We start from the raw sequence: 144179 nt of genomic DNA on the forward strand, positions 1-144179 counted from the left end.
TAGTGGTGGATAGATTCTAAAAAATGGCCCACTTTATCCCGTGTAGGAAGACTAATGACGCCACCTCCATTAGGGATGGCAACGGGTAGGGTACCCGCGGGTAATGCCATTCCCAAACTCTTACCCTTTTATTTTTTAATTACCCGTACCCGTCCCATTACCCTAACGGGTATACTTTTTGCATCCCATACCCTTCCCATTTAATTCGCGGGTACCTGCGGGTACCCTTACCCATTAAGAATCAATAAATAAATAAAAAAATATTACAAATTTAACAATCTATAAATTTAATAAATCATCAATCTAAAAACTGAAAAAATTGAACCTTAATTAATAAGAATAAAGTAGCTTAGTAATATCACTCAATTGTTGAAAAATAAATGGTTGGGGTTTAAATTTCATGTCTTACATCTAAAAAACAATGATATTTATTAATATAATTTTTTTTATGACGGGTAACGGGTACCGGGTACCCTAGGGGGTATTCCCATACCCGTCCCATTACCCTAACGAGTAATGATTTTGATCACATACCCGTCCCATACCCTTTTATATAGGGTACGGGTAGTCCCATTAGGGTCGGGTAGTGCGGGGTACCCGCGGGTACACTACCCGTTGCCATCCCTAACCTCCATTGCCAAGTTGTTCTTCCGTGAGTTAGTGAGGTTACATGGGGTCCCAAAGAGCATAGTGTCAGATAGGGACACGAAGTTTGTGAGCCACTTTTGGCGGACTCTTTGGGCCATCCTTGGAACCACGTTGAAGTTTAGCACCACGGCTCACCCCCAAACGGATGGACAGACCGAAGCGGTAAATCGGACCTTGGAAAATTTATTAAGAAGCAAATGTCGGGACAAACCCAAGATGTGGGATTATGTGCTCGCCCAAGCCGAGTTTGCCTACAACTCCGCCATGAGTTCCACTATCGGAAAGTCCCCTTTCGAGATAGTATACACCAAGGCACCCAACCATTCACTTGATTTGGGCAAGGTTCCCAAGGGGGAGAAGAAGAGTGTAGCCGCGCACAACTTGGCCAACGACTATCATAAAATGCACTAAGAAGTCTGACATAGCATTGAGGAGGAAAATAGTCGGGTCAAAACCAAGGTGGATGAGCACCGAAAGGATGTACAGTTTGAGGTTGGGGATGAGGTGATGGTGTACTTGGGGAAAGAACGAATTATACATGCTCCAAGTAGCAAGTTGAGGCCGAGGAAGTATGGTCCCTACCGGATCACAAAGAAAATTAGTACCAACGCGTACCAACTAACCCTTCCCAATTGGCTTAGGAAGATGTCTTCTTCTTTTAATGTGCAGGATTTGAGCTTGTGGAAGCCGGATGGGTCGTTGCCAACCAAGGGATCCGAGACGGAGTCCGACTCTTTCAAAGAAAGGGAGAATGATGAGGGCATCTTGTCCGCAAACATGAACCCGGATACTATTAACGAGGCACGAGAGGAACCACCGGAGGAAAGCAAGGGCAACGACGTTCAACCAAGCGCGCGGGGCATGTCTAAAAGCCCACGGAGCGTGGAGACCTCTATATCCAAAGGAAGGCTCAGCGACTCAGCCACGCGGGGCGTCCCAACTAGTACGCGGGGCACGGGTAGCAGTTTCGAGCGAAAATCATCTCAAGAGGTCAAGTACGCGGGGCGTACGCCTAGGAGGCCACGCGTAGATCCCAACCAATAGGGCCACCAAGTTCAGGAGCTCAACTACGTGGGGCGTAGTCCCAAAGACGCCGCGCGTAAGGACCATCAATGAGCGTCCCCAAGTTCAGAGACTCAAACACGCGGGGCGTAATTCCAGGCACGCGGGGCGTACTCTGCTGGAAGGATACTTCTCCTCCAAGTTCTTACCAATAGGGGACCATTACTGTTGGTGCTTATTTACTGTTTTGCCACCAACCCTTTATTACTAAACTGCCATGGACTCTTTCCTTTCCTATTCTACCCTTATACACATGTTTTGCCCAAAACCCTATTCATAGGCTTTTAGTCTTTTCTCTTCTTATTTAGGAGAGTATTTAAACTCTCTTCTTGGTAATGTTTAACAACTTTTTTTGAATCATACATATAATCTAAATTTTCAGTGTGAGATGTTGACGAACTTGGATTAAGATTTGGAAGAGGAATATTTTGTGTTCAAATTTTTGATGCTGCTATGAGATTAGATTAGTCCTTTTTTGTGTAAATCGGTCTAAAAAATATCCATACTAAAGAGCCTCTATTGGAGCTTGGATTTTCGATCCTTGGGTTTACTCAACCTGCTAGTTTGAGCTAGAGAAGATTGCACTCTTTGTTGGTTTACGATTAAAACCTCCAGTCGATTCCAATCTACATTAATTGTAAACAATTGTTTTTAGCAAAAAAAAAAAATCAATTAATATCTATTGATATCATATAAATATAAACTCGTCATGTGGCACATACAAAACTGGAACCAACATTTAGGAAAAAAATAACATGTTGCGCATCCACAACAAAACTAGTCAATACGATTCCGTACTGGAGATCTTGACTAAGGAAGTGTCAAAAGACCCAGTCAAGGATCCACCCGTTACAGTAAACATACCTGATCCCGTGAATCACAGTCCTAGTGGAGAGATATTAAATCCCTATATTGGACGCATGTTCACCTATCAATGGGTGACACGTAATAATCATCTTCTACGACTCGATCACAATACAAATAGAGTAAATTCAGCTCAAGATACACTATTACATTTATTTATTAAACTTACATCTTAGATTTGATTTATTGATATATTCATATTCAAGTTTTACCTCAAACTGATTTAATATTAAAACGTTAGCCACACAAAATTGCACGTTTTTAAGTTAACTTTCAAAATTACCTACTATTTATTAGCAACAACAAATAATAACAAATATAGGAATATTAAATTGCAAATGAAAACTGATAAACCAATTTGCTACTTAATATGCCAAATTTTTTTATCAATTAAAAAAATCATATGCCAATTTTGGAGGTATGCTAATTAAGGGTAAAATATAATTTACCTCTTGTTTTAAATAAAATATAGAGGGGCTAAAATCAAAGGCAAACTACAAATAATTGATAGTCAAATGCCAACTATTGACCCAATTTTATTACATTAATAGAGGAATTATTCTTTGACCAACATTATATATGCTATAATTTATAAAGTTCTTGTGAGTTTCATTTAGGAAAATATTGTTTTTATTTACTAATTAATTAAAAAATACCGCACCTGGTACATGCATTGCATAAGTCATGAAAACAGTATTATATTTATAGTGAAATGTTGACCACAACCTAATTTTTACAACTAATTCCCAATTTATTAATACTTGTACCAATTAGGTTCCATTTATTTACTAATAAGAAAAATAGTTTTCTGATTTTTAATATTTGTTTGCGTACAAAAATAAATCAATAGAAAATTATATGAAAAATAAAAAATATTTTACCATTTTCTAAAAAATAAAACATTTTTTTAAACATTTAGAACATTGTTTCATTCCTTCCATCACCCAATATTTCTTCCAAATTTTCGGTATTATAGCCAAACAACGAAAAATATTTTATTTTCCAACATAAAAAATTTTCCTACCCAATATTTTACAAAACACAATATTTACTAATAAAAAAATTAGGGTTTTAATGCTCATTTTTAAGTAGTACAATGTTTAGTCATCTAAAAGATATCTAAACAATTTCAAACTGATTAATCCACTATGGTTTTTTTGTTACAAAAAGAAAACCGAAGTCCTCGTCCGTTTGCAAAACCGATGACCTTTAAGTTTACACTGATCATTGATGATTTTAAAATAAAAAAATTCATAAATTGATGATATTTTATCAACTGTAGTTCTTCAACTTTTTTTTTGTTTTGAAATCATTTGGGTATTGTTTAGTTTGGAGAGAGAGTTAATGTTTAAAGAACTCTAAAAACGATGATTTTGGAGAATAAAAAACGCGATTCTATGGTAAATATGGTACTAAACAAGTTCAAGGGAAAAGTACAAAAATAAATTTTGTGGTTTGACTGCTTTGCAAAAACAGTTTTCGTGCTTTAAAAGTTTACAAACAGGAGGTCTGTGCATTGTTGAAATTTGACGTTAAATGATATATGAGTCAATTTTTCAATCAAACAATACTCGTGGTTTAGTTAATTTGCAAAGTTAGATTTTGGATTTTGAGTAATTTACAAAATTAGTTTTTTTAATTGCTCCGAATCACTTCCTTTTAGGATAAATAGTCACGACAATAATTTTTGACAGAATGTCTAACTTTGTAAACTGCACAAAACACAAAACTACTATTTGCAAACTTTTAAACTATGAGAACTGCCTTTGCAAATCGACCAAACCACAAGGTTTATTTTTATTGAAAAATTTTGAATAAAATTATATATTAATTTATATACCAACAAATACCTCCTTTCATGAACATTCGTGTCCGTTGTGTACAGTCGTGTTCGTACGTGAACAGTCGTATTTGTTCGTGAAAAGACATATCATGTCAAGTTCTATTTATATAGAATGGATAGTCAAATTCACATACTGTTAGAAAACATATTCTTTGGAATTTTTCCTACTACCAGTCTGCTCATAATGTTCTTGTTTTTCTACTCCGGTGATAACTAGGCTACACACGGTTTGAGTTCGCTTGCGTAATCTGTTGTATCCTGGGAGACGATCGTCAATAGCGACGACATCTGTCTTAAGGAAACTGCTAATACAGGCCTCCGATTTGTCTATCTCTTCTCTTTTAATTTTCAGTTTTACTGTTAGTATATTTTTCTGTGTTCGTTTTGTTTTTTGGTTAATCACATCCTACATTTTTAAGACAGACGTAATTGTTTGTCTAACAATTTTTCTACTTTGCCTCAAATTTTATTCTTGAAATTTTCTTTTCGAAGTCATCAACGGTCGAATTGACAATGTGAATCTAAAAGTGTTTGGTTTTGCATAATTTGCAACCAAAAAACTACAGTGACTTATCTGCGGATCAATGAAAGTATATGGTTAGTTTTGGAATTATCCCTATATAATATAATGTTTTCTTCACAATAATTGAATAGTATTCTGAGTTCATTCATTCCCTAACATTTTGGAAAGCTGGTGAAATTAATTCCAAAAAATGAATAGTTGAGCAAGTAAACATCAGAAGTCATATTCATGTCCTCATACCAAATCTAAATTTGTCCTTACTTGTAGATGAATAAATAAAGAAACAAACAAAAAAGTAATTAATTAATTATTTTTGTCTAATTAAGAAAATGATAGCAGCCACACCATGACACTAAAAATTAAATATAATATAAATGTGGGTTTGGTTTGAAGAAAAGAGCATCTTCCATCTTATCCTTAATTATTCTTTTCTTTTTATTTTAATTTTTTGTAATATAAATGTTTAGGGTAAACCTAATCACTTCCAATATTATGCCAAACAACATATTATCATTAATATAGGACTAAATTTTAATGAAGCGGGAAATCAAACCTCAAGTCTGAACATGATATAAAATATATGATAGATTTGTATCATCTGAATGTTTTTCATGACGTTATTTTAAATTTCTGTCATATGAAAGTTTAAGTGCAAACAACCTCAAATTACATATGGTGTTACGATGACACACGTCTATCATCCAAAAACGTGATTTTAATCGAAAAAGTACTTAATCATCAGATAACACTACGTATATATAACCGTTGTTATTGACTGAAAACAAAAAAAAAACGGCAAATGAAATAAGTTTCGCGGGGGAACAAAACTTATTCCAAAGTTATAACACGCTCAAATGTTTTAACATTTTAGAAGTCATTGTCCCATCTAGACAAAAAAAAAAAAACCCTTATGAAAAGTTGGGTCCTTTCAAGAGTTTTCAATGTAACGAACCCAACCATCATTCAAACAAATATCAAGAGGACTGATTGCCAACTTAGTAGAAAAATGTGATCATGATGAAGTAGAAGATGGGATATAATGTGAACCAATAATTGAGGATGAGGAAGGAGAAGAACAAGACGTGTTAGTCATAAGTTGAACCCTAGTGTCAAACAAGGTGGAAGAAGGCCAAAGGCACCAACTATTATAGACTCGTTGATTGGTTTGTAGTGGAAAATACAGAATCATTATTAACATCGGGAGTTAGGAGAATATCATTAGTTAGACAAGTGAAAAGATTCGTATTAACACTAGAAGCCTATTTGTGTCCTTACAACATATGATGGATTACAAGCATGAGAGGACTCCAAGCCACACAAAGGGGCCAGGTACCCCTCACTATCGGGAAGTATTCAATGAGGTGTGTTGTCACATGGTGGATATGGATGCGTGCCATGTAATCTTAGTGAGCCCGTAATAGTTTGATCATGATGCTTTACATTCGGGACGAGAGAATATCTACAAGTTCACCAAAGATGGTGTGAAGTACATCCTTACCACGGTAAGAAACGATGGGGACAAGAACACTAAAGTGACGATGGTGAAGTCTCTCGACCAAAATTCTTTCTTAGGAGAGTGTTATAGTAATCAACCATTGTATTGGTGATCAAACCCAAGACTTATGAGCTATGAGATAGTGGAACCCACCCAAAAACTATGAGGAAACTCATAGAGGAATTTAAAGATGTATTTCATGCAAGACATCCAACATCATATTAACCTGATTCCTGGTGCGAGTTTTCCGAATCTCCCACATTACCCCATGAATCCATTTAAAGCCAAAGCTATGAAGAAACAAATGGACGAGATGTTGCAAAAAGGGAAGATCAAAGACAATATGAGTGCTTAATGGTTTGACCATTGCTAACACCAATGAAAGATGGAACATGGAGGACGTGCATAAACGGTTGATCTATAAACAAGATCATGACATGTTAGATAAACTAGGGAATTGAATGTCTTTTCAAGATGAACTTATGGAGTGGGCATCACTATATCTAGATCTAGGGGTGTCAATGAAAAAACTATTCAAGTTCGGCTTGGTCAAATCTCGGCTCAATAGGGCTCGACTCGAGCATTAATGAGCCTCAGCCTGAGATTCCTTAGGTTCGGCTCCAAAACTCGTGAACAGTCTCGATTATTTTTTAATTACTATATGTATTCTATTAAATATATACTATGTATTTCACTGTTTTAAATTTTTCTTTCATTGATTATTTTTAGTTTTTCATCACAATTCAAACCTCACATAAGCTTTAACTCTCCGAAAAAACAACACAAAAAAACTTTAGCTTTTGGACCTTTAGCTAGAAGCTTATGTTTTGATAAAGAATAAAATAGATTACAAACTTTAATATGTATATCAGTGTTTTAAATTTTATGCAAATTTGCGTTCTGTGACCACGAGTAGAATCTATGGTTAAAGATTTTTTTTGTCTCATCCGCTACTTATTCTATTCATGTATGATGAATTTAATTAAAGATCGTTAAAAGCTCAGTTAGATTCGGTCAAAGCGCAATTCGAGATATTAACAAGCCAATACTGAGCATGCATAGGTTTGACTTGGGGCGGCTCGTTTACACCCCTATCTGGATCAAGATTAGGGATGAGCAGAAGACAACATTCAAGACAATGGATAGATTGTATGAGTGGCTGGTTATGCAATTTGGCCTGATCAATGCGCCAATTACATTCATGCACCTAATGATCCAGGTTTTGTGGCCTGTTATTAAAACAATTGTGGCGGTGTATTTTGATGACACACTGGTGCATAAGTAGACCTTAGAGGAACATCGAGGTCATCTAAGGATTGTGTTTGGTCTATTGTGAGAAAACCCAATTTTTACCAACACCAAGATGTGCCAATTCATGCTACCACGACTCATATTCTTAGGATATATGATCAATGATGAATGGATCTGAGTAGATGAGGAGAAATCCAGAATGACTAGAGAATGGCCTACACCCATGAATGTTGGAGAAATCATAAGCTTACATAGATTAGTTATGTTAGGTTATCTAGAACTTCAGTATTATTGTAGCCCCTTTCACCGAATGCTTAAAGAAAGGATAAGGTTTCTGATGAATTTCTGGACGGACTCTTGGTTACACCGACGGTTGCAAATCAGCTTGGCATTCCGGCAAATATTCAGCGCAAGCTTCATGATCCGCTTCACTCTTTTCGCGCAAATGACTCCTGGACTAATTTGCATCGACTACCTAATTTTGTCCAATTGAACATTCAGCGGGTTTTTTTGTAGTCGAGACGGATCCGACACTTGTTTGTGGAAGCCGTCTATGTCAGGTCTGTATGCTGCCAAAGGTTTTTACAGTTCTTTTAGCAACCGCCCTCCGGTTGAGTGGAATAAATTCCTTTGGAATGCATTTGTGCCGCCTAGGCGATTAGTTACCTATTGGTTAGTGATTCATAGGAAAATTGCGGTCCAAACCAATTTACAGGTATGTGGTTTTTCACTTGCTTCGAGATGTAAATTGTGTAAATGCCATATTGAATCAATTGATCATCTTTTCGTCAAGTGTCTGGTGTCGAATAGTCTCTGGAATGTTGCCTTCTTTGTTTTCGGTATACACCGTAGTAGTGTATTGACCTTTGGGAATCTTTTCCGGAATATTAGAGTTGTCCGTTTACATACTTCTATGAGATAATGGTGGAATTTGGCTACTATAACTGCTCTTTGGTACATTTGGTATATCAGGAATATGACTATTTTTGAAAATGATCTCCCTTCAATCCAATTCCTTCAGAATTAGCTTTACTTTTACATTCAGGAACCAAAATGGAAATTAGCCGTGCTAGGCCTCCACCGGACCCGATCATTTTTCGCTGGTGTCCGCCGCCATCGGGTTGGATAAAGGTTAATACTGACGGCGCGGAGGAGGGTGCGCCTGGAATCGCCGGTGCTGGTGGGCTTTTCAGAAATTCTCGAGGTTTTGTAATTGGCTGCTATGCTATTAACCTCTCTAGTTCCTATGCGCACGTTGCCGAGCTGACTGCCATTATTTTCGCAGTAGAATCTGTTGGAAAATTTTGAATAAAATTATATATTAATTTAAATACCAACAAACACCTCCTTTCATGAACAGTCGTGAATAGTCGTATTCGTACGTGAACAGTCATGTCTATCCGTGTACAGCCGTGTTTGTTCGTGAAAAGACATATCCTTTTAGTTCTATTTATATAGAATGGATTGTCAAATTCACATACTGTTAGAGAAAATATTCTCTGGAATTTTTTCTGCTCTCTGTCTGTTCATAATGTTCTTGTTTTCCTACTCCGGTGATAACTAGGCTACACACGGTTTGAGTTCGCTTGCGTAATCTGTTGTATCCTGAGAGACGATCGTCAATAGCGACGACATCTGTCTTAAGGAAACTGCTAATACAGGCCTCAGATTTGTCTAACTCATTCCTTTAAATTTCTTATTTACTGTTCATGTTTTCTTTTTGTGTTCGTTTTGTTTTTTGGTTAATCACATCTAACATTTTTAAGACAGACGTAATCGTTTGTCTAATAGAATCTGCCTGGGAACGGGGGTGGCACAATCTTTGGATTGAATCAGATTCTGCATATTCGGTTGATATGCTAAACAGAAAGTCTTCCATGGCTCCCTGGAAAATTAAACAAGACTGGCTTCAGTGTTATCTAGATTTACGAATTTGAATTGCAGAATCACTCATATCTACCGAGAGGGCAATCAGGCGGCGGATCAACTTGCCCGTTTTGGCAAAACAACTTCTGCTCATACATGGTGGCATTCGGCTCCTTATTTTTTGTCAATCGTCTGTTTTTGACGACTTATGTAATGTTGCACATGTTCGTTTTCCATAATTTTCTGTTTTGAACCTTTTTATTTTCTTTCTCCTCCCTTTGTAATTTTCTTTTTTTTTTTATTAATAATATTTCAGGTTGATTTGGTGTGTTAGGGGTGCCAACCTAGTTGAGATGTCTAGCCACTTAATCGCGTGCCAATCTTTCATGTAAAAAAAAGCGTAGATAAAATATTCATGTCTAGATAACCAGTTTGATGAATTATTTCTCAAATTGACCAAACTTGTTAATGTTAGAGGTAAATTTATTATTTACTGCCAACATTAGAATAAAATTATACGATTTTAGATATTAAAAATAAAATTGATTCTGGCTCTGAATGTTTGGGTATTTTTAAACTTTATCCCTAATTCATCACATCAAATAAAAGGAATATTGAGATGAAATATTTTTTCTTTTGGATGTATTAATATTTGTTCGTTTTCGTATTTATTATTATCATCATCTACCGCTGCATGCCGCTCCACCATACTAGATATTTTGGTTAATTATTAATTTTTTTTTTTTTGATAATAGTTAATTATTTTATTAATCTCATCATTAGTAACTAAATTAATTATATAATGTTCTAAAATTGACCACAGATTTCATTTTTAATTATATAAAAAATATATTTATTATTTTTATAATCACTGTCTCATCGTTATCGTGCCGTCGCAAATAAGAAAAATTAATTGATGATCTCATGGGACGGTTACTGGCCCCACCCACATTTCATTATCATAATTAATAATAGTAATTAATACTTATTAACCTATCACTAAAACATGATTACCATAACATAAATAAGTAATTTAGGCTTTTTAATTCATTTACCACATTTTATGTGTTTAAATTTATGTTTACCCAATATTATGACTATTGTAATGATCCGGTTATGTGAGGGTAAAGAGGAAGAGTTTAATTATGCGATTGGAAGTGGATGACATTGCGACAGAGAGAATGAAGAAGGAGCGATCCTAAGATATGATGAACGATACGGTTCGGAATGGATGATGTCGGGACAGAGAGTATGAATAAGGAGTGATCCTAAGAGATGATGAAGAAGTAAGAATGAACTGAATTTTATATTGGAAATTAGGAGATAGTGACTTGAACTTATTAGTAAAATGAATTTCTAATATATGTAGACACATTTTAAAACCATAAGCCTTAATGTGTTGAATTTTGGTGATATCAGATAATATATACATGGTACTGGACAAAACTGTTACAATTGATGTCAAAATCGACTCTTCACGTATAATGTATCAGGGATGAACTAGGCAGAAGTTGGTGGGCTCATAATGACCTGGTCTGGAATGGTGGCGTCAGGGTAGAGGTTTGAGCAAGGAGCGATCTTAAGGGATGATGATGAGGGCAGGAATGAACTCAATCCCAAATCGAAAATGAAGAGTGATTGAGACTTATTAATAAGGAGAAAATAATCTTATGTCCGTGTTTCCCTATTCCATCAATGTCCCTCTCACAAAAAAAAAAAGTCTCAATTTATTTGTGTGAGTCCTTTTGGCTCACACAATATATTATTTTAAATAAATTGAGACTTTTTTTTAGAGTGACATGGACGTGGATAGAGAAATGGAGATAGAAGATTATCTTTCTTAGCAAGGTGGATTTATAAACGAAAAAATTATAAAATTGGGTCAAATGGAAGACTCATTTACATATTTAACTTATTTACTCAACCTACTAAATATCTAGACTGTTTTTATGTGACTTTTCCATAATACCCTCAATATGTTTGTAATTTTATGGCGCGGTTGTCTCCCTCTCGTCTAACTTCGCAGATTCTAGCATATGCGAAGCCTGCGAAGCTAATGTTTGGTTTAGTTGATGATTTTAGTTAGCATATGTGAAGCCTGCGAAGCTAATGCTTGGTTTAGTTGATGATTTTAGTTAGCATATATATGCGAAGCCTGCGAAGCTAATGTTTGGTTTAGTTGATGATTTTAATTACCATATGTGAAGTCTGGATGTGTTTTTAACAAAATTCGCTAATTCGCATACTTCACATACTTCGCAAATCCGAGAAGAGCAGCGATGGCTCCGGGAAGAACATCGATGGTTCCAGGATGAGCAGCGGTGGCTTCGCAAGTGGAACTTCGTAGTCTTTGTTCAGATCACACCGCATCTTTCTCTTCAACGAGAGAGCGGGGGTAGCATTCCGGCCTTAAGCAAAGTCATCATGTCAGGGACCTATAAATCAAAAAGAATGCATTCACAGTAAATAAGATCATCGTAAGAACTAGTGGAAGCTGGACCATCTCTAATTTCAACAATTCATGGAGAAGCCCAGAAAAGAAGATTTAGATGCAGTTTACAGGATTTTGTGATGACTTACACATTTTCAATCCAATCATGAGAAATTTCGCATTGATCGGGGCAGACGAAGGCCAATCGAATTTCTGGGCTGCATGATCGATCGATTTATCTTGATCGATCTCAAGAGAAGACTGGGAAGGGGAAGAGAAATCGTGCATTTGGAAGAGGAAGGGGAAGGGGAAGATGAAAGATTATGGTATTTTGGGAAAGTCATAAAAATAAAGTCTAGATATGTAATAGGTTGAGTAAATGGAATAAATATGTAAATGGACCTCCCATTTGACCCAATTTTGTAATTTTCCCTTTATAAACACGTAGACACATTTTAAACCCGTAAGACGCAACGTTGGATTTGATCAAAACACACAATATCTATATGAAATAACATTAAAAGATGACGATAAATCATAAAATTAATAAATTTGAATGAGGAAAAACTTAATGATTCTATTAATTCAAAATGGAAACTTACATATGTATTTATACGAAAGGGGAATAAAACGCTTTATTGAAAAAGAGAAAATTTATGTTATTCATGTTTTGTGCATCGTATCTGAAAATCTAGGATCACCAATGAGTAGCTAATCAGTTGTGATGATTACTGTGCTATCATTATTGTTCTGCAACTTTAGATTGGATCGATGATCTGGAATTACTTTGCTTCAAAAAAAATTTCTTGCCCCTGAGCTTGGTCTGATTTTCCTGCTTTAAATTTGATACCTTTTGCTATGTTCTGTGTTGGGAGTTGCATTTGGTGAATGATATTTGTTACCCCCTCAAACTTGTCGTTTATGGACTAAATAAGCCACATTTAGAAAACAGATTGATGAACTAAGAAAAATGTTGAGCTTTTGTAAAGAGGTAAGCTAATTGCAAAGTTGAACTGATAAGCATCAAGTAGATGAGACCATATTGAATTCGTTCCCTTATCATATGATAGTCAATGTGCTTAATAAGCTCATAAAACACTGGATTTTGATAAATATGTTGTGTTGAAATATTGTCACAGAAGAGTAAGGTAGAGTTATTATGATTGATTATCAATTTGTGAGTAAATGCAAGAGCTAATGCAATTCACATTAAGTAGATGACATGTCTCTGTATTATATCTCAAAGGATGATTTAGAGGCTATGCTTTTATGTTTGGATTGTCAAGAGATTATAGTTGTGCCTAAGAAGATTGCATAACTTGTAATAGATCTGCGAGTCTCAGGGCATGTGGCCCAACTAGAGTCTAAGAAGGCTTGAAGGGTGAAATGTTTTTGCTTTGGAAAGAATAATCCTATGATAGGTGCACCTGTTAGGCATCTCAACACTTTTTGTAAGCTCGTGACAAATCATATGTTGTTCGAGCAACCAAGTGTTGAGAAAAGGTGTTAAAAAATGTAAGCAATTTTTAATCTTGTGTGTTACATAAAGAATCCTGCGAATTAATCTCCTGTAAGCTGTGATATCAGTAAGAGGAACAACTGAAGAAGAATGTCTAAAGTTTAGGATGGTAGGTGTTGCAGCTGGTTTGTAGCTTAAGAAATGAGTTTTTTTTTTTTAGAAATTCAAGCACATTTTTTTGTTGACATATGTGGATCCTGAGCTTCACCTTGAAAATTCAAAACCAAGAAAGTATTATAGTGACCCAAGGTTTTTCATGTTAAATAGATGATTCAAATGTTTCTTAATGGATTTGATTTCTACCAATTGTTGCCTGTTACAATAACATCATCAACGTATATCAATAGTGCCACAAAAGAGTCATCTATGTGCTTTGTATATAGAGAAGGATCTGATGTTGCCCGACTGAATCCAACACTCTAAATTTCATGACCATGTTTTAAATTAGACTTTCTACGAGTTTGGTGTAGTCTAGTGGAATTTTCATATAGATTTCTTCAAGTAGATTACCATGCAAGTAGGCATTGTTCATATCCAACTGTTCAATGTCCAAAGATTAAATAATAGTTATGGCAAAAAGTGTCTTTAATATTATGAATTTGGCAACAAGAGAAAAGTTGCTTTGAAGTCAATGCCCTCAGTTTATGTAAATCCCTTTTGCAACCAATCTAAATTTAAAGTGATCTATTGCGCCATCAGATTTTTATTGTATTTTGTATACCCATTTACAACCAAGGGGCATTTTTACTGAAGGCAAACTTGTGATAGTCCAAGTATTATGGCTTTCAAGAGCTAAGAGTTCTACATTTATGTCTTGCTTCCATTTTCAGTCTTGGATAGCTTGGTGATAGGATGAAGGTTCTATAGCACAAGTGGTATTTCTTGAAAATGCCCTTTTAGAAGGGATAAGGTTGTTACTAAACTTAAATAAGTTGAAAGGCAATGATGGGTTATGGAATGTACAAATTGGATGGATGGTTTAACAAGATGAATTTGGTAATCATTAAGCTATGAAGGTGGATGTCTTTGTTTGTGCGAGTGCCTAAGAGGTTGTGTTGGTGGATGATTATAATAGTTTCTTCTTCATCTTCAATATCAAGAGTTGGCTACATATGAGGTGAAGGAACATTAATTGGAGAATTTGGCATGGAATCTTCTTATGGTAAACCATCTTATGGTAGAGTGTAATGTGTTACATCTAAATCACTGTCACTGCAAAAAGGAAGGTTGAAGTCTGTTGTGTAAGATGTTGTTGAAAAAGGAAACATATGTTCATAAAACCTAACATCCCTACTAAAGAAGAATGTGTTGGTAAGAGGATTGACCTTTTTTTTCTTTTACCCTATTTTGATATCCCATGAATATGCATCCGATTGCTCTATCTGTGAGCTTTGTTTTATTTCTGTCAAGTGTGTATGCATTGTTAAGGTTTCCAAATACTCTCAAATTACTTCGATCAATTTGGTTTTATGGAGTTTTTGATATGGTGTTTTTTTATGGCTATAGTTGGAAGACGATTTAACAAAAAAAGAGGTTGAATGAGCAATGACATAGGCCAAAAAATCATAGACATGCAACTTTGGATTAATAAAGCTCTAGTTGTGTTCATGATTTCTTGATGTTTTCTCTTTACTCTGTCGTTTTTATGGAGTTTTTGGACATGAAGTTTGGTGTATAATACCAAATGAATCATCAAAGTCAGGATACAAAATTTACTACCATTTTCAAATCTGATAGCTTTGATCAGTGTATCAAATTGAGTTGTAACATATCTGTAGAACCTTTACAACAATGGTCTAGCCCCAACTTTGGGCTTTATAGAAGAAATCCAAAAAAGCTACTTCAACCATCCAAAATAGTAATGAATAATGATAATAAGAAAAGGAATCTTTAATTGGCCTCCAGATATCTGCATGAATTAAATCAAAACAATGTCTGATTGAACTACAACTTAAAGCAAATGGTAGTTTCTTTTTTTTTAACTCTATGACATGTATCATAATGGTCCTCAACAATGGTAAAAGGAAGTGAAAATTGATGTTGTAGAGTTTTCATTATTTTGTAAGAGGGGTGCCTAAAACGAGAAGGTCATAAACTACATTTTTGACTAGCAACAAGCAACACATGAGTTTTTGAAAAAGAATAAAAAGGGTAGCTAAAGATGATAAAGACCATCTTTCTCCCTATCAAAGCCAATCATCTCCCATTTTGATAGATATTATATGGCATAAGATTTTTTTGTTACTATCAAACACATACTGTTTGACTTCATGAGCTTACTTGTGGAAATCAAGTTGTATTGGAATGATGGTATGTATAACACATCCATGGGCATTAAATCTGAAGTCATTGTACCTATGACAATATATGAAACAATCATTGATTCTCCATTTGGTAAATTCACAAAACAACTTAAGGCAATGGTGTATGAGCTATAACATTAAAATTTTATCATAAATAATATGATATGTATCCGTTGTACCAATAATCCATGAATTCTTATTAAATTCAGTGACATAATTGTTAAGAATTGTACGAGAATGCTCAGTCTCAGAGTTGGCATTGATGGTGTTGTTGGTCCCTTATAACGTAACAAGTTAGTTCCAAGGGGGGGGGGATAGGAACTATTTAAAATTTTATACGTTGAGGCTGACTTCTTTTTCTTTGAAAAAGGTTTACACAGCGTGCTGAGTGAACTTAAGACACTAGCTTAGTCAACTGGTGACTAAGTCAGCTTCTTTCCTTGAGTCAGGAGATAGCACTTGAGTCTATTCCTGAACTCAGATACTCAATGCACACAACTCAGCGTGACCTCTTTACTTAGTCAGTTTTTAAGCAAGCAATATATATATCAAAGGAGTTTAAGGTTAGAAAGATGTTACTCAGAAGATTTATCCAGGTTCGGCCTCTATACCTACGTCCTGTCCCCGAAACTACTGAGCTCTTTAAAGGTAGAGCACCAAACCTTTTACAACTAGAAGCTGAGTATAACAAGAGTACCTTCCTCTATACCTCTACTCACTCCTATATCTACCGATGAGTACTATAACCGAGTACTCAGCCTCTCCTTTCTATTTCTAGAATTGATAATAAGATTGTCCTAAACAACAATTGCTAAGACACTTTAGATGATTGGAGATCAATCTAGACTTTTACACAATAATCTGGAAATTGGTGTAAGTATTTGCTTTGCTTTTTCTCACAGAACTTCTAGTGTGAATTTGGTCAGCGTAATGGCTAGTTGAAGATCTGCATCGAATGAAGCAACTGAAAGGCTTATTTATAGTGACACTTGAGGCATTCGGTGATTTCGAATTTCGAAATAACCGTTGGAGGGAAATCGTTGTCACTCAGTCTGCTTCAGTGTCGTTGGCCAATCAGATTCTTGCATCTTCTGTCTTCGGTCAGTGCAGGGCAGCTTTTGGTCAGTTCAGCAGACTGTCTCTCCTTTTATGGCAAAGTCAACCAGACAGCTTTCTGTGTCTTCTGAACTTTACCCGAAGTGGAAATACTTTGTCTGGAAGTTGCTCTTGCTCAGCTGCTGTCTCGTACTCTTTGTCGTTCAACTCAGCAGCTTCGTTCCGAAGTAGTCAATGAAGGTCTTCTCGATCCTTCTTATGCTGAGCTGCGTTTTATCAACAACGACAGCGTTTTGCTTATACGGGCCGAGTGGTCTTGATCTGTTTTGACTTGGGCCTTTGACTTTCTTTTGGGCCTTTAGCCTTTTAATATTTGTGTCTTATAAACAAGTAACTTAACATTGAACAAACACATTAGTATAATAAATCAAAGCATTTAAACTTAGTGTGTTCAGAATATTTTTAATCATATACTTAAATAATTTTGTCAAATCAAAATCACGTGGAAAGGTATTTCAACAAACTCCCCCATTTTGATGTTGGCAAAACTATTTAGTGAAGAACTCAGTGTTGAGCTCCCCCATGATAGTTGACCTTTTATAACTTAATAAACTCCCCCGTAAGGGTTGAGCTACTGACTCAGTTTTACTCTAAACATTTTAAGGTTTAATTGAGTAAGTCCTAGGTCAGTTTTTCAGATAAAGGTTAGCTCATGGAACATATTCTATTAACTTAGTTTTAAGCGGAAGATTTAGCTATCAGAGAATGCTGAGTATATTGTTGTTCAATGAGTCTTATAAGACAATGTTTTATAGCATCCAAGACAGTGTTAACAGCATACAATCAACAAACATTATAAATGATAAACATGGTTGATGTATTTGAAGATGCACAACATAAAACATAATAACTCAGCATCACATAAGATTTTAATCAAATTGAGAAATTAATGCAGGCATTGTATTTAGTTTAAAGTAGTCAGCATACATAAGCAAAATAAACATAGAAGATAAAACTAAGAAAGTTGAGCTAGCTAGTTCTATTTCTTTTGTTCTATTTCTTTGTGCTCTTGGGCTTTTGCTGACTGCTTCCAATAGCATCCTCTTGCTGAGTTCTTCTAGCTTGTTCTTTCTCCCCCGTTTTGGCAGCATCGGGAGGAGGAGGAGGAGGCCTGAAGGAGCTTGTTTGGACAGCTTCAGTAATTTTAGCTGACATGTTTTTAAGCTTGAGGGTGCTTGCATTTATGCCATCAAAAATAATGATGCCCTCTTCCAGTACATCTTTGTCAACCTCGATGTTGGATGAGCTGAGCATGCTCGGCACATATTCTTATGATTTGCCTACCCAGGTTATAGTGTCCGTCAGTGCAGCAAATGCCTAATGAAACATTCTCAGTAATGATGTGTCATAGTACTGACACTGGACGTTGGAATGATGTATATGGGTGAAGGTACGTTGTGAGTACTGGAGAATTTCATTCTGCTTCAGTTGGTCAGTTTCCATCTCTTCCTTGTTTAGATTCAGCAAGCGAACAGCTTCGCCGATCTGCTCTACTGAGCATTGAGAGTAGGAAGCCAGCTGATCGTTAGTCATTGCTTGCTCAGTTTGTAGCTGATTGAATAGATGGTGGACTTCAGCTGAAGTGGCATACCCAGAATTCGCAGCTGACAAGGTTTGGAATTGTCCCTGAAGGGAGTCAAAGTGTTGAACCATAGTCAGCTGGAGTTCAGCCAGCTTTGTGATGGACTCCTGCTTTGGTTGTTGAGCTTGCATACTGGTCATAACACTCAGCAGGTCTTTTAGACCTCGAACCTTGTTGAGAAGTTGAGTGACTTAGGAAAGCTGAGTGGACTCATTATCGGCAGACCCAGCAGCAGTTTCTGAGGTCTGATGAAGGTCTTGGATCAAGGCCTGCGCCGAATTAATGATCCTTCTACCAGACTCAGTGGCAGTGAGATAGTTGTATGTGCTTTCATCAGTTTGACCAGTTGGTGGAGGCGTTAAGTTTAACTCGGCATTTGAAGTGCCAGCGGGGTCAGTGACTAGTCTTGGTGTATCAATCTGCACTTGTTCTGTTGGTTTGGGAAGTGATTGAATAGCAGCATTGATGATAGGTTCAGAGTCAGGCTGAAGCTGACTTGTTGGTGAAGGTGGGATAGGTTCAGTGCTGCCTGGAGCAGGAATTTTCGTAGTCAGCTGAGGACTAGGTTCAGCATCAGCATCGAGAACTTGCTCGGTGTTGGTCGGATTTTTAGAAGCATTTAAGTCGGCTTGTTCCTGTGGAAGAGAAACATAGGCTTACTTTTCGGTTTGCTCTGGTAGAGAAGAAGAAGGTTTTCTGAAGAACTTTAGCTTGATACGTGAAGGATCAGGGGTCAGCTCAGGTTGGGTTTCAGTAAAGTCCAAAACTGCAGTCTGATGTGCCTTTACAAGTCTTCTTCTTTTTCCCCGAGTCCTTGGAGGAGTGGGATCAGCGGGAATTGATTGAGATGGAGAAGGTTCTCCCTGATCAGTATTGTGCTGTTCTGTGTGCTCAGCTTCTTCGTCTGCAGCCAACTCAGTGTTAGTTGGCTCAGCATCTTCCTCTTCACTTTCTGACTCAGTGTCATCCTGACCACTTTCTTCGTCAGATTGTTCTTGCTCATCATCCAGTTCAACTTCATCGTTCTGTTGCTCAGGGTCAACGCCTTGACTCTGGGCATAATGAGAGTTGATGGGTACGAAGAAGGTAGTAGGTAGATCATCAATTGGACTTAACTCTAAAGAGTTCTTCTGTTTCTTGCTCAGTGATTCCTCATCAGTGTCTGCTCTTTCTGCTGCCTCAGGCACATCTTGCCTAGGTCTTTTCTCAGCAGACTTGGGCTCAGCTTGACCTTGCTGGGGCTGAGCATCTTTTCCTTTGGATACAACCCTCAGTTTCTTTGGAGGAGGAACAGCTCCCTTAGAGGTGCTTTGCACAGCTTTCCTCTTCCTGTCAGTGGGAGCTTTGGTTCTTCTGCTCTGTTTAACCACTGTTCCCTCAGCGGTCTGATCAGCAGCACCTTTTTCTTTCTTAATTGGCTGATCAAATTTTAAAGCGAACAGAGCAGCAGCAGTTATCTCTAATCCTTTGGCTTTGGTTTCCTGCGATAGGTCCACTCGGTGGTCCAGGAGGATTTTGGTGATGAGTGAACCCAGCCTTAGAGTTCCAGTGCTCCTTTGAAAGCCGGCGATCAGGAATACTGGCATGTTGATGGGCTTGTAAGTCAGCATATTCCATATGAAGCATTGCTCAAAGTTTGTTGCTGAGCTGGTGCAATTTATCTTCGGGAAGATATAATTGGTCAGCAGGTAGTGTGCCATCTTTTGGTGTTGGCCCATTGAAGTACTGGAGATTTCTCCAGTATGGCCAGTAGGTTTGCAGAACGTAGTTGAGTACCTAGTGTCATCCTGATCTCCAGAATTCCTAAGAATGGCTCCTTCATTCTTAAGTTTTAGAAGGCTGGCTAAGTAGGTGGGATTGATGAAGATGGTTTTGTCCTTCACCTTGGTGACTAAGTGGTCCTGGTTGTCATCAGCGACACGCAGGTTGTGGTAGAATTCCCTTACCAAGTCAGGGTAGGTATTGTAGCTTATTGAGAACAGCTCGGTCCAGCCATTCTTTGAGATCCACTCACAGAATGGTTGCTCTCTTTCCACAAATTCTTTCGAGAACCACCTTGAGTAGTCAATCTTGTATTCCCTGACGTTCTTATAGACCCTGGTATATGTTCGTTGCTTAGGTTTCTTTCCCTTGGAGGAGGTACCTTGCTCAGTCTGGGTTTTCTTGCTCGGTGTGGTAGCTTTGGTTTGATCATGTTGGGTAGGAGGCTTAGGGTTTCCAGCAGATCGGTGACCGGCATCGGAGATGTTTACAGAAACATTCGTCATTTTCGTAGAGAAGATTTGAAGGATTTGAAGTTTTTGAGAGAGAAAGTATTAATGGCAGAGAATTCTGTAAGCGTAAAGAAATAAAGGTGGGGATTTGCCCACAATTTATAGAGGTGAGAGATGGATCTTATCGAATCCATGTGTCAGTTTTTCCCTTGGGATATTCAACCGACAAGAATCCTGACATTTATGACACATTCGGCGCATACGTCATCCTAAGTGGCTATACGCGTGCTTTTGCATTTAATGCAACAGATCAATTTACTCGGTGTGAGAATCCTAATCGTTCTATATTCTGAGTAGTTAGTTTTATACAAATGGATGGTTTAAGTAATTGGTTGCTCAGTTTGAGATAACTACTCAGTGCACATATTTGCTTAGCATGTGATATTCATTCATTTAGCATTAAACACTCAGCATACATCTATTCACTCAGCAAGTAATAGCATAAATCATTCAGCATGGTAATTCACTCAGCATAAATATATATTTAGAACTGGAATTTACTGAAGAGGATTAAACATACCAATGGCTTCTCTCAGTATGCTGAACTGCTCACGAGCCAGTGGCTTCGTGAAGATATCCGCAAGCTGCTCATCCGTTGGGACATAGGTCAGCTTGATCTCACCCTTGAGTACATGGTCTCTAATGAAGTGATGTCTGATGCTGACATGCTTCATCCTGCTGTGCTGAATTGGGTTCTTTGATAGATCAATTGCACTTTTGTTGTCACATTTGACCTCAATTGTCTTTGTTTGAACACCATAGTCTTCAAGCTGTTGCTTAATCCATAAGACTTGAGCAACACAGTTTCCAGCAACAATGTACTCAGCTTCAGTGGTAGACAAGGCTACTGATGCCTGCTTCTTGCTGAACCAGGATACAAGGCAGCTCCCTAGGAAGTGGCATCCTCCTGAGGTGCTTTTTCGTTCAAGCTTGTCTCGTCCATAGTCACCATCAGTGTATCCAACGAGTGTGAAATCATGAGTGTTGGGATACCATAAACCTGCATTCACTGAGCTTTGCAAATATCTAAGGATTCTTTTTACAGCTATGTAATGAGATTCTTTAGGGTTAGATTGATATCTAGCACAGTAACATACTGAGAACTGAATGTCCGGTCTACTTGCTGTCAAGTAAAGTAGAGAGCCTATCATACCTCGATACAATTTGCTATCTACTGACTTACCATTCTCGTCAGCACATAGGACAGTGTCAGTGCCCATAGGAGTAGATATTGGCTTGTAGTTTTCAAGATCATATTTCTTCAATATCTCCTTGGCATATTTAGCTTGACTTATGAAGATGCCATTCTTTCCTTGTTTGATTTGAAGTCCAAGGAAGAAGTTGAGTTCTCCCATCATTGACATTTCAAACTCAGTCTGCATTTGCTTACTAAATTCCTTGCACATTGACTCGTTAGTGGCACCAAAAATGATATCATCCACATAAATCTGAGCCAACAGGGTATCTTTACCCTTCCTCTTAATGAATAAGGTTGTATCAGCTTTGCCTCTGACGTAATTTCTAGTCAGTAGGAAACTGGTCAGCCTCTCATACCAAGCACGCGGTGCTTGCTTGAGGCCGTACAGAGCCTTTTTGAGTTTATAAACGTGGTTTGAGAACTTGGGTCCTCAAACCCTGGAGGTTGATTAACATAAACTTCCTCGTTTATAACTCCATTAAGAAATGCACTCTTAACATCCATTTGAAATAATTTAAAATTCATATAAGATGCATATGCACATAAAATTCTAATAGCCTCTAGCCTTGCCACTGGGGCAAAGGTCTCACCGTAGTCAATACCTTCTTGCTGACTGTATCCCTGAGCTACAAGTCTTACTTTGTTTCTGACCACGTTCCCTTGTTCATCTAGCTTGTTGCGGAAGACCCATCTTGTTCATATGGCCTTCTGGCTTCTTGGTTTTGGCACTAGATCCCATACTTCATTTCGTCTAAACTGATCAAGTTCTTCTTGCATTGCATTCATCCAGAATTCGTCATACTCAGCTTCAGCGAAATTCTTTGGTTCCTGGATTGAGACGAATGCTACGTTGCTGAGGTATCTCCTGAGTTGATTTCTAGTCATAAGGGTATTCTCAGCGGCATCAAGAATGGCACTTTCAGAGTGCCCTCTTGGTATCCTAATCTCCTTTGGTAGATTGATGTCTTGCGCTGTCTGTGTTTCAACAATCTCTGCAGGTGTAGACTGGTCAGTGAAAATAATTTGAGGTTCACTTTTACCTTTGGTCAGCCCTTGAGGAAATGACTCAACGGCTGTATCTTGATCAGCGGGTACTGAGTGGGGATCATCCTCAGTCAACGGCTGATATCTTCCTGCAGGGTTAATTTCGTCGAACTCAACATGTACTGACTCTTCTAAAACTTGAGTTCGTTTATTGAAAACTCTGTAAGCTTTGCTGTTTGTTGAGTAGCCTAAAAAGACAGCTTCATCAGCTTTTGAGTCAAACTTAGCGAGGCGATCTTTGGTATTTAATATAAAACATTTACAGCCAAAGGCACGAAAGTATCCAATGTTAGGCTTTCGTCCTTTCCAAAGTTCGTAGGGGGTTTTCTTTAATATAGGTCTAACAAGAGCCCTATTAAGAATATAGCATGCTGTGTTGACAGCTTCTCTCCAAAAGTACTTTGGAAGCCTATACTCACTCAGCATTGTCCTGGCTATTTCAACCAAGGTTCTGTTTTTCCTTTCAACAACCCCATTTTGTTGAGGCGTTCTAGGAGCAGAGAAATTATGGTCAATGCCGTTGGTTTCACAGAATTCAACAAACTGTTGGTTCTTGAATTCTCCACCATTATCACTTTGGATGTGAGCTAACTTAAGGTCTTTATTATTTTCAAGTTTTCTTACCAAATTTGAAAATGTCTCAAAGGTTTCATCCTTGCTACTCAGCAAGATGATCCAAGTGTACCGAGAAAAGTCATCTATAATGACCAAGGAAAATCTTCTTGCACCCAAGCTCAGCGGTTGACTGGACCGAAGAGATCCAAGTGTAGTAACTCTAATGGACGCTTAGTTGAGACAATGTTTTTACTATGAAAAGATTGTTTGGTTTGTTTTCCAGCTTGGCAAGCGTGGCATAATTGATCTTTTTCAAATTTAAGTTCTGGCAGTCCCTTAACCAATTGCTTTCTTGCTAATTTGGTCAGGAGGTCCATGCTTACATGACCAAGTCTCCTGTGCCATAGCCAGGAATTTTCTTCCTTTAATACTAAGCATACAGTTTTTGAAAATTTTTTCTCTAAGTTCAGCATGAAGACATTATCAATACGAGGGGCAGTTAAAATTAACTCATTTGTTTTACCCTCGAATATTTTACATCCAGTGTCATCAAATATAACTTTTCTCCCATTTTCACATAGCTGAGCTACGCTGAGTAAGTTATATTTGAGTCCGCTGACTAGGGAGACAGACTCAATAGTAGGATTACCTCCAACGGTTCCTGACCCTACTATCTTACCCTTTTTGTTGTCTCCAAAACTTACACTTCCTCCTCGTTTACGCTCAAATGTGATGAACTGAGTTTCATCACTAGTCATATGCCTCGAGCATGCGCTGTCAATATATCACATTTTTGACTTCTCAGCACACCTCAGGCTTACCTGTAATGTAACTAGTTACTTTTAGGTACCCAATTCTTTTTGGATCCTGGCTTGTTAGGTTCAACAGGTAAAGCATCATATTTTATTTTATGGTGACATACTTGGATAGTATGGCCATTCTTTCCACAGAAGTCACAGCTGACCTTCCGTTTAGGATGTCTCACTGACTGGTCAGCACCCCAGTGCTGAGCGTGCCAGCATACCTTTGTGGTGTGTCCTTTCTTCCCACAGAAGTCACACTGGACATTCCGCTGAGGATTCCATCTCTGCTGACCAGTACTTCGGTACTAAGTATTCAGAGGAATATTTCTTTTGTTTGGAACCTTTAGTTGGTTCTGAATAGATGTGACGTCCTTTCTCAGTTTCTTAGAATCTGATTGGACCTCAGAGACAAACTTTTGCATAATTCCAATGTTACTATGCAAATCTGAGTTGTCCTGAAGAAGATATCGAAGGTCACTCAGTTTGACCTCCTCAACCTCGTCACATCGCCTGCTAAGTGCTCTAACCTTTTTATTACACTTTTTGACAAGTGTGTAGAGGTCACTCAGGGCATTAACCATTTCATTTCTGAGCAAGGGTAGTGATATTACCTCAGTTGAATGTTCCTCATCGTCAGATGCAATGGAGGGGTCAGCATGCTCAGAAACACATGGCTCAGCAAGTTCGTCAGCCATGAAACAAATCTTTGCTGACTCAGTGGCATCAGCTTCAGATGATGATGAATCATCACTATCACTCTAGGTTGCCACCATTGCCTTCTTTCCGTTCTTTCTTTCTTTCTTTCCTCAGCGAGGGACATCTTGACTTGATATGGCCAGTTTGATGACATTCAAAGCATGTAACGGGCTTTGAGCTGTCCTTCTTGTACTTGATGTCGCTGGAGTCAGCTTTGTACTTATCAAACTTCTTATAAGGCTTCTTAGAATATTTGTCATTCTTTTTGAACAGCCTTTTCATCTTTCTGGTAAACATAGCCATCTCTTCATCGTCTGTTGAGCTCCCATCAGTGGAGTCATCTTTCATTACAAGAGACTTTTGCTTCTTGTCTTCAGACTTTTCCTTCACCTCGAAATTCTTCATCGAGATCTCATGGGTCAGTAGTGAGCCTGTGAGTTCATCATACTTATAGGTGGTTAAGTCTTGAGCTTCCTCAACATCGGTCTTCTTTGCTTGCCAGCTTTTAGGAAGGCTCCTAAGAATCTTCTTGACTTGCTCTTCCTCAGTGAAGATCTTTCCAAGTCTCTTGAGCTCGTTGATGATGTTTGTGAATCTTGCATTCATGTCTGAGATTCCTTCATCATCGTTCATTTCGAATAGCTCGTACAATCTCATATGCTGGTTCACCTTGGATTCTTTCACCTTGTTGGTTCCTTCGTAGGTGACCTCCAGCTTCTTCCAGATCTCCTGCGCTGACTCACAACCTGAAATCTTGTTGTATTCTGCAGCATCAAGCGCACAGTGAAGCATGTTTATAGCCGAAGCATGGTTTTGTAGCTTCTTAAGATCATCCTCTATCCATTTAGTCTCAGCTTTGACAATCGTTTGGCCATCAACAGTTTCAACAGGAACAAATGGGCCTTGGACTATAGATAGCCATGCACTTATATTTGTAGCCTGAATGAAGTTTTTCATCCTATTCTTCCAGAAGGTATAGTTAGACCCGAAGAATAGGGGAGGCCGAGTAATTGACAGACCCTCAGGTAGAATCTGAGTTGTCAGATTTCCTGGGAGAAACCGAGTGCTGTTTTCAGCCATAGTGGGGATCAGCTCAAGGTAGTTAAACCTTGCACAGTGAGCTTTTAGGCTCTGATACCACTTGTTGGTCCCTTATAACGTAACAAGTTAGTTCCAAGGGGGGGATATGAACTATTTAAAATTTTATACGTTGAGGCTGACTTCTTTTTCTTTGAAAAAGGTTTACACAGCGTGCTGAGTGAACTTAAGACACTAGCTTAGTCAACTGGTGACTAAGTCAGCTTCTTTCCTTGAGTCAGGAGATAGCACTTGAGTCTATTCCTGAACTCAGATACTCAATGCACACAACTCAGCATGACCTCTTTACTTAGTCAGTTTTTAAGCAAGCAATATATATATCAAAGGAGTTTAAGGTTAGAAAGATGTTACTCAGCAGATTTATCCAGGTTCGGCCTCTATGCCTACGTCCTGTCCCCGGAACACATTCCGAGCTTTCGAATTCTCTACTGAGCTCTTTAAAGGTAGAGCACCAAACATTTTACAACTAGAAGCTGAGTATAACAAGAGTACCTTCCTCTATACCTCTACTCACTCCTATATCTAACGCTGAGTACTATAACCGAGTACTCAGCCTCTCCTTTCTATTTCTAGAATTGATAATAAGATTGTCCTAAACAATAATTGCTAAGACACTTTAGATGATTGGAGATCACTCTAGACTTTTACACAATAATCTGGAAATTGGTGTAAGTATTTGCTTTGCTTTTTCTCATAGAACTTCAAGTGTGAATTTGGTCAGCGTAATGGCTAGTTGAAGATCTGCATCGAATGAAGCAACTGAAAGGCCTATTTATAGTGATACTTGAGGCATTCGGTGATTTCGAATTTCGAAATAACCGTTGGAGGGAAATCATTATCACTCAGTCTGCTTCAGTGCCGTTGGCCAATCAGATTCTTGCATCTTCTGTCTTAGGTCAGTGCAGAGCAGCTTTTGGTCAGTTCAGCAGACTGTCTCTCCTTTTACGGCAAAGTCAACCATACAGCTTTCTGTGTCTTCTGAACTTTACCCGAAGTGGAAATACTTTGTCTGGAAGTTGCTCTTGCTCAGCTGTTGTCTTGTACTCTTTGTCGTTCAACTCAGCAGCTTCGTTCCGAAGTAGTCAAGGAAGGTCTTCTCGGTCCTTCTTATGCTGAGCTGCGTTTTATCAACAACGACAGCGTTTTGCTTATACGGGCCGAGTGGTCTTGATCTGTTTTGACTTGGGCCTTTGACTTTCTTTTGGGCCTTTAGCCTTTTAATATTTGTGTCTTATAAACAAGTAACTTAACATTGAACAAACATATTAGTATAATAAATCAAAGCATTTAAACTTAGTGTGTTCAGAATATTTTTAATCATATACTTAAATAATTTTGTCAAATCAAAATCATGTGGAAAGGTGTTTCAACAGGTGTGACATGACTCTTTGGTTGATGAACTAGATGGTAGAAGAGGGATTAGCTACCAATATTAATGTTTGGTTAGTATGTGATGATCTCGGTATATCTAATGTGAATTTTAATTCCCAATGTAGCCTTCAGTATTCGTATCTGTTTCAACATTATCTGTTCTATATTGATGTGCTGTATAATTGATTTTAGCTTGAGCAGATTTTTTGTTTTTAGATATATTGCCATAATTTGGTGGATATCCATGTTTTAAAAACACATATCCTCAATATGACCAATGTTTCCACAAGGTGTGCATATAGTTAAGGTTTTGCTAACAAAATTCTTTCGCTGAGGTGCTAAATTATTTTAATAGTTTTTGGTATGGTTGGTATTTTAGTTGGTAGTCTGACTGGTATTTTATGAAAACAACAAAGGCATCATTCGGTGTATTTTTAATTACTAGTTTAGATCATTTATTCAACATGTTGAATGGATAATGCAAACACTCTATTCAATATTGGTTATGGTTCCACGAGAAGTATTTGAGAACCAATAGTTGAAAATTTCTCATTCAATCCATGTAAAAAGGTAATTACATGATCAACGTCTTGTTGATTGCGAAGTGTGAGGAATGCTCTATATCTATATGATGTTGTGAAAATACATTTTGGAAATGGCTTAAGATTTATAAACTCATCATATAATCAGTCACTGTTGGTTCTCCCTATTTTAGAGTTGATATTTCTTACTTCAACTTTAAAATTCTCAATGACTCTCATTGAGAAAATCTATCATGTAGTGGATCATCAAGATGTGGAGTTTCAATTGTGTTGCATTATTGCTAGGAAGCATGGAGTATATCATCAAGTTGCGGATTTTCAATGGTTCCATTGACAAACAAGTATTTATTCTTAGATATAAGAGCAAACTTGACTGACCTATACCACTGGTGATAGTTTGGTTAAGTCAAGATGTGTGTGACAAGAGCCAATAAAGGAGTTTTATTAGCTGGGAGAAAATAGGGAGATCCTTGAGTATCCACTTCTCTAAAAATTCTCCAGCCATGATTTAAACAGAAAGAAAAGACGAAAAGTGCTTAACTAGGAAACAATTGGTATAATACCATCATAAACTTAATAAATTTGAATGAGGAAACACTTAATGATATATAACTATTTATTCAAAATGAAAACTTACAGTTGCATTTATACAAGGGGAAACAAAATGCTTTACTGAAAGGGAGGACACATATGATGTTCATGCTTTATGCGTTGGATCTAGACATTCTTGGATCACCAATGATCAACTAATAAGTAGTGATGATTACTGAGATATTGTGATTGGTTTTAAAACTTTGAATTGGATCGATGACCTATCATTGCTTTGCTTCAGCTTGTTCTTTCTCCATTTCTTACCTATGAGTTTGGTCTATTTTCACTGCTTTAAGTTGGACATTTGCGGTTGCATTTTGTGCTGCATCATCATGTGTGTTGGAGATTGCGTTTGGTGACTGATATTTGTCCATAAAAGCATAAATAAACCATATCTCATCCAAAATAGAGAGAGTAATATGTTATATTAGTAAGATATATTTCCAATACATTTACATGTGTTTTGAAGCTGTGAGACTTAAGAGAAGACTTGAGTCAAAACAGACAATATTTACATGATATTGATTTAGACTGTTACAATTGGTATCAGAGTGGCTCTCCATGTATGATGTGTTGGTTCACGTACGAACCAAATAAAAATTGGTGGACCTATAACGATCAGGTCATGAGGTGGTGATATCAAAGTGGTCTACCTAAGCAATGAGTAGACTTAAAAGAGTTAGACACATTCTCATTTACTTTAATAAACATGATTTCACATCAAAACGTGAGTTGGAATCGGTTATAACTGTTGAAAAATTATTTTTCCCATTAAACACATTTTTCATTAAACTATGCACATACAACTTAGATATCAGTCGATACAAATTTAACTAAATAAACTAGTCATGTTTCGTAGTTTTCCACGAAAGTAGGATTTTACCTTATTTTATTAAGATTCCAACGATTTATTTTCTAAAAGTACAGATTCTAAGATCCACGCGATGCTAAAAAGTAGGAGTAATTTTTTTTATTTTCTCTCTTATTTTCTTTAACGAATTCAAAGTATTTTAATCATCCCACATATAAAATTACTTAAAATGTGAATTTATTTTATACTCCAACAATTATGTTATATTTTTTTCCTAAAATAAATAGAACATAACTTATCTTTAAGTAAATTATACCGACGGTCATGGAAGAATATATTTCATAAAGATTATTGGACACCATTTTCTTTCTATAAAATCAGTGAACTTTACATTTGATTTCAATAAAGTCATTTATGTCAATTTTTGCATAAATCTTATTAAAATATTGACGTGACATATAAAACAGTTAACTATATATATGTCAACTACGTGTCACATCAAATAAGAATATACAGGATTTTCCTTGTGGCATACAACAATTGTCTATCACAATAGCGGTAAAAGTTAGATATATACGATATGGCGTTTAATTAGTTTACATATAGTTAACTGTCTTCTTTACCATACTTATAGTCTGATGAAATTTTATATACAAATTTATCGAAATGACCTTAATGAAATGTGAAATTCTATTATTTTATTAGAAAAAAGAAATTTAGTAACTTTGTTTTAAAAACAGATTCCAAGTTTCAATTCTTGTATATTTAACATACCAATTTGGAAATTACATTATACTTGTGAGACCAAAAAGATCAATGGCATAAATACTAGGAAAATTTATTTGATAAAAAAAATGAGATTTGAAAAAAATAATTCCTGAATCTGTTGGATGGGATATAAAATATGAGATTCCAAGTGAGGAATATTTCTCCAATAAAGACTTACAAAAATCTCCAAATTCTTTTTCTTTTTTTATAACTACTTTTTTTTTTCCAAAGCAAGATTCCTTAGTGTGAATTAAAAATTATGCAACTCCATATATGATATAGTTGTTTATTATTTATTATTTTTTAATAGTCAATAGATATTAGTTTTTTTCTAAAAAAAAAAATAAAATAATTCATATCTACTGTTTAGAAAGAATCAAACAAATATTTTACAAATATATATAGATTAATTAAGGTTGACTATTGAGTGGTTAAGGGTTTCAATTCGTTTTTAAGTTGGATTTTGAGTTCGAGTTCTAGAGTACGGAGAAAAATTTAATTGAGAGATGATCCATCTTCAGGGTATCTATCGACCCTCAAACCGAGAAATCCGACAACCTATCAAAAACAAATATTTACACGGTATTTGTTTTAGTTTTTCGAATTTGTTTTTAAATTTTAGTTCAATAACAGATAAATAGTGTTTGATTAGATTTTATAAAATATCAGCCTGCGCCAATCACTGAGTCGACCTTGCAGCTTCTAGTCCGGCCGCCACTTCCACTTCTGCGGCTTCAGTCTCAGTTCGCCGCCAGTTACTGCATATGTATTGTAGATCGGAGTTTTTAGTTCTCCTAGATTGGAAGGATTTGTTTCCTTTTGAGTTGTTGATGCTTCGCCGTTGCTCGGCTCTTCTGCTGGATCTCTTTCTATCAGAGTCCGATCATCTCCTACGGTTAGGGCTCTTGTTGTTTTTACCGGTTTTTTCTCTATTTCTCTCGGCGCTCATACGCCGTTTCGATGAAAAAGAAAGGGAAGAAGATTCCTATAAAATCAAAGAATCAAATGTCTGCTCAAAAGGTGGCTATGGAGGGGAATCTGGTCAAGGAGGATGAGGATGTGTTGGTTGAGGATGTTTGGGAGGATGATGTGAGTCTGGTTCGGGTTTGTGATGAGGGATTTCCTCTGTTGTCTGGCGAAGGTTCTAGTTCAAAGTCTGGGGGCTTTGAGGCTGCTTCTCTTGTTCTTGAAATTCCGGTGCTAGAGCCGGTGGTAGTGGAAGAGGCCAAATGTATGGAAGAACGGTGGGCTGATGTAGTGGCTCAAAATAGAGTCAGATCGATTCGGAATGTTTTACGATTCGTCCTCCTGCTGTTTCTAATAGTGAAAAAGTGGTGAAGTTTAATTCCTCAGAATTGAATGTGGAAGCTGCGAAATGGAAGCATGCGCTGGTAGGAAGTGCGTGGGATCATCTCCTCGCTTTTTCCAGATTGAAAGCTTTGCAAATCGCCGGTGGAAGGAGTTTGGACTGTCTTCAGTTCATCAGGTTCGTGATAACATTTTCTTGTTTAATTTTGCATCTGATGAGGGTAAAAGGCATGTGTTAGGATTGGGACCTTTAACTTTTAATCATCGTCCTTTTATTCTTCGCCCTTGGGCTCCTAGAATGAAGTTGAGTCTTGATTGTTTTTATAAGATTCCTGTGTGGGTGCAATTTCCACAATTACCTTGGGAATTCTGGTCTCTGGACTTGCTTAGTAGGATATCTAGTCTGCTTGGGATGCCTTTGTTTTGTGATGAATGCACTGTGTCAAAGGCTCGGCTAGGTTTTGCTCAAGTTCTTGTGGAGATGGACGTGAGAGGAGACTTTCCTAGATCGTTAATTTTAGAAGATGAATTGGGGGAAAGGTTTTCTCAGGTTGTGCAGTATGAATGGAAACCCGAGTTTTGTGTAGAGTGTAAGAAGATTGGCCATAACTCTAATAATTGCAGTCATAAAAAGTCTGAGACTAAAGTTTGGAAAGAAGTGATCAAAGGCACTGTGCCTGAGGGTGGTAAGGTGGTGGAGAACAGGAAGCCTTTAGATCAAGGTGTGCCGAAGGCTCTGGATTCTGTTCAGGGTTTTTCAACAGGGGAGGAAATTAAAGGGTTTCATGAGGGAGAGGAATGGGCTAAAGTGGGCAAAGGGAAAAAAGTTAAGAAAGTTGATGTGGTGCCTTATAGGGGTGTTGAGCTTTCTACCTCTGTCTCTGTGGAGAATGGAAGTAGGGTTGGGATTATTGGGGAGGGAATTGGAGGCAAAAGGATTAGAAAGCCCCCTGATAAGGGACTATGATAGGAACCTGGAATGTTAGGGGCCTAAATGACCCCATGAAGCAGAAGGAACTAGTGAGGTTCCTGTCTTGTAAAAAATTGTGTGCTATTGGGGTGTTGGAGACAAGAGTGCGGGAGTCTAATAGTGATTCTGTGAAAAATGGATTGAAGTTACCTAGATGGTGTTTAATCCATAAATATTCTTCTTATGGGCTTGGTCGAATTTGGATTTTGTTCAATCCTAGTGTGATTCATATAAGGGTGATTATGGAATCTGAGCAACTGATACATTGTTTAGTTGAGATTAGGGAAGTGGTTTTTGAATGGTCGGTGGTCTATGCTTTTAATACTAAGGAGGCTAGATTAGCGTTATGGACTACTATTGCTGATTTAAGTAGGTCTGTTCAAAGACCATGGTTAATGTAGGGGGACTTTAATGCTCTTCTGCATTCTAATGAGAAAGTTAGAGGGATTGTGGGCGATCATGTGGATGAGGGTTTTCGAGATTCTATTCAGTGTGCTAACCTTGTTGAACTTAGATGGAAAGACTGCTTTTTTACTTGGTCTAATAATCAAATGGATGCTCAACGTATTTGGTGTAAACTTGATCGTGTGTTATGTAATGATAAATGGTATGAGGTGTTTCCGGAGTCTGAGTCGGAGGTGTGCACTGCTGGAATGTCTGATCATTCTTCAATTATGGTTCAATGGCATGACCCTAGCTCTGTGTGTTCTGTACCTAGATTATTTCGGTTTTTTAACATGTGGTATGGCCATCCCTCTTTTCTTCCCATGGTCCAAGGAATTTGGAATCATAGAATTAGTGGTACTAGGATGTTTGTTATCTGGTCTAAGCTGAAATTAATAAAACAAGAATGTTTGAAGTTAAATAGAGTTGAATTCAGTGACATTTCAGAAAGGGTGGAAATGCAAAGAGTGTTGGTTGAGGACTTGCAGCAACGGGTTCAACTTGATCCTCTCAACTCTCATGTTTTAGAGGAAGAAAGGGTGGAGGTCCAGCAGTTAAGAACTCTTTTGCATTATGAAGAATCATTTTTTCGACAAAAATCGAGGATTTTGTGGGTTCAATTAGGGGATATGAATACAACCTTTTTCCATAGTCATGTTAAGAATAGAAGTGTGGCGAATAGAATTGTTAGTCTCAAGATGGAGGATGGGTTGTGTATTACTGATCAGGGGGCTATTTGTGAGGCTATGGTCAATTTTTTTAGAGATATATTGGGAGGGGCGGGTCGAGCTAGAACCCATTGTGATCCAAGTGTTTTTTTTGCTGGCAAGTTAGTCTCCTCTGCTGAGGGAGACAGTCTTATTGCTAGGGTAACTGAGGAAGAAGTAAAAAAGGCAGTGTGGTCTACTGATGAGGGTAAGGCCCCAGGGATTGATGGTTTTAACAGTAAGTTTTTTAAGTTTTGCTGGCATATAATTGGTGCTGATTTTACTAAGGCTGTTCAGGAGTTTTTTCTTAATGGTAAATTACTTAAGCAATTGAATGTTACAGTTCTGGTTGTTATACCTAAGAAACAGGCCCCCGATGGATTAAATGACTATAGACCTATCTCTTGCTGTACTGTAATGTATAAAGTAATTACAAAGATCATCTCAGCCAGGCTTAGTCGGGTTTTACCGGGTTTGATTGCTCTGAATCAATCTGCTTTTATTGCTGGACGACAGATTATTGAAAATGTTCTCCTTGCTCATGAGTTGGTGAGAAACTATCATCGTGGTCAGGCAAAATCTAGTTGTGCTATTAAAATTGATTTGAGGAAGGCGTATGATAGTGTCCAATGGGATTTTCTTGAGGAAGTTTTACTGGGGCTAAGATTTCCTTTAACATTTGTTAATTGGATCATGGTTTGTGTGCGGTCTTCTCGGTTTGTGTTGTCTATTAATGGAGGTATTCATGGTTATTTTGAAGGGAAGAATGGATTACAATAAGGAGACCCAATGTCTCCCTTATTATTTGTGTTAATTATGGACTACCTATCACAGATGTTTCATTCTCGACTGTCGGATCACTTTCAGTTTCATTGGGGATGTAAGGCTTTAAAGCTTACTCATCTGTGTTTTGCTGATGATTTGTTCCTATTTTGTAAGGGGCACCTTGCTTCGATTATGGAGTTATGTGCTATTTTGACAAAATTTGGGGATTATTCAGGATTGAGAGTCAATTTTAAAAAAAGCGCTATCTTTTTTAGCGGCATGATTAATGAAGTTAAAAGTGAGATTTTAAGCAGAATTCCTTTTTCTGAGGGGCAACTTCCAGTTAAGTATTTGGGGTTACCACTAATCTCTTCCAAACTTTCTAAGCAGCACTGTCTTTCCTTGATAAATAGAATCACAGCTCGCATTGATAGCTGGAATTCTCGTTTTTTATCTTATGCCGGCCGTCTTCAACTTATTTTATCTGTCCTTCGTAGCATACAAGTTTATTGGTGTTCTGTGTTTTTGCTCCCAAAGTCAGTAATTCGTAGCATTGATAATAAATGTAGGAATTTTTTTTGGAAAGGAAAAAGTGATAATCATGTTGGGGCTTTAGTGGCGTGGGCCGATGTATGTTCTCCGAAAAGTTGTGGGGGCCTGGGAATTAGAGATTTGAATATTTGGAATTATTCTGCAGTTGGGAAGCTCATTTGGGAGTTGTTGTCTCAAAAAAGCACTCTTTGGACAGTGTGGATTCATGCTAATAAATTGAAGAAACTTAGTTTCTGGGGAATTGTTAGGCCATTTGATGCAAGTTGGAGTTGGACAGGTATGCACAAAATAAAGCATATGTTTAAGCCTTTCTTTTCTTATAAATTGGGGAATGGGAAGAGTTTTAATTTTTGAGATGATCTTTAGATTAATGATAAGAGCTTAAGGGAGCTTTTTCCTAAATTGGATATTTATGATACTGATGTTGCTAGAGATATGAAGGTTGCTGATCTTGTTGGGAGGCAAGGGTGCCGTCTACCAGACCCAAGTGATGAACTCACTGAGCAAGCTTGGCATGTGGTGAAACAAATACAAATTTATCCTAACGAGAGGGATAAGATTGTCTGGAAGGGTAATAATAAGGGACAGTTTACTGTGGCTAATGCGTATAAGGCTTTAATGCCTACTCAAGGTATTGTGGGTTGGTGGAAGGTTGTTTGGGGACATCAATATATCCTAAGACACAGTTTCATCTTATGGCTTGCGCTAAAAAATCGGTTGAATATTAAAACTCGGATTGCTGTCTGGGCAAACTTGACAAATCAATTGTGTTGTTTATGTGGTCAGGAGGAGGAGACAGTGCCCCATCTATTTTTTGATTGTTCCGTTAGTGGGGGTGTCTGGATTGAGATTAGTGGTAAGTGTGATGTACCAAATAATCTACCATGGAGAAGGCTTATAAGTTGGTTGTCAAGGAATGCTGCAGGAAAATCTCTTAAATCGTCTATTAGAAGAGTTGCTTTTGCAGGGTGTGGTTGACTAGGAATAGAATTGCTTTTGATAATGGTCTTTTTTGTAAGGATCAAATTGTTAGGCAAGTGTCTTTAAATGTAAAAATGAGATTATGTAAATCTCAATCTTCCAGCTTGTTGTGGAACAAGTGGACCTAGATGTATAAGTTGTCATTTGGTCATTGTAAAAGTTTTTTTGGCACTTAATAAGATTTTTTGATATTTCCATCAGAAAAAGAAAATAATACATACTTTTTTTTATATAAAGTTGTTATTTATAAATACTTTTTAAATTATTTAGATTCATTTTACCAATACACAGGTATTATTTTAGGGAAAGCTATAAAAATAAAATGAAGATGCAAGATAGAAGAAGAATGAGATGAAAGATCCTGGATGAAGGAAGAAGACTCGGATAAAGGTCCGGAAGGTAACACATAATATCAGGGTCTTTCATCTCATTCTAAAAATTTACAAACTGATATTATGTGTTACCTTCCGTGAGCAAACACAGTTCAAATTGACTAACTGTGTTAAAAAATCAAAAGTCAAAGGACAAATGATTATTCATTTGGTTGTTCATTCTAAGAAGCCATTAATTAGTAATTTCAACGTTAATTACTAGTTGTTGGCCGGTTTCCTCTCTTATTCCGGCAGTTGCAGATGTGTAATTTGGCAATCAAGAGGAAGAGAAAGTGTTGTTCCGATTTTGTAATTTGAAGAATGGGAGAAAGAGAAAGTGTTGTTCCATTTGAGATTTCGTGATTTTGTAATTTGAAGAATGAGAGAAAGAGAAAGTGTTGTTCCATTTGAGATTTCGTGATTTGAAGAAATGGATTGAAGAAGAAGAAGAATGAAAAAGGAGAGATAGAAGAGATGGTGAGTTTGATTTTTTGTTTTTGTTTTGGGGTTTATTTCTGATAATAAGGGGGTTAATTTATAAAATAAATAAATATAAAGACAAAAATAATTTTTTGCCATTTGACTATTTTTTAACACCGTTAATCAGTTTGAGCTGTATTTGCTAACGGAATATAACACATGATACCTATTTGTAAATTTTTAACCACAACAATTTATTTTTGTATTTTCCCTTTATTTTTATTTGTAATTATTATATATTCATTTAAAAGCTTTATTTATTTATTTATTTATTGATATTTTAACATTTTATCGTAATTTTTTTTATTACATAAGAGAGATTTTTTATTGATATCTTAACATTTTATTGCAATTTACTAAACAATAATTATAAATCAATTAAAATCTAACAACTAACAACCATGGGTTTGGTTTAAAAAAACAACAACCATGGATTAATTACATATGTGGTTTTTAAGTATTAGGAATAGAACACTAATATTATCAAACTTAATTTTATAACATCAAAATCATTAAACTTTATATTTAAATTTTCATGCAGACTTTTTACATTGATCCTGTTGGAAAAGACACATAAACATAACACAAGATATATTTTTTATACATGGATTAAAAACGTAATAATAAAAAACTGATAGATGTTACTGAATCTAACCTAGTCAATTTAAATCATTCGACCCCTTTCGATCTCCCACGCTAACAAAACCTACCAATATCAAACTACGTACTTTTTTTATTCACGTGTAAAAATTTGACTTATGTGTCGTCCACTTATCATTTTTAGTAACTGTTATTGTCGGGATTTGTATAAAAAATCTAAATAAAATGCAAAATTTAGTGATTTATGTTAAAACAGTTAATTTTTGTGACCATAGAGTTCTATTCCTATAATTAAGGCTTAAAGCATTATTTAGCATCTGACCTGTCCAAAACTGTGTTATTTGGCCCCTGACCTTTTATTTGGTGACATTTGGCCCTTGACTTATTCCATTTGCTGAAATTCCATCCAATTTGTATGAATACTTAACAGAATCGTTATCTCATTGATAAGTAACGATATTTTGACACTTAAACTTGAAACGTGATATTTCTTAAAGTTTTTTTCCACATTATGTGGAAATAATTAATTAGATTAAAAAAAGAAAAAGGAAAAAACAAATCATAAACTAAAATCTATTAAGTTCAAGTGTCAAAAATTCGTTACTTATCAATAAGATAATGATTCGGTTAAATTGGGTGAAAGTTCACCAATTTAGAATAGATGAGAGGCCAAATAGTGCTTTAAGCCTGTAATGAACCCATTATATATCAAAAACAGTTAACAACAACCGCTATAATCTACCATCAAACCAAACAGAAACTTAATGTATTAATTAATTATAAGTCCAACTACTTTGTTTTATGTAATCATCAAGTAATTATAACCTCCCTTGCAGGCCAAATAAGATGGCTCTAATATTTAAATTATTAATATGTAATCCTGTTCAGACAAAGCATGGTTCCATCACTATCATTCTTACAATAGTTTAAAAAAAATAAATAAAACATAATCTAAAATTTTTCAGTTAATATATAATTTATTTTTAAATTTCTTTTATATTTTAAGATTCTAAATTTTTAATTTTATTATTTTATTTTACTAACTTAGGTGTCGTTTGATAAAACTGAAAATTAAGTACTGAAAAAATAAGTACTGAATTTTAAGTGTTGAATATTATAAGTGCTGAAATTATTAAATGATATACGTGTTTGATAAATATTAAAAATAAGTGCTGAATATTAAAATATTAGTTGATAATGTTTAACTTAAAATTTCAAGTTAAATATTTTGACTTAACAAAATAAGTGATATGTAGCTTAATTGAATAATTTAAGTGGTTAATAAAAAAACATTATCAAACATACTTAAACTAAATAAGTGCTTAATCTATTAATTTAAGTGATTTTTATTGTTATCAAACAGGGCTTACTCTCAATTATGTATTTGACTTTAGAATATTCTATGATATATTCTGAAATGAATTAAAATAAGTAAAACTAAATGTTAAAGTCTTTTAATATTAGTTCTTGACTTATAAAAAAATATAAATTTAATATAAATTAAATTTTGAAAAAAAAAACATTAGACAAATTATATAGTATAAATTATTCTACCAAAAAAAATATAGTATAAATTATCAATTCAATTAATTATATATTCAAATTTAATTAATTAATTAAAGCACCGAGATGTAAATTTCTAAATGGAATGTATAAATAAGCAAACAAATCGCATTATAGGTATGATTATAATTTATAACTATTGTTGAACGTAATATTACAAAAGTTGAATGATCATAACAAATTCCAAACATTCAAATTTACACAAATAAAAATAAAAATACAAATATTTAATTCCATTCACTAAGCTGAAAAACTACGCTCGTGATGGTTGGAAAGAGAAAGACCAATTGAGAAGGAGATCACAAAACCGTCTCCAACTTTATTGGTCTTGTTCTAACAATATCTACTATTGCTAGAAGGGTCGGATGTCCAGAATCCGTTACACCTCTTGTTATCAAAATTTAAGATTTCGATAGGGGTAGGTGTACCGGATCCATTGCACTTTTGGTGGGTTTCAAGCACTACTCTACTTGGAAAGAGGGTTTGGAATGCAGTAATTGCATTCCGGATTTGGAATCCTGACTCCGCTACTATCCACGAACAACCAAGAAAATGGAAACCCAAAAGAGAACTAGAAGTGCATAAAGGCTTGATAAATATGCAGCCTTTATGGTGTGAAAAAAAGGAAAAAGTTTGAAGCTTTTGAGTGAAAAAGTAAAAAAAGAAAGTAAAGTTTGAAGCTTTGAGAATGGGGGGAATCACAGGTTGTTTATGAAAAAGCTGCAACCAGTGAAAATAAAATCTGAAACTAAGTGAAAGTGGCTGAAATCAAGTGAAAAAGTGGTTGAAATTAAGTGAAAGTGGTTGAAACTAAGTGAAAATGGGAGAAATTAATCATCATCTTTCCAGAAGAAAGGTTTGAAATTCTGAAAAGAAGATGAAGATGAAGAAGAAGCTGAAGCTGAAGCATCCATGGTGATGTTATGCTGTTCCAAGTTTCTTGGAAAATCAGTAGAAGAAGAAGAATCATTAGGATTTCCGAAATCAAGATGTGATTGTAACAAAAAACTGTTAGTTGTATCTAAATCATCCCAAACCGGACTCCCCGGTCCCCATCCCGCCGGAATTGAATTGAACCAAGCTTCTGCCATTTCTCCCCAAATCAATTCTTGACCCCCGGAGCTCGTCCCTTCTCCGACCGTCTGAATTTCCTCGCTTCCTGTCGCCCCACTCGACCCCATTCCCGAATCATTATTAGGATTGTCCAATTGAGCCAGTGGTGGAGGCGGCGGAGGCATGGTTTCCGCGGGGGAAGCCTGCAATTCTGGCGCGGAGGTCTCGGGTGATTTGTTCTTAGTAAGGAAAAGTTCCGGGAAGTTAAGCCGAGCATTTTCTCCCCGTAGTTTAAAAGCTTCCCGGTCATAGGCCATAGCAGCATCTTCAGCAGTGTCAAATGTGCCGAGCCAAAGGCGAGTTCGGTTTCGTGGGAGACGAATTTCCGCTACCCATTTCCCCCAATGTCGTTGTCTCACTCCCCGGTAAAGTTTCGTAGTGTTTATCGGCTGAATTCCTGGTGGACGTAGTAATGGGCGTCCGTCCGAACCCACCCGGTTCATCATCATCATCATTTTCCCTCTTGGACTTAAGTTCAATGCACCACTCCAGTACTGAAACAGCTCCTGCTGTTTCAGTACCTGTACCTGCTGTTGTTGTTGCTGTTGCAGTGTAGTTGTTTCGGGTAAAAACACAGGGTAAGTAGTAGTACTTCCCTGTGGCTGATTTTGCCCGAAAGATATCATTTGCTGCGGATTCTGAAGTGGTCGGAAATAAGGCGAAGACGGGTTTGTTCTGTACTGATGATGGAATTGAATCGGTTGTTGATTATAGTTAAACCCTTCGAAAGCGAATGGAAAAAGAAGCCTCGAACCCGAACCCGAACCTGAACCTGAACCGGATGAAGACGGATGAGGCAGGGGCGGATTTCCGACGATAGAAACAGAGGAAACAGGGGAAGGAAAAACAGGGGAATTTTGAATTTGATAAGGATGATCTTGGCGTTTCTTAAGAGGTCTTTCTGCCATGGAAACATCATTAAAAACTGGTTTCCATGGATGATGACTCTCAAAGAAGCTAAAATCCGCGGCATTTTCCGCCTTTTCGGGCTCCGAGAAGTCTTGATTCATCTTCAACCTCTGGTTTTCTACAACTCCTCCAAGTTTCTTAGATTTTCCTGTGTTCTTCTTTGTTCCAGACATTTAATTTTGAAAAATCTGCTCGCTCTCTCTTTGGTGGAAATAGATTCGAATCAAATTGGGGGAAAATCTAAAAAACTCAGATCTAATCTAAATTGGGTCAAAAGATTCTGAAATAAAAAAAAAAGGGAAAATCTGTGGAATCTAAAATTGGTAATCCGATTTGGGGTAAAAATAGAATCGGATACCAGAAGAATCAAATGATGAAGTGAGAGAGCGAGCAGACAAAGGAAGTTTCTGAAATTCAAAATGTTTTTGAAGATTCTGAGATGAATTGCAGAAGATTTATGAACAGGTGAGAGAACAAGAAGAACAAGAAAGGGGAAGAGTTGTTATGCTTAGGGGATAAAGAAAGGAGATGATGGTGGTTTTATAAGTACCAAGAAAAAGATCTTTCAAGAAAAAGAAAAAACGAAAATAATAACAAGAAAAAGAGAGAGGCATAATACATAAAAAGCCCCTAGAATTGGTTAGAAAAAGCAATTGGCTCGTAAATTTTAAGGGTGTCTCGTTAATTTTCAAAATTTAATTAAAACGTCTCACTCGCTTTCTGAACGCACGTGGAAGTTTGTAACTATTTAAGGGGATAAGGTACCAAAATAGGTTTTTTGGAAAGTATGAATTTAGGTTCCACATATAAAATAGTACTAATATAAGCTTAACGTTTAAAAAATGTATCAATTTAGGCATTGATAACGGAACATGACACATTTTTCATATTAATCCGTCAAGTTTTAATTTCTCTCTTCACGTATAATTGACAGAACTTAACAGAGTAATATGAATGACGTGTCACGTTCCGTTATCGAGACCTAAATTGGTATCTTTTTTAAACGTTAAGCCTATATTAGTACTATTTTATACGTGAAGCCTAAATTGATACTTCCTCGAAAACTATAAACCTATTTTGGTACATTATTCCCAATTTAAGGGAGCCAATAAGTCATTTTAAGCAAGTTTACGGTTCAATAAATTATTGTAAATAAGTTCAGAGGATCACGAGATATTTTTAAAGTTCAATGAGTCAATTAATTTTTATGACCAATAGATTATTGTAACTATTTTAGAAGGTTAATATATTATTGTAACTATTTTAGGGGTTAATATGTCAGTTTTTTTAGTTTATGGGCTAATTGGTTTTTATAAACACGTTTAGAGGATCATAAGACACCCTTAAGGTCGAAGGGGCAATTAATTTTTTTGGCCAATAGATTATTATAACTACTTTAGGGTTAATATATCATTTTAAGTAAGTTTATAATCAATACATTATAAAGAAAATTACGATACAAAGTTCAAAGGACAAATCAAATTTTTCAGTTTTGTAGCTATTTTAAAACGTTAATAGATTATTATAACTACTTTAGGGGTTAATGTGTTATTTTAAGTAAATTTTTCGGATAATGAATTATTGTAAATAAGTTCAGGAAATCACGAGCAGGGATGACAACGGGTAGTGTCAATCCCAAACCCTTACCTGTTTACTTTTTAAATATCCGTACCCGTCCCATTACCCTAACGGGTATATTTTTGCCTCCCATACCCTTCCCATTTAATTCGGTGGTACCCACGGGTACGCTTACCCGTTAAGAATCAATAAATAAAATAAAAAATATTACAAATTTAACAAAGTTTAAAATTTAATAAATCATTTATCTAAAAATTGAACAAATTAAACCTTAGTAGTATCACTTAATGATTGAAAAACAAAAAGTTGGGGTTTAAAATTTCAAATATTACATCTAAAAAATAATAATTTCCTTAATATATAAAAGAATTATGACGGGTAACGGGTACCCTAGGGGTATTCCCATACCCGTCCCATTACCCTAACGGGTAATTATTTTGATCCCATACCCTTTTATACAGGGTACAGGTAGTTCCATTAGGGTCAGATAGTGCCGGGTACCTGCGGGTACACTACCGGTTGCCATCCCTAATCACGAGACATCCTTGAAGTTAAGGGATCGATCGATTATTCTAAACAATAGATCGTTGTAATTATTTTAGAGAGCTAATAAGTTATTGTAATTACACTAGGTATCAATTTTATTTTACTATAATCCAATCCACCACGTTGGTCATTTATTTGAATAGATAAGTAATATAATTTAAAAACGATAAATAATTTATTAGTTTTTATATTTTTTATTTAATATACTGATTAGCCATTGTGTTTTTACTATTTAGTTATTTACTTGTCATCACGAATGTGATAGGCTGTCTGCAGGCCTCCGAGACATCATCCTAGAAGATCAGATTGAGATGCGCGTGAGAAGGACCGAGCTTCAAACTAGTTAAAATGATTGTAATCCTCTCTTTTTTTTGTTCTTCCTTTCTCTTTGTTTTTCGGGGTGATCCACCCTTCCTCTACCACCAAAAAAAAAAGTTATTTACTTTTGTTTTAGTCAATAATTTAGAGAGTGTTTTTTTTAATCTAATTTTCTCTTTATTTTTACATTTTCATTTTAAAAGTGAGAATTTTAGATGTATGATTAGACACATTTTATAGCTAAAAAGTAGCTCCTTAGAAAAACAAGAATATCTACTTTTTGAAAAAACAGCTTTTTTCTACAGTAGACAGCAACAACAAACAACAAGTAAACTAAACGGAGCCTCTTTTTTTTAGCAAAGGCAGGTTAACCGAGCCAAGACAAACCAAAGGCAAGCCAAGAACAAGGAACCAAATATTAAAAAAAAACAAAAGAATGGAAAATTTCAGAGTTTGCATGAGAAGAATAAAAAACACAGAAAACCAACTACCGAATCAACCGAGAACAAACAGTATAATTAAAATCTTTATAAACCAATAAAGAGCAAAAAGGAGGAAAGGACGACCACCAAGTGTTTTCGATGACGGTGACCGCAAAAATAAAAGTCTATCCACAATGGTGTTTTCTTTTCTATAAATATGAAAGATCCGAAATTCGCGTCTATTGAAAATGTGTAAAGAAATGAACCAGTCTTAATTTACTTTAAAATTTTAGTTTGAGAAGCGAAATAAGTGTTACCGTATTTAATATTTTATTAGTTAGAAGGCTTTTTTTTCTATAAAAAAAAGGAAAAGAAAAGGAAAACGAGTAGAGAATTTGTAGAAGTATGATGGTTGGTTGGTTGGTTTTGAGTGGGTACCACACGGCTTTGTCTTTGTGTTTGTTTGTAATTTCGTTGCTTCCACTCCAAATAAATTTCCCTTTTCTTCCCCACTTTATATTATGCATACTATAGATATTTTTAGGTTACTATTTTTTAATTTGTCCTTTGGAACCTAAATTTAGTTTAAAAATACAAATAAATTTATTGGATTAAAAATAAAAATAATAATATTATTGTCAATTTCATTATTATTGAGGTTTTAAAAACCGTATCGTAACGAAGTAACAAATCGAATCGATAAAGTTGGTGTTTCAATCTTTGCTCTTCGGTTTTGGTATTGAATCTCTATTTGGTTTTTTCCAGTATTTTTTGTTGTTGTACTCTAAACGGTAGGCATATGATTATTCAGTTAAAATTGAAAAACTACTATTAATATGTTGAAAAAAACTAATATATACTAATATTTTATTGGTGTAGTGGTGGAGCTAGAATATAAACTTTCGAGGTGCAAAATTTGAAACAATCAGCGACAATAGTTCCTTTTTAAATTCTTAAATTTAGCCATTCTATCTTTTGAACAGTTCGAATGACGATTTCTCAACTAATACGTTATTTTACTGAGAAAACTAAAATGCTCGTGTTTTTTTACCCATTACAACATTATCCACGAAACTTATTCCTAAAGATCATTACTAAGAAATATATTGGTAATTAGGAACTAATTTTTCAACAAAATTTCTCGCGTGATATAATATATATACAGTAAAACCTCTATAAATGCATATCGTTGGGATCGGAAAAAAAATATTCATTAAGCGAGATTATTTATTTATCGATAAATGAATAAATTATTCATTTATCGATAAATTAATAAATTATTCATTTATCGATAAATATACATTAGATATGTGATTATCTTGTTTAAGAAATATATTATTTGATTGATTTGTAATTATCACATTAGCATAATTACAAATCAATCAAATAATTATAGGCATAATTAAAGGCACAATTATAGGTCTTGCTTTTTTGTAAACTCTTGGGTATTTATATTGATCAATATATATATTTTGTTTGTAATTTAATAATTATTACTTTATATTTTCATTGGGCCCTTAAGGATTTAAATATTTTTTATTACTTAATGCATTTAGCGAGGTTATTACTTTAGTCCATTGGCCCAAATCGGGATCGGAAGAATTTATTATATAATCGAGGTTATTACTTTATCGAATATTCATTTATCAAGATTTAACTATATATATATATATATTATTTTATACGATATCAATTATATAATAATCTTCTAAAATGACTCCAATAATAAAATTGATTTTTTATATTTTTTATTTTAAACTATCAAATTTAATATGAATTTCTAAGTCATGTAGTGAACTTATACCAATATATTTATCATGTTGTTAAATCCCATAAATTAATTAAAATTTGAAAAATGGAGAATGAGAAAACTTGCAATTTTAGGGAAAAAAAACAGAGTATTCTGGAACGAATTAATTAATTCAAATGTATATTTTCCGTATATCGATAATCTTTCATGCAATGGTATGTAAAACAATTTTTATTAATCGATGTGTTATTTCAGAACGAGTCTCTCCGACCGCCGGAACCACCTTGATTCTGGGTAGTTTCGGTCCTTTTGTCTCAAATTTGTTTTTATCGGGGTGTTGAATTAGCTCCCAAAATGGCTCATTACGTGTTAGGCTTATCCAAAAGCCAAAATTTTAATATTTTGGACCTAGTAGGTACTCTCTAAATCCAAATTTTTAATTTTTTTTAGCGTGTTAGGTCTCCATAAATCCAAATTTGTAATTTTTTTTTGGCCTTTTAGGCCTTTTTAAATCCAAATTATTAATTTTTTCCTCTGAAATCAATTTTTTTTTATTTTTTTACCTGTTCAGTCCTCCTAAATCTATTTTTTTTACATGTTAGAACTATTAAACGAAATGTAGCTTAATTTTGAGAAATTATACATTAATACTTGGAAATTGATTCTTGGCTATTCAAATTATAACACGCATATATTAAAAAAAAAATTGAGCTAAGTTCGTTAGCAAAAGAATTTTTTTTGCAAAATAATTTTATACCTGGGCATTTAGTTAAATTTATAATTTATAATTTTCTAAATATTAATAAAAAGGAGGAAATTATAGGTGGAATATTTTTTTTTTTTATTAAAAATGAATGAGGGTAGGAATTAACTTTCGGTGGAAGTGAAGTATATGATTAGAATCCAAATTATAACAAATTAAAATGTTTTCTTTCAAAAGTCAATCCCACACATTTTCATTTTTCTCTTCAAAAGTCGGTGTAAATCGGCACGTGTCGGTGGCCCACCTTCTCTCAATAATTTTTTTTATTCTTTTGTTATGTTCATGATTGGAGAAATTTAGATTTTTTTTTATTCAAACGAGAGATCTATATATAATATAAAACAGTAACGCTGGAACTGAGGTGTCACTTCCTCCTTTTTTAGTGATAAAAAATTTAATATATTAATTTTAATTTTATTATATATATTTATCTATAAAAAGATTATTTTATCCGTACTATATCTAAGAGTTCTACAGAATTTAAATTAATCTCTAAAATCTCTCTAATTCTCTACACATCTATATATAATATAAAACAGTAACGATGGAACTGAGGTGTCACTTCCTCCTTTTTTAGTGATAAAAAATTTAATATATTAATTTTAATTTTATTATGTATATTTATCTATAAAAAGATTATTTTATCCCATATATCTAAGAGTACTACAGAATTTAAATTAATCCCTAAAATCTCTCTAATTCTCTACATATCTATATATAATATAAAACAGTAATGATGGAACTGGGGTGTCACTTCCTCCTTTTTTACTGATAAAAAATATAATATAATATATAATATATTAGTTTTTATTTTATTATTATATTTATCTATAAAAATATTATTTAAAGTAAATGTGAAAATCAAATAATAATATTTAATTTATATAACACATTTATGTCATTAATTGTAATTATTAGATTGTATTTTTATTAATATTTATATATTAAGATGAATCCGTGCATCGCACGGGCCAAAAACTAGTTTAGATTTAAAACACTATAATTCTAAGATAAAAAGCTGACCCCAATTAAGGTTGGTTTGAATGGTTAAGAGTATTAAGGGTTCGTTTGGCTACTTGCTGTTTGCTGGTTTCTGTTACAGTTTGTTGTTTGCCTTTGGAAAATGCTGCTTTTCCAAAAAGCATGGATTCTCTGCTTTTGTAAAAAGCTACTTTTCAACTGTAAAAGGTAAACAGGAGATGTCTAACCCAAATACCTAAAATTCTGTCTTTTAAAGTGAAAAGAAAAATAGGAGGTGAAAAGTAGGTAACCAAACGACCCTTAAGTCGCTTAAACTAGATTTCGATTTCAAGTTCTTGAGTACGTAAAAAACTTTAATTGGAAAAAGATCCATTTAACGGATCCTTGATGAACCTCGAACCGAGAAATCATACGAACTATAAAAAAATCTGGATTTTTACTATATGGTTATCAAATTAGGCATTGAAATTTGCATATGAATAATATTCTATGTAACTTTAATTTCTTGAAAATTTTCGCTTTGAGATAATTTAAATGATGTTTGGTTAGGAGAGAAAGTTGATTTTTAGAGAGTGAAAACTGTAAAAATTGTGATTTTGGAAAATAAAAAAAGTGGTTTCATGATAAATATTGTTATGAACAACTTTAATTTATGAATATTTTCACTTTGATGTCGTTAAGGTTCATTTTGAGGAGTTAGTTAAAGTTTAGTAGCCACGAATGTAACAAAGTGTAAAATTCAGTGGCTTTTATGTTACATTTTAAAGTTCAGTGGCCTTACCATGAAAATTGGTAAAGTTCAGTAGTCATGAATGTAATTTAACCTTAAAACGTAACATAAAAGTTACTCAATTTTATATTTTCTAATATTATTGTCACGAAATTTCAATTAACGCCTCAAAAAGACGGTTGATGACATCAAAATAATAAAAAAAATCTAAGAATTAATGATATTTTAAGCAATTTTAATTCTTTAAAATTTCCGTTTTGAGGTCATCTAGGTGATGTTTAGTTACGAGAGAGAAAATGAATTTTTAGAAAGAGAAAGCTCCATAAATAGCGAGTTTGAAAATAAAAAATTAGAATTAATAGACAAAAAGTAATTCTGAAAAATGAAAATAAACAGACACTAAATCTAATTTCTCCTAGTTGTATTATTGTCTCCTTTAGTTCATCTATTCTTATTTGTTGTTTACTTCTGCTGTTAGCTGTTTGCTAATATGCAGCAGATGTTATTTGACTTAAACACTATTTACTTTTTTAGAAGGCTTAAAGCATTATTTGCCTCCTGAACTATCCAAAATTGTGTTATTTGACCTCTGGCCTATTATTTAGTCATATTTGGCCATTGACCTATCCCATTTAGTGAATTTTTACCCAATTTGTGTGAATACTTAACGGAATCGTTATCTCATTGATAAATAACGATATTTTGACACTTAAAATTGAAACGCGATGTTTCTTAAAAGTTTTTTTTCCACATCATATGAAAATAATTAATTAAATTAAAAAAACAAATCCTAAACCAAAATCTATTAAGTTCAAATGTCAAAATATCGTTACGTATCAATGAGATAATGATTCGTTAAGTTTGAATGTAAATTGGGTGAAAGTTCACCAATTTGGAATAGACCAAGAATCAAATGTGACTAAATAATAGATCAGGAACCAAATGATAAAATTTTGGATAGACCAGAAATCAAATAATATGCTTGAAGCCTTTTTAGAACTAAAAGGCAAAAAAAAAAAAAATTCTTTTACATAAAAAAAGAAAATCAATTACTTGAAGTTGGATTTCTGAAAAAAAAAACTATTTAAAAATATCTAGTCTTATGTTTTCTAAATAAAACACTTAATTCATATTATTAATTTGATTAGCAATTGACTAGAAACTTCTTTGTTGTTCTATTATTAATTTGATTTAGATAGCTATAAATACAAAAAGGTCTCACAACATTTTCTCTTTCAAAATATAGCTTTTTAGGAGTGAAAAGGAAAAAGGAAAAAAAAAATATCAAAGCAAACATCACATATAATGACAAAGAATTTAATTATGCTTAATACATCAATACATCCATCAACTTATTAAAAAAAAAAAACTTGATTCTCCTCCGAACTTATATTGTCTCATAAGTCTCATGAATTCTTAAAATGTCATAATCCAATGTCTGTTTGGTTTATATGTTTATATTTGTTATTTATCATTACTATTAGTTGTTTGATGTTGCAGATAAATAATAGATATTAGTTGATTTTTCTGTTAAAAGCAACTGTTCCAAAATTTTACCAAATATATCTTTATCTCTTATTTAGAATTAAAAGGCAAAAAGTAGTTTCAAAAAAAGGAATCAAATGAACATTTAAGGGGGGTGTTTGGTTACTCTCATTTCTCCTCCTATTTATCTTTTCACTCCAAAATGAGATTATTAGATGTTTGGTTAGACATATCTTGTTCACATTTTATAGCCGAAAAGTAGCTTCTTACAAAATAGGAAATCTCGTCTTTTTGGAAAATCAACTTTTTCCAACAACAAACTGCAAACTATAACAGTAAACAACAAACAGCAGGTAACCCAAACGAGTCATAACTCCCTAAATCCATAAAAATGCCTCTACAAAATATAAAGTTAATTTGTTTTAAAGATTTAGAATCACGTATTAGGTCTTTACTTTTTAAGTTTGATTTTTTTTTTTTTTTAGATTTAGACAATTGAAATGTATATTACTTTAAACAAATTCAATAAAACCAATACATTACTATAAATAAGTAAGTTTAGAAGGTCAACAAATCATTTTAAACAGATTTCAAATGATTAATAGATTAGTTTGAACAAATTGAGACGGCTAACGAAATACAGATCTCTGAAATTTTTGGGACAAGTTAAGGACTCTTGATGTATTAAGTCATTTAATTATATAATTTTTATTGGGTAAATTACACCCATGGCCACTGAGCTTTATCCATTTTCACATTATGGCCACTGAACTTCATTTCTTTCCAGTATGGTCACTGAACTTTACAATTTTTAACACCGATGGCCACTTAACGTCTCAAAACGACCGTTGACGGCTAAAAATAAAAAATCCAAAGCGTTAATGATATTCTAAGGAACTTTAATTCTTGAAAATTTTCGTTTTGAGGTCATTTGGATGTTGTTTGGTTAGGAGAGAGAAAGTGAATTTTTAGAGAGAGAAAGCTCTAAAAAATGTGATTTTTGAAAATAAAAAATGTGGTTTCATGGTAAATGTCGTTCTAAACAACTTTAATTCTTGAATATTTTCATTTTGAGGTCGTTAACGATCGTTAACGGTCATTTTGAGAAGTTAGTTAAATTTGAGTGGTCACCGATGTTAAAAAGTATAAAGTTCAGTGGCCATACCGAGAAGAAATGAAGTTCAGTGGCTATAATGTGAAAATGAGTAAAGTTCAGTGGCCATAGGTGTAATTTACCCAATTTTTATTACTATTGCCTACCTAAGAATATAACTTATTTGTCTATGAATTTGGTAAGAGTGACCCAAGTAAAGGGACACGTGTCAGGAACCCATTCAATCATTGTGGCTGGTTGAAATATCTAAATGGAGACATGAAGAAATATCTTAAACCAAGAAAGAAGGAGCACTTGTTTTAGAACCATTCAAGAAGTTGACGGAGTCTTTTTCTTTGACCTTCTACACCATATGCAAATCACCTACCTTTTTTTTTCTTTTTTGAATTGCTCCAAAACACATGGATGAACACTAAATATATGTCATTTCATATTGACTTAATAAATTAAAGCCTATAAACTTGCCACACAAAAAATTGATTCCCACCTGAATTTACAAAATATCTCGATAATCTCTTAAACTTATTTAAACTAATATGATTTAAATTAATAGCAATTCTCTTTTCTTTGCGAGTTGTTCAAGATTATGGATATCGTGCTATTTGGGTTGCATCAAGCTCAGTCTCGGCAATACAACTGTTAAAGGAGATCAAAATTTGACAAATTGGTTAGGAGTAATTGTTGATGATATTTTTGATGTTGCTCGTGACTTTGAAACGATTGAATTTGTGCATGAAAGGCGCCAAGCGAACATATTTGCACATAATTTAACTGTTTGGGCAAAGTCTCTTAATCATCTGAAAATTCTTATTGAAGATTTGTCTGTTTGTATTTTAAGTTGTATTTAAAATGATATTTTTTTTCTTGTTTCGTAATACAAGTTTATTGTTGATTAAAAAAAACTAATATGATTTACTTTCGAAATCTGCATAGCAAAATAAGATTTGATTTAGATAAATTGAAATGCATATCATTTTAAGTATGTTCAGATGGTTAATAGATAATTATAAGCAAGTTGAAACAGTCAATATACGACTTTAAATAAATTAATAAGGTGACCAATAGAAATACTTTAAGCAAGTTCATATAGGAATGTAACGACTAGGGTACTCGCGAGTAGTGTAAATCTCAAACTCTTACTCGTTTATTTTTTAATTACCCGTACTCGTCCATTACCTTAACATGTATATTTTTGAATTCCGTACCCGGCCCATTTAATTTGCGGGTACCCACGGGTGCTTTTACCCGTTAAGAATCAAGTACATAAAACAAAAAAACTATTACAACTTTAACAAAGTATAAATTTAAAAAATCATTCATCTAAAAATTGAATCTTAATCAATAAGAATAAAGTAGCTTAGTGATATCACTTAATGGTTGAAGAGTTCGAATTTCACATCTTACATCTAAAAAACAATAATATTTTTTAATATATGAAAGAATTATAACGGGTACCCTGAGGGATATTCTCATACCCGTCATGAGTAATAGTTTGATCTCATACCCGTCTCATACCCTTTTATACAGGGTACGAGTAGTCTCATTAGGGTCGGGTAGTGTCGGATATCCGCGGGTATAGTACCTGTTGTCATCCCTAAGTTCATAAGTTAATGAGACACTTTATATATTCATGAGGGCAATCAACTTTTTAGATCAAGGGTTAGCGATAATTATCACTGAATATCGCTTAATTAATATTTGATAATTATTGTTGTATTAGGATTGAGATAAACTAACGCGGCAAATAGAAACCGAACCGTCACTAATAATTGATTCGACACACGAATATCCTACTCAGTGACTTTCAAAATTCCATGAACTTTTAAAAAACCACAAATTCACCAATCAAAATAAACTGCTCTCTTACATGGATAACATGTCTTTCAATAGGTGAAATAAAACTCTAAAAGACATCAATCCTAATTATAAACGGAAAAAGAAATCCTAACAACAAAAGGAAAAATAGTAAACTACGAAAGAAAACCAAAAATCGCCAAAAACACAAAACATGAAAATTGAAGGTTTTGAAGGTTGAATTTGGCTAAAAATATCCAAACCGCAACTTCCATGGAAAATTCAAGACCTTAAAGGCCGGATTTTGCTCGTGTGCCCGTTTCTATGCAAAATATGGTAAAATCGGAAAAATCCTAAACCTAACTTGTCAAAATTTACCGAATTGCTGTCGAATCATACTTTTCCATAAACTTTATGACTAGCTCATCATCCGCATTATAAACACATTCTTATCTCAATCTCATTTTAGTTCTAATAAAATTCTACTTTGTAGCTTATTTACACTCTTATACGCTTAAATCCTAATCGAAGGGATTAATACAATTAATTATTATTCTCAACTTATAATATGATATCAGAGCAAGTTCTGATGCCCACCATCTCTGCACCTTCCGTCGCCACCAATACCTTTGTCTCGCCGGTGGCTACCCTGATGGTTTTCCAACTTGAGACTGAAACCTCTAGTAACAAGCACACTGATTTTACGATGATTGCTGGAAATGTTTTCTCGTATATCTCACAACCCTATCAATTTATTTCGCCCTTCTCACAACCTTAACCCTCTGTTACAGATTCATACATATTATCTTCATGGACTAATGATTCTTATTGATGTAGATTAAGTCGATGTGAACGGTTTTAATCGTAAACCGATAAAGAATGCAATCTTCTCAAGCAAAACTTGAAGGTTGAGTAAACCTAAAGGATAAACAATCCAAGCTCCAATGGAGGCTAAATGTTTGATTCAAAAAAAGATATATTTTCATCCAAAAAGGCAGGCTTTTATACCTACCTCTAATTTGGAACAAAAGACCTAAAGGATAGGCTATGGTTACAAATAATAATAGTAGTCCAAGGGGTAATTAGGGAACAAAAACAAGCAATAGCAGTAGTGTAATTAATGGGTAGTGGCAAAACAGTAATTAGGTGAAGATCAGTCTTTATCTCCTTCATCAGATACTTGGGAAAGAAGTTGGCTCGCAGTATCCACGCTCCGCGTGACCTGAGGCGCACTCCGTGTGGAATACCTCCTGAGTTTGGTCCCCCTTGAACATGTCTCCTCCTCTCCCTCGAACTAGGCAGCCACGCTTCACGTGTTCTAACTCACGCTCTGTGTGGATGATGTTCTGGACTTGGTTCTCCTTGACTTGGTTTCTTCCTCCTTCACGAACACTGAGCCCACGCTCCGCGTGTCCAGATCCATGCTCCGCGTGACTTGACTCCTGGCCGCTCGAGCTAAAGATGCCATCATCACTTATGTAAATCTTCATATACAAGAACATCGACCACCTCTACCATTGTTTCAACCAACTTTTCTTCCACCTTCAAATCAACATGATATGTTGAATTTAATTTTAACTTTTAGGAGGGCTGATCCTGGACATTGGAGTGCGCCCATGTCTAGGGTCAAATTTAATTTGTAAATTATATATATATATACATATATATATATATACAGTCTTGATCACATGCACCTTAATGAGCATGAAGAATTTGCTCATTCACCGTTAGATCTAGGTTTATTAGAATCCTAAGGTGGAGATTCAAAGCATCCTGAGGCTTAGATTTAATAAGTCTATATCTAACGGTGAATGAGCAAATTCACTTGCTCATTAAAGTGCATGTGAAAATTCCTGTATATATATATATATTAAAAATTGTAGCAGTTAATATTATGGACATCTTTTATTTCTGCCCTAATGTTATGTTGAATTTTTTTTTAGTCTAGTGGTTATTTGTTCCAAATAAGCAAGTTAATGTGTTATTTATTTCAAATAAGTAAGTTAATAAGGTTAGTTGTAATGTTTTTCCATCTAAATTTATTCAAAACAACTCAAATTTAATTTTGTAATCAAAATCTAGTATAACTTTGAGAAATTTTACATTGGTACGTACAAATTGGTCCTGACCACTCATATTATAATACGTATACATACAAATTTTTGATTTATTAAATTATATTTAGAATTTCTTTTTTTACGCATGCAGATGTAAAACTGGCCCTCAACGGACCAATCTGTATTCGCCTCTCAACCTCATCCATTATTTGCTTTACCTACATCATCACCCAGTCCCATTATTTCTTCAAGCCCACCTACTAGCCCTAATGTGACCACTATAGACCTGCCCTCTCTATCCCCTCCACGCCCAAGCATTAGATTCTTCTCTGCCAACCATTCAACACCTCACTGACCTATTGCCTAGTGGCGGATCCAGGATTTGAGAGAGGGGGGCGAAACTCTATGTAAACTTTTTTTAGTCTAATGTTTGTAGCCAAGAGCAAAAATACCCCTAACGTTTTGGATCAGGAGCAATTTTACTCCTAACGTCTAAAATGGTGCAATTTTACCCCTAATGTTTGTAGTCAAAAGCAATTTTACCCCTAACGTTGATAAATTGGATCAATTTCAGACACTATTATAACATACAGTCATTTTTTTTTCTTTATTTTGCACCAATTGCATATCAATTTATTTTAAACAAAAAGGATATAATGTTTTTTTGTAATTTAATAATAAAATTGGAGATTAAAATTTATAAATTTTTTGAATTTTTTTTGTCTAATTTGTACAAAAGACAGTATATTTTTAATTTTTTTTTCTTATTTTTTTCACATCCCAACATATGTTTGTGATTTGTTACTGATAAAATAACGCATGTGTGAAGTGTAGATGACAAGATTCATGACCGAGAACAGTTTGCTGAATTATTTCTTAAATTGACCCAATTTATCAACGTTAAGGGTAAAACTGCTTTTGGCTTCCAACATTAGGGATAAAATTGCACCATTTTAGATGGTAGGGGTAAAATTACTCCTGATCCAAAATGTTAGAGTTTTTGGATCTTCCAATAGTATAAAATCCAATGCAATTACAATAGTTTATGTTGCATTCTCAAGGGCAGTTTGCAATGCAATTACAATATCTGGTTTTGTGTTAAAGAAATTTTAAATCAATATAATTAACGAATATAATTAATTATTCGCGAGCGAAGTTCATGAACTGAAGTAACGAGATGCTTGCAAGCAATGCTGGTGAACAAACTCACGAACAGAATCTAGAACTCAGATTCGAACTCGAGCTCTTCAATTTTCTAACGAGCCTGAGCAGGCCAAAGCTCGGCTGGATTATAAGTATATTTATACTCCTTTGGTTATTGAAATAACTTTTTATTAGTCATGTGTTAAGTTTTATAAATGAGAAGATGCATGTGTAAAATAGTAACAATTATTGCTCTTTATCTTTTATTTCCATGCCACCATTATGCTAAGGTTGAACAAAAAGCCATGCATATGCTTTGGTATAAATCATTTCAAAGATAATATTGTTTTTGAATTTGTTAACTAATTAATGGGAATTTCCTTTGAAGATTAGTGTTAATTAGAATAAAAAAATAATTATCAATATCTATTTGGTTATAAATTATTGCAAAAGCTATTTTTTGAATTTAAACTAATTGCCAATTTTGTTTGGCGCATAAGACCCGTTTAGTTCATCTGTTATTATTTACTATTTGTTATTGAAGTTAGCTGTTTCTGTTTGCTGTTACTTATAGATATTAAATGTTAACTTATTTTTCTGCTAAAAATAATTATTTTGAAATTTTATCAAACATTTTCTATCTCTTGTTTAGAATTAAAAGGCAAAAAGTTGTTCCGAAAAGTGGAAACAAATGCACATAATGCTAATTTGATTATTTCTTTTATGTTTTCTAATTTCACACTGTAAATATAAAATATTCAGTTAAAATTAAAAAATTATTAATTTCTATTTTGAAAATAAAATAAGCTAATATTAACAAAATTTTAGTAACAAATAATAATAACTATTAATAATAAATAACAATAGTGTTTTTTTGATTAAATAAATAACAATAGTTGAATGTTATTTAAAAAAAAAACAATAGTTGAATGTTACAATAAAAAAAATTCAGGAAAATGACAAGAATCCAATGGGACATGACACATTTTAGATATTTTGTTAAATTCAGGAAAATGATTAATTAGAGAATGAAAATAAAAAATACAATAATTAATCAAATCGAGGATTATATATTTATATAAATTTTCTTTTTGTGGTGAAGCTTTTAGCCTGCTGGTTGAGAGCTTACCTATGACCGTTGAGGTTATGAGTCACATCAGGGTAAGGTGGGTTAAATGTAATTTTTATTTATTTAATTTAAGTGCATTGCGCACAACTTTTATAAGATATATTTATATAATATATAAAATTTACTCCATTTTTTGTGGAGAAAACCTAAAAAGTTCTCAATATAGAATAAACGAGAGCTCATTATTTTTTAAACCCCTTAATTTTACCATAATTCTACAATATATTAGAAATACTTAACTTTTTCTGCATAATTTTTTTATGCTTAATATAATTCTACAATATATTAGAAATGCTTAATTTGTTTTTTTTAAATTAGAAACTCTTAATTAATTATTTAAATTTTAATGATAAACACTTTTTCATATTCGAATTCTTATGCCTTAGTTTGATAGACTACAAAGTTGAATATATATTGATAAAAAAAGTTAGAAGATATTTTTCAGTCAAAAACACTATATACATTAATCATTAATAATATTATAATTATCAATATTTGTCATGTGTAAGTCCAAGCGAGTTGTTATATTAAACATTCGGTTTTCCATGTCATTTGAAAGATATCTAATTCATATTTACACATGTATATTGTGACCTCCCGTTTAATAATTAAAATAGTGAGACTTCTTATAATATGTGTGAATCCATGTTATACATGACAAAATATATGGAGAACCAGGTGCTTCTAATAATTTTCTAAGGCCTTGATCAAGAATCTAATCTATATTTACAATATATGTATTAAAAAGTAAATAATTTATCAGTCCTAACCTTTTGGTCATTTTGTCTATTTTTTTTAAGATTTTTAACCAAATATATATTAGTTTTTAGAACATTTGTTAGGAATATTCGGGTTATGGGTCGAATATTTATCCAATCGTAAGTGAAACAGGTCAAGTCCATCTAAAAAGATTGAGGATTAGAGTTACAGTTTTATAAGCTAAACCTATGGTATAAATCACATAACCCTAATCAAAGTTAATCAAGAGAAGAATACACAAATCTCCTGAGCCTCTCCCTCCTCCTGCGCCACCCTCTCTCTCCATCTCCAACATCCGCTTTAATTCGGGGATCCACCGTTTTTACCTCGGGATTAATATCTACGTGGGTGATTCGTGAGCAGTGATACGAGATCATGGTAGATCCGACTCTTCCGCTGCTAATCAACTCAACGAGTTATGCTCTACATGACATAAGCCTTAAACCTGTATTTATATTCAAATTATTTAATGGATAATCTCATCAACAACTATATCGTGCGATACGAAATGACCCTGTTATTTTATTATTTTCTAGATGTATGTTTATACTGAATATAACGGTTAAAAAATCTAAAAAGAATAAACAGAATGACCAAAAGGTTAATAATAACAAAGGATATAAATTTTATATCGTGTTTTTTTTTTAAATAGTGAGACTAAATAGTACATTAGGACTAATAAATTATCACCCTTATTAAAATAAACAAAACCATCTTTGAAATAGATTAATTAAGACTAAACAAGTAATTAATTCCTTTATCATGATAAACTTTTATAATACGATCATGGCAGCATGAAATTAAGGAATCTCTTAGTACTATTATTAATATATTGTCATATTATCAAATTTCAATTAATTAATATAGCTTGAAATAATAAGTGGACAATACACGGAATTAAATTGCACCATACCATAAATTAAGCCATACTCTTTTGATTGGTTATAAGTAGGGCCGTAAATCAGCCGAATGGTTCGGTACTCGGTTCAATAAAAACTCGTTTATATTCGGTTCGATTTATAAACAAGCCGAACTTGAATACGGTGAAGTATGGTTCGAAAGCTCGTGAGTATGCTCGATTGTAGGTTCACGAACAAGCTAATGAGCAAATTCGATTATAATGCTCGTGAATAAACTTCGTTCATTTATTTTTTTAATAATATTTCTATAATAAAGAGGAAATGTAAAACAACGTAGTTTCGTGTAAAATTTAGTTTTATAGGTTTCAAAACTATGTAGTTTTGTGTTAAATAAATTCCAAATTAATATAATTAACGAACATAAGTAATAAGTTGTTTGCGAGCGAGTACAAGAACTGAATTAAAAAACCACTCGCAAGAAAAGCTCGTGAACAACTCATGAGCAACTCACGAACACAATGTTGAATTCAAACTCGTTAATTTCCTAACGAGCCGAGTTTGAACAAGTCAAAGCTCAGTTTGACTCGATTACAGCCCTAGTTATAAGAGAAAGGCTAAAAAAATTAGGAAAGAAAAATATAAAAAGATGAACACCTAACCGTCCGTGAAAAATGTATGTCATTCAAGTCCCCTAAAAGAAGATTCTGGATGCATAGAGGCGGCACACTACACTTGTAATGATTAAGGAAATAGTTCATGCAAAGTTCGTCATACAACTCAGGATTTACCACCAGCCTAATAAGAACTTAAGAGTCTAGCTCAATAACCACCCTACATACAAGCGACCGGTCGAAGAGTAACTATGATTTCCTTTGCTAGCCTCGTATTAGTTGACCTAAGCCCAACCCGCCTTTGGCAGCTTCCAACCCATCATCACCTCTAAAAATGACCGAGCCGTACCCAAGCCATGCAAATTGTGGTGTGATAATCTTAGTGCAGCTAATCTCACGGCTTATCATGTCTTTCAGAATGCATCTAAACACTTGGAAATTGATTTCTATTTTGTCTGTGACAAAGTGCGACAGAAGGCTCTCACAGTTCGGTATATATTAACGATTGACTAGACGGACGATGTTTTTACTAAACCACTACCTCATGGGCGGTTTCAACTTCTCTGAGACAAGCTTACAGTCCAATCTGGTCATGTACAGCTTGAGGGGGTGATAAGTATATGACTTGTATTTAGGAGTCTTATTGTGTAAGTCATGGACTTTGAATATGAAACAACTATCTAGAGATAATATAATAGTCTTTACGGTTTAGGAGACATTATCTAAGATTTTCGGTTAGCTTTGCATATATATGTGTTGATATTACTTTGTGAAATATACTGAAAGGTTACTAAGCTTCACTGGTATAATACTAATCTAATAATTGATACGATAGAAAGATGGTAACTACTATTGTACATTTTGATTAAGCAATATTGGCAGTGAAAAAATGGTGAAAGAGTGAGCTTTCGAGTTGCCATTAATTACTTGAACATAGGTTTTCTCGAATTACATATAGTTATATATAGACCTGTTCATAGGTCCCGCTATCCGTATAGGCCCATGTCCCATAAGCCGGGTTTTGATAAGAAATTTTATCCTAGGTTCAGGCTTGCTAAAGTCCGTCTATATTTTGGACGGACTTGAGATTTATAAAAATAGCACGGGCCATCCCGGTCCATCTATTAATCTTAATTTATAAATTTAAATATTTATTTTGAAGTACAAATTTTATTTTTTTATTTGTAAAAGTTATATTTAGGTGGGTTTATATAGGCTGACTTGAGATTTGATTTTTGAGTCTGAATCTAGTCAGTCCAAACCCGTCTAAATTAACAGCAGGCTTGGTGAATCTTAGCTGAGCATTTTTAGATAAAAGCCCGATAAACCCGGCGGAACCTGACCATCAACATAGTTATATATCATTTAATATATAGTCAAAACCCACTAATTCGGTTTGGTAGTTTGACTTATTGATAAGTGCATGTAGTGGCAAATACCGTTATTATATATAGGCCTTGTTCAATTTAGTAAAAAAAAAAATGATATTTTTCTTATGGTTAAAGTTAGGGATAATATAATGTCTTATATTTATTTATATACATGATTTTGTTACTGAATTTTTCCAAAAAAGTTGATGGCTTCTGAATTTTTAAAGTATCCTGATAGTCCTCTCAATTTATATAAAATGTTCAGTTATTTTCTGAACTTGCCTAAAATGTAATCACTTAATCACCCGATTGCAAAAAAAAAAAAAAATGTAAAAAAAAGTAAGTTAAATGCATAAGATATATTATACGTGTAGGGGCCAAACAAACTTTTTAAACAAGTTCAGGGGTAAATAATATATTAAGCCATATATATATAATATTATAAATTGTAGAATTATGGTTTAATTTTTTTAAAGCAAAATGAATTTTATTAAACAACATCAATATATAAAGCCTGATAAAGAATGACCAGCTCTAACTAAAACATATGTTATCGTATTCGCAGAACGATTAATAGAAGTTACTTTTACATCAATAAATAAACGTAACAAGAACTTACAATCATTAATCAAAATATCATAAGACGACCGAAAATTTGGCTCAGTTAAATGAGCAATAACTATCACAGTATCCGATTCAACCTCAATCTCATCCAAACTCTTACCCTTAACTAGCCTTGTTAGGAATAATTGAAATTACGATAAACGAAAATAAGCAAACACACAAGAATTGTTTACCCAGTTCGTCATTCAATATGAATGACTACGTCTGAGGGCACTACCAAGCCAGGATATTTACTATAATGAATGAGATACAGATTACAAAGAAAGATGTTACATTTATACACCTGAAACCCTAACCGTCTGAAACCCTAATAACTATCAAAGTTGGATCGCTGCAGTTGGGCCCATCGCTTCAGTTGGGCCTATATATATTAGTCTCCATAAACCCAATAAGTCTAAGGCCTTTCGAATACCCATAGGGTTCCCATCAAGCTAATATCCATTTAACATTGCAGGTCAAAACGTTCTTCAATCCAATCAGCGGTACCCTTCTCTGCTCCCACATAAGCAACCGTGAAACTCCAAATTGCAAAGACTTATAAAAAAATAGCTTCTTAAAACCCTTGCAATAATAATAAAAATTGTACTTTTTAGGCCTTAAACTTTTTAAGGTTGTTCTATTGAATCTCTATGTTTCTATTTTTTTTACTAAGCCACTGAAAAAATAAATCAATTGAATACTCGTGAATATATTTCAACAAAAACATCATAAATTGTAACATCTGATCCAATATCATATAAATATTATTTATTTTAGTCTAAATCCAATATTTTGGACCTTACGGTTTTAAAACACGTCTACATATATTAGATTCTCATCTTACTAATAAGTTTCAACCGCTCTCTCAATTTTTCGATATGGGATTCAGTTCATTGATGTCTCTATCGCCAATGGCGAATAAAGGATTGGTCTATTGGGGAGAGGGGGCGATTTTACACTTGCGTGCGTAAAAAAAACATTAGAAAATCTAACTTACTAAAAATATATATGTGTTATCATTTGAGTGTTACATAACCAATTTTTACGTACCAATATAATATTAAGCTAGATTAGGACTATAAAAGTAAGATCGAGTCGTTTTTAACAAACTTTGAGAAATTTATCGTCTATCATAGGTTAATCTAGTTGATTTTATAATTAATACAAACTCAATGAGTTAATTAACTACTATAAACCTTAATTAAATACAATCTCAATTAGTTAATTTGGTATTAATAATATAAAAATCCTCCATTTATGATACCCCAATTTATCAAATACTAATCAAAATTTAATCAAATTACTAATTTAGCACCCCATAATATCTAACTTTGTGAAGACAGGGGCCGAAACCACCCATGGTCAGGGTGATTTCGATGGCCGGAGGTGCTCGACCCCCTGTCTCAGCACATATCCATCATCATCTTTTAGGTCCGCTCCTTGCTCAGACATTCTCATACTCTAGATCGGGTTGTTATAAATCCACCAACTTCTGTTTGGTTCGTCCTCGAACCACATATCGTGTATGTGAAAAGTTTGCTCTAATACCAATTGTAATATCTTGATCCAATACCATGTAGATATTATATGTGGTTTATTAATAAGGTGAGAATCCAACATATATAAATACATTTTAAAGTCGTGAGGTCCAAGTTATTTTATTTAAATTAAACGAAAAATATCTACATAACACGAAAGATCAACTAAAATTCATAAGTGGAATAGACCAAACTAGATAAAGAAAAAAAAAAGTAAAACAAAAAAGAGAAAAGTAAATAATAAAAATGAAAGAGTAAAAATAAAAGAAATGAACGTTTTTTATAAATACAGTAAAACCTCTATATAATAATACACTTGGGACCGGGCTATTTGTGTAACAATTGGGAGGTTATTACTAAATAGAGTTTGGTCATAGAGATTATTACTAAGTTGAGACCGAGTTTTTTATAACAAAATGAGGGTTATTTTTATAGAGAGTATTCCTATGTAGAGGCTTTACTGTATTTTTTTTTAATAAATAAATATTTATTAATATATAAGTTTTGTAATTCTCTCTAAACTTATAACTAATTGGATTAATTATATCATTAAAAGAAATTCAAATTATAAAATGGAAAGAATTTATAAAATTAAATTATCTGATAGAGGAGGTAGTGAAAGATAAGCTTATCATTTTACTTTATATCTATATCTATTAATATATTTATTTATATATAATGCTCAATGAAAGTCAACGTAGAAGATAAAGTTCCTCTAAAGAGCCACTTAAAAATAATATTAAAATTTACCGATCAATGAAGACACTGATATCTTCAAAAGAAGCAGGGTATAGTTATTCGGTTTTCTACAAGAATGAATGTATCACAATGAATCATGGAGCACTAGGCAGATTATTTAATTCCAGCCTATATAAAGCTCTTGTAATTCAGGAAGTCCTTTACTGGTTGAAGAATTCCTTTCGAGAATCTATGGAGATTCAATCTGACTGCTTGCAAGTTGTTAACTTATTAAATCACCATGTGTCGAACAATTCATATTTTTTTGAGGTAACTTTGTCGGGTGTTAGTATCTTAAAAAGAGCTAAGTAATTGCTCAGTCTTTTATGTAAAACGTTCAGCGAATTCGACCACTCATCTCTTAGCTAAGGCGGTCAATTCTCAGTTTGTTCGTGGTGTATGGGTATGTCCACCATCATATCTCAATGTTGTTCTTTCTTCCGATTCTAATAATTAAGAAGTGTTTTATTTCAAAAAAAAAAGGTTAAATATTTTAAGTCGTTTAAAGGATTTCGAGCTCAAACTCTAGCTTTCACTGAAAGCTTTAATTGGAAAAAGATCCACCTAAAAGATATCTGACGAGTATCGAACTGAAAAATCAGACAAACTATAAAAAATAGAAAAACTATCAAAACGGACAATATCTTAATGTGAATACCATTTGTTAGCTAACTATTTTTATTTTGTAACAATCTGGCAGAATAACATGTAGATATTGTCTGTTTTAGTTCAAGTCTAATTATTTGAGCCTTATAGGTTTAAAACACGTACATTATTAAAAATATACTTTACTATTAAGTCAATCTTTTTCCATTTATGATGTGGAAGTCAATTTATTCTTACCGCATCATCATCATGTAAAGTAACTTATTGCTCTTATATTCTTTCCCAACACTATTCACGACAAGGTCGTTACATATATTCATTGATCTGTTAAAGTATATGTGCTATTTATTGTGTTTGGCTTGAAGACAATAACAAACTTCTTTCTCCTCCAATCTCAAATTGATGTCGTTTAAGGATTTTTAATTTTTTTTATATCATTTTTAATAAACCATCTATCCGGACTATTCTGATGGATACCAAAAATATTTTCTTTTCAAAATACTCATTTAAAGTAGGATTATATATACATAATTTCCTTCCTCATAGACTAATCTCATAAAGTTTCAAACATCAATTCTGTGTTTCTTCAAAATACCTAAAAATTTCAAAACTAAAAATCAATTAACACAATAATTCAACAAAAGCTCATCAAAACCAAAAACTTCCATTAGAAGTTCAAAATACTCATAAATATACTTATTTTCTTTAATTTAATCTTAAACTTGCGAACAAAAGTCAGGTTATGAGAATATGAATTTATCTAATTTTGTAAAGAATTTAAGATGTTCAAAATATTGTACCAATAACGTTTAAAACAATTTTAAACCCAAACATTCTTAACAAGCTATTTTATTTTTATTTTCACTGAAATACAAACTGTTAACCAGAATAGTCAAATGGAACCGAAGATCCCGTTGAATTCGGAACACCAAAATTCTAACAAACCCAGATTCTTTCCATTTTCTTTAACTCTCAATTACCATTTTTTTCTAAGTTGAATTTTATATAAACTCTTACAAACCCTTTTTACAAACAACAATTAAATTAGCCCCTAATAATACATTTATCGAAAAATAACAAAATATCAGTTTAAATCCTCCTAATCTTATCTTCATAAAAATTTCCAAAACTTATAATTATATTTTAAAAACATGAAATTAACCCATGAACCTTTTATTAATTTATCAAACACCGAAAACCCTTTAATGTTTAGATTCAAAGGTCAAAATATTTCGTATATTCACGTATAAATTATTTATATTAAATTTAAATTGTTCTCTATAACCTTTATTTTGTGAATGAATGTCTAATATAATCCTCGAAAAGTTTCCCTCAAATTATTTCTAAACTATCGTTAATGATCCATATTCCTTCATCGCTATAAACCTCAAGTTAGGTCTGAAGAATTTAACCTATACTCTGATACCAAAATGTCACACTCGACCCTTAACGACATCGGGTACAACGGTGAGATAAAATAACGAATGCCTATTGTTTAAAAGTACATTTCTCATATCTAAGAAAATGACCCCTAACTTATTACATAAGAACTTATCAACTTTATCACCATTAATTTAACAAAAATTAACTCATAACTCATTACTGTAAGACCTGCACCCTAGACATTATGATCGATAATAAATTTTCTTGCCTTTGATCGATAGTCACCAAACTATTCTCGAAACCAAATTCATTTAGTAATAATATCAAATCTATATTTTTGTCACTTAATTCCTATACTACACGAACAATTGATTTAGAAATTTCTATATTGACTAATCTAATAGTCTAATAACTTTTGACAAATATTTAATCTAACCTAGTTAATTAGCTTGGACTTGATAATATTATCAAGCTTTCTACTTATCCCAGTATTTTTAAACAAGGAATTAAAGCCACGTAGTTCTACACACTTTGCAACATCCCGGTCCAATACCATGTAGATACTGTCTGTTTTGGCCCAAATCCAACATATCGAACCTCGCAGCTTTAAAACGCGTTTGCATGTATTGGATTCACACTTTACTAATAAGCCTCAATCACTCTCTCTCCATTTTCGATGTGGGATTCAGTTCGTTCCTACCCCCATCGCCATCCCTTAGGGCCGCTCCTTACTGAGACCTTCTTACCTCGGTGCCACCCACTCCGGACCGGGTCGTTACAGGCCCACCAGCTTCCGTCAGGTTCGTCCCCGAACCACACATCGTATGTGGAGAGTCGGCTCTGATACCAATTGTAACATCCTGACCCAATACCATGTAGATATTGTCCGCTTTGGCCCAAATCTAACACCTTGGACCTCATGGCTTTAAAACGCGCGTCTGTATGTATTGGATTCATCCCTTACTAATAAGCCCTAATCACTCCATCTCCATTTTCGATGTGGGATTCAGTTCATTTCTACCCCCATCACCACCCCTTTAGAGCTGCTCCTTGCTCAAACCTTCTACCACGGCGGCACCCACTCTGAACTGGATCGTTACACACTTCCTTTCCTACTCTCCCATCCTGATTAAAATCAACATCTTTCATCATCTTAACCAAGACATAATTGAATAAGAATTGTCATTAATACCGACTCAATCAATTCATCTTTTAACCTTGATATCCACTCAGACAAACTTACACTAATTTCAAAATATATTGTGCTAATGCTTATCAATTAAATATATAAATTTAACCCAAAAAGATATATCAAAATATACCACCAACCTCTCTGTAACAAGTTCTTAATCAAAATGCAGTCAAAGACCTCAAACCCAAATCTGCATAATTTAATGATGATTCGAACCAAAATTAATACTAATTCAACACCTTTCAATAAATAAACTTGGTCTTTCTATTTAAGCTATTAGTTTGAACATCTATGAATAGTTATTTAGGACCGAGACATCTGTCAAAAGCTAAGTTAAACATCAGTTCGACAATTTATATATATCACAGCTTCGATAATTATTCTTAACATTCCTTTGAGCCTATTTTGTCAAACCCGATTTGGCAGTCGAATAGTTATCAAATCAGTACGTTCAAATTTTCTATTAGATAGAGATAAAATTGATCTTACTCAACAAAGTTAAGATAAAATTAACACTTTCCCACAAAAACTACAGGATCACTATTTCCTTTCAACATGTTAAAGGATAACATCAAACCTTTATTTTATTATTTTTTTATAGTTCTAAATCACAATTTAACAAAGCCAAAAATAAAATAACAAGCTTAAGGGTGTTTGGTTGCTCCTTTTCATGTTCATGTTTGCCTTTTCATTTCAAAAAGACGAGTTTTAGGTGTTTGATTAGTGACATTCTGTTTGCCTTTTACATCTGAAAAGCAGCATTAAGTGTTTGGTGAGTGACATCATGTTTGTCTTTTACACACGAAAAGCAGCCTTTTACAAAAGCAGTGAATCTATGCTCTTTGGAAAAGCAGCTTTTTCCAACAGCAACAGCAAACCGTTACAGTTATAGCAAATAGCAACAACAAACAGCAAATAGCAAATAGCAATAGCAAACCGTAACAGCAACAACAAAGAGTAACAATAAACAGCAACAGCAAATAGCAAACCGTAACAGCAACAGCAAACAACAGGTAAAACAAACGGGCTTTTAGAAGTTTAATTGTGTAATATCTCGCAAATATTAAAAGGTAAATAATTTATTAGTCCTTTCCTTTTTAATATATATAATGTTTCCTCTCATATTTTAAAAAGGGTAAATAATTTATTAGTCCCCACATTTTTACATAACATACTGATTAGTCCTCCTATTTTATAAGGTCCCTATTCAATATTAATCATTTGGTCCTTTTGTCTCTTTTTTTTAGATTCTTAACCAAACATATCTTAGTTTTCAGGATAGTCATAGTACTATACAAAATAATCATGTTACTCTGTTATTTTATGTCTGTCTGTTTGTGTCAAATATAACGGTTAAAAATCTAAAAACAAATAGACAGAAGGACCTCATAATGTGTTTTTTAAAATAGGGGACTAAATTATATCGGCATAAACAGACAAAAAATAATAGAGTAAACAGACAAAAAATAACAGAGTAACATGGTCATATTACATCACACTATGACGGTCCTAAAAGATATGTTTGGTTAAAAATCTAAAAATATAGACATAATGACCAAAAGATTAACGATGAGAGACTTTATAATGTGTTTTTCAAAATAGGACTAAACAATGTGTTACATAAAAAGCATAAGAATATTAATGGTGTAATATCTCATAAATATACAAACTATGTATGATCTCTAAGACTATACCTTATAAATTTCTTGGTACCAAAAGAGCAGAAGAAGCCTTTCCTAAACTTGCCTCAGAAACATGAGAAGTTGAAATTCCTGCAATTTGGAATGAACAAATTGAAGTTGGATTAGGTGATGATAATGTCTCTGAAATATTGCTCACATTGCTGCTGAAAAATGTACTCTTTTTCCTCTTCGAAACGTCGCTCGCTGCCATAAGGGCAGGCGGCTGATCAATCCCCACAACGCCTTCAAGCATCTGCACAACTTTCCCCATCTTCGGCCGGTGTAATGGCTGCTCTTGTATGCACCAAAAACTGACTTGAATTGCCCTAGTAACTTGCTCAATTTCGACTTCATGATCGGCTAGCCGTCTATCAATGATCCCCAAAATGTTACCTTTGTTGAATTCTTCATAAGCCCACAATGAAAACTTTTTCCTGTTTGTTGCTTTAGATACTTGGAAATTCCTCGTTCCGCTCACTAACTCGAGCAGAACCATTCCATAACTGTATATATCAGACATCCATGTAATAGGAAGATTCGCAATACATTCAGGTGCTAAGTATCTTTTAGTGCCTTTAATTCTTGCCAATGTCTTGTATCTGTTTTCTTTGGAGTTTATCAGCTTAGCAAGGCCGAAATCGGAGACTTTCGCGTTGTAGTTCTCGTCGAGAAGGATGTTTTCGGGCTTTATATCGCAATGGACAATGCAGTCGTGGCATTCCTCATGGAGATACGTGATGGCCTTAGCAGTACCAACGGCAATCCTGAACCTTTGCTCCCAATTCAACGATTTCCTCGAGTTGAAAAGGAACTGATCTAGGGACCCGTTTTTCATGAACTTGTACACCAGCAACCTCTGGCTTCCTTCGGAGCAATAACCAATTAGTCTCGCGAGATTCAAATGGTGAGTGCTGCTAATAGTTGCAACCTCCATTCTGAACTGTCTCTCGTCTTGCTCGATCCTTTCGAGTTGTTTAACTGCTACAACCATTCCATTAGCAAGACATCCTTTGTACACACTTCCGAATCCTCCGGTTCCAAGCTTCTCCTTGAACCCTTTAGTCGCAGCCCGAAGTTCATTATACCACAACTGCACAGGAGCACCTGAAGCATACTCGAGAAGAGTGTATTCCGCGGATAGTCCACCGAATCTAGACCTTTTTCTACAACAACACATCCACAATGCATACTCCAAAATGATCAACACTACAAGAACCCCAATTCCACCAACAATCCAAACCCACCTGTCCACCTTCCTTCGTCTCCCGTCCTTGGAAATGTTAGAAGAAAGCAACAGATTCGGAAGCACCGGTGGACAAACCTTGATATGAGAAGTGGATGGCAGAGAAGCATCCTGATAAGCAGTAATAAAACCAGGCGTTTTTAAGTAACAATGTCCCGAACCGTCCAACAATAGAGTAGAAGCTTCACAACCAGTATTCATCAAGCAATTCAACCGACACGATGATGTAGCAATGTAGAAAACCTCGGAATCCGCACTCGGAGGGTATGTCAACATTGTATTCTTCAAATCTAACATTGTCACATTCCCTGGACAATCATCAAGCTCCATTATCCTCCTGCAACCTTTCCTACTATCATTCGGATCAATGAACTCGAAATTTCGAGACAGACAACCGCAAACCGGATTCGAATTGCTATAACTACACATTCCTAATTCCCCACAGTAACCATAAACTCTACATTGATCTTGAACAGCAGCCCATCTTTCTTTTTTAATCCCACTACCTCTTTGAGAGCTATAAATCCTCAAATTCCCGTCATTATCTAGCTTCAAAAACCGCAAAATCTCGCCCGGTTCGGCGTAATCGTCACTGTAAACTACAATTGCTCCATTAGGAGGCAATGTTGGACCAAACACAGACAAAATCCCACTACTTTCCAATCTTAAACTATATGAAATTAGACTAGTGTTATCACTATTAAAATATGAATTCAAACCTTTGCTCCAATAAGTAATACTATTATTCCATCTCAAACGGATATTCCCAAAGCTAAGGAGGGTAAAAGAGTAAGATCCAGATTCCAGAATCATACCAGTTGTGAAATTCTGAAAAGGAACAATGGTGTCAACTGGGTTTTCAAAACTGGACCAAACTGTGGAAGTGTCATTTGTAAGTACAAAGTTCCCATTTTCTTGGACAGAAGCTGAGTTAACTCCGAGGTTGTCTGTGTTGGTGGACCAAATAGTGTCCCCGGAGCCATTGATAAGGCGGAGCGAACCGGAGGAGAGGAATTGGAGAGAAGAAGCAGAATCAACAGGAGTAGACGACCCTGCAGTTAGGACTGTTAATTTCTAACGCGATAACATAATTTATAAAAAAAATTATCTTTTGACAAAACCAATTTAATATATAGAGATTATATAACATCATAATGACACGACAATTCGTTTCGACAAATTTATCTACTGTCTAAATGGGTATTCACTATGTATAAAAAGGCAATCTTTGACACAACCCATTTAATATATAGACATCATATAACAAGATAATAACACGATGGAGAGAGAAAGGGTTATGTAATGGGGAGAGAAAGGGGGGACTATCCTTGTAATCATGTTATGTAATGGGGGGAGTGACTCTAGTGTAGCATTCAAAATTGTAAGGGTCATTGACCGTAGACCTCGACTTGGTATAAGAAACTCTATTATAGGTGTTAGATATTAATATGAAGTGGACCTTTAACTATTAGCTTGAGCTTTTAATTCAATTGGTTTCATGACATGGTATCAGAGCCAGTGTGACCAAGTGGTCCAGGGTTCGATTCCTGGCAGCTCCATTTGTTGAGATATTTGCAGGACATGGTAATTTGGGCCTGTGTTTGTGCACGCTTCAAGCCCAGTGGGCATTCGCGTGTGGGGGTGTATCAGATATTAATATGAAGTGGATCTTTAACTATTAGCTTGAGCTTTTAGTTCAATTGGTTCCATGACAATAGGGAATCATATAAAACTCAAAGAAGAGGAAATGAAAGATGAAGGTTATATTCCTTTCATTCAATAATTTTGACTGCAAATGCAGTGCCATATATATACAGGTATTACAGCTGTATATCAAACGGTTATTTTTACACTAACGGACAAAAAACAAAATATTTGGCAATTGTATACATGAGCCACCTATACCCCTGGTCAATTAACCATATCACAACCTGTATGCTGGCTCATTTTATTTGTTGTTGATGTTCAAACTAGCATGTAGATGTTCAACAGGCCTAGTTTGTCCTTGAGTGTTGTAAAATCTGGTAAGTGCTGGGCTTTGGTAAATAAATCTACAAGTTGTCCTTTTGACCTGATAGGAAGTAAGTGAACAATATTTTGGTTGCAGTTTTTCAAGCACAATGTGACAATCAATGTCAATGTGCTTGGTTCTTTCGTGAAAAAGAGGATTGTGCGCTATATGTAGTGCAGCCTGATTATCACAGAAAAGTATTGATGGCCCTGCATGTGGGATGATGAAGTCACGCAGCAGATAAATGAGCCACTGAAGCTGGCATACTGATCATCGCCTTATATTCAGCTTTCGATGAACTCCTTGATAACGTATGTTATAATATTAAGTAGATACAGTTAGTAGCTAGCATTTAAGTAGGTAGTTGGGAAGTAAGTAGTTGGGTATTAATGGTTGTTTGTATACATATATATATACTTGTAATACCTTTAGCCTTAATAAGTAAATACACTCTCAAATAACCCTTATGTGGTTACATGGTATCAGAGCCAAACTTTTTTGGTCTAGTAAATTAGTTCTCGGAGTTTGAACTGTTAACGGCGGTCCCGGGTTGGAAGTCGATTTTTTCAACTCCTCCGTTCATCTCACCGCCCCCTCCATCGGTCTCCTCTGCCGCCGATCTATCAGGTCGTGTGTTTCCGGTCGCCTGAATCGCCGCGAGTTGGCCCCACGCGCCACCGCCTTCTCCGACGCGCCACCCACTCGCCGGCGCGTGAGAGCGCGTGGCAGCTCCGTTCGGTGTCGTTCTTCTTCTGCCGGTCTCGCCTCTTCTTTTCCGGCCCATCTGTGTGGTCGGTTTCCCTTGGTGATAATTCCGGTCAGCCTTCTTCTTTGTGGTTACTCCGGCTTGTGTTCGGTTAGACCTATTTTTCTGATCTGGTTTGTCTTTTCAATTGAAGTTGACAATATTCTGATTCTTTTTGGGCTATTTTATCTTTACCTTGGTGTTTGGTTAAAATATCAGTAGTGCATTTACTGTTAATTGAATTTTTTTGTGGTAATTGTCATTTGCTTGGATTGACAATGACTGAGGAAAATAATAAGAAAGTCATGACTGAAATTACTGTTGGTACCACTCGAATTACGGATAGAAAATTGACTGGAGTTAAGGATTACACTCAGTGGAAACGTACTATTACTCGGTACATTAATAGTGTCGATTTGGGGGATCATTTGAGTAATAATCCTCCACCTAGAGATGAGCAGGGAAGTAGGAAGAAATGGATGATGGTAGACTATAAACTTTTTAATCTGATTCAGAATACTTTGGACTCTACTATAGATGACATTGTGACTCATTGTGATACTGTCAAAGAAATGTGGGAATACTTAGAGTCTATGTATGCTAGCAAACTAGACTTGACTCATATTCATAACTTGCTATCTTCATATTATCGTCCTCAGAGAAAGGGTCGCACCTTCTTTCAGTATTATAATGAATGTAAGCAGATTTGTGAGGAGAATCGAACTCGTTTTCCTATGACAGCTGATGTTAAGCAGATGCAAGAGAATGATGATCGTATATTTGTTCTTGGATTTCTGGAGGGTCTTGGTCCTGAATTTGAGATAGCACGCAGCCAGATATTGACCAGTGGGACACTTCCCTCCTTTGCTGACCTCTATGGTCGACTTCTTCCCGTGTGTAGGGATATTGAAAAGACGTCTGATGTGGTGTCTCAAGAGACAATGGCTCTGGTGAGCAATGCGACTCATGGAGTTCAAAGTGGTCAGAATTCCACTACTCACCGTATCTCTCAAAGTGGTTCTCAAGTATGCCATCATTGCGGCAAAGAAGGACACATTAAGAAGAATTGTTGGAAGCTTCATGGTCGACCTCAGAAAAGTAACAATCGGAAGTTTGCTCACATTGCTGCTGGTGATGGTATCCTACCATCCCCTCAATCTACGTCTTCTACTCCTACTGTCACTATCTCTGTTGATGAATATGCTCGACTTCAACAGCTGTCTCTTGATCATGGTGCCTCCCAGTCCACTACTACTGCTTTGGCTGATACAGGTAATCGGGCTGCTTGTCTCTCCACCTCATCCCGTAGTTGGGTTATTGATTCTGGTGCTACCGATCACATGACTGGTAACACAGGTATTCTTTCTTCTTTTGATTCTAATGCCAATCTGCCATATGTTACTTTAGCTAATGGAGCCACCGCTCCTGTAAATGGTCATGGAACTGCTCAGCCTACCTCAAAAATCTCTTTATCCTCTGTTTTATGTCTTCCTCAATTTCCTTTTAATCTGTTATCTGTTAGTCAACTCACCAAAACCTTTAATTGTTGTGTTGTTTTCTTTCCAAATTATTGCCTTTTTCAGGATCTTGGGACGAAACAGAATATTGGTAGAGGGAAACTGGTGAATGGGTTGTATGTTCTTGACTCCACTGAAGCGGTGCCAAGACCAATTGCTTGTACAAGCTCCTCTTTGTTGCAGCTTCATTGTCAGTTTGGTCATCCATCTCTTCCTGTCTTGCAGAAAATGTATCCGAGTCTTCCAAGGAACTCTATTTTAGAGTGTGAAGCATGTCAGTTTGCTAAGCACCATCGAGTCCCGTATTCTCCTCGAATAAATAAACATGTTGAGTCTGTTTTTGATTTAGTTCACACTGATGTGTGGGGTCCTTGTCCTATTGTTTCTAAACTTGGTTATCGTTATTTTGTGACTTTTGTGGATGATTTTTCTCGAGTTACATGGCTTTATCATTTGAAGCACCGTTCCGATTTATTTACTGTTTTTTGTGCTTTTCATGCTGAGATTAAAACTCAATTTAATAAAAATATCTGTATTTTGCGAATTGACAATGCCAAAGAATATGTATCCAGTACTTTTCAGTCATACCTTCTACAACATGGTATTATTCATCAAACGTCATGTGTTGTTACACCACAACAGAATGGTGTAGCTGAAAGGAAGAATCGCCATTTACTTGAAGTCACTCGGGCGATCATGTTCCAAATGCAAGTCCCGAAAGTGTTTTGGGCAGATGCTGTTTCCACTGCCTGTTACCTCATCAATCGTATGTCGTCCGCTGTTCTTCAGGGTCAGATTCCCTACTCTATCCTGTTTCCTTCTCAATCTTTATTTTCTCTTGCCCCTCGTATTTTTGGGTGTACTTGTTTTGTACACGATATTCGTCCTCAAGTCTCCAAACTTGACCCCAAATCTCTCAAGTGTGTCTTTTTGGGATATTCTCGAAGTCAAAAAGGGTACCGTTGTTACTCTCCATCCTTGGGGCGCTATCTTGTGTCGGCCGATGTCACGTTCTTTGAGAATACGTCTTTCTTTCGTCCATCTTCCCCTTCACCCTCTTTTCCTGCTGATACATCTGATGATGATTTTTTGATCTATACTGTAAGTGAACAGGTTGTCCCTCGTCCTCCTATTCGTCACGTTTATTCTAGGCGTGTGCAACCTGCGGTTACGGCACCTGCTCTAGGACCAGTCACCAATGATACCTCATCTGTTTCGGCTCCAGATCCTACACCTTCATCTGAACCCAGTCTTGATCTCCCTATTGCTCTTCGGAAAGGTACAAGGTCTTTCACTTACCCTATCTCCTCCTTTGTTTCTTATAATGCCTTATCACCCCCTTCCAAGTGTTTTGTAGCTACCTTAGATTCCATTGCAGTTCCAAAATCCATTTCAGAGGCTATGGATCATCCTGATTGGCTAGAGGCAATGAAAGAAGAACTGAAGGCACTCGAACAAAATCACACTTGGGACCTTGTGGACTTACCAAAAGATCAGAAGAAAATTGGTGCTCGGTGGATTTGGACTGTTAAAATGAATCCTGATGGTACTGTTGCTCGAGTGAAGGCTCGCCTGGTTGCTAAAGGCTATGCTCAGACTTATGGTCTTGATTATTTCGATACTTTCTCTCCTGTTGCCAAACTCACTTCTGTCCGTCTGTTCATTTCTTTAGCTGCCACTTACAATTGGGAGCTTCATCAACTGGACGTTAAAAATGCTTTCTTGCACGGTGACCTGAATGAAGAGGTTTATATGGAGCAACCTCCTGGCTTTGTTGCTCAGGGGGAGTCTGGAAAGGTGTGCAGATTAAGAAAGTCTCTATATGGTTTGAAGCAATCTCCTCGTGCATGGTTTGGTAAATTCAGTGCCGCAGTAATAGAATTCGGCTTACACAGAAGTGCATATGATCCCTCTATTTTCTACTTCAGTTCTAGCTCTAGATGCATTCTACTGGTTGTTTATGTTGATGATATCATAATTACAGGAAGTGCTGTTGATCGGATGAAGGAGTTGAAGAAGTTCCTTGGTACTTGCTTCCAGACAAAGGATCTTGGTCCTTTGAAATACTTCTTGGGAATAGAGGTATCTCGCAGTAGGAAAGGAATTTGTTTAAATCAGAGAAAATACTGTTTAGATATGTTGAAAGATGCAGGTCTAATTGAGGGAAAGACTTGTGATGCTCCGATGGTGCCCAATGTGAAGTTGAAGTCTGATGATGGTGACTTACTCAAAGAACCTGAGAAATACAGGAGAATTGTAGGCAAACTGAATTATCTCACAATTACTCGTCCTGACATTTCATTTCCTGTGAGTGTGGTAAGTCAATTCATGTCCTCACCTAGGACAACGCATTGGGATGCTGTTACTCACATCCTGAGGTATCTAAAGGGAGCTCCTGGACGAGGCTTGTTATATCAAAATCATGGACATCACATCGCAGAAGGCTTCACCGATGCAGACTATGCTGGAGATTTGTCAGACAGACGCTCTACTACTGGGTACTGTGTATTTGTTGGGGGAAATCTAGTTTCATGGAAGAGTAAGAAGCAAAGTGTAGTTTCTAGATCCAGTGTAGAATCTGAATACCGAGCTATGGCACAGACTACGTGTGAACTTTGGTTACGTCGTCTACTTGGCGAAATTGGGTTTGACCAGATAAAACCCATGAAGTTATATTGTGATAATAAAGCAGCTATCTATATTGCAAAGAACTATGTGTTTAATGAAAGAACAAAGCATATAGAAGTTGACTGTCATTTTACTCGAGAGAAGTTGGAGGATGGTACAATCACAACTCCACATGTCAGAACCGGAAGTCAATTAGCAGATGTGTTCACCAAGGCTTTACCAGGAACTCGAGTCAATTATATTTGTAACAAGCTGGGCATGATAAATATCTATGCTCCAGCTTGAGGGGGAGTGTTACAATATTAAGTAGATATAGTTAGTAGCTGGCATTTAAGTAAGTAGTTGGGAAGTAAGTAGTTGGGTATTAATGGTTGTTTGTATATATATATATACTTGTAATACCTTTAGCCTTAATAAGTAAATACACTTTAAAATAACCCTTGTGTGGTTACAACGTAGACTGCTCTTTTGACCTCCAAGAGATTAAAGAGTCCCCAAGAAACACACAAAAGCCAGTTATTGATTTTCTGGTTTCGAGGCACGATGCCCAGTCAGCATCAGTGAATGCTCTAAATTTAGTTTGCCCAACTGCTGGAAAAAAAAGGCCTTGTCCATGTGAGTTTTTGAGGTACCTTAATACGCTATATGCCCTGTGTAGATCATCTTGAGTTGGGATGTTTAGATGTTGACTCAATTGGTGCACTATATAACAAATTTCTGGCCTTGAATGTGTGAGATACAATAGCTTCCCAATGAGTTGTCTATAGGCAGGTATATCATGTAGTAGTACTGGTATAGGTGTTGGTTTGAAGTTAGGGGTGGCTGGTGTTTGGACGGGTTTCGATCCCATAAATCCCTGACCTTGCAACAGCTCGAGACAGTATTTCCTTTGACTAAAGTCGATCCCTTCGAAGTTCTCGCAATTTCGAATCCCAAGAAATATTGCAAAGGACCAAGGTCCTTAATTTTAAATAAGGCATGTAAATGAGATTTAATGGATTGTACCTCATCGTTGCAGTTGCTTGCCACCAGTAGTCTACATATGGCAGGACTGCTAGGAACTTTCCATTACTAGCCTTAATGAACAAGGATGGATCTGCAGTAGCTTGAGTGAAACCATACTCCTTTAGTGCAGTGGTGAGCTTGTAATTCCACTGCCTCCCTGCCTGTCTTAACCTGTATAACGATTTGTGGAGCCTGCATACTAGATTGGAGTGAGAATTAGGAACTAAACAGCCCTGTGGAACCTTCATGTATACCTCTTCACTGATTTCACCATGCAAGTACGCATTGTTGATATCCAACTGTTCAAGGAACCAATTGCTCATGCTAGCAAGAGCTATAAACATTCTGATAGTGGTAATTTTCGCCACAAGGGCGAAAGTTTCTGTGAAATCTATCTCGGCCTTGTGAGTAAAGCCCTTTGCCACTAAACGGGCTTTGTATCTCTCCACGGTACCATCTGTGCTGTATTTGATTTTGAATATCCATCTACATCTTATGGGCCACTTTCCTGCAGGTAATTGAGTGATAGACCAGGTATTATTTGCAGTTAAGGCACTTAATTCTGCCTCAATAGCTTGTCGCCAATGAGGGGACTTGATAGCTTCTTCATAGGTTGATGGTTCTTTCTGACACGATATTTAAAGTGAGAAAATCCTTTTGCTGGTACTGAGGTTGTCATAAGAAATGTGCTTAGTTAGGTCATGAGGCATTTTAGGAAGTGGTGCAGTTGTGATGGAATTTAGGAGATTATGGTGGTAGTCTTGTACGTGGAGGATATCTGTGTCTGGTGGACCTCCTAGGCTTTATTTGTATTGGGATTGTGGTGTATTTCTTGAGTGGGATTGGTGTTTATAGGATCTGCAATGTCAGGTTGAATTGGATCTGCCTCATTAGGAGGCAATGTCTCCGGCAACCCAAGTATTGGAATTTCTAGAGAATCATTGTCAATCAGTTCACCGGATACATTTGGTAAGGGGAAGGATGGATTCGGTGGATTTTCGTCTTGGTTATAGGGAAAATTTGTTTCGTGGAACTGGACGTTTCGTGATACGAAAATTTTCCTAGTCTGCAAGTTCACCCTTAGTGCCATTTTAGTACCCAATGAAGACACATTTGATTGCTCTTGGTGTTAATTTTGTCTTATCCTTGTTCAAAGTTGCCGCAAAGCAGAGGCATCCAAAGACTCTTAACTTTTGCAAATTTGGGGGCTGTTTGTGAAGTAAAGTGCATGGGATGCAATTTTTGGTTGCATTAGTTGGTAGCCTATTGATCAAATGCACAACATGTGAAGCTGCTAAGGGCCAAAAACTGTTTGACATTTTGCTTTGAAACAGTAGTGCTCGAGTGATGTTTAGGATATCCTAGTGCTTGCGCTCCACAACTCCATTTTGCTGTGCAGTTCCAGGGCAGCTAGTTTGGTGCAGTATGCCAAATTTGTTATAGAACTAAGGCATGTTAAACTCTGGCTTATTATCAGCTCTGATAACCTTTATCTGTGTAAATTGCATCTCTTGTCTCGGACTTATACTTCATAAAATACTTCATAAAATAAAGCCATACAAATCTGCTATGGTCATCAATAACAGTAAGGAAATAATGATTTCATTAAAAGAATGCTTTAGGGGTCCCCATATGTCCAAATGGATCAAATCAAAACAACTATCAGCTCTATTACAACTAAGATTGAAACTATTTCTTTTCTGCTTAGCTAGGTGACAGACATCACAAGATGTGTGTTGAGGAAAATTAGCTAAGGAAGAAATTGTGACAATATGCCACCTCTTTGAATTGAAGGGTGCCCCAACATCATGTACCAAAGGGCTGAAGTAGAAAATACTTGTTTGGTGGAAGCAGTGAAATGCTTGGGAATTAGTTTGTCTAGGTGATAAAGCCCTCCTCTCAAGCTAGCAGAGGCAATCCTCTGGGAGTTCCCCAGATCCTGTATGACATAGTTTTGTGAGGTCAAGAATATGCATAAATTTAATGTTGAGCCAATTTACTACTGGATATGAGATTGTAGCTAAACTGTGGAACATATAGGGCATTTATTAATGTGAAATTTGGATGTAATTGTACGTGGCTAATGTGCGAGATTGAGACACTTTGGTTATTTGGAAGTTGTATTGAACAATTTGACACAACTCTATATGTGGTAAAAAAAAATTGAGATCACATACCACATGATCAGTGGCCCCTATATCAATAATCCAACTATTTCTATGTATATGTAATTGAGTGGATGAGGAAACTTTACCAGAATAGGTGCAGCTGTCTTGTAATTCCTCTTTGCAGTGGCTATTTGGATGGGGTTTCCACTCAATCCTGCTCTAGAATCATTCTACATTTTTGGTAGTAAGTTGATCAGCTGGTCATATGAAGCTTCAGTGAAGCTGTATCCGCCTTGTTCTCGAATGGACTCATGTTCATCTTCAAATTCAGTGAATTGATGGTGTTCATTATGATTCTGGTAATTAGACTACACCTGATTCGCCCTGTATTGCTTCAAGTTTGGTTTTGAATTTGTTCCCCTGTTCCTGTTGCCATAATTGCTATTCAGGCCACTCAAATAGGTAATGACTTGGTCAGAGTCAAGGTAGGATCTGAACTTACTAATGGCAGCGCAAGAACAAGCAAGGGTGCAAGAGCACTTTGGTAAAGGTCTATAGTTCAATAACTCATCCCATAACGTTTTCAGTTGTGTATGATATTCAGAAACCAAGAGGTTACCTTGTTTGAATGATTGAATCTCCTTCTGGAGCTCAGAAATTATGATGTCACCTTGGGCGAATCGATCCCTAAGATCGTTCCAAACCGAGTTTGCAGACTCAACCCATATAAGGCTTTTACTGATTTGAGGAGAGACTGAATGCGCTATCCAGGAAAGGACCATGGTTTTGCATCTTTCCCATATCTAGTAATTTGTTCAACCAACTTCTAACATCTGGATGGTCCCATCCACGAAGCCATATTTGTTCTTCGAGATCAAAGCTATTCTCAATGACCTTGACCATTGATGATAGTTGTCTCCAGTTAAAGGAGATGTGACAAGAACCAGTGCCAGATTCTCATTTGTCGGTAGGAAGTAAGGACTGACCGGTGTAATAGCAGCCATTAACGCAGAGAAGAAAAAAAAAAGATTCAGAGTTGAAACACAGGTATGTAAGATGTGATTACAAATGCAGTGCCATATATATACAGATCATTTACAGCTCATGCATGATTATGCAATAGGAGGCCATTATGGGGCTCAAGCTACATACAAAAGACTACAATCGCTTTTTTATTGGAAGGGTATGGAGAAGGATGTGAGGAACTATGTGAGAAGTTGTACTCTTTGCCAAGTTTGTAAGTATGAAATTGTGGGAACCTCAGGGCTACTGCATGAATCTGGACAACTATTAGCATGGATTCATTGAGGGGCTTCCTAAATCTAATGGCAAGGAGGTCACCTTTGTAGTTATCGACAGATTAAGTATCCACACTTCTTGAGTCTTAGCCACCCTTATACTATTGCAACTGTGGCTCAACTCTTTTTGAGCAATGTGTACAAACTACATGGACTGCCATCCACAATTGTCAAGCAGTCAAAATCCTATTTTCATTAGTTCTTTTTGGATTGAATTGTTCAAGGGTTGTCTTTACTCAAATCTTCAGCTTACCACCCACAAACTGATGGGCAGACTAAAGTAGTTAACAGATGCTTTAAGACCTATATTTTTTTTAATAAAAGAATCATTATATTAAGAGGCCAAATCAGCCAAAAGAATATCGTTAAGGAATGGAGGTGGACATGCCCTCTCCACGAACAGATTCGGACACAACCGCTCGAGCTAGGAGATGAGTTGATGTGTTAGCTGAACGTTTAACAAAAGAGACTGAAACTAATTCTAACTCTTGCAATAAATCAAAACAAATTAAAAGAATATCAGAAAGATAGGAATTATGAGAAGTTGTACTTCTAATGCTTGGACTATGGATAAACAATTTGTTCGAATGATTACTCTGTCAAAGCCCCTTGCTTTGATCCATGATAAAACTTCCTTGAGAGCTATGGCTTCACCGATGATCGGCTCATATAACCATTCTAACGCCCCGTAATAAGCATAGGAGCACAAATCGTCCGAGTTTCGAAGTAAAAACCCCATCTAGTTGTAACCTACTTTCTGGAAGGTCCCGACATCCACATTGCAGGCTTGAAAACCGGCAATAGGGTGTAGCCATCGAGTTGCAGCAGGCGAAGTACTAGTATTTTGTCGTGACTGAGCTTCCTTTGCGAGATCCGATTCTCGAATTTCTTGGTGAATGCGTTCCGCGACAGAGCAAGGACTGCTTTTCCTCCTATTCCAGAAAACCTCATTTCTGTGTTTCCATAGCATCCACACTCCCATGGTAATGCCTTTTACTTCCTTTGTACCTCTGTTAATTCGCCAAAACCGAAACCAAGGCAGAAAATCTTCGATTGTCGAAGCTCTTGAGTCCCCGAAGAAGTGAGCCTAGGTCTGGCGGGAGAATTCACATTCAGCAAACAGATGGTGCTCGGTTTCATCAGTAGCAGTACAAACCAGACAGACATTGGGGTGATTACTGTGATGAGATGCCAGATTATGCATAGTTGGCAGACACTGTGATAGTACACGCCAAATGCAATTTCGTATCTTTGGAGCAACTGGCAGGCGCCATATATAATTCCAGTGACACTACACATTCAAGCATGTATCGCTGATTACTCTGGTGCTGATCCGATACCTACTTTTCACAGAATAAATACCTTTAGCTTCATGTCCCCAAGTCCAACCATCATCCTGAACCCTCAGCCTTCTTGGAATGGACAGGATCAGATGTTGATCCCGCTGATTAAAGTTGGCTTGTATCAGTTCTTTATCCCAACTTCCATCCTCTAGTAACAGGTCTCGCACAGTGTCAGTCCAGAAATTGGAGAGAACGGGGCTGGTCGGTTTCGGATTCTGTGCATCAAGCAACCACAGACTATCCCATATGTGGATTGATTCGCCATTACCAACTTTATACCGAAGTCCCTGAACAAGTAAGTCGCGTCCGACCACTAAGCTCCGCCAAACATAGGACGAGTTATGTCCCAACACAGCTTCTTGAAAGGGGAGATAAAGGAAGTATCTAGCCTTCAGCACTCGTGCCATTAGTGAGTTCGGTTCCTGTATGATCTTCCATCCCTGTTTAGCGATTAAAGCGGTGTTGAAATGCTTAATATTCCGAAAACCCATTCCACCCTGGCTTTTAGGCAGACATAGTCGTGACCACTGCTGCCAATGAATTCCCGAATTTGACTCACCAGAAGCTCTCCACCAGAACCGATTAAGCATCTTATTAATGTCATCACAGAATTGATCCTTCATTAAGAAGATGCTCATAATAAAAGTAGGAATGGACTGCAGGACCGCTTTCATTAAAATCTCATTTCTTGCTCGAGAAAGGAATTTCTCTTTCCAATTGTGGTTCCTATTCCAGATCCGTTCCTTGATGTGACCAAAGGTCCGTGACTTGCTTCTTCCGATGATTATTGGCGCTCCCAGGTACATACCCAAATATGTTACTTCATTCACTCCCAACAAAACCGATACTGTTTCTCTCACCGACTGATCCGCCCCTTTACTGAACAAGAGATGATTTTTGTAATTTATCTTCTATCCGGAAGTCGCTTCATATTGCCGCAGGCATTGGAGGATAGTGGTTGCTTCCGTCGTATTAGCCTTGAAGAAGAGGAAGCTATCATCTATGAAAAATAGGTGAGAAACCCTGGGTGCCGATCTTGCTACAGAGCAGCCATGCAGTAGCACTGCGCTTTCCTTAAGTTTGACAAGAGCTGACAAACCTTCGGCACAGATGAGAAACATGCCATGGGTAGGGGTAATAATGCTGCTTGTATGACCGTTGTGTAAAATTTTGTAGGAAACAGAACTAACACACATCATCATCCACTGAACCCACTGATCATGAAAAACCATTCTCAATAGCATACTTCTCAGGAAGTCTCACTCAACTCTATCATATGCTTTGCTCATGTCTAATTTAAGGGCCTCCATACTCGATCCTCTTGATAGTTTCAGCTTGTGCAAGACTTCAAAGGCCACAATAATATTATTGGAGATTGCTCGCCCAGGTAAAAAAGCGCTTTAAGACCTATCTTATGTGCATGAAAAATGGTAATCCTAAGCGGTGGGAAAATTGGCTCTCTCTAGCTGAGTGGTGGTATTATACAAATTTCCAGACCTCTACACAATCAACCCCATTTGAGATAGTGTATGAGACCCCGCCTCCCTTGCATATTTCTTACTTTCCTCGGGATTCCAAGATTGCTTATGTCGACCAATTGCTTAAGGATAGACAAATAGCTTTTCATGTAATGAAATACCCGGATGAAATAGCAAACTGATGGACTGACACGGTTTTCAACTTATGGGACCTGGTTTTGATCAAATTGCAGCCATACAGGCAACAAAGTGCAATGCAGCGTTGAAATCACAAGTTAACTCCTTTATACTACGGCCCCTATATGGGTCGAAGATAAAATTGGCTCAGTTGCTTATAAACTTAGACTTCCAGCAGGGTAATCCATGTGTCCCAGCTCAAGAAGAAGAAGAAGGTCCATGGCAAACAAGCCATTTCTGCCCCGCTAATGGACGATCAGGCACCATCCATTTCTAGTAGCAATTTTGAATCGCAAGATGGTCAAACATGGTAATCAAGCAGCTACCAAGGTCCTAGTTCAATGGTTAGGATGGAGCCCAGAAGAGACAACATGGGAGTTCGCTTTTGATATTAAAAAACATTTCCCTCCAGTAAACTTGGAACCTTGAAAGATAAAAAAAATTCACGTCTAATCATATGTTTGTGATCTGTTATTAACGAGTGACAAAATGACGCATATGTGAAGCGTAGATGATAAGATTCATGATCGAGAACACAGTTTGATGGATAATTTCTCAAATTGACCCAATTGGTCAATATTAGGGCTAAAATGGCTCTTAGGTGGCAACATTAGAATAAAATTGCACCATTTTAAAGGTTAAAAATTTCCTCAATATAAAAGTTAGAGATATTTTTACACTTTATCCCTTTGCAATTTATAAAAGGACTATCTTTTTGAAACAATCCATTTGATATATATAAAAATCAATATACACAACTATAACACGACCCATTTGATATAAAGATCAATATACACGAAAACTTGTTTTGATAAAATTGCTAAATGGGTATTCGCCATTTATAAAAAAGACCATATAAAGATCAATGTACACAATTATTATGTCACCGCAACTCGTTTTGACACAATTACCTACAGTTCAAATGGGTATTCACAGTTCTTTATGTCACACAACTCGTTTTGACACGGTTACCTACAGTTCAAATGGGTATCCACGGTTCTTTATGTCACCACAACTCGTTTTGACACAATTACCTACAATTCAAATGGTGTTCACAATTCTTTATGTCACCACAACTCGTTTTGACATGGTTACCTACAGTTCAAATGGATATTCACGGTTCTTTATGTAACCACAACTTGTTTTGAGACAGTTACCTACAGTTCAAATGGGTGTTCACAATTTTTTATGTCACCACAACTCGTTTTGCACGGTTACCTACAGTTTAAATGGGTATTCACGGTTCTTTATGTCACACAACTCGTTTTGACACAATTACCTACAATTCAAATGGGTATTCACGGTTCTTTATGTCACACGACTCGTTTTGACATGGTTACCTACGGTTCAAATGGGTATTCACTGTTCATAAAAAGACACTCTTTTGACACGGCCAGAGATCAATATACACAATTATCATGACACTACAACCCATTTTTTCACAACCCATTTAATATGTAGGAATCAATATACACAATGATAATAGGACAACCGCTCTTTACCCAGTCCAAATGGGTGTTCACTATATATAAGAAGACAGCAATCTTACCTGCAGTCCAAATGGGTATTCCTCCATCGTAGTAAATTGCAGCGAGAAAAGAAGGCGGAGAAGTTTGTGGGTCAAGAGGGATAAACCCAACTGAGAAAGTACCATTATCTGAACTCCATTTTTTATCTCTGTTTGAAGCAAAAAGACTCGAATTTGGTGTGATTTCTGCTAAAATTAAAAAGGGGAAAACAACAAGAAGAAGAAGAGAGAAGAAGATCAGATGAATATTTAGTATTATCATCTCATCTGTATCTGTTCAGGGTAGTGAAGAAGAAGAAGAAGATGCAGTGAAGAAAGAAAAGGTTTGAATCAGTCATACCGAAGAATAAGTAATAAATTGCTAGGACTTGTTAACTAAAGTCACCATCAGACTTGTTAGGACTTAGAATAAGTAATAAATTGCTTTAAAGGTCCAAACTTTGCTATTTTTCTTGGAAGAAGAAGACTTGTTAGGACTTAGAAACTGCATAATTAGACCGTTGGAAACTGTTGTCGGGGTTAATTACAAATCTGGCCCAACTAAAAGGGATCATTTACATATCGAACATACTTTGCTCCCATTTTACCAAATTAGACCATTTCATCCATTTTGGACAAAATTACTCTTAGTTCTATTGATCGATGGATCGATTTCTGATATCAATCGTTAGCGATTTTTGAGATTTTTGAAGTATTATGTTCAATTTCCTGTAGAAATTGTATGTTTTTAGCTTATACGCCTACTTTTCTCGCTGATTTTGCCTCTTTCTTCATCTGTAATGGTATCGTTTCAATTTTCTATATTTTCCACCATTTTCCTCCATTGTTGTCGCATTTGTGACGAAATTTATCGCATTTGTCACAAATACGACAACAGTTGTCGTATTTCGTCGCAAATGCGACAGCACTTGATCGCAGATGCGACCACTCTTGTCGCATATGTGACGAAATGCGCCAAATTTTACAAATGCGCAACAATGGAGGAAAATGGTGGAAAATTGAGAAAATTGAAACGATACTATTATAGATGAAAAAAGAGGCAAGACCAGCGAGAAAAGCAGACGTATAAACTAAAAACATACTATTTCTACGGGAAATTGAACAAAATACTTCAAAAATCGCTAACGATTGATATCAGAAATCGAAGAAGATGAACCGAATAAGAAGAAGAAGAAGAAGAAGAAGAAGCAGACAAGAAGAAGCAGGAGCAGATCCACGATCAATAGAACTAAGGGTAATTTTGTCCAAAGTGGATGAAATGGTCTAATTTGGTAAGATGAAAGCAAAGTGGGTTAGATATGTAAATGACCCCTCTTAATTGGGCTAGATTTATAATTAGCCCTAAATTTTGCCATAAAATTCAAAACCTAATATAAAAATCCCAAAAAGCATTGGGTTTTTTTATTTTTCTTTTTCATTAAATCATTAATTTTTTATTTGGGTACATCAAGTTACTCATCGTTTATTTTTAATCTTATTAAACCTTTACTTATAATTAGTAAGTTGTAAATATCTAATTTTATTAACAAAATGTTATTCATTATAACTATATTTCAAATTTGTATTTTTTTTAACTATTTAAAATCAGTTTTAGATGTGTAACATGATCATAGAAAAACAGTAAAAACACATTTTTATATTATTCCAAATACAGATGAAATTAATAACATCTTTTGAATAAAATTAGATATTCACAATATGTAACGCCCGGAAAAAAATAATAATTAGTTTTGTGATATAACTCTTTTATTTAAATAGTTTTTTATATACATATACAAACGTGTACTACTTGAATGATACATAATTTTTATTTGTATCGATGTTCTAATAATGGCTATAAAGTGTTTCTTTTCTTAGGGCCCGTTTGTTTTACCTACTGTTTGTTGTTGTTGTTTGTTGTTTGCTGTTACGGTTTGTTGTTTCCTGTTTCTGCTTACTGTTGCTAGTTGTTGTTTGCTGTTACGGTTTGCTGATTGCTGTTGGAAAAAGCTACTTTTCCAAAAAACAGAGATTCTCTGCTTTTGTAAAATGCTGCTTTTCAGGTGTAAAAAGCAAACAGGGTGTCACTAACCAAACACCTAATGCTGTTTTTCAAGTGTAAAAGGCAAACAGGAATGTCACTAACCAAACACCTAAAACTCTCCATTTCGAACTGAAAAGACAAACAAAAACACGAAAAGGAGTACCCAAACGTCTCCTTAATCTTAATAAACTATATTGACTATAAGTCTCATTTCTACTAGTATTTATTTAAAAATAATCAGAGCTATGAAGATAATATTCATTATTATATTATGTTTTTTTTTATATCAGTGTAGTTTACTTAAAACCATTAACCTTCTATTTAGTTATTATTGAGCTATTTTGGTTAAAGTTAAACTCTTTGATTATATTCATTCTTAATATTTCGTTATTTACTGATTTATTTATTTAGCTGTTTGAGAAATACTGAATCTCTTTTTATTTATATATTCACTTAAGGTTTGCACTAAAAGTGAAATTGATTTATTTTAGTTCAATTAAACTCTTAAGTATATTATCTAAAATTTCACGGGTAAATTTCATCAATGGTGTACAACTTTTACCCCATTTCACACTTTGGTGTATAACCTTCGATTTGTCTCACTAATATGTACGAACTTATAGACCGGTTAAAATGACCGGTCAACGTCAGTCAACGCGCCACATCATCTTTTTTTTCATCTTTCCCATTTAAAAATGTGAGAACCTAAATTTGAAATGTCTAAAATACCATTTCTCCATCTTTCCCTTCCATCTCTCCATTTCCCCTTTTTCTACAAATCATTTCTCTCTCTATTTTTTCTTTTCTCTCTCTAACTCCCCTCTCTCTCTCTTTCCTTTTCATATGTAATTAAGCTTTCTTTCTCTCTCTTCAACTTATTTATTTCTTTCTCTCTTTAAATTTCTTTCTCTCTCTTAAAAAAACCCATATGAAATCACAACTTTTCTGCAAAACCCGGAAGCAATCTTTCCTTTTTGAAAGTCAGAACCAACTTCTACTAATTTCTAATTTTCAAAATCTAATTCCAGATTCAATGAGGATAAGATCAAAATATAGATTGATTGTAGTCCTGAGTAGATTTGAGATATATATATATATTGAATTTCCTTTAATTTTCCTCATCTTGAATTTCTGCTATTGATTTATACTACTGTTCATCAACAACTGTGAGGAGTTAATTTTATAGAAACTAATTAGAATCGTACAAATTAACCAAATTAAAGGTGGAAAATTATATAATTATATATTTTGGTGAAATTATATCTATATATATTATATTATATTTACATATGAATATCATTATTATACTAAAAAAAATGTAAGTAGTACTGTATTTGAAGACAAATAAAAATAATAAAATAAAAAAGCTTCTGCTTCTAGAAGAATTCTTCTTTAATTGAGTGCTAATTCTTGAGATGTGAAGTGAAGGAAGAATCAACATTGGATTTTAAAGCAGCGAACGAAAAAGAAGAGGAAGGAATTGAAGGAGAAATCTGAAACAGATCTGGAACAATTTCTTTATACGGACGTTAATGATCTTGCCTTGGACAAATTCTTCTAGCCATTCATAACGAAGATGACCTCCAATTATTAAAAATGAGAAACCTTTTGCATCAAATCTAATAAAACTGAATTACAAATAAAAAAGGAGAGAGATGAAAGTTAGAGAGAGAAATGAAAAGATAGAGAGAGAAAGGATTTGCAGAGAAAGGGAAAGATGGATAGATGGAAGAGAAAGATGGAGAAAGGGTATTTTAGACATTTTAAATTTAGGGTCCCACATTTTTTAATGAGAGATACGAAAAAAAAGATGATGTGGCGCGTTGACTGGCGTTGACCGGTCATTTTAACCGGTCATACACCAAAGTGGGAGGTCACCTGTAAGTTTGTATGTATTAGTAAGACAAATTAAAGGTTATACATCAAAGTGTGAAATGAGGTAAACGTTGTAAACCATTGATGAAATTTATCCAAAATTTCACCGTCTATTATGCTTTATGATAAATCTATGTTCTTCATATATAGTTAGTATTTCAACACACATTAGGTGTGAATTTCGGAGACGAAATTTTTTTTAGAGGGGAAGAACTGTAATGCCCGGAAAAAAAATCAATATTATATTTATATATTTAAATTTTTGAAATTGGGATTTTAAATCATTAATTAAGGCTTATTATTTTATTATTTGAATCTTACCCAAAAAAAATATAATTATATTTGAAAATAATATTCATATATATTAAATAATTATATCTAATTAATACCAAGAGGAATTGAAGTACGTATTTATAGTATTTTACTTGAACATGTTGATAGTGCTTAACAAAGAAAATATATATTATATCATTATTAAAAAAAATTAAAAATTAATTCATTTAACTCAAGTTCAAGTTTAATTAGGGTACAACTCTATTCCTTATATATATAAATATATAATGAGATCTTATGTTTTTTGGGGATGGAGCTCGTAAACCATATCATTTTAGGGGAAAGGAAAAAAAAAACCTAATTTCCATCTTCTGGAGCCGCTAATGTGGAGATCAATTTGAAGCAAATAAAAACTACATGATACGATGATCAAGAGGGTGATAAGTCAATGACTGTTTGTAGTTTTTTCTCGGGGTTTGATGTGAGTAGTTAATTAAATATACAGTACCTTTCATTATATGTTTGTTGTCATGTTGATTGGTTGAGATAAATTGTTTATTGGTTCGATCTTCGTGTTTGATAGACTGGGTTTATTAATTGCTTATTGATTCGATGTATATGTTTGACATGTATACTTGATATTTATGACGACTACGATGACGTGAATGAATTGAATTTGATATTGATGGTTGTGAGGACATAAATAGTTTTTGTTTTGGGACCAAGACTTATTGGGGATAGAATGGAAATCGATTATGATACGGTTGATAAACTTTGGATAATATGAGACACTGGAAATTATAAGAATGAGAGCTTATTTAGGATAGTATATTCAATGGTTGCAACTGAAATGAGAAAAATGAATAAACACCAGGTATTTGTTACGACAGGGTGTTAAGGTACCTGGTATTTGTTACGACAGGGTACCTAGAGATAAGAGATGAGATACCGGGTATTTGTTACGACAGGGTATCCCATGATATGATTTTACTGGCCAAGCAACCATTGGGTATTACTATACTAGAGTAAGCAGGGCCCTTTAAATAAATTAATAGTAATTTATCAATTATTGGTTTGTTTGCTTGATAACTAATAAATTTAAATGCACGAAACTATTGTATGCGCATGTGGTTGAACTGTGTATTTAATTAACTATCTTATTGAGTCGGCAGCTCACCCCTTGCCACCACCACTTTTCAGGAATAAAAAACTAGCGACGCTCGTATGGATCGGCCAGTATGTAGAGTCGTCCTTATTAAGATTTTTAATAGTCTAGCTTATCTGCACTTTTGAGTTTTATTAGTATATAAAATGAAATTTATTATTGTTTCAAAAATTGACAGTTTCTAAAAAATGGTGTTACACAATAGGGATGCAAATGGGGGCGGGGATTCCCCATCCCCATCGGTGACCCGCCCTAATGGGGACAGGGATGAAGATAATTTTATCCCCCGTGATGGGGATGGGGAAAGGTATCCCCGTCCCATGGGGATCCCCGTCATCGCCCCGTTAATTTCCATTGGGATTCCCGATTATTTCCCGTGATAATTGATTTTTTGGATGATTTTAAGCACATTTTAATTAAGTTATTGGTTGTTTTTAATTTTTTTTATTTGAAAATCTTAAGAATGGTTGTTAATATTTTGTATTATTAGCCACTGTTTCTTAAACGTTTTTGTCTTTACTGATTTTTTAAACATAAACGGTGATTCCCCGCGGTGAATAAGGAATGTGAATAATGTTTTTGGAACATTTGTAAACGGGGAATGAGGATCCCCGTGGGGACGGGGATGGGGATCAGTTTGTCCATGTTCAATTTGTCCTGTTTAGCTTTTAGTGGCTTTTAATTCATTTTTTTATTAATAATTTATTATTGAGAACCCTCTCTCCTCTCACTATTGGTAAATATAATAACAATTAATAATTTTAATGATAAAATAATAAATAAAGAGTAAATATAAGGAGTATTGTTGGAAATAATATGTCTTAGTCACTCTTAAATCACTAAGAATCAATTATTTATATTATTTTTAAAGAGTGCACTAAGAGCCTCTTGGAGATGCTCTTAGTAAGATAAAGCTTTAGAAATGGGGATATTGAAAAATAAAAATATGATTTCATGGTAAATGTGAATCAAAATATCTTTAATTATTGGACATTTACATTTTGAAGTCGTCAACAGTTATTTTGAAGCATTAATTGAAGTTCAATGACTATAAAGTTAGAAAGTGTAAAGTTAAATAACTTTTATGTTAGGTTTTGATGTTTAGGGTCATACCATGAAAATGAGGGAAGTTCAGTGGCCATAAATGTAATTTAGACGAGTATTAAAGCTCTATTTGGTAAATAGCTTTTTAGAGTAAAATTAGAGATTTGAGCCACTTTAAAAGTATTGACTACTCAAACCTTTAATACTGATGTTTGGTGAAAAGAGGTCTGAAATAGCTTATTGGGTCCAAAAAGCTAATTTTGAAAAAACTGGTTTTAGTAGCTTTTTCAATTCGCTTATTGCTTCATCTCTTTTAGATGACATTTTTACCTCTAATTACTATCATTTAACCTCAAATAAAGGTTTTACCATATCATTGTTTATCATTTTACAAAAAAAAAAAAATATATATATATATATATATATATATATTATCAATCAGTTAAGTTTTACCAAACAAGTTTACACAATCAGCTAATCAAATTAGCTAGTCAAATCAACTGACCTAAAAAGTAATAAGCTAACAGCTATTTGTCAAACATGATCTAAATATTTACCATGAGATGGTTGTTAGAATAGGTAATTGATTTAGAGGGTATTTTCATACTCATAAAAATGCTCATATTTGTTTTTTCACTTCAAAATAGAGAGTGTTAGATGTTTGATTAATAATCTCTTGTTTGCATTTTGCACTTAAAAAGTAGTTTTTGTAATATGTTTTTTTGGAAAAACAGCTTTTTCCAACAAAGACTCTTCCAAACTTTGACATTTTCCTTTGAAGTTGCATAATTGTACTGTTGTGCTCCACCTTTAGATTTAATAAGTCTGATCTAACGGTGAATGAGCAAATTCACTTGCTCATTAAGGTGCATGTGAAAATTCCTATAATTGGTGACAACTTTTCAAAGTAAATTTGATTTTTTTATGGAAAAGATATAAAATCAAAATGAATTAAAAAAAAAATATTATGAAAATAAATATTCCACTAAAAATAATTAATAACGATAATAATTCTATAATTATTTGGAAAATAAAGTTTAAATAAATAAAAACTTTGTAACATAGAATAAGATTGATGGAATTTTAACTCAATACCTCTTTTTTAAAAGCATGCATCTTAAATAATTATTTTAGTCTTTATCATGTTAAAACTTTGTAGTTTTATCGGTTAAAAAATTAAACGTGTCCAACATGAAAAGAATAAAAATATTTAATTTTTTGTACGGTCAACGCTATTTTTTTTATAATGACAATATTTTTACTATTTTTTATTTTTTATTATAATTTTTATAAATTAAAATTTAATTCAGAAATTATTTTATTTAGCATTAAAGATAAGAAATTGATTTTTTTTTTTTATGAAAAGGAGATATAATAAAAGTGGATTCAAAAGTGTTATCAAAATAAAAGTTCCATAATTAATAAACCTATAATTATTTGAAAAGTAAAGTTCAAATAAATAAAAACTTCATAAAATAAAATAAGATGTGTGGAATTTGGGCCAATTATAAATCTAGACCTAATAAGGGGACCTATTAACGTATTTGATATATTTTCCTTTTATTTTACCAAATTAGACTCGTTCATCAATTCTGGACAAAAATACCCTAATTTCAATTTGTGTTTCTTCTTTCACTCTCAAACGTCTACTGCGTTTCATCTCCTTCGTTCTTCATTCTGTGGTTCATCTTTGTCTCTTTCGTTTTGCGGTTCATCTTCATCTCTTTGTTCTAAGTTTCATCTTCATCTTCATTTTCTTCGTTGCATTTCTACATGGCATGAAAAAGAAAGACAACCGAAAAGGAAGCACGGACCAAATTTAAAGAAAAAAAACAGAAAAAGTAGAAAAAAGAAAAACAAATAAGAACGAGAAAGAATTAATAAAAAAAAGAAATAGCTAGTCAAATGTACTAGCCAAATTTAGCTAATAAAAATGGCTACCTATATATTTTAGAGAGCCGTGTCATATTGTTAGAGTGTTCACATTTTAAATGGCTAGTTAAATTTGACAATTTAAAGAATCAGATCACCCTATTCGAGATGTTCTAAATAACTTGCAACCAATGTTAAATAATTAACAATTCTTAATCTTGGAATCTATCAGAGTTTTTTTTTAATTAACCTTTAATTTTACGAGTTAAATCAAGGGATAAGAGTCAAATTTAGCATTAACGTACAAAATGGTGCAAGTTTAACCCCAACATTTCTAAACAAGATCGATTTCAGTCATATTTCACCGAAAATTTGAAAAGACTGGTTTGACTATTATTTAACTCATATCGGACATTTCAAACAAGTTTGTCAATAAACTGAAACAGTTTCGTACATTTTTTTTTTGTTGGTTATTTATAAATAACTATATTAGTAACAAGTAAATATTTTATGCATTTTGAAAAAAAAAAATATAATTAACTTATATGTGGCATACTTTATTAGCATTTGAATTTGATTTTTTTAATCGTATTATAGTAACACACTATGTCCTGTTTGGTACGCTGTAATGAGCATTGTAATGGAATGATACAATGGAGGTTCATTACTATGTTTGGTTAGTCATATCATTTTTGTCGTAATGGAATCATAATTACATCATTCAATTTTTCTTCACTAATTTATGTAATGGGCATTACAAACAAAATAGACATGAATTCCCATTACGAAAAAAATGCGAAAAAGTGAAAAAAAAAACCAAAAACGAGGAAAAAAAATGAAAAAACAGAAAAAAGGGAAAAAAACATAAAAACGAAAAAATATGAAAAACACGAAAACGGTAAAACGAAAAAAATGCAAAAAACGAAAAAACACAAAAACACAAAAAAAAAACATAAAAATGAAAAAATATAATATGAAAAACACGAAAAAATGTGAAAATGAAAAAAATGGAAAAATGAAAATGAGAAAAACAACGAAAAACGGAAAAAGAAATTAAAAAAACATAAAAACGAGAAAAACGTAAAAAAAACATGAAAATTGTATTTAACTAACATAACCACACATATTGTAATAATAATTGCATTTCATCAATTCTTAAAATATTAAAATTAAATTTAATCTTCTATCCTTTAAATTAACCTTTTTTTAATACTTTAGTATAGAAATCAAAACATATTTTTTATTGATAAAGATAAACGTAAAGATTGGAAATTTAATTTGTGCAAGTAAATAATTTATGGATCCTCCATTTTTATCTCATACATTGTTTTATTTTGAAAAACAAATTAAAAGATTTTTATCATTTAATTTAATGTTTTGATCATTCTGTCTTTATTTTTAGATATCTAATCACTATATTCAGTATAAACAGGCAGAGAAAAAATAACAAAATAACATGATCATATTACATTGCATTACCGCGGTCTTGAAAGAAATAGAGAAAAAGACTACAGGATTAATGGTGGTAAAAAAATAGACTTTATAACGTGTTTTTCAAAATAGGACTAAACAATGTTACGTAAAAGAATATCAGTAGTGTAATATCTCATAAATATACAAACTATGTATGATCTCTAAAGCTATAGCTTATAAATTTCTTGGTACCAAAAGAGCAGAAGAAGCCTTTTCTAAACTTCCCTCAGAAACAGAAGAACTTGAAATTCCTGCAATTTGAAATGAACTAATTGAAGTTGGATTAGGAGCTGATAATGTCTGTGAAATATTGCTCACATTGCTGCTGAAAAACGTGCTCGTTTCGCTCGTCGAAACGTGGCCTGCTGCCATAAGCGCAGGCGGCCTATCAATCTCCGCAACGCCTTCAAGCATCTGCACAACTTTCCCCATCTTCGGCCTATGCGATGGCTGCTCTTGTATGCACCAAAAACTAACTTGAATCGCCCTCGTAACTTGCTCGATTTCGACCTCGTGATCGCCTAGCCGTCTATCAAGAATCCCCGAAATGTTACCTTTGTTGAATTCTTCATAAGCCCACAATGAAAACTTTTTAATGTTTGTTTCTTCGGATACTTTGAAATTCCTCGCTCCGCTCACTAACTCGAGCAGAACCATTCCGTAACTGTATACATCAGACATCGATGTAATCGGAAGATTCGCAATCCATTCCGGTGCTAAGTATCCTCTAGTGCCTCTAATACTTGCCAGGGTTTTGTATCTGTATTCTTTGGAGTTTATCAGCTTAGCTAGGCCGAAATCGGAGACTTTCGCGTTGTAGTTCTCGTCGACGAGGATGTTTTCGGGCTTTATATCGCAATGGACAATGCAGTCGCGGCATTCCTCGTGGAGATACGTGATAGCCTTAGCAGTACCAATGGCAATGCTGAACCTTTGCTCCCAATTCAAGGACTTCCCCGAGTCGAAAAGGAACTGATCTAGCGACCCGTTTTTCATGAACTCGTAGACCAGTAACCTGTGGCGTCCTTCGGAGCAGTAACCGATGAGTCTCACGAGATTCAAATGGTGAGTGCTACTAATAGTTGCAACCTCCATTCGGAACTGTCGCTCGCCCTGCTCGATCCCTTCGAGTTGTTTAACGGCTACAACCATTCCATTAGCAAGACATCCTTTGTACACACTTCCGAATCCTCCGGTTCCCAGCTTCTCCTTGAACCCTTTAGTCGCAGCCCGAAGCTCGTTATACCAGAACTGCACCGGAGCACCCGAAGCATATTCGAGAAGCGCGTATTGCGCGGAAAGTCCACCGAATCTCGACCCTTTTCTACAACAACATATCCACAACACATACTCCAAGATAACCAACACTACAAGAACCCCGATTCCTCCGACGATCAAAACCCACCCGTCCACCTTCCACCCACTCCCCTCCTCGGACACGTCCGAACGCAACGGATTCGGAAGCACCGGCGGACAAACCTTGATATGAGAAATGGACGGCAGAGAAGCATCCTGATAAGCAGTAAGAAAACCGGGCCTTTTCAAGTAACAATGACCCGAACCATCCGACAATAGAGTACTTCCCTCACAACCACCGGTATCCATCAAGCAATTCAATCGACAAGCCGACGTAGCAATGTAGAAAACCTCGGATTCGGGACCCGCGAAAACGCTATACGGAGGATACGTCAACAACATTGTATTCTCCAAATCTAACATTGTCACATTCCCTGGACAATCATCAAGCTCCATTGTCCTCCGGCAACCTTTCCTACTATCATTCGGATCAACCAACTCGAAATTTCGAGACGGACACCCGCAAACGGGTTTCGAATCGAGATAACTACACATTCCTAGTTCCCCACAGTAACCATAAACTCTACATTGATCTTCAACAGCAGCCCATCTTTCTGTTTTATTCCCACTGCCTCTTTGAGAGCTATAAATCCTCAAATTCCCATCATTATCTAGCTTCAAAAACCGTAAAATCTCGCCCGGTTCGGCGTAATCGTCGCTGTAAACTACAATTGCTCCATTAGAAGGTAACGTTGAATCAAACACGGACAAAATTCCAGTACTTTGCAGTCCTAAATTAGGTGAATTTAGGCTTGAATTATCACTATTAAAAGAGGAATTTAAACCTTTGCTCCAATATGTGATGCTATTATTCCATCTAAGGCTTATATTTCCAAATCTAAGAAGGGTAAAAGAGTAAGATCCGGATTCGAGAATGTTATCCGTTGTGAAATTCTGAGAAGGAACAATTGTGTCAACGGGGTTTTCAAAACTGGACCAAACTGTTGAAATGTCGTTTTTTAGTACGAAGTTCCCGTTTTCTTGGAGAGAAGCTGAGGTTACGCCGAGGTTGTCTGTGTTGGTGGACCAAATAGTGTCGCCGGAGCCGTTGATAAGGCGGAGGGAACCGGAGAATTGGAGGGAAGCAGCAGAATCAACAGGAGTTGACGACCCTGCAGTTTGAGTTTAAGTGTTAATTTCTGACACGATAACATAATTTATAAAAATGACTGTTTTTTTATTCGACCGATTTGATATAGAGATTGTATAACAAGATAATGACTCGATAATTAGTTTTGACACACTTAACTACGATCCAAATGGGTATTCACGATTTATAAAAAGACAATCTTTTGACACTGCCCATTTGATAGATAGAGATTATATAACATGATAATCACACGACAATCCATTTTGACACACTTACCTATAGTCTAAATGGGTATTCACGATTTATAAAAAAAACGGCAAACTTTTGACACGACCCATTTGATATATAGAGAATATATAATATGATAATCACGCGATAATCCGTTTTGATACACTTAAGAACAATCAAAATAGATATTCACAATCTATAAAAAAAAAAAGACAATCTTTTGACACGACCTGTTTGATATAGAGAGATTATAGCACATGATAATCACACGACAATGACAATCCGTTTTGATACACTTATCTGCAGTCCAAATGGGTATTCACTATTTATAAAAACGACAATCTTTTGACACGATCCATTTGATATATAAAGATCATATAACAAGATAATGACATGACAATTAGTTTTAACACACTTAAGTGCAATTCAAATGAATATTCGCGATTTATAAAAAAAGACAATCTTTTGACACGACCTATTTGATATATGAAGATCATAATAGTGTTCACGTGGACTGTGAATGACCAAATGAATTTGGTAATTCACCATTAAATCAAGACTTATTAAATCTAAGCCATATGATACGATGGTTTAAATCTTAAAATGTTCAAATTCAATAAATCTGTACCTAACGGTGAATGGCCAAATCCATAAGCTTAGATCTAACGGTCATTCAAAATTCGGGTGAACATTATTGATGAAGATCAAATAACAAGATGATAACATGATAATACATTTTGAAGCGCTTACCCACCGTCCAAATGGGTATTCGCAATTTATAAAAAGACAATCTTTGACCTAATTGATATATACAGAGATCAATATGGCTAAATATAACATGATAACCCGTTTTGACACAATTACATGCGGTCCGAATGGGTATTCACGATCTATAAAAAGACAATCTACACGTCACATTTAGTGTATAGATGTCAATAGGTTTAATATGTCATTTAAGTCTGAATTTGTTTAAAAAGTTTGATCACCCCGAACTTTCAAAGTGTCTCAATAGGCTCATTAACTTAAAAAGTCTCAATAGCCTCTTCAACTTGCTTAAAATATAGTCAATTAATCACTCGATTGCAAAAATGTAAGTTGCATAGGTAAAATAAGTTAAACGCGGCTTGAAATGTTATTACATAATTCATAGAATTGATTAAAATGTATTAGAAAGGAAATTCATGCTTGCTCAACATTGAAGGGTAAATTACATATGTGGTGTACAACTTTTGTCCTTTTTCGTATTTGGTGTACAACCTTCAATTTTGCACATGAAACTGTACAGTTTTTTGGTGACTTCCCACCAAAGCGCACAGCCGGTAATTGTGACCGGTCCGCACGAATTCAATACGACACATCAGCAATTTGACCTCCCTAAAAGACAACGCGCCAAGTTAGCAATTTTGACTCTAGGTCAAATTGCTTATGTGGTGTACTGCCTTTGTCCCTTTTCACATTTGGTTTACTAACTTCAATTTTGTATATAAAACTGTACAACCTTTTGGAAACTTTCCATTAAAATGTACAGCCGGTAATTGTGACCGGTTAACATGAATTCAACGCACCACATCAGCAATTTGACCTCCCTAAAAGTCAACACGCCAAGTCAGTAATTTTGATTCGAGATCAAATTGCTGATGTGGTGTACTACCTTGGTCTTTTTTTACATCTGGTTTACTACCTTCAATTTTGTAAGTAAAACTATATAACTTTTTGCTGAATTCTCACTATAGTGTACAACCGTTAATTATGACTGGTCAATACGAATTCAGCACATCGTGTAAGCAATTTGACCTCGCTAAAAATCAAAGCGTCAAGTCAACACTTTTGACTCAAATTTGTACACCACATATGAAAAAAGGACACAAGTTTTACACTACTTGTATAATTTACCCCAACACTCAAATATTTCGCGTGTAGCTTACTTCTTTGTTATCGAGCGATTCTTTGTTATCGAGCGATTGATTGACTATATTTTCAGCAAGTTGAGGCATTTATCGAGACATTTTAAACAAGTTAACGAGCTATCAGGACACTAAACAAACTTTTTGAACAAGTTGAGCTGATTATATATTAAACCGAAATCAATATAAATAATTATGACATGATCATCCATTTTGAGAAACTTACCCGCAGTCCAAATGGGTATTCCACCATTATAGTAAATTGCAGCGAGAAAAGAAGGCGGAGAAGTTTGTGGGTCAAGAGGGATAAACCCAAGTGAGAAAGTACCATTATCAGAACTCCATCTTTGATCTGTATTTGAAGCAAAAAGACTCGAATTTGGTGTGATTTCTGCTGAAATTGAAAAGGGGAAAACAAGAAGAGAGAAGAAGAAGATCAGATGAATATTTAGTCTTATCATCTCATCTGTGAAGAAGAAGAAGATGATGAAGATGAAACAAAAAGTTTGAATCAATCACATGGGTATTGATTAAAGGCAGGTGAGGTTCATATGGGTATATTAAATATTGAAGTAGGAGAGAGGAGAGACTTGTTAGAATAAGTAATTGATTTAAAGGTCCAAACTTTGCCGATTTTTCTTTGAAGAAATTGCGTAATTGATTGGACGGTTGGAAACCGTTTTGAGGGGTCAAGGTTTCATTCATTTGTTTCTTGGGTTAATTACATTCATGGTACTTTAACTTTGTCTTTATATTTTTATATTCTATAAACTCTCAAATCAACATTGAAATACATGAACTTTGCACTATTTACTATTTAGTAATATAACTACTAGCGATCTAAATGAGTTGAGCCACTTATTAGGTTTGATAAAAGTTCGATAATGTTCAGCTCGATTTATAAATGAACTGAGATGCCTATTCGGCTTAATAAAACTTTGTCTCCTCAGCCAAATTCTACGGGTAAACCTACAAGCCAGTCCAAGACTAATCAAGCGGCTGCGACGTTAGAACATACAATGGTTTTAGGTGGTGGAAAAAATATTGAAGTGTAGACACTAGTGTTTAATGCGGAAGACAATATGAATTTGGGCCAGGTATTTTTGGGTGATGAGCTTGGAGGTGGGACTCGCAATTATGGGAATCCTTCGAATCCCTATGCTCCTGAACCTCCCGAGGGTGGGTGAGCAGGATGATGTTCGAGGTGTTAGTGAGCATTTTAATGATGATATTGAGGATTAGATAAAGTCTGTTGAGGGTCCCAGAGCTAGAGATGAGGAGGATCATGGGACTCTTCATTAATTGTGCCTTTTGTTTCCTTTTTAGCTCGATTTATAAATGTTGAGTTTATATATGGTAAAATTCGGGTCGAAAGCTCGCGAACATGTTCAATTATAGATTTATGAACAAACTCGAATATAGTGTTCTTGAACAGTCTCGATTATAGTTTTATGAACAAGCTCGATTATAATCTTCATAAATAGCCTCGTGAATAAGTTTGGATCGATTTTGTTTTATAAAAGGGGAAATGCAAAATTTTAGTTTTATAGGTTTAAAAAATTATGTAGTTTTAGGTTAAAGAAAATTTAAATGAATATAATTACGTGAGCATAGTTCATTACTAGAATCAACGAGATGTTCGTGATCAAAGTTCGTGAACAAATAAACAGGCAGCTCATAAACAAAATATTGAGTTCGAGCTCGTCAATTTTCTAATGAATTAAGTATGAGCAGACCAAAGCTCAATTGTAATAAGCTTAACTCGATTACAGCCCTACATATGACTCATTTTTACCGTCGACTAAATCAAAATGCTTGATGACGATCACAAAACCAAAAAAAAAACAAAAAAAAAAATTGTTTAAAATCACATTTCTCATGGAATCACTATCACTATTTTCGATCAAATCACCATTTTCATAATTTTTTCTCCGTAAACAATTACTTCCTCCCTTCCAACCAAACAGTGGCGGAGCCATGAATTTAAACTTGGGGGAGGGGCTAATTTTAGCCGTGCGGTGATGATAAATTTTCAAAGTGAACAACTGTAAAAATGTTATCATTTTTAGAAACTAGCATTGAAGTAATAGAAAAATAAATATGTCCACTTTTTTTAATGGTAAAGACATAATAAAAATGAATTTAAAAGTGTTATCAAAATAAAAAGTCGAGGGAGTTGAACATAGAACCTCCCTCTCAAATAGAAGTATACATCATTAACCATCTCATCTACTTTTTTTTTCAATCAAACAGACAATGCATTAATGTGCCAAATTTTGGCAAAATTGTAACAATAAATCAGAAACAGAACTCGGTAATAAATTAAAAAAAGAAAGGCAAGTGGATAAATGGGAAGAATGTGCTAACACATGTGTCATCCCATTCGCTTGCCGTCATATCCATTTGACTGAATAAGAGTCATTTGATATTAGAATCGATCGTATTTGAACAATTCTATCCCCAAATTCAGAATCATCAACAGAACTAGAATTTATTGCATCAATCACTTGTTTAGCATCAGACTCGAATATCACATTCCTTATTCCACCAGCTTCTAACCACTGCATAGCCTGTAATAGAGCTTCAACCTCACATTCTCGTATTGTTGGACAGTATAACAACCCCGCACACCTTCCTATTACAAACCGTCCATTTGCATCTCGTACTACTGCTCCCATTTCTGCACGCCCATCAGCATTAAAACATGCGGCATCAACACAACACGAGAGAAATCCTTCTGGTGGCGTATGCCACTCCGTGCAACCAGCATATGAAATATTTCCTGCTGATGTATTTCTAATCTGTTGTTCTCTCATACCAGTCTGATTCCTCAAGGAATTAGCTTCTGTCCAATCGTTCAATACAATGCAAGCTTGAGTCACTATTTGATCTGTTGTGCGAATCTCATACTGCCAAAGACGAATATTTCTAGCTTGCCATAAACTCCAGAGGTGCATCAAAAATGTTTTCACAATTTGTTCCGGGGTTGCTCTAATCATATTATGAAACCATGCTGTCAAGTTCTCAGCCATCGCCGCCTCTGCATTAATTCGTTCCAGAAGTCCCGCCTTCTGCCACACTTTTATAGCTCCTGCACATTCAATAAACAGATGCCATCCATCCTCCCAATGTTCATTACATATCACACAATTACTACATACCTGTAACCCACGGAATTGAAGATTTACACGTGTTGGAAGACAGTTACGTGCTAATTGTCAGCCAAAGTGCCAGACCATGTGTGGAATTTCAGCATACCACAATTTTTTTCAGGCTCCCTGAACATGAAATCTCTCTCCCTCTTCCAACTTTGTAGCCAGTCGGTAAGCGCTTTTCACTGTATATCGTCCTGAAGAATGGAATTGCCATATTTACCGATCCTCACTACTCAAAGTACCAACAGACAGTTTATGAATTTCTGTAATATCTCTATGCTGGAAAAGTTCCTCCAACAACTCTTCATCCCAATCCCTGGATTTATGGATAAACAAATCATTTACTTTCAAATACTCTAACCCTTCTACCATAGGAGTTCTTATATAGCCACCCTCTTCATCACGCAACCATCTCTCATTCCACACATTTATTGACTTACCGTTTCCAATTTTCCATCTAACTCCTTCTTTAATGATTAGTTGAGAACTCCAGATACTTCGCCATATAAAACTTGGTGAATGCCCTAATGAGCCCCCATAAAATCCCCTTTTGGATAATACGACATAGAGTCAATATATACTAATTTTAGGGGGCACTACAAGGGACAAATCGACCAGTACTCAAAGGCGGAGCCGGTGGCCGGAGGGCTCCGGCCCCCTGAGCCCTGGGCTGGCTCCGCCCCTGCAACCAAATAACACACCTACATAATCTCAAAACATGATTTCCATAAGCTCTATAATAGAAAATTATCTACTATTAAATTCATAGATTTTGATGTTCAATTTTAAAGTTTAGGGACATAAAGAAGTAAAAACAAACTTGATGGACCATGGTTATAATTTACCTTTCTTTTATGTCCAGCTGGTTTTTGTTTACTCTAATATTATTTGGTAAAACATATTAATTAGAAGACTGACCAGGTCCGAGGAGAAATGTATTCTAAGTAAATGATATTTGTATTTGGTAAGAAAAAAAAAATGTTTGTATTGGTCAAGGAGTGGACCTTTTTTATTTAAGAGGTTGACTTTCCAGAAGTTTCACATGTAAGAACAACACTAGAGAATTTTGAACATTGATACAAGGGATAAGGTATCGAAACTAGATCTATGGTTTTTAGAGGATAATTTAGGCTCCACGTACAAACTAGCACCAATATAAATTTAATATTAAAAAAAGTACCAATGAACGTGACACTTTATTCATATTACTTCATTTTGTTCTGATTCTCTTCCAATGTATAATTGATAGAATTTAACGGCATAATATAAATAACATGTTACGTGCGTTATCAAAGCTATTTTCCTTTTTTAAACATTAAGTATATATTGGTGTTATTTTATACGTGGATCCTAAATTGATATTTTTTAAAAAACCATAAGTCTAACAAGACTAACTCAAAGATTATAAGAATGACAAAAAGTACAAAAATACATCAAATGTTGATGGTTATGAGCAATTTTATTTCTAACGTTTAAATTGTGCAATTTTATCTTAAAATTAGCAATCAAAAGCAATTTTATCCCTTATTTTGGTAAGTTGGGTTAATTTGAGAAATAATTCATGTCTTTTTAGTCATGGATCTTATCATCTACATTTTATATGTGCGTCATTTTATTGCATTAGTAACAGATCACGAACATATAAATAGATATAAATAAACAAATCATATTGTATTTTATATGGGATGTTTAAAAAATAAATATTCCATCGAATTTAAAAATATTATTCTTCAATTCTATTATTAATCACGGAAAATGTGAAATTTTTTTTTTAGATCCAACTGATAAGTAACTAATGCATAAAAATGAACAACTTATATGTGTTTTATAGGTGCCTTCTATGCTTACTTTGTTTTTGACAAAGTAAGCTTTATTTTGTTTTTTCTACCATTGGATGAGCTTTCTTTGTCAAAGTTCATCATCATCTAATGGTAGAAAAAACAAAGTAAGACTTACTTTGTTAAAAACAAAGTAAGCATAGTCTAACCCGTGTTTTATAATAATATCTGAATTTGATCCAACTTTGTACATAAAAACGTAATGTTGCTTTTAACCGTCAATCTTAGAAGTAAAATTGTATCATTTTAAATATTGAAAATAAAATTGCTCATAGTTATCGAGATTAGATGTATTTTTACACCTTGTAAAAAAAGAAAAATACATAGATGAATTTAATTTTTATTACAAGTCATTGCTTTTTCTTTTTAGAAAAGTAATTTATCTTTTAAATATATACATTAAGCCTTCATCAATTATTTTTTAATAGATTAAGTTTCTAATCTTTTAATGTAACACCCCGATCCAATACCATGTAGATATTGTCCACTCTGGCCCAATTCCAACATATTGGGCCTCACGGCTTTAAAACACGTCTACATGTATTAGATTCTCATCTTATTAATAAGCCTCAATCACTCCCTCTCCATTTCCGATGTGGGATTCAGTTCATTCCTGTCCCCATCGCCATCCCTTAGAGCCGCTCCTTGATCCGGCCTTCTACTCCGGCGCCACCCACTCCGGACCGGGTCGTTACAGGCCCACCAGCTTCCGCCTGGTTCGTCCCCGAACCACACATCGTACGTGGAGAGTCGGCTCTGATACCAATTGTAACACCCCGATCCAATACCATGTAGATATTGTCCGCTCTGGCCCAATTCCAACACATTGGGCCTCACGGCTTTAAAACGCGTCTGCATGTATTAGATTCTCATCTTACTAATAAGCCTCAATCACTCCTTCTCCATTTCCGATGTGGGATTCAGTTCATTCCTATCCCCATCGTCATCCCTTAGGGCCGCTCCTTGCTCAGGCCTTCTACCCCGGCGCCACCCACTCCGGATCGGGTCGTTACATTTAAACAGAGACATTAAGTTTTGACTTATTTATTTTTTAACATTAAACCTATTTTGAATGACTCAATTATTTGTGTGATTTAAAATATATTTAGCACAAATAAAAATATCAGTATGTCACTGTTTTAACACATTAAATGACATATGTATTATCACATCAGATAATTTTTTACCATTTTACATTAAAAATACATTGATAGCTTGACAATTTTTATATGCTAAACGGAGTTTGAATTATCCATATAACTGATGTGTTAAATGGAGGCTTAAGTTATTAAAAAATAATTGATTTATTATACCCATGTAAAAATCAATACTTAATATATTAAAATATACTGTTGATAAAGGATTTATAAATCTATATAGCTAGTAAACATAATTTCTTGAAGAAAAGCTCGATGAAGTACATCCTCAGCTACTTAAGTTGTTTAAAAACTACAACTGACCTCTTAAACTTCAAAACATTATAATTAACTCTAGCAACTTACTTATTTGGAACTAGACCTATTCACAGATCCGAATACCCGCCCTGTCCGCCCAGACTCGTGTCTCTTGGGTCGGGCTTGGACAGTATAAATTAAGCTTAGACCAGCCCGGCCCGGCCCACATCTGCTAAAGCCCGTCTATTTTTTGGACGGGTTTGGGATTGATTAAAATAGCACGGACCGGTCCAACCCGGCCCGCCTATTAATATTAACTAATTAATTTATACATTTATATATTAAATAGTTACTTTTAAATATAAATTTTATTTTTAATTAAAAATTATGTCAAATCGAATAGAGCAATTAAAAAAAACTCGCTCAATAAAAAGTGACAATCATTGGTTAAGGCGTTAGGATTCATGTGGATATTCTTACCCGTATATATTAGGCCAAAAATCAGTGTTCAAATTAACAGTTTTAGAGCCCCAAATGCGGCTGCTGCTGAAAAAAAAAATTGTAATAGCTGTTTCGGATTAAGCCCATTAAACAGGCCCAAATCATTCTATAAAGACAATTCTACCATTGGTATGGGCTTTTCTGGAAATGCTTTGGGCCCATTTAATCGATTTAGAGGCGATTGAATTACTAGGTTCTTTGCTATTGAATTCGGTGTTTTGAACATTAATTTTATACGCCCGCTAACAATTCAAACACGTGCATCGAGCCAAAAAAAAAAAATGTACCCGGCCTTAAAATAAAGAAAAAATAAATAAATTCCAAACATTTTAAGCAGTAGAAAAAATAATTCTAGTAATATATTATATTAGTGCATTCATACAATATAATCCCTCAATGGTACATTTTCTGCTGATGTTCTTTCTTAAGAGCCATAAATTTAGCTGCAATCTCATCATAATCTGGCAATTTAGGATGCACATGGTTTGGAGATTCAACCGGAAACGAAATCGATCGCTGAACGCTACCCGGACAACTCGTTTTCGGTCGCTCTTGAGGCATTGTCATAGCTCTCAAATAAGGGGTCTTTTCTACTTTCCTTGTCAAATCATCCGTAGCAATATGCCTATCGATGTTACTTTGCTCGTACACAATGTCGCCAAAATCGCAGCTTTTTCTCCCGAATGTAGTAGTCGGGAACGTATACAGTTCCATTTCGTTATCCGATTCTACGATGAAATCCTGCTCGATTTTTCGAGCTACACCATTGCCCCAATTAGACTTGTTTCGCCTTTTCTCCGCAGCATTCTTGTGTGGCTTGTCATAATAGATCACACAATGTATATCGTTGACACTCAATTTCTCTTGAGACATTGATCGCCTTTTCGTTCTTCTCTTACCGGACTTTAGTACTCTCTTTCTCGAGCTATCGGTATTACTCCCCGAATCATCGGCTTTCGTGTTTTTTTGCAGCGATTTGAACTTGAAAACCCTTTGATCTTGGAAAGTTGCACAATGTTTAACTTCCTCTATGTCGTCGAGATAGACTATCATTTCGTCGGGGAAATGTGGCAAGCTCTCCGAAGAGGACTCTTTCGTGTCTTTCGACATTCGGTCCAAACTCGGAATCCTGACATTTTCTTTAGAACAAACAGATTCGAAACAGCTCACCGGAGACTCCATTATATCTGATGAACATTGCTCGGTTGTCGATGAACATTGCGGTTTAATCTGCCCTTTCTTAAAATATTAAGATTAAATTTAATCTTTTATCCTTTAGATTAACCTTTTTTTATATATATTTTAGTATAAAAAAAACATATTTTTTATTGATAAAGATAAACTTAAAGATTGGAAATTTAATTGTGCAATATCTCATAATATTAAAGGGGTAAATAATTTACGGATTCTTCTATTTTTATCTCATTCAGTGTTTAGCCCCATATTTGTGAATGTTAATTTTTTTGATCATTCTGTCTATAGCTTAATACATCAGTTGCCTCCTAAACTTATCCAAAATGGTTGATTGGTTCCATAAACTTATATATTGTCTCATTATCCCCCTAAACTTGCTTAAATTGTCATGGTTAAGTTCATAAATCTATAAAGACGCTATAAAAATGTACAAAATAAAAAGTTAATTTGTTTTAGAGACTTAAAATCACGAATCATGCCTTTATTTTTTAAGTTTTGAATTTTTTTTTCTGGATTTAGACTAATTGAAATTTATATCACTTTAAACAAGTTCAATAATAAAATTAATCACTGTAAGCAAGTTCAATGGGCCAATAGGTCACTTTAAATAAATTCAAGTGGCCAATAGGTTACTTTAAACAGGTTGAGGTGGTTAATGAAACACCATATAACTTCAGGAGGTCAATCAAACTTTTTGAACAAATTCAGAAGGCTTTTGATGTTTTAAGCCTTCTGTCTATATTTTTAGAGTGTCAACCATTATATTGGCATAAACAAGCAAAGAAAAGATAACAAAAGAAAAGATAACAAAGTAACATGGTCACATTACATTGCACTACCGCGGTCCTGAAAGAAATAGAGAAAAAGACTACAGGATTAACGGTGATAAAAAAAATAGAGACTTTATAATGTGTTTTTCAAAATAGGACTAAACAATGTGTTACGTAAAAGAATATCAGTAGTGTAATATCTCATAAATATACAAACTATGTATGATCTCTAAAACTATAGCTTATAAATTTCTTGGTACCAAAAGAGCAGAAGAAGCCTTTTCTAAACTTCCCTCAGAAACAGAAGAACTTGAAATTCCTGCAATTTGAAATGAACTAATTGAAGTTGGATTAGGAGCTGATAATGTCTGTGAAATATTGCTCACATTGCTGCTGAAAAACGTGCTCGTTTCGCTCGTCGAAACGTGGCCTGCTGCCATAAGCGCAGGCGGCCTATCAATCTCCGCAACGCCTTCAAGCATCTGCACAACTTTCCCCATCTTCGGCCTATGCGATGGCTGCTCTTGTATGCACCAAAAACTAACTTGAATCGCCCTTGTAACTTGCTCGATTTCGACTTCCTGATCGGCTAGCCGTCTATCAACGATCCCCGAAATGTTACCTTTGTTGAATTCCTCATAAGCCCACAATGAAAACTTTTTCATGTTTGTTTCTTCGGATACTTTGAAATTCCTCGCCCCGCTCACTAGCTCGAGCAGAACCATTCCAAAATCTCGCCCGGTTCGGCGTAATCGTCGCTATAAACTACAATTGCTCCATTAGAAGGTAACGTTGAATCAAACACGGACAAAATTCCAGTACTTTGCAGTCCTAAATTAGGTGAATTTAGGCTTGAATTATCACTATTAAAAGATGAATTTAATCCTTTGCTCCAATATGTGATGCTATTATTCCATCTAAGGCTTATATTTCCGAATCTAAGAAGGGTAAAAGAGTAAGATCCGGATTCCAGAATCTTATCCGTTGTGAAATTCTGAGAAGGAACAATTGTGTCAACGGGGTTTTCAAAACTGGACCAAACTGTTGAAGTGTCGTTTTTTAGTATGAAGTTCCCGTTTTCTTGGAGAGAAGCTGAGGTGACGCCGAGGTTGTCTGTGTTGGTTGACCAAATAGTGTCGCCGGAGCCGTTGATAAGGCGGAGGGAACCGGAGAATTGAAGAGAAGCAGCAGAATCAACGGGAGTAGATGATCCTGCAGTTTGAGTCTAACCGTTAATTTCTGACACGATAACATAATTTATAAAAATGACTGCCTTTTGACACGAACTATTTGATATATAGAGATCATATAACAAGATAATGACTCGATAATTAGTTTTGACGCACTTAACTACGATCCAAATGGGTATTCGCGATTTATAAGGAGACAATCTTTTGACACCGCCCATTTGGTAGAGATTATATAACGTGTTATCACGACAATCCATTTTGACACACTTACCTATAGTCTAAATGGTTTGACGATTTATAAAAAAAAGGCAATCTTTTGACACGACCCATTTGATATATAGAGATCATATAACAAAATAATAACACGACAACCGGTTTTGACACACTTACCTGCAATCCAAATGGGTATTCACGATTTATAAAAACACAATCGTTTGACACAACCCCTTTAATATATAGAGATTAATAACAAGATAATAACATAATTTATTATCTTGGTATTAATAGTAATTTCTGACACGATAACATAATTTATAAAAATGACTATCTTTTTGAAACGAACCATTTGATACATAGAAATCATATAACAAGATAATGACACGATAATTAGTTTTGACACACTTAACTATGATCCAAATGGGTATTTGTGATTTATAATAAGACAATCTTGTGACACCGCCCATTTGATAGAGATTATATAACGTGTTATCACGACAATCCATTTTACACACTTACCTATAGTCTAAATGGGTATTCACGATTTATAAAAAAACGGCAATCTTTTGACATGGTCCATTTGAAATATATGCATCATGTAACAAGATAGTGATAGTGATACGATAATCCATTTTGACACTTTTACCTAGCGTACAAATGAGTATTCACTATTTATAAAAAAGACAATCTTTTTATATAACTCGTTTAATATACAACAAGATAATGACACGACAACTAGTTTTGACACACTTACCTACATTCACATGGGTATTCACGGTTTATATAAAAAGACAATCTTTTGACACAACTCATTTAATATATAAAGATCATATAAAAAGATAATGACGCAAAAATCAGTTTTAACAGACTTGCTTACAATTCAAATTGTAAGCAGATAATGACACGATAACCAGTTTTGACACATTTACCTACAATTCTAATGGGTATTCACGATTTATAAAAAAACAATCTTTTTGACACCGCACATTTAAGAGATAGATATCAATACGCTTAATATATCATTTAAGTGTTAACTTGTTTAGAAAGCCTGATCATCTCAAACTTTCAAAGTGTCCCGATTGACTCCTTAACTTGCTTGAAATGTCTTATTAGCATTTTCAATTTACTTAAATTATAGTCAATTAATCATTACATTGTAAAAATGTAAGTTCCATAGGTAAGATAAGTTAGACGTCACTTGCAGTGGTAAATCCAGGATTTGAGAGAGCGGGGGGCAAAATTCTATAAAAAAAATTATACAAAAAAATATAAAATTGTTCAATTTTTTATGACAAAAAATGTAAAATTGTTCAATTTTTGCTGACGAAAAATACAAAATCGTTCAATTGTCATGCATTATTTTCATGATTTTTTTTTTATAAAAAACGTAAATTATAATGTTTCCGACTCGAAATCATCCATTTTCGGGATTTTCGGGTTGTTACGCATCAAATATCCCTAACGTTTTGGGTCAGGTGCAATTTTACCTCTAACATCTAAAATGGTGCAATTTTACCCTTAATGTTTGTAGCCAAGAGTTATTTTATCCCTAACATTGATAAATTAGATCAATTTCAGACACTAATATAAAATACAGTCATTTTTTCTTTATTTTGCACCAATTGCATATCAATTTTATAATTTTGCACCAATTTTACCCCTAACGTTGATAAATTGGATCAATTTCATACACTATTATTCATGACCGAGAAGAGAGTTTGATGAATTATTTCTCAAAATGACCCAATTTATCAACGTCACAGATAAAATTGCTCTTGGCTTTCAAAATTAGGGATAAAATTGCTGCTGACTTTTGAGGGAAAAGCAATATATATTCACGTGCAGCTTACTTCTTCGTCGTTGAGCAATTAATTGACTGTATTTTCAGGGAGATAAAGCATTGAGACATTTTAAACAAGTTAAGGAACTATCGGGACATTAAACAAACTTTTTGAACAAGTTCAGCCCGATTATATATTAAACCAATATCAATATAAACAATTAGGACACCATAATCCGTTTTGAGAAACTTACCTGCAGTCCAAATGGGTATTCCGCCATTGTAGTAAATTGCAGCAAGAAAAGAAGGCGGAGAAGTTTGTGGGTCAAGAGGGATAAACCCAAGTGAGAAAGTACCATTATCAGAACTCCATCTTTGATCTGTATTTGAAGCAAAAAGACTCGAATTTGGTGTGATTTCTGCTGAGATTAAAAAGGGGAAAACAAGAAGAGAGAAGAAGATCAGATGAATATTTAGTCTTATCATCTCAGAAGAAGATGAAAAAGAAAGAAAAGGTTTGAATCAATCATATGGGTATTGATTAAAGGCAGGTGAGGTTCATATGGGTATATTAAATATTGATTTAAAGGTCCAAACTTTGCCGATTTTTCTTTGAAGAAATTGCATATTTGGACGGTTGGAAACGTTGTTGTGAGGTCAAGATTTATACTTTCATTCATTTCTTTCTTGGGTTAATTACATTCACAGTCCCTTAAGTTTGTCTTTATATTTTTATGTTCTATAAACTCCCAAAATGCGTAAATTATACATGGTATATAATCTTTATCCTATTTCACATCAAATTTTGATGTATGATACAGTATTGAGTCATTTGGAGTTTTGCCATAAAACCCTGTTATGATTCGAAGACCTCAAATGAGACTAAGTTAGTTCAGGCATGTTACGATGGTTAGTCTTGGCCGAAACTTGACCAAGGTCAAGCCTTCGAGCACCTTGACTAATCGAAGGCTGTCTTCGGAGAAGTGTTTGGAAACACGTGGACCAATCAGCATACTGGATTCCAAAAACACGCTCTCGTTTTCAGAAATACAATGGCACGGAAAGATAGGATCCAAATATCTATTATACGTTGTCACGTGTTAGAATAAATGGCTTTGGTGTTGAAGAAAATGGGTTTGAAGTGTGGGGTATATTTGTCTTTAGGGACTTTGCTTTCAAAGACACTTTCACAATCCCACATAGGAAACTTACAAAGGTTGGAGTGAGTATATATAGAATTGGGCTTTAGAAGCCTTTAAATTGTGTTAAGTGGTTTTTAACAAATATACCACATGCGCGCGCGAGCGCTCGTTCGTTCGCGCGACGCCCACCCGTCCCGACTGGACTGGGCCGAATTTTATTTTTATTTTTATTTTTATCCGTTTTAACTTCTTTGAATTTTTCTTCAACATTTTAATTAGTAAAAAACGGAACCTTATTTTTCTCCTGGTCTTACTCCACGTTCTAACGTGTATGTGAACGTTCTAATGTTCTTATTTCTAAGGCCTATAAATACAACAGGTTTCCAGTTTTGAAGACAGTTTTTTACTCTTACTCTCTTTCGATCAAACTTTTTGGGCAATTAAAAATACGTTTTTGCTGTTCTATCATCTTCGACTTTGAGTGCACAAGTTCGAAGGTTCCTGTGTTAACCTTGGGGAGCGACCGGAATTACAGATTGCACCTCGGTCTGCCGAAATCGATTTCAAGGCAGTGGCCTCCGTCACGGCACAGTTCGATTTCTGTTCGCAATTACCAATCAGTTTTTTTCTGTAACCTTCATTTATTTCCTACAGTCACGTGTCCAAATGCACTCTGTTTTATCTATAAATAGCAGGGGTATTCTAGGATCCTAGGTATCTTAACTCTACTTCTCATAACTTCATTTCTCTAGTTACGTTAGCCTGATATTATCGACAATATCACTAACTTTAGTATCGGAGAGGGTTTGTCGGAACTCTGGCCCCTTTTTTGACGTATGTTGTGATTTCAGGTGACCAGAAGATTGATCAAGAGTCATTCATAAGGAATTACGATAACAATGTACAACCTTTTGGTGACCTCTAACTAAAATGTACAACCGGTAATTGTGATTGGTCAACGCAAAGTCAACGCGTCACGTCAGTAATTTGACCTCCATAAAAACCATTGTGTTTTGACTTTGAACTTTTGGCTTTTATGGAGGTCAAATTGCAAATGTGGCGCGTTGAATTCGCGTTGACCGATCACAATTACCGACTGTACACTTTAGTCGAAGGTCACCAAAAGGTTGTACACTTTTGTGTGCAAAATTGAAGGTTGTACAACAAAATTTGAAATATTACAAAAGTTGTAATTTACCCTCCCAAACTTAACATTAAAATACATGAACTTTGCACTATTTACTATTTAGTAACATAATTACTAGAGTTGTAAATGCGTTAAGCCGCTTATTAAGTTTGATAAAAGTTCGATCATATTCAGTTTGATTTATAAATGAGTTGTGTTGCTTGTTCGGCTTGATAAAATTTCGACCATATTCAATTCGATATATAAATGCCAAGTTTGAATATGTTAAAACTCGGCTCGAAAGCTCGCGAATAGGTTACTCGGCTCGAAAGCTCGCGAATAGGTTCGGTTATAGGTTTATGCACAAACTTGAATATAGTGTTCTTGAACAGACTCAATTATATATTTATGAACAAGCTCGATTATAATGTTCATAAATAGCCTTCTGGATAAGTTTGGATCAATTTTGTTTTAATAATGGTATTTCTATAAAACTGAAAATACAAAACTTATATTGAAATTTTAGTTTCATAGGTTTCAAAATTATATAGTTTTGTGTTAAAGAAAATTTAAATTAATATAATTGTGAGCAATGAACAGAATCAATGAGATGTTCGCGACCAAAGTTTGTGAATAAATAAACGAGCAGTTTATAAACAAAATATTAAGTTTGAACTCGTCAATTTTCTAACGAGTTAAGTATGAATAGACCAAAGCTCGGTTGTAATAAACTTGGCTCGATTACAGCCTTACAAATGATTCATTTCATTTTTACCGCCAGTTAAAATGCTTGATGATGATCTCAAAACGGAAAAAAAAAATATTGTTCACATTTCTCATGGAATTACTATTACTATTATCAATCAAATCACCATTTTCAGAATTTTCTCTCTGTAAACAATCATTTTCTCCCTCTCAACCAAACAACATACCTATGTGATTTCAAAACTAAAAAATTTAAGAATTAAACTTGCTTAGAATATGATTTCTATAAGCTCTATCCGGTGGTTTTCACATGATCAAGTGAATTTGGTCAATCATCATTAGATCTAGCAGGTGTGGATCTAAATCTTTTGATGATTTTAATCTCCACCATATGATTTTAATAAGCTTAAATCTAACGGTAATTAGTTAAATTCACTTAGTCAGTGGTAAAAATTCCTGAGTTCTATAATAGATGTTTATCTACTATTTAGAACCATCATTTTTATCAATAATAAAATTAGTTTTATGCTAGTAAATTGTAAAATTCATAGATTTCAATGTTCAATTTTAAAGTTTAGGGATATAAAGAAGTAAAAGCAAACTTGATAGACCATGGTTGTAATTTACCCTTTCTTTTATATCCAGCTGGTTTTTGTTTACTCTAATATTATTTGGTAAAACATATTAATTAGAAGACTGACCCATAGAGATGCAAACCATCTGCGAAAGTGAATAGTCACTGCTGTCGGCGGTGGATACACTTACGAACCAAAAAAAATTAGAAGACTGACCAGGTCCGAGTAGAAATTTATTCTAAGTTAAAGATTTGTATTTGATAAGTTAATTTATTCTAAGTTAAAGATTTGTATTTGGTAAAACATTATAATTATAATTATTTTTTTCATTATTATTATCACTATTATTAGAACAATTATTAATTTTATTAAATTTTTATTTTAATTATTACTATTTTAAATGATTACATTATTATTTCAGTTTCAGTAGAATTCAGTTCAGTTCAATTCAGTTCAGTTTTTTCCAGATCCTAACTCAAAGATGATAAAAAGAAGCTTCTGGTCAGTTTAATTTTGGATAAATTCTAAAAATAAGATGGATAAATACAACCCTAACGTTTTAAGTGAAGTATAAATTTAACCTTCATATATGAAATTGTGCAAATTTAAACCTAACGTTTTCAAGCAATATCAGTTTTAGCGTTGCGCTATAGAAAATTTGAAAAGATTGATTTAACTATCATAAGACCTTCAAAAAAAGTTTGTCTATAAATTAAAACAGTTTCGTATATTTTTAGTTGGTTTTTTTTATAAGAGATATGGTACCAAAATAGGCCTAAAGTTTTTAAAGAAGTATTAATTTAGCATACACGTACAAAATAGCACTGGTGTAGGTCTAACGTTTAAAAAAGAGCACCAATTTAAGCTTCAGAGACAAATCCAGCCCAAACTTGGGGGGTTCCGGCCCCCAGCTTCACTCTTGAATAATTTTGGTTCGGTACTTGATAGTCTTTCCTAATTTTAGTTTATGTTGGCGTTTTTCTAGTATAATTTTAATTAAAATTGTTGAGTTGGTTAAGAGACATGTTTCATTATAAGAGACATGTTTCATGAGTTCAAATCCCTTGAACCTTGTTTTCTAAAAGTTTTTATTTATGTATTTGAATTTTTTTCCAAAATAACTTTATTATTTTTATTAATTACTTTCTATATCTTTTTAATTCTTGTGTACTATTGTTTTTTCTAAATCAATTTTTATAATTTTGAGACTAAAAAAATTAATTTTTAAAAAATTAGTGTTGAATTTATAAAATATTACATATATTTATTTGTTTTAGGCTGACCATTTTTTAATTTTTTATTATTCAATACACCAAAATAATGAAAATTTAAGGAGCTGGAGGCTAAAAAAAATTGCAGGGACGAGCAGGTAGATTGCGGGAATATATTCGGCACAGATTGTGGAGGCTTTGGCTTAACGCTACAATGGGTTATAGAGCTTAAATTAGATACGTTGGAGATGGATGCTAAGGTAGTAGTTGATGGCATAAACTCGTGTGAAATTAATATCTCAGCCTTAGAAGACGTGGTGGAGGATTGCAAGGAAATGTCAAGAGATAAGATATTTACAGTGTGTTATCCTGAGACTAACGAATAAAGTAGCGCATCATTTTTTTTTATATATATAAGCTGAATTGGCTAATACTTGTATTAGACTATGATTTGATTCATTCGTTAATAATTATTTTCTTGGTTCTCAAAAAAAAGAAAAGAAAAAACTCAAATTAAATTTATTTTCGGGTTTAATGCTCCTATTTGGGTTGGTCAATGTAGGGTAAATTACATCCATGGCCATTGATCTTTACCCATCGAATTTCAATTCTTAACAGTATGACTATTGAATTTTACACTTTTTTAACATCGGTGGCCACTCAACGCCTCAAAACAACCACTGACGGTCTGAAAATAAAAAAATCGAAGAGCTAATGGTATTCTAAGGAACTTTACTTCTTAAAAAAATTCGTTTTGAGGTAATTTAAGTGTTCTTTGGTTAGAAGAGAGAAAGTGAATTTTTAGAGAGAGAGAAAACTCCAAAAAAAGTGATTTTGGAAAATAAAAAAATGTGGTTTCATGGTAAATGTCGTTCTCAACAACTTTAATTTTGAATATTTTCATTTTGAGGTCGTTAACGGTTATTTTGAGGACTTGATTAAAGTTGAGTGACTACTGGTGTTAAAAAGTGTAAAGTTTAATGAGCATAATGTTAAGAATTGAAATTCAGTGGCCATAATGTTAAAATGCTCAAAGTTCAGTAGCCATGGGTGTAATTTACCCTTAGAATGTGTACAAATCTGTGTTCAAAATACGCTGCGTCAAATGTTGTTGCAGCAAAAGAAGAAAATTGTAATAGTTGTTTGGGTCAAATACATGAATATGTATAAAATTACAACTAAGTCATATCACCAAACTTAATTCTTAATATGTCATTATTCTTTATATATTATGATTTTATACCATAATTTAAAAACTTTAGATTCCAATTCATAAATCATAAACCCTAGAAAATATATTCTAGACTTCTAATTTATAAATTCTAATCCTTAAAATATATTAAAAGTACTAATTTTACTAGTTTGACATAATCCAAAATTATGACTTGACATAGTTGTAAATAATTTTTAGAATATGAATTTCTGTGTAATTTTCCCTAGTTGTTTTGGACTAAGCCCACCAAACAGGCCCAAAGCATTCTACCCTTAGTAGTATGGCAGCCTATGGGCTTTTTAGAATGCTTTGGGCCCTTTTATTGGGTTTAGCGCTAATTGAACCACGGGAAAATTATACAGAAATTCACCTTTTAAAAACAATTTACAACTATGTCAAGTCATAATTTTAGATTACGTCAAACTAATAAATTCACTATTTTTAATCTATTTTAAGAACTAGAGTTTATAAATTAGGAGTCTAAAATATATTGTTTAAGAGTTTAGGATTTATGAATTGGAATTTGGAATTTTTAAATTGAGATGTAAAACCATACTTTATTTGTTATATAGCAAATAATGACATATTCAGAATTTAGTTTAATAATCTAATTTAATTGTAGTTTTATAGTTAGTTACGATATTCATGTAGGAAGCCCTTGAATCACTAGGTTCTTTGCTATTGAAGTCGGTGTTTCGAATACCAATTTTATACGCCCGCTAACAATCCAAACACGTGCATCGCGCTCAAAAAAAAATTACCCGGCCTTAAAAAAATTACTTCAGAAGATAGAAATTTTTTTTTCCAACATTTAAAGCAGTAGAAAGAATAATTCTAGTAATAATCTCAAAAAAAAAAAATTCTAGTAATATATTAATGCATTCATACAATATAATCCCTCAATGGTACATTTTCTGCTGATGTTCTTTCTTAAGAGCCATAAATTTAGCTGCAATTTCATCATAATCTGGCAATTTAGGATGCACATGGTTCGGAGATTCAACCGGAAACGAAATTGATCGCTGAACGTTGCCCGGACAACTCGTTTTCGATCGCTCTTGAGGCATTGTCATAGCTCTCAAATAAGGGGTCTTTTCTGCTTTCTTCGGATTCGAATCATCCGTAGCAATACGCCTATCGATGTTACTTTGCTCGTACACAATGTCGCCAAAATCGCAGCTTTTTCTCCCGAATGTAGTAGTCGGGAACGTATACAGCTCCATTTCGGTATCCGATTCCACGATGAAATCCTGCTCGATTTTTCGAGCTATGCCAACGCCATTGCCCCAATTAGGCTTGTTTCGCCTTTTCTCCACAGCATTCTTGTGTGGCTTGTCATAATAGATCACACAATGTATATCGTTGACACTCAATTTCTCTTGAGACATTGATCGCCTTTTCGTTCTTCTCTTACCGGACTTTAGTACTCTATTTCTCAAGCTATCGGTATTACTCCCCGAATCATCGGCTTTCGTGTTTTTTTGTAGTGACTTGAACTTGAAAACCCTTTGATCTTGGAAGGTTGCACAATGCTTAACTTCCTCTATGTCGTCAAGATAGACTATCATTTCGTCGGGGAAATGAGGCAAGCTTTCCGAAGAGGATTCTTTCGTGTCTTTCGACATTCGGTCCCAACTTGGAATGCTACCATTTTCTTTAGCAGAAACAGATTCGAAACAGCTCACCGGAGACTCCATTATATCGGATGAACATTGCTCGGTTGTCGATGAACATTGCTCGATTATCGAAGTACTAATTGCATCGTCGTAAAGAGAATCCGGATTGGGGTTTTCCATTTGGCAAGATCCTGAAATCTGATGAAAAAGATTGAAACTTTATAAGCTGAAGTTAAGCAAAAACCCAAAGGGCGAAAACCCGAAAATTAAAAACATACCTGTTGATGAAATTCGGAGGCGAATTCGATGGCTAAAATCTCGGGCTGAAGACAGTGATCTTTAGCTATTTCATCCAACAATTTCTGCTTCATTTCATCAGGAACTGATTTAATTGACAGTTTCTCTTTCACTTGCAAGTTCACAAGATTTCCGGGCAGTAGTTCTATAGCAGTGGTTTCGAATCTCTGGCCGTACCGCTCCCTGAAAAGCTTTCGGATTCTCTTAAGTTCAGGCAGATCACCGCATCTAGCAGAGGCGAAAATGAGAGTAGAAACTGCTTCATTGATATCATTAGGACAGTCCCTGAAATCACAGAATTCCCAAGAAAATGTCATTAAAATGTAAGAAGAATTTTCGGGGTAATTGACGCGTTTGTGGACAATCCCGAAACTATTTCTCTATTTATAGTGTATTTGAAACTATTTCCGGTGTTGTAGTGTTTTTAGTCCACTCTGCCAGTCATACAAAAAAAAATTCACACGTTAAAAGCAGTCTGCGTGTTTGACAGATGGACTGTTTTCTCTAACAGTCCGCCAGTTAGTACATCCGCCTGTCATATAGACGGACAGGTGGCCAGACTATTAGAGAAAACAGTCAGGCAGACCCACATTATGACTGGTGGAATAAACAAAAAAACACCATAAAACTGGAAATAGTTTCGAATCTACTACATTAAACAGTAAAGAATTTAGAATTCATTGATTGTCAGTACTTGTTTCTCCGGATATACGAAAGATGGGCGATAACGAATTCACAGAAATTTTCCAGTAATTCATAAAGTGCCAAAACTTTTTCATCATTGAAGAGATGCTCAGCCTGAAAAAATTAAGAATGGGGCAAACAAAATCAGAAAAACAGAGCAAAAAACAGAGTAGATAGAATAAAACAGAGCCTTACCGACAAACTAAATATTTCTCTATTTATGATAGATTTAAAACTATTTCCGTTTTTATGGTGTTTTTAGTTCGTCGGCCAATCAAATGACAATGATGTACCCGAGTAGACATTTAAATCAGTCCAGCTGTCAGTTAGGTGGACTGATACTGTCAGTGGGTCTCCAGTATATTTTGAACGTTTGCAAAACATGTTTTCCGACCATGATTATTGGTGGAGTCAAATAAAAACACTCCAAAACCGGAAATAGTTTTGTATCTACTATAAATAGAGAAATAGTTTATACATTAACCACAAACATATATATATCGTAAGTAACGAGCTATATGTTGTTTTGTTTGTCTTTCATGACGAGTAGAGACCTATGTTGCATATTTAACAAAAATATGAACGAATACCGGGAAAAGCTATTTTTAAAACATAATAAAAAAATGGAAATAGAAAAGGAAATGGACACAAAAAAACTGAAATATTATTGAAGAAAAGTTTCCGTGCAACGAAAATATACCCTTTGGCAAGATCTTGGTAGCCAAATTAAAAACACCATAAAGTCGGAAATAATTTCAAATTCACTATAAATAGAGAAAAACAGAAGTTATGGCCATGCACTAGAGACCTATGTTGTACGAAAACAGAAACCGAAACAGAAAGGAACACAAAACACAGAGGAATCGTGCTCTCTTAAAGGCGGAATCTTGGTAGCCAAATTAAAAACACTCTAAAATCGGAAATAATTTCAAATTCACTATAAACAGAGAAATACACCGAAAACAGAAGTTATGACTATGTAGTAGAGACCAATGTTGCAGGAAAACAGAAACAGAAACGAACACAAAACACAAAGAAAGCATACTCTTTTAAAGTAAGGATCTCGGTAGCCAATTAAAAACACCATAAAATCGGAAATAGTTTCAAATTCACTATAAACAGAGAAATACCCAAAAATATCCCGAAAACAGAAGTTATAAGATAAGACCTATGTTGCACGGATACAGAAACAGAAACGAACACGTACCCTTTTAAAGGCAAGATCTCGGTAACCAATTCTGATGAGTTGAGCAACATCTTCTCTCAATTGATTAGCAATTGATAATCTTTTATTCTTCAATAGCTTCAGCCGACATTGAACTCGTCTAATGAGCTTTTTACTGAACCAAAAAACACAAAAACCACATCAAAAAATCAGAAAATAAGAACAACCCATTACTCCAAACACCCCCAAAATCAAAACCCATAATTTATTTCTCACCATTTAGAAGCTTTTCGCCATCCAAAGAAGCAATCAAACATGGCTCTCTGTTTTAATGGCAGCTGGAGGAAGAAGAAGAAGAAGAGGGAAAAGTTTTGATTTTTATGGGTGAAGTTGCAGAGCTAACTGAACCACGTTCATGGCAGTTGGGAGCTAAAAGGTGGGGTAGAAATAGAAGTTGTTTTTTTAGGAGGAAGTGGGTTTGAAAAAGGTCAAAACTTTATGTGAAAGTTTACACTTTTATATTAGGGATATAATAATTTATTTTATTTTCCGAGTTTTATTAGGAAATAATTTGTTTTATTTTTCGAGTTTTATTGTTCAATTATTACTTAGTTTTTATGAATTTTTAAATGGTTATACGTTATGTATATATCATTGTAACCAATTTAGGAAGTTCATAAGTCGATTTAGGTAAGTTTAAAGAATCATTAAGGCATATAATAATAAAAAATCATTAAATCATAGTAAATTATATGTAGGGTAAAGTAAAAAAAAAAAAAATCGTGTTTGCCCGGTTAGCATATAGAAATTTGTGAGTTTAAAAGTTTAAAAATAAAGGTAAAACAAATTATTTAAAATTATGTTGTTATGTTTTGATGAAATCAATAGTATATTTTAATTTTTTTTAATTATATTTTATATTTTATGTTTTGAAGGCTTGCTCTCAATACACCCTTGTGGTGGGACCCCTTTCCGGACCCTCGCTCAGCGGGGACGCGTAATGCGACCGGACCGTCCCTTTTTTTTATATTTTATATCTTGTCAAAACACAGATTTCAAAATCAAATTTTATGGCCCTGTTTGGGAATTAGTTGTTAGCTGATTACATTAGCTGTTAGTTGTTAGCTGATTACATTAGCTGATTTGACTAGTTGTTTGTGTAGATCTGTTTGGTAAAAATTAGCTGATTGATAATAGCGGTTTGTGCAAAAAGACGAATAAGGGCATTAATTTTGGCGCAGGAGAAGAGAGAGTCTATCTATCCCAAAACTCTCTCCCAAACCTCTCTCCACCAAATACTCAAATTAGCGGTTTCAGTGGTCAAACCTCTAAAGTTGGTCAAAACCGCTCTTTTTATCCCAAAACGCTCTTTACCAAACAGGGTCTATGTCAAATGAACTTAAATATTAATATAGTTTATAAACTGTCAAATTAGTAAAAAACGTAAAATGTCCACCATATTATTTATTATTTCGATTTAGAGAGTTGTTTTTTTGGGTGGTTGAATTTAGTCAATAATGTAAGAATAATTTTTTAAAAATAAAGTTAAAAAGATTAAGAACTTTTAAAAAGTTGAGATTTTCTATTTTCTATGTATTTATAATTGAGATATAAATTTTAAAAGTTGATTAAAATCTGAAATAGAAATTTGAATTTTAACTACTTGAACTAAAATTTCTATTCGGTTGATAATTATCTCAAATAGGAAAGATAAGAATCCTGATAGTCATTGATTCAAAAAGTGCCTCTTTTAATTATTTTTATTAAGTATAGAAAACTGATTAAATAATTAATTAATTATTCTAAATTGATTATTATTGATTATGAAAAATTAAATAAATATTAGTAAGTATAATAATGAGTAATAGATAATTGATTATTTCTATTCAGTTATAAATGATTACTGCCTGCTTAATTTAATTATTTGGAAATTAACGGTGGTAATTATTAAGGATTAAATGAGTTTTTTTTAGTATAAATAAGGACAGCAGTTTTCTGTTATATAGCAAAAAGTGCAAAAACTAATAATCGAACTAAATTTTTTAGGGATAAGGTATTAAAATAGGTCTTTAGGTTCTAGTATAAAATAGTACCAATGTAGGTTTAATGTTTAAAAAAAAACCAATTTAGGTCTCGATAAGGGAACGTAACACGTCATTCATATTACTAAATTATGTCAATTGTATGTGGAAAGAGAAATCGAGTAATATGAATTACGTGTCATATTTCGTTATTGAGGCCTAAATTGATACTCTTTTTTAAACGCCAAGCCTACATTAGTGCTATTTTGTACGTGAAGCCTAAATTGATACTTCCCTAAAAACCTTAGATTTATTTTGGTACCTTATCCCAAATTTTTATTTGGTTCGATTATTTTAATACTTCGATTCGGTTCGATTATCAATTTTACCTTGTTTGATATTTGATTATCGATTCGGTTATTTCGAAAAAAATCGGTTTAACCGAAACTAAACATAATTTATAAAAAATATAATTTTACTTATATTATATATTCTTTATATTTTAATTTATACTAGAAAGCTAAAATTTTGATTTTCAACATTATTGAATTCATTTTTAATCTATCAGGTATTTATTTAATTAAGTTTTAATAATATATAATATTTTCACATTTAAATTAGAAATATGATAATTTTGATTCACGATGGACCAACAAGGAAGTGCTTAAAGAAGTTTTAACTGCATCCCCATGTGGACCGATGAAAAAAGTATGTTATCTCTTAAAATTGCCATCGAAAGTGAAAAATAACATTTGTAGGCTTGCAATAAGATACATTCATCCTTATGTCTCTACCGGTGTCTCTGACACCATATAGGACACACAAATTAACAGTAGTCCCCGAACTACCCTTCTATATCTTATAAATAGAATAGAGAAGTTACATAATTACTTAATCTAAAGTTCATTCTTCTTCCTTTTTTTCCCTCTCTTTCAAGTACCTTACTAACTTAGACATCAAAATGGGATCACCAATCGCCGACCCCTCCTTTAATCTCTTTTTTTGTCCTATCTCGGGCGATCTGCTAGTTGACAGATCACCTGAAGGCTTACTATAAAGATCCTCTCACATCATTTACCAAAGTTAGTTTTCTATAATTTACATGGTATATATGGTTAATATCGACGTGAAAAAGTTTGACACCGTATGTTTTAACTTTTGATTAAGTTGTAGAAAGTTTGCCAGATTCGACTATAATAACTTTATTACCAAAATCAGGGATGAAACTATAGGGGTAGGGGCAGTTTCCCCTCCCCCTACCGATGAAAAAAATTATTTAGTACATACGTTGCTGGTGTATTGCCCCTTTTATTAACATTTTTCCCTTACAGACTGATAGATTGAAGCCGAGATTGAAGATTATGTTTAAGATTTTATTTATTGATTTGAATGTTTTTGTTTTTTCAATATTAGGTTGTTGATTCGTTTTTTAACTTTAATGTTGTTAAGTTAGTTCATCTTTGGTGAATAGTACTCGAAATATTATGGACTCAGTTTATGATTTTAGCGTTAAATGTACATTTATATAACATTTATGATATCAAAAAGATAAGAGTTTTTTTTTCCATTTAAGATTTAGAAAGTCTTAGAAAGATGATGATTGCAACTAGAAAAACTCACGTTTTTCTATTAGTACACCGCTTAATTGAATTAGCGCTGCTTTTATCCGCAGTGACTATTTACGTTGAAAGAGTATTTTCAGTACCAAAACTGATTTGCAAAATTAGATGGGCAATGACATACACATAATGGGAAAATGGGGGCATTTGCCCCTACCATATATATAATTAAAATAATATATTAAGTAAGTAACATTTTAAATAATTTTATAAATCATTTAAGTAAAAAATTAACGATTGTGTAAAAAAATAATATAAAGTAGCAATCTAAGTATTTAATATTATATCTAAATATTCTAATTATTTCCTTCATAGTTAACTTTTATTTATTAACTTTTGCTACTCAACTAAAGATTAAATTTAATTTTATAACAAAATTAAAGATTATAGGTTGAAGTATAAAATAAAACCTAAAAATAAAAAACCCGAAAGTGATGGAACTGAAACAAATCAAATGGATTGTGACAATATGTGTTGTTGTAAAAAAGTTAAAGAAGAAACTTTAACTCACATTAAGAGACAAGAGTTAGAGAGTGTGATGTGGGGCATCTTTGATGAGGTCATCTCCCACACAAGCCCGAGGAAGAACGCCGGCTGCCCCAACGATAGCAAGACGACGCAACAAAAAGGAGAGGGGGCTGATTTTCTAGCTGACACGCCGTGTCAGCTGGAGGAAGAACCTCCTGCCCAATTTCAACCACTTGACACGCCATGTCACTTTATGACACGCCGTGTCAACTTGAATTTCAGCATTTCACAATTTAGTCCATTTTCATGCCCAATTTCGTTTTTAGTCCCTGCTTTTCTCCATTTTGCCCCATTGAGTAATGACCAACTTATCCTTATCCTTTATCTTTACCTTTTTACCCTTTTAAGTTTTATATATTTAGTTATAGGTTATTGCCCTTTTATGTAATTAGTCAATTAGGTTTTGGGATGTTATAAATACATCTCTCCCCATTGAGCAATGACCAACTTATCCTTATCCATTATCAGTACCTTTTTACCCTTTTAAGTTTTATATATTTAGTTATAGGTTATTGCCCTTTTATGTAATTAGTCAATTAGGTTTTGGGATATTATAAATATATCTCTTTCTCTTTGTAATGATAACTTTTGAATCAATATAATTTTATCTTCTTCTTCTTGAAAAAAAAAAAAAAAAAAAACTTTTAATCAATATAATTTTATCTTCTTCTTCTTGAAGTTTTGTGTTAAGGTTTTCAACCTTCAACCATGGGGGATTTCATTATTCCTACGGTTTAGTCCGTGAAATCCGGGATTAACTCCTACAAGTTTAGCTTGTGAAGAAACTCTTTGTTAGTTTAAGATTAAAACTAACACGTCCCGAGACCGATCCGTATCATTTGGTATCAGAACCGATCGTTTCCTAAACGGAGACTTCTTTCGACAATGATTACACCGAGTGAACTACAAGCCATCAAAGAGCGTATTGAAGCCGAGACAAAGGAGATAGAGCTCGAGTATGCCGAGATGTTGAGAAAGACAAGAGAGAACTTGGAGCAAGAAGAGATGGAAAGACTCCAAAGGGGAACCCGAAATAGTAGAAGACGACAACGTCGAGCCCAACGGAAAAAGGATGAAGCAACTTCCATTTTGCCTCCTAAGGATTCATCCCAAATCTGTCCTCTATTGTACAGGGAAAAGGTAAATCCAAAGCTTTCAATTCTTGATGTGGAAGTTGTGGGTATGCCTACTTTTTTTGAGGATTTGGTTGTTTGTGGTGTTGGAGTGGATTTAAATTCTTCTTGTGAAATTATTGATAATGAACTTGTGGAGAGGGATTTAGATTCATTTGTGGATGGGGATGAAGGAATGATTGTAGGTGAGAACATGGAGGAGGTTGAATTTGTGTGTGGTAATATTGAGAAAACCCATGTTGAGAAAGGTACTCCCCAAGTGTTTGATGAAATGCCCCTTAGGCATAGGCACATATGTGTGCTTAGGGACATTGAGGATATTTGTCTTGAAGAGAGGGAGGAGGAGTTTGGGCTTATTAATCTCTTGGAGGAGCATGATGAAATTAGTTTATGTGTGGAGATTGATGGCTATGGTGATGGAAGAGATGTTGGTGGTTCTACCATATTGGGTTATAGCATGTCTTTTGAGTCGGGCGACTTGGCACGTGAATTAGTCGGCTCGAATTATGAAGAGGAGTGTGAGGAAACGACAGGTCGTGGGAAAAGACGGATCGTGGATGAAGATGGAATTGAATTTGAATACAACCATGAAGAAGAGGAGCCCAAGAGGGGTGATCTTGTCACGAGGCATGGGAGTTTATTGTTAAGGGAGGATCTTTCCTATGATGAGCCCATGAGGGGGGGATCTTGTCATGAGGAATGAGAGTTTTATGTTGAGGGAGGATCTCTCCTATGATGAGCCCGTGAGAGGTGATCTTGTGGTGAGGAGTGTGAGCTTCATGTTGAGGGAACCCATGAGAAGTGATCTTGTTGTGAGGAATGTGGACTCTATGTTGAGTGAGAGCCTTCCCTATGATAAGCCTATGAGAGGCAAACTTGTTGTGAGGGATGTGAGCTTTATGTTGAGAGGGAACATTCCCCATGATGGGACCAGGAGGGTTGATCTTGTTATGGGTTTTGGTGATTGTTTGTTGAGGGGGAATGGCTTCCTGGGGAATATAGAGAAGATGGAAGGAAGTCAAGACTTGGTAAATCCGGAATTCACTATTGTGTGCCTTATTGACATGAATGTGTGCGGATATATGTTGTGCTTGTTGAGGAAGCATCAGCTTTATGAGGAGTCAATGAGAAGCGATCTTGTGATGAAGAGAGTGGGGTTTATGAAGTCTTTGATGAATGGGAAGAGCCGTCCGAGAGATGTTGAAGAGGTTGACGGAATTCAAGGCTTGGAGAACAATGGCCAAGTTAGTAAGGTGGCAAGTCTTGAGGTTCCGGGGTTGTTAACCCGAGGTGAGGGAGGAGCTACCATGTGTGAGCTTGGATTCACTATGATGTGGGTTGACAAGTGTCGCCAGGATATTCCGTTTGATGTGGGCCATGGGCAATGAGAGATAGAGCATGGTAGTCGGGTTAGTGGCATGAATGAAAGCGAAGGTCGAGCCTATTCAACTCAAAATCATGTTTGGGTTGTGAAGAGTACTCAAGGGATCGCTCCAATTTGGGTTGATATATGGCGCCGTGACGTGTTATGTGAGGTTGGCTATGGGCGAGTGGAGGTTGAGCCTAGCATCCGGGTTGATGGCGTGAGGTATATTGAGGTCTGAGCACATTCGACTCAAGGCCATGTTGGGGTTTTGAAGAGTGCTTATGGGATTGATCCTAGTTGGGTTGGCACATGTCGTCGGGACAATCCATTCGACGTAGGCCATGAGCGGAAGAAGATTGAGTTGATTCCTCAAGTTCATGATGGGGAGATCAAGAGGACCCATGGATGGTCCATTCAAGGAAGTGAGGGGCGTTCAACGACCATCCAAGCATTTATTGGGAAGTGGTTTGACAAGCTTCGCCAAGACATACCATTCGATGTTGGAAGAGCATCCGATATTGGTGGAGATGGGGAGATGAGTACCATGGAAGTTGAAGTCCGGGGTGAGGCACTTGTGGAGATATGGGGAAAAGCTCGTGAGGAAAAGGTGAGCCTGACAATATGTGGAGTGGACTTCTTGAACTCCTCTCGAACAACACTTTGGTTCGATTTGAGGGCTTGGGTTCATTCACAACGAACACGTCTCATCAATGTGTGGCAAGCAACTTGGGGTCAAGTTCTTTTTAAGAGAGAGTGTAAGATGCGGGGCATCTTTGATGAGGTCATCTCCCACACAAGCCCGAGGAAGAACGCCGGCTGCCACAACGATAACAAGACGATGCAACGAAAAGGAGAGGGGGCTGATTTTCCAGCTGACACGCCGTGTCAGCTGAAGGAAGAACCTCCTGCCCAATTTCAACCACTTGACACGCCGTGTCAACTTGAATTTCAGCATTTTACAATTTAGTCCATTTTCATGCCCAATTTCGTTTTTGGTCCCTGCTTTTCCCCCTTTTACCCCATTGAGCAATGACCAACTTATCCTTATCCTTTATCTTTACCTTTTTACCCTTTTAAGTTTTATATATTTAGTTATAGGTTATTGCCCTTTTATGTAATTAGTCAATTAGGTTTTGGGATGTTATAAATACATCTCTTTCTCTTTGTAATGATAACTTTGAATCAATATAATTTTATCTTCTTCTTCTTGAAAAAAAAAAAAAACTTTTAATCAATATAATTTTATCTTCTTCTTCTTGAAGTTTTGTGTTAAGGTTTTCAACCTTCAACCATGGGGGATTTCATTATTCCTACGGTTTAGTCCATGAAACTCGGGATTAACTCCTACAAGTTTAGCTTGTGAAGAAACTCTTTGTTAGTTTAAGATTAAAACTAACACGTCCCGAGACCGATCCGTATCAGAGTGTTTGTTTCAGCTTTTTGGAGGAGCGTTTAGCGTTTCATTTCAAACCGCAGAAAATATAGCGTTTGGTTAGGTTTATATAACTGCAACGTTTTGGAGCGTTTCACGAAAAGCTCATATTTGGAGCTTTTCATAAACAGCTGTTTGTAGTTATTTGTTATTTACAAAATTATCCTTCTTATTTCCACAAAATATATTTATTCTTTTACATTATTTATATTTCTACAACATAATTACCAGAAGAATAAGATTTTGTTGCGTTAAATAAATTTTTTATTTTTTTATATAGATTATATTTATTAATTTGTGTAACACATTTTTTATTTTTTTTGGTAAGAAAGGACAGGAAAAAAAACAAAACCAACAAAAAACCTACACCGGGATCAGTCTAGGAAGGCTGACCCCAATCCTATCCTCTAGGAGAGAAGGCAAAAGAAAAGAAGGAGGAACAGAGAGGGTAGAAACACCTAACATTCTTCCATGCCCAGCAGCTGCTAAGCGATCCGCCACGCGGTTTTGCTCCCTAAAAATATGGGAGAAATTAAGATACTCAAAGGCAGGACGAAACCTCAAAATAGCTTTGATGAGATTCTGGCTCTTCAGACAAACAGCCTGGCTATCTGAAATCCTGTTAATAGCCTCCAGATTATCAGATTCCACCGAGAGCTTTTTAACACCCATGCGAATGGCGAGTTTAATACCTGACAAGATACCCCAGAGCTCCGCAGAAAATGAGGAGCCCGTCCCCAAGTTATGGGTAAACCCCGCCATCCAATTGCCACCAGCATCCCGAAGAACTCCTCCAGCAGCAATTCTGCCATTGCTAAGGCAGGAGCCATCAGTATTCAACTTAGCAAACCCTTCTCTAGGCTTACTCCAGCCAACTAGCAGGATCTCTTTATCCGGGGAGGGGCGAACAAGGGAATCTCTTTCAAAGCTTTTAGTAATAACAAAGAGCTTCTTCGAGAAGAAAAACAGTAAATCAGGAATAAGGACAGCCTTACCCGCAAATAATTCTTCATTCCTCCACTTCCAGATTTGGTGACAAGTAATAGCAAAGAGGATGGCACCGTGCTCCATGTTGGCCAGCAAGTTCCCCTTGGCTCCTTGAGAGAACCAGTCCCTTTCAGAAAAGGCCATGAAGGAAGGGAGGATGTGATGAGGGAGGATCCCTTCCTAGATCTTCTTACTATTTGGGCAATCCCTCAAGGCATGGCACAAGGTTTCCACATTGCCTCTGCATCTACTACAGGCACTAGACTCAGTCAAGTGCCTTCTGTGCCTATCCGCATTCGTAAGGAGCCTGTCTTTGATACCCAGCCAAAGGAAGCTCCTGATACGGTTAGGGATCTTGAGGGACCATATGGACTTCCAAATCTCCAAGGGAGGATCAGCCCTATTAGGGGTAAAAGCTTCATAGGCCGATTTACAAGAATAAGTACCATTATTCGTCAAGGCCCAGCAATGTCTATCCTTATCCTCCTCTTGATTGCTAATCTTCACTCCTCTAATGTTAAGAAGGGTCTCCAGACTAAAGAAAGAGTCGAACTTTGACCAGATCTAGTCTCCCCCCGAGTCCACCACATCAGCAATTTTCCAGGAAAGGAGATCAGCCGACGGAGGGGCATTACACACATCAATCAGCGGTTTATCACCAATCCAGGTGTCATACCAGAAGCTAATAGATCTACCATTACCCACCTCCAGGCCAATCCCCGTACAGAATTCAGCAAACACGGCACTGAGCCCTTTCCAGAGGAAGGAACAGCTAACTACCCTCTCCTTCGGGCCACCAAAGATTCTATCTTTCCGATACTTCCCGCACAAGAGACGGACCCAAAGGGAGGAGGGGCATTGCCACATTCTCCAAAGAAGTTTCATTAACAGGACTTTATTATTGTCCTTTGCCTGCCTAATACCAAGACCCCCCTGTTTTTAGGCTGGCAAGCTTCCTTCCACGGGACCAGGTGAACCTTTCTCCCATCTCCAGACTCACCCCACAGGAAACGCCGATTTATCTTATCCAGGTCACTAAGGACAGGCTCAGGAAGCTTACAGGCCTGCATGATGTGGTTCGGAGCAGCACAGTTAACTGACTGGATCAAGGTAAGGCGACCTGCAAGGGAAAGAGAATTAGCTTTCCAGCTAGCACACAAACCATTAGTTTTGTCCAAAATATCCTTGAAAGAGGCTTTGGAAACCCTGTCACTGTGAAGAGGAACCCCAAGATACTTCCCCAAAGAGTTCGTCAGAGGTATGCCAGAGAGCTCACTCAGTCTTCTGCACAAGCTATTGTCCATATTTTTGGAACAAAGCATACGGGACTTTTGGATGTTAACCTTCTGGCCAGAAGCCTCGCAAAAACAATCAAGGATATCCATAACTGTTTTAATTTGCTCCTCATTACCCTCAACGAAAAGCATGACGTCATCAGCAAAGAGTAAATGGGTAATAGGGGGGCAATGTCTGTTGATAGAAACAGGGTGGAGAGTCCCTTTGCACACCGCCTCTTGGATCAGGTGAGACAGTCTTTCCATGGCAATAACAAAGAGGAAGGGACTCATAGGATCTCCTTGATGAATTCCTCTGGAGGGAGAAAACTCATCCGACATGTCCCCATTGATCATGACCTGGAAAACAGGAGAGGAGATACACTTCTCAATCAAAATCCTCCAGTTCTCCGGGATGCCAGCTTTGGCTAAACTATCTAGAAGAAAGCTCCAGTTCAATCTATCATAGGCTTTCTCCAGATCCAGTTTGAGGGCCACAATCCCTTTCTTACCTTTCTTAATCTTCATAGAATGGACAACCTCCTGGGAAATAACAACGTTATCCATCAATTGTCTACCAGGAACAAAGCTCCCTTGGTTCTGGCTAATTATATCCGGAAGGATCTTCCGGATTCTATTAGCCACAATCTTAGTAATAGCTTTATATAAAACATTACAAAGACTGATGGGTCTCATCTGGAGGAAGGAGGAAGGCTTAACAACCTTAGGAATCAAGACAATGAGGGTTTTATTAACCGACCTGATATCGTTAGAGCCACCAAAAACACCTAACACAAAACTGTATATGCCCTCCTTAACGGTATCCCAGTGTTTATGATAGAAACTAGCGGGGATACCATCAATCCCAGGAGCCTTAGTAAACCCTATGCTAGAGAAGGCCAGATCAATCTCTTTAAGGTCAATAGGATGGAAAGCATCTTTAATAGCCTCCTCCCCCAAACGAGGAAAGGAAATACCAGAGTGGGCACTCTCCAAGTCCACAGCTTCCTCTCTAAACAGGTCCTTGTAGAAATCAAGGGCTGAGCGACGAATGTCTTCCTCCTCAAAAATCCACTCGCCACTAGCGTCCTTGATAGCATCAATCCTATTTCTCTGTCTCCTAATGATCGTAGAGAGATGAAAAAACCTGGTATTCCGATCCCCGTCTTGAATCCAGGCCTTCCTAGACTTCTGGAACCAAAGAAGCTCTTCCTGTCTAAGCACAGCTTCCAACTCGTTCTGGAGAGCTCTAAGGTGACCATTTAAGCTATGGTCGAAACGAGCCTCCAAGCAACGCTGAACGCCTTCCATCCTCCTCAAGAGTTTATTCTTCCTCCTGATAATATGGCCAAAGATGTCTTTATTCCAAACAACCACCTTCCTTCTGAATTCCTCAGCAGCGAGGAGAACATCAGAGTGGGGATGCCAATTGGTTTTCACGAAATTCCTAAAGTCGGGATGAGAATCCCAAGCCACAATATATCTAAAGGGTCTGTTACCTTTCAGCCGGTTACTTTTGACCAAATTAATGAGGATAGGGCAATGGTCAGAGTGACGGAAGGGGAGATTCAGCACCTTGACCTCAGGAAACCTACAGATAGCCGCAACATTAGCATACACCTTATCCAACCTCACAAACAAGCTATTTCTTTTCTAGGTAAATTTGTGGCCAGCAGCACCCAGGTCTGAAAGCCCACACAGATCCATACTACGCTTGTGGTTAAGGCACCGGTTCACATAATGATTACCCCCTCCTCTCTGATCACTTAAAAGGGCAATATCATTAAAATCCCCGGCCACCAACCAAGCCTCCACCATGTTAGAGCTAATAGAATGAAGGATCTCCCACAACCTTGTACAATTAGAAAGAACATGATCGGCATAAACAAAGGTAACAAAGAAAGGTTTATTACTAGGGTAGCACACCTTACTATGAATGAACTGACAGTCCATGCTAACAATATCAATATTAACAAGACCTGGCTTCCAAAAGAGCCAAATCCCCCCAGCCCGGCCAGTAGCCTCCGATCTGACACAATTCCAATTCTTAAACTTTCTAACCACCTCGTCTGCTTTGGCTCCACTGACCTTGGTCTCTAGAAGAACAAAACAGGAGGGGTTAAACTGTTTAATAAGATCATTAACATGAATGAGGGTTGCCTTGCTCGCCGCACCTCTAACATTCCAAACAAAGAAATCCATCAGAAATGAAGACTACTAACACAAGCCCAAACCCTAGATCAGGTATTTATTCGGGGCTCCTGAGAGCCTAGAGGAAGTCCCAGAAGGTCCCCTTTTAGCCCAAGAGTCTAACCCATTAAGGTTCTTCTTAGGTTTCACTTTAAGTTTCTTCATGTTCATCTTACTCACTCCTATAGCTTTTCCAATAGGAGCATCCACAGGAGGATTCAGAGAAACAGCCTTACTACTCGACCCTTCCCCTGTAGAAAGGTGAGACTGGAAGCTCCCTTTATCCTTAGCATCAGAGATAAAGAGGGGATTAATAGATTTACCCCGACTAGAAATAGGCTCGACCGATTCCAGACCAGGCATGCTCAAATCAATCTGTTCAATGGAAGGGTCCGATTCCCGACCTTCCTCCAGGGACAAGACACCGAACCTAGACCCCGAGCCAGAAGCTGAGACCACACCAGCCTCACTCCTCTTTTTGATATCTGGGGGTCTGACCTTGATCTCAGGGGCAATCTGGAGCGTAGTCATCTTCCGACTAATATCTGGCGGATGAATAGAACTAACATTAGCACTTGGCTTCCTTCTCACTGACCTCTTGGCCAGCATCCATGGCCCAAAACTCCTTTCTTCCCCTTGACTTTTCTCAGCTCCACCTATGATAGGTTGCATCAACTCCTCCGCCTCCTTCCTCTTCTTAGGACATCCCTCAAATGTATGGCCAAACATACCACATTCAAAACAGATATTATGTATACCTTCATATTCAATATGAAAAACCTTATTCTGAATACAGAATTGAGAAAGAAGAGGCTTAGCAAGATCAATATCAATACAGACCCTGGCAAACTTGCCTCTTACTGCCCCAATGGTAGTCTTATCGACATGGTGGACCTTACCAACCAGGCTACCAATCTTGTTCAGGAATCTATCACTATAGTATTCAAGAGGAATGCCTGGGAACCTAACCCAAGTAAGGATTCTGTTAACAGAGCAGTCATGGGGGTCAAAATTTGGGACCTAATGTCTCAGAGCCAAAACATGATTGGAGATAATATACGGTCCACCATTGACCACCGCATTGTAATCCTCAGCCCTTGTGAATCTAATGACATAATAGTCATTATCAAGGTCAGTGATGGTAACCTTCCCTTTCTTAGCCCATTGAGCCTGAATCCTCTGGGCAAAGTAGTTGAAACTGATTCTTTTCCCCAAAACAGTGACAATTAATGCCAATTTCCACTTGGATCTCATGACCCGCTTGTCTTCTGAGGAAAGACGGATCCTAGGACACAAAGGGTTCTCAGGCTGACCATCCTCAGAATCGGAATCGGAGAGAAAATCCCCATCATCGTTCTCAAAAGTATCCTCCTCCATCATGGGTTCCTCCTCCACCACCCCTAACAACTTATCCCTCCAGGAGGGAGCTCCCCCATCCTTTTGATAACCTTGGGCATGCTGGCCTTGAGTAATCCGAGTGCCTGGGGATGAAACACCTTCCATAGTTTGTCCCGGAAGTAAAAGACTTAAGTCCCCCGGCACAAATGCCTGCGCGGCTTGCGCGGCCTGCGTGGCCTGCGCGGCAAGCACGGCCTGCGCGGCCAGCGCGGCCTGTGCAAGCCGCAAAGAATACCCTGCTTGTGCGGCCGGCACTCCCAGAGCACCAAGCGCAGGACGCGTCCCCCCCATCACAACGTTCTGCTCAACCCCACGGTCCACAGCCGAAAACATCGGACCTTCTCCTTCCCCAACGCCAGACGCGGTAACCGCAGAACCCTCCCTTCCTTGATCCAGATCGGCCACCCCAACCACCGAAACAGGCACCGAATTAACCAGATCTTCCTCCCCACCATCAGCCCACTCCGATCTACTACGATCCCTGGACCGATTCCTCGGTCTTTCGTTACTCCGCCGTCTACCCCGAGGAGATCCTTCTGATCTTCCATCATCAGCCGCCCAAGCCTCCTCCTGTACCAACCGGACTCGCCAGATCCAACACCGGCCTTCCGCTCGCCTTCACCGAGAGAAAAAGATCTAAAAGATCTAAAAGAGAGAAAAAGATCTAAAAGAGAGAAATAGATCTGAGAGAGAGAATATAGATCTCAAAATTCTCCATCTTCATAAAAATTCTTCACCATGACAACAGATCTGAGAGAGAGAAGATAGATCTGAAAAAGAGAAGATAGATCTAAAAGAGAGAGAAAGATCTAAAAGAGAAGAGATAGATCTCAAAACTCTCAATCTTCATAAAAATTCTTAACACATTTTTTATTTTATAATAGGATAAGGTGCAAAAATACCCCTAACATTTTTAGCTAGGAGCAATTTTACCATTAACGTCTAAAATGGTGTAATTATACCCCTAATGTTGGCAGTCAAAAGCAATTTTACCCCTAACATTGACAAGTTGAGTCAATTTGAGAAATAATTTATCAAATTGTCTTCTTGGTCATGAATGTTGTCATCTACACTTCATATGTGCACCATTTTATCATCGTGAGTAACAGATCACAACATATGATTAGACGTCAATTTTTTTTAAGAAAATAAAAAATATATTGTCTTTTGTACGAGTTGGATAAATTTCAAATATTTCACCGAATTTATAAATATTAATTTTCAATTTTATTATTAAAAAATCACAAAAAAAAATATAAAATCTCTTTTTTAGAACTACTGGTATGTGCAATTGGTGTAGAATACGAAATAAAATATCTATGTTTTCTAATACTATATACCCAACTTGCCAAATGTTAGCGGTAAAATTGTTATTAGCTGCTAGCGTTATGGGTCAAATTGCACCATTTTAGACGTTAAGAGTAAAATTATTCCTAGTTGTAAATGTTATGGGCATTTTTTCACATTTTTCCTTTATAATTTCATCATTGATTAATTTAAAACATGTCCATTTTAGACATTTTAAATCCGAACAACAATCGTTCAATATAATTTTACCAAACACTAGTAATTAAACAGCTAATAACAAACAGCTAACAGCTTACTGCAACTGCAAACAGCTAACAGCAACCGCAACAGCTGTTAGCTAACAGCTGAACCAAACAGGCCCTTAGTGTGGCGAATTTGGTTTCTTTGCTTCTTTTTATTGACACTATTTTGTAACCATTTTAAATACTTACTTTGATTGTGGGTTTTTCAAAGGATTTTTAGATTTTCTTTCTAAATAATTAAATCTATGAGAATTTGATTTCATTTTTATCAAAAATTCCAATTCTAAATCTAATTGTAAAAAAATGCAAGATTTAGAAATTATGTTGTTTGTTTCTGAAAAAAATAATAATGTTGTTTGTTGAATCGAAAACTGTAAAGTTGGAGTGAGGATGAGAAGAAGATGAGATTAACTTTAATTTGACGGGTTCTAATTGCGTTAATGGAAAGAGTATTTTCAACAATGAACTTGGTAAAAACTTGACTACATAACCGTTTAGAAGATGTGTTTTTAAACAATCGCTTAGTTATATATGTTGAGAGAGAAATATTTGATAACATTGATAAAGAAAAAATTATACAAGATTTTAAAGATATTAATTTATGCAATTTATATCGACATATTGTAACTGTAATAGTTTATTTATATTGTTTTTATTGGTTCTTTTTGTGTAAATTTATTATTTTAAATGTATAGTTTGCTCCTATTAGTAGAAAATTTTAAATCCATCCTTGCGGATGGGATTCGAATGAACCATTGATGGTTTGGTAGTATATATCGAGAATGAAGTATTTACGAGAATTGACAATGAAGTTATTTAGGATCGTTTGAACAAATATTGTCTTGTAGAATTCAATTGTCGCCTCATAATCAATTTGTATCAAGTGTTCGAAAACAGCCATATGAAAATATACTATCTCAAAATATTTTTCTAGATTTGAAAACACTTTGTAAATTTTAATTAATAAGAAGTTGAGACGCTCTTCGGCTCGGTAAAAGTTCAACAGTGTTCAACTCGATTTATAAATAAGCAGATTTTGAGCACAATGAAACTCGGCTTAAAAGCTCACGAGCATGCTTGATTATATGTTCATGAACAAACTCGATTATAAGGTTTATAAACAGACTCGTGAGCAATTTTGATTCGATTATTTTTTTAAACGTTGGTCCTTAGCTACGACACTGGAAAACAAATAGAAACGATGGATGACTGTTATTTTTAAAAGGGCAATAAGAAATAAGTAGGTTCCAAATTGTTTAAAAAAATGCTTTACTTTTTTAAAAATGTTAAAACATTTTGCTTACTTTCTTCATATATTTTCCCTTCACTAACCTAAAATTTTTCGTTTATTTATTTTTCAAAGCAAACAAATACAAAAAAAAAAAATAGAAAAAGATTTCCTTACACAATGACCATGTTTGCTAAAAAGCTTTTTGGGATAAAATTAGAGGTTTGAGTCATTTTAAAGGTTTTGACTAGTCAAACATCTAATAGAGATGTTTGGTGTGTTAGAAATAATGTTCCTATTATCTCTGTAAATAGATTCTTATCTAGTTAGAGTTTCAATTTATCTATAACCCTAGGTAGGTAGAGTTCTAATACGATTATACTTGTGTATTGTATTCCTATACAAACTACTATTGGCTCACTATAAATACAAGGCCTCTGAGCCATAATCACCAAGGTGATTCAAACCATTCATTGTGTTATTACTTATCTCTCTCTATCTCCATAATCTTCCCATATATCAAACTATTCATTCAACATGGTATCAGTAGTATCAACTTCTGCATCTTTCGAATCCTCTGATCATCCTCAATCACCCACCTATTCACAATTCAAAGCCACTGCCGCTGCAACAGTTGTCGCCGGCGTCACTGCCGTCCACATCGCATCCACCGGCGCTTCTGACTCCGCGGCTCCCCAAAACACGAACGACGCCTTTGGGGGATCATTTGCATCGTCGGGATGGCGGTTCACCTCGTCGTTTATCACCGGCGAATCCGAGTTTCTTGTCGCACCAACGGCCGCGGCAGCCGCACCTCCACAGCGCACAGTCGGCGATTCCTTCCCGCCGGAGGTTCGCGCGGCTCTCGAAGCCTACCAGGAGGCCAGTGCAAGGGCGGCCAATGCCCAGGCGCATCCTGCGCCATCTTCCTCCGCGTTGGTTGCCCCGGTGCAACCCACATCTGCCACACATGCGCCCCCCGCACCCCCTGCCGCGTCTCCTGCGCCCCTCGCAGCGGCTGCCACTGCCCAGGCGCCTCTTGCGTCTGTCCTCCTTGCGCAGCCCGCGCCCATTCCATCCGCACCAGCAGCGCGTGATCAGCGGTTTGTGCAAACCGCGATACTACCAACACCGATAACGTCCGCTGCTGACGCTGCGGTTTTAGCCGCAATTGCGGCATATCAAGCGGCTGTTCCGTCACCACGGAATCAACAATTTCCGGTTCAGCAACCATCTGTTCAACCACAACAATCCTCAACACCTCCAACTCTATTTTCTCCATCAGTTCTTGCTGCCCTAGCAGCTTATCAGGCAGCTGAAGCCAGTAACAAACATCAGGTTATTTCTGAATCTAATACTTCACCGTTTTGTTACAATACTCAATTAACCCGTGATCCCTCACCATCTTTCTTCTCAAATTCGTTTCACAATACTATTGATGCACTGTCAAATAATGTTAGAAATAATTTTATTTCCTCCTCCATCCCTCCTACTTCAACCAATCATGTCCATCCAGAACCTGTTTCCACTCATGTTGAACAACCAAGACAACCACCCACAAGTATCACCATTAACATCAAATTAACCCCGCACAACTACAAAGCATGGAGAATGTCCATGGAATCTACCCTTCAAACCTATCATCTTCTTTCCCACATTCTTAGTTCAACACCACCTCCACCCAAATTTATTTCTAGAACAGGTTTTGTGACATCTACTGCGGATTTAATCATAAATCCATCTTTTTCTCAATGGGATGATGTAGAAAATGTGGTTAGGACTTTGCTCCTTAATTCAATCACCGAAGAGGTGTTTCCTGATATTGCCTATCTCAAATACTCACATGATATTTGGCTAGCTTTGGAGGATGCATACGGGCTTATTACAGGTAGCAAGCAGTTTCAGATGGGAGTCGAACTGCATGAGCTTGAGCAAGGGGGAATGTCAGTCACTGCATATATGCAAAAAGTGAAGTCCATTCTTGATGATCTGGCTGCCTCGGGGAACCCTTACCCTCGGCATCTACTACCGTCAGTTCTTTACAAGGGTTTAGGAGAAGAGTATCGCTCCACTGTTCAGAATCTTGTCACGCAGCGTGGAACAAACATCAACTACCAAGAGATGTTGCACAGTTTGAAAACAGTTGAGGGCATGATTCAATCAACCAGAAAGACAACTCTGCTTCAACCGGATGGTATATCAACACATCGGGAGGCCAATGTGTCCACCATGGAAACAAATCAATCAAAGAAGCAGAATCCAAAGAAAAGAAGAAGTGGCAAGTGCTACAACTGTGGTGATCCAAGTCACTTGGCTGATAAGTGCAAAAGACCAAAGAACAATTCAAGATCAAACTACAATCCTGGACCACAAGCACACATGGCATGGCAACAACCCCCAAATCCATTCATGGGTCCTAACCAGCCGTGGTATCCTGACACAGGAGCAACTAATCACATGACGGCAAATCCGACCCAACTTCATCAAATGCAGCCATATCCAGGATATGATACAGTTCAGTTTGGCAATGGTCAAGGTTTGCAAATTTCTCACTTTGGAAATTCAAATATCAATAATTTGAAAATTAATGATGCCCTACTTGTTCCCAAGCTTACCAAATCTTTACTATCTGTTCAAAAGTTTACCCGTGACAACTCTTGTTTCTTTGAATTTTGGCCTAACCATTTTCTTGTGAAGGACCAAACAACTGGGGAAATCCTGTTATGGGGCCCGAGTAAAGATGGACTTTATGTGCTTACACCCACCCTGAAGGAGGCGCTAGTCGGAGAGAAGGTGTCTTTTGAAAGGTGGCATGCACGGCTTGGACATTGTCAGAATCAGACAGTCAGCACAGTTCTCAAAGGAAACAATATATCCTCTTCAAAATCAGTTAGCAATTGTTATTTTTGTCCATTAGGCAAACTTGCTAGAAGCTCTTTACCCTCTATTAGTCGCTCTAGCACATTTATTTTTGAAAACTTACATCTGGATGTTTGGGGACCAGCTCCAGTTGTTTCTTGTCTTGGTCACCGTTATTTTTTAATAATCATTGATGAATTCACTAGATTTGGATGGGTTTTCCGTTTAAAGAATAAGAGTGATGTTTTCACAACCTTTTGTGAGTTTTATGCCATGATCTCTAATCAGTATAGTGCAAAGGTTAAGAATATTTATCCAAGTCTCCTATGCCATAGCCAGGAGTTGTCCTCTTTAGACACTAAGCAAATACTTTTTGAAAATTGTTTTTCCAAACTCAACATGTAAACATTTTCTACACGAGGGGCTGTTAAAATCAAATCATTTGTTTTTCTCTCGAGCATTTGGCACTTAGTATCATCAAATATAACCTTTCTTCCACTCTTGCAAAGCTAAGCTACGCTTAGAAGATTATATTTGAGACCTTTAACTAAGGAGACTGATTCAATTTTAGGGTTACCTCCGATAGTTCCTGAGCCAACTATCTTGCCTTTCTTGTTGTCTCCAAAGCTTACACTACCTCCTCGTTTAAGCTCTAGTGTGATGAACTGAGTTTCATCACCTGTCATGTGTCTTGAACATGCGCTGTCTATATACCAAAGTTTTGATTTCTCCACGCATGTCAAGCTGACCTGTATTTTAAACTATTCGTTTTTAGGTACCCAATTCTTTTTGGGTCCTTTCTTGTTAGTGTAAACAGGTGCAAAGTCATATTTTAACTTGTGACGACATACATTTGTAGTATGGCCACTTTTACCACAAAAGCCACAGATAGTTACCCTTTGAGGGTGATGATGAGTGTGGTCAGCATTGTTGTGCTGAGCATGCCAACATACCTTGGTAGTATGACCTTTCTTACCACAAAAGTCACATTGGAAAGTCTGTTTGTTATGCCAGCACACAGCTTTTGTGTGTCCTTTCTTCCCACAACAGCTACATTGAGTAAACTGTTTATGCTGACCAGTACCTGAGTACTCAGCATGGGGTTTATTCTTAGTTGAACCTTTTATTTGGTTCTGTAAAGTTGTGACATCTTTTCTAAGTTTCTTTGACTCAATTTGAACCTCCGTGACAAACTTATATACGATTTGCATGTTGGTATGTAAATCAGAGTTGTCCTGGAGGAGATATCGGAGGTCACTCAACTTGACCTCTTCAATCTCATCACATCGCCTGCTGAGTGCCTTAATCTTTTTGTTACACTTCTTAGTTAGTGTATATAGGTCACTCAGGGCATTTACCATTTCGTTTCTAAGTAAAAGTAAGGATGTTACCTCATTGTTGTTTTCCTCCTGCTCAGAGTCTCCAGAGAGGTCAGCTTGCTCAGACTGAGATTGGTCAGCTCCATCTGTAACATCCCTAAACCCTATAATGACTTAAACGTGTATTGTAAATGCTTTCTCTTATGTATAATCTGTAAAGTTTATATGAGATTGAAGTTTATATGATTGAGTATTGAAAGCATGTCTATAACTGATATTGTGTGAGATATCATGTGATCCAAGTGAGGGGGTGACACCATCATCTGCCATGAAACATATGTTGGCTGTTTCATTTTGCTCAGCTTCAGATGATGTCGACTCATCACTGTCACTCCACGTGGCCACCATTGCCTTTTTGCTTCTATTCTTATCTTTCTTCGGATTAGGACAGCTTGACTTAATGTGCCCAGTTTGATGGCACTCATAACATGTGACAGGCTTGGAGCTGTCCTTTTTGTATCTGGTGTCACTGGACTCAGCTTTATATCTGTCTCCTCTCTTGTATGGCCGCTTACTATTTCTTTCATTTATTCTGAACAGCTTTTTCATTTTTCTAGTAAACATGGCCATTTCCTCATCATCAGTAGACTCAGCTTCTGTGGAGTCAGCTTTCATCACTAGTGATTTCTGTTTCTTGTCCTCAGATTTTTCTTTAGCTTCAAAGTTTTTCATTGAAATTTCATGGGTCAGCAAGGAGCCGATCAGCTCATCATATTTGTATGTGGTCAGGTCCCGAGCTTCCTCTACAGCTGTCTTCTTGGCTTGCCAGCTTTTGGGAAGACTTCGTAAGATCTTCTTCACTTGTTCTTCTTCAGTGAAATTCTTACCGAGTCTTTTAAGCTCATTTATTATGTTGGTGAACCTGGCATTCATTGCTGAGATGTCCTCATTGTCAGTCATCTCAAACAGCTCATACAATCGCATGTGTTGGTTCACTTTGGATTCCTTGACCTTGCTGGTGCCTTCATAAGTTACTTCCAGCTTCTTCCAGATCTCCTGTGCTGACTCACAACCTGAAATCTTATTGTATTCTGCAGCATCTAAAGCACAGTGAAGCATATTGATAGCCGAAGCATTATTTTGTAATTTTCTGAGGTCATCCTCTGTCCACTCAGCTTCACTTTTAACAATTTTCTCATTGTTAATAGTTTTGAATGGCACATGTGGACCTTGAACAATTGCAAGCCATGCACTCATGTTTGTGGCTTGAATAAAGTTCTTCATCCTATTCTTCTAGAATGTATAATTTGACCCAAAGAATAGGGGATGTCTAGTGATTGATAATCCCTCAGGGAGTATCTGTGTTGTTTGATTTCCTGGAAGGAACCGAGTGCTGTTTTCACCCATTTTTCGGGATCAGCTCAAGATTGTTAGATCTTTGAGTAGTGAGCTTAGGCTCTGATACCACTTATTGGTCCCTAGTAATTAGTTCCAAGGGGGGGGGGGGGTTAGGAACTAATGTAACTTTTTCGCTTTTAATTATGCTGACTTAATGTTATTTTAAGAGTTTGATAACTCAGCGTGTTGGTCAGCACGGGCGATTGACTAGTCAGACAGTTTTAGTTCTATGCTGACTAAGACTGCTTGACTTGAGAGTTGGGAATTGACACTTGAAAGGTCAGCTTCCAACTTAGCACTCAGATTTACTCAGTTTCAGTTTAAATAATTTATAAGGTGAGTAAATACACCAAGCAACACATGCACATATATATATATATATATATATATATATATATATATATTGAGAGAAAGAGTTTAGAAGTTACTTAGCACGACTTATCCTGGTTCGGCCTCTCTGCCTACGTCCAGTCCCCAGTTCCTCCTGGGATTTTCAATCCAATACTGAGCTCTTTCAAGGTAGAGCACAAACCCCTTACAAGGCAGTGAGTAT

At 35.4% G+C, this 144179-nt stretch overlaps 5 protein-coding genes and 1 long non-coding RNA gene across 7 annotated transcripts; all 6 read right to left on the reverse strand.

Moving 5' to 3' along the window:
- Nucleotides 1-39088: 39088 nt before the first annotated feature.
- Nucleotides 39089-41532, reverse strand: LOC136231055 (ethylene-responsive transcription factor ERF054-like). Its single transcript, XM_066020300.1, has one exon. The coding sequence runs from the start codon at nucleotides 41187-41189 to the stop codon at nucleotides 39825-39827; it is 1365 nt and encodes a 454-aa protein (XP_065876372.1). The 5' UTR covers nucleotides 41190-41532; the 3' UTR covers nucleotides 39089-39824.
- A 24071-nt stretch (nucleotides 41533-65603) lies between these two features.
- LOC136230879 (G-type lectin S-receptor-like serine/threonine-protein kinase At1g34300) lies at nucleotides 65604-85796 on the reverse strand. Of its 2 annotated transcripts, XM_066020074.1 has the most exons (3): nucleotides 85271-85796; nucleotides 68181-70463; nucleotides 65604-66419 (listed from the first exon to the last, which is right to left on the reverse strand). In XM_066020074.1, exons 1-2 carry the CDS (start codon nucleotides 85509-85511, stop codon nucleotides 68182-68184), a joined length of 2523 nt encoding a protein of 840 aa, XP_065876146.1. In that variant the 5' UTR covers nucleotides 85512-85796; the 3' UTR covers nucleotides 65604-66419; nucleotide 68181. The 2 variants fall into 2 exon arrangements, with proteins under 2 accessions (XP_065876146.1, XP_065876145.1); XM_066020073.1 differs by lacking the exon at nucleotides 65604-66419 and having other exon boundaries at nucleotides 67934-70463; nucleotides 85271-85795.
- A 9228-nt stretch (nucleotides 85797-95024) lies between these two features.
- Nucleotides 95025-100157, reverse strand: LOC136229416 (G-type lectin S-receptor-like serine/threonine-protein kinase At1g34300). Its single transcript, XM_066018182.1, has 2 exons — nucleotides 99779-100157; nucleotides 95025-97442 (listed from the first exon to the last, which is right to left on the reverse strand). Exons 1-2 carry the CDS (start codon nucleotides 100011-100013, stop codon nucleotides 95149-95151), a joined length of 2529 nt encoding a protein of 842 aa, XP_065874254.1. The 5' UTR covers nucleotides 100014-100157; the 3' UTR covers nucleotides 95025-95148.
- An 8310-nt stretch (nucleotides 100158-108467) lies between these two features.
- LOC136231276 (G-type lectin S-receptor-like serine/threonine-protein kinase At1g34300) lies at nucleotides 108468-109159 on the reverse strand (the record flags this gene model as incomplete). The annotated part of the gene is made up of 1 exon (XM_066020606.1): nucleotides 108468-109159. A coding segment is annotated over one exon (513 nt), but the record flags the coding sequence as incomplete, so codon positions are not given.
- Nucleotides 109160-109240: 81 nt separating this feature from the next.
- LOC136231277 (uncharacterized) lies at nucleotides 109241-112210 on the reverse strand. The gene is made up of 2 exons (XR_010689742.1): nucleotides 111845-112210; nucleotides 109241-109616 (listed from the first exon to the last, which is right to left on the reverse strand). It is a non-coding gene; the product is annotated as an uncharacterized lncRNA (long non-coding RNA).
- A 6251-nt stretch (nucleotides 112211-118461) lies between these two features.
- On the reverse strand, nucleotides 118462-121713 carry LOC136229930 (uncharacterized). The gene is made up of 5 exons (XM_066018788.1): nucleotides 121601-121713; nucleotides 121367-121499; nucleotides 120170-120273; nucleotides 119457-119760; nucleotides 118462-119376 (listed from the first exon to the last, which is right to left on the reverse strand). Exons 1-5 carry the CDS (start codon nucleotides 121639-121641, stop codon nucleotides 118462-118464), a joined length of 1497 nt encoding a protein of 498 aa, XP_065874860.1. The 5' UTR covers nucleotides 121642-121713.
- Between the last annotated feature and the right edge of the window lie 22466 nt (nucleotides 121714-144179).

Source organism: Euphorbia lathyris, chromosome 5 (genome assembly GCF_963576675.1).
Source record: "Euphorbia lathyris chromosome 5, ddEupLath1.1, whole genome shotgun sequence".
Taxonomy (NCBI): Eukaryota; Viridiplantae; Streptophyta; class Magnoliopsida; order Malpighiales; family Euphorbiaceae; genus Euphorbia; species Euphorbia lathyris.

Bases quoted from the DNA above. Each gene is read 5' to 3' on its own strand.
- LOC136229930 (XM_066018788.1), bottom strand. From the start codon at position 121,641: ATGTTTGATTGCTTCTTTGGATGGCGAAAAGCTTCTAAATG. The intron at 120,274-121,366 runs GTACGTGTTCGT...TAATTTTTTCAG, and splicing joins GAGATCTTGCCTTTAAAAGG to GCTGAGCATCTCTTCAATGA. The intron at 119,761-120,169 runs GTACTGACAATC...CTGTGATTTCAG, and splicing joins TCGTATATCCGGAGAAACAA to GGACTGTCCTAATGATATCA.
- LOC136229416 (XM_066018182.1), bottom strand. From the start codon at position 100,013: ATGATAAGACTAAATATTCATCTGATCTTCTTCTTCTCTCTTCTTGTT. The intron at 97,443-99,778 runs GTAAGTTTCTCA...CTCAAACTGCAG, and splicing joins AATACCCATTTGGACTGCGG to GGTCGTCAACTCCTGTTGAT.
- LOC136231055 (XM_066020300.1), bottom strand. From the start codon at position 41,189: ATGTCTGGAACAAAGAAGAACACAGGAAAATCTAAGAAACTTGGAGGA.
- LOC136230879 (XM_066020074.1), bottom strand. From the start codon at position 85,511: ATGATAATACTAAATATTCATCTGATCTTCTTCTCTCTTCTTCTTCTT. The intron at 70,464-85,270 runs GTAAGATTGCTG...TCCTAACTGCAG, and splicing joins AATACCCATTTGGACTGCAG to GGTCGTCTACTCCTGTTGAT.